The 103,279-nt window shown below is 45.4% G+C and overlaps 1 protein-coding gene across 1 annotated transcript; it reads right to left on the reverse strand.

Moving 5' to 3' along the window:
- Positions 1-44,071: 44,071 nt before the first annotated feature.
- Positions 44,072-102,552, reverse strand: Chsy1 (chondroitin sulfate synthase 1). Its single transcript, XM_041648199.1, has 3 exons — positions 102,136-102,552; positions 87,759-88,254; positions 44,072-46,985 (listed from the first exon to the last, which is right to left on the reverse strand). Exons 1-3 carry the CDS (start codon positions 102,450-102,452, stop codon positions 45,396-45,398), a joined length of 2,403 nt encoding a protein of 800 aa, XP_041504133.1. The 5' UTR covers positions 102,453-102,552; the 3' UTR covers positions 44,072-45,395.
- Between the last annotated feature and the right edge of the window lie 727 nt (positions 102,553-103,279).

The raw sequence follows: 103,279 nt of genomic DNA on the forward strand, positions 1-103,279 counted from the left end.
CAAAGGACAGGAAGTGAGGGCCTTAGAGTTTCATTGAAAGGGTGAGGAGCCTGACCTACTGAATGGATGCTTGAACAAAGCCTGGGAACCAGAGCCTGGGAGCTACTACATAAGCCTGTTAGCCAGCAGGGCCAGGAGGCCAGCAGAGGGGCCTCCCCACCTGCCTTCTGACCCCTGGAAAAGACCCCCACAGCGCTGCACAGGAAAAATGACCTCACAGCTCTGCTTGCCAGCAGAGACAGCCAAAAGCAGCAGGGAAGAGCCTTGGCCGTGAGTGGAAGTGGGGGATGCAGCGGATTTGCAGAACTGGGGCAGGCTAGGGCTGGCTCACACCTGTGAGACTCCGTTGTCATGGTAATCCAAGCCCCACTGTCACTGATAGCACTGACCAGCATCCTAAAAATAAATGGACCATGATGAAAGAATTTGCACAACAGAAATCAAGCCATGTTTGCCATGTGCTTTCTCATCTTTTCTTCTCTCTGTCACCGTTCCTTTTCCTCCTCCTCCTCCTCCTCCTCCTCCTCCTCCTCCTCCTCCTCCTTCTCGTCTTTCTTCTCAAGAGCTGGTAATGTATTCGCCAGCATACCACTAGGCCAAAGTGTCCATACCAGAACCCTAGCAGCAAGGGAGGCAGGGAAGGAAACACAGCAGCTCATTTCCAGACTCTGAAGACATGAAATGATGCTAACTGCCAAGCCAGCCCTGTGACATACATTTCTAGGAACGTGTCTGACACTGGCGTGTGGCATGATGGAGGACTGAGGCTGCACAGCACTGTGGGTAATTGTGTGGAATCGTCATTTCTTGGTGTGGATTGCTTCTGAGTACATGTCAAAATGTACCAACCCCCTAACCAGGAAACTGGTGAGGTGACAACAGAACGAGCTTGTTCAAAAAGGAAATTGTTAATTTTGCTTTGCAAAGCAGCTAAATGCATTAAAAGGGGGGAGGGGTAGCTAATAAGGCCAAGATTCTCAACTGTATTTATCGTGACCATTAACATGTCATTTCCCTATTAGCTGGACCTAGTGGGAGGCAAAGTCCAGCAATCTCAGGGGCAGTTTCTAGAGAAGCCAGGCGCCCATTAGAAGTAACAAGAAATAGACGTAAGACACAGCACATCTGTGGTTGATAATGAGACAGACGAAGCTACATTTCCTGGCAGAGTCAGATAGCAGCTCCCAGGCAGCCCATGTATCCAGCAGAGGTCACAGTAGGGCACCAAGAAGCCAGAGCCTGCTCATTCTCACAGTGTCTAGCCTCCAGGTCTGGGATGCTAACCAAGCCCATGGGTCATTCACCCTGTGGATGCTCGCTGCTGGCCCCTAAACTGTGGCCCTCCACCAAATTGTTCATGAGGCCCTAACCCAAAGTGACTGTCTTTAGAAACAAAGTATCTAAACTGAATCTCTTTCCTTTCAAAGGCCTGTCAGAGCTACTCAGTGGGACAGTCTGAATAACAAAGCAGTGACAGTAAACCTGGATGAGGTCAGGAGAGTGGCCCTGGTCCCATGGGGCTGCAATCCTCAGAAGACCTCTGTGTGGGGGTGGGTGGGTAGGTACTTCATCAGGAAGTAGCCCGAGGCATTGGTGGTGGCTGCAGGCTAATACTCAAGTCCAGTAAGGATTAGTCTGAAGTTCAAAGGTAAACCACAGGGTGGGAAGAAGTACTTGTAATCCACCTTCCTTCTCCTCCTTTCCAGCAGGAGCCTTTCTTCTGCTCTAGGAGCCCCACATTCTGTTTCTGTCTGGAGAATGACCTCTGTGACTTTGTCATCACCTGTTGGAGGAGACGTCTCTCAGACCCTCTAAGCATCCTTGGGCCTTGTTACCTCAAAACCTCCTTACAGACACTTGTGATGTCCGTGGCCAAGTGGGGAAACAAGGTCTAAGAGGTTCTGCCAAGAGAATTCAGCTCTTCTGTAAATGCCCCTTTCTTAACTCCCTACCTCTAAGAACAGAACAAGAGTTAGAGGTCACAGCTTCCAAGACACCACACACACACACACACACACACACACACACACACACACACACACCTGGGCCCATCACGTTCCAGCAATCTCAAACCTGGTCACTATCAACTAGAAAATACTAGGCCAATCCCACCTGCCTCTTCCAGGCTAAGCCAGACCTGGAGAACCGAGCAGGGAAGTAGCCGTTCATTGCCACTGTCCCTGGTGCCAGGGAGGGAGGGCCTGGTGGTCAGGAACACTTCTTCAGTCACTTGTGAATGCTCTCCATTTATGCCAAGGAAAGTCCCTTTGCTTACCAACCCTCTCTCCTGGGCTTCACCCCAGCCACATACTCCTGAATTAGGCCCTGGGAGATTGGCAGGACCCAAGTGTCCCGGTAACAGGGTCTGCCCTTGTTTGGGCACAGTTTTGTAGTGGGTAAGAGGTCCTTGTGCACATAAATAAGCATTGGGGAAGCCAGGAAAGTTAAACAGGCATGCTTATCTCCTCAAAGGAAGGCGGTGTTAACCTGACTTCTGCCTGGAATGCTGGGAAAGGAAGTAATTTACAACCTGGTGGTCTCTGGTATCTGTAGGCCCAGGCTTCACCCAAATCCCCCAGAATATCATGTTTGTTTATCCTTTCTAAGACCTTAAAACCATCCTTGTGAGAGATGTCACGTCTACAGCACAGCAGCCTGAGTAACCTCTATGTTATCTTAGGCCAGAGCCTGATTCCTTGTTTACCTCAGTCGTTCTCCATAGACCCTTATCTTCAGCATTGTACCTGAGTCAACAGAACTCATCTTATGGAAGAGGCCCTGCGCACTTTGTAAAAGAGCTTCAGTGTAAATATGTCTTATACTTTATTGTACACACAGGCCTGAGTTGTCATCAGAAAACTTCTTCCCCCAAATTATGCTGTGCTTAAATATAGATAACATCAACAACCTGGTGTCAGACTCCTAAAATTTGGCCCAGCACTGGCAAACTAAGTCGGGCTGAACTGAGTTTCCCTCTTACCTCACCCAGACCATTTTCCTGTCAGCCATGGTGCTTGCAGGGACCCCGCACAACTTGAGTGTGGTTGCTAGTGGAACCTCAGTGGTTGCTCAGACTCTCCAACTGCGTCACTAACGGAGCTATGCGGGACAAACACTCTCGTGTGGACATACAAGCTTTCCATTTGTCCTGGGTGAGTTAGTAGGAGTTGGGTCGCTGGCCATATGGTAAAGATATGTTTAACTTGACAGCAATAGCGCAAATGGCCAAACTCACGGTAACCCTCAGGCACCTAAGCGCCGGAGTTACAGGCTTGTGTCACTCTACCTGGCTCTACAATACAATGTTTTCTGAAACAGTTGTACTCTTTTACATCCCCCTCCAACGATGAGTTCCATCTCTGCCATGTCTTCACCTGAATTTAGCCCCTCAACCTTTGAGCGTTTGCCCCTTCAGTGGGCGTGTGTGCAGCGGCACCTTCTCATGGACTTGACATGCATTTCCCTAATGGTTCCTGACACTGAGCTTCTGTGAACCAGTGGCCATCTGGCTGTCGGCTTTATCTTTTCAGATCTTTGCCCCTCTCCCCTCCCCAACAGGCTTGTGTTGCCTCACAGGGGCAGCATGGAGCTGTAACTCAGTTCTGAACCTGTCCAGGTCTTGTAGAGCCCCCTTACTCCGCATGGGCACTCAGCTCTCAGCTGTTAGTGTCCAAATGGACTTCTCTAGAGATGGGGCCAACACGAGACCCTCGTGTCAGTCACAAAGAGCCTTTACTCTGGGCTACAGCTCTGGCCCTTCCTTTCCCTTCTGGAAGGTACCCCCACAGGAGCCCTGGAAGAGAAGACATCTGACCACACAGTTTCCTGAGGGATAAAATAACAATGTCTGTCAGGAGAAATCAGTTGTTCTTTTTTAGTTTAAAATTTTATTATGGTTTATAAAAATTCTGTGAGAATTTCATATAGGTATACAATGAAACATGATGGTATCTGCCCACCATGTTGCTCCTCCAAAAACCCCATATTTCCCTTAATATACATCTCCTTCCAATTTCATATATCCTTCCCTTTTTAAATAAAATGTATTTACTATGTATACAGTGTTCTGCCTGCATGTATGTCTGCAGGCCAGAAGAGAGCACCAGATCTCATTACAGATGGTTGTGAGCCATCATGTGGTTGCTGGGAATTGAACTCAGGACCTCTGGAAGAGTAGCCAGTGCTCTTAACCTCTGAGCCATCTCTCTAGCCCGCTTTGTTTTATAACCCACTAAGTCCAATAAGGCTGCCTATATGTAAATAGGTATGGGGTATCCACAGGAACTTGGGAAACCTAAACCAGTGGCTACATCCTCAGAGAAGAATGAGTCTCCCTCCCTCAGAAGCTATTGATTGCCAATATCTCCTTAGTAAGGGGTGGAGTCTGGACAGCATCCCCAGTCGTTGCCAGAGTTTTGGTGGCTTGACCTTGTGCAGGTACCACAGCTGCTGTGTGTTTATAAGTGTGGCAGTCAAGGTGCTCTGACATTGCACATGACTCCTCCATAGTCGCCAGCTCCCGCAGTCGTTCTGCCCCTTCTTCCTTGATGGCCTTGAACCTTCACAGTGAGTTAGGAGACAGGTATGGGTGTTCTGTTTAGGGCCGAGCATCCAGGTGTCTTGACTGGTCATGAGTCTCTGCACTGGCATCTGCAGGAAGAAGCTTCCCTGACTGTCTTAGTCAGGATTATCACCACTGTAATGAACACTATGACCAGAACAGCTTGAGGAGGGAAGGGTTTATTCGGCTTAAAGAAAGTTAGGACAGGAACTGAAGCAGGGCAGGAGCCTGATGCAGAAGCAGGAGTTGATGCAGAGGCCATGAAGGGGTGCTGCTAACTGGCTTGCTTCCCCTGGCTTGCTCAGCCTGCTTTCCCACAGAACCCAGGACCACCAGCCCAGGAGTGGCCTCACTCACAATAGACTGGGCCTTTCTCCATCAATTACTAAGTAAGAAAATATCCTACAGGCTTTCTTACAGCCTGATCCTGTGGAGGTATTTTCTTAATTGAGGTTTCCTCCTCTCAGATGACTTTAGCTTGTGTCAAGTTGACTGTTGCAGGATATTTGATGACACTGTGTAAAGATATATCGCTGTGATTGGTTTAATAAAAAGCTAAACGGCAAATAGCTAGGCAGGAGGTATAGGCAGGACTTACGGACAGAGAGCTCTGGGAAGAAGAAAGGAACAGTCACCAGGAGGACACAGAGGAAGCAGGACATGCAGGAGAAGATATAAAAGTCACAAGCCACACGGTAGCATGTAAATGAATAGAAATTGGTTAATTTAAATTATAAGAGCTAGTTAGAAACAAGACTAAGCTAAGGCTGACCTTTCATAATTAATAAAAGTCTCTGTGTCATTATTTGGGAGATGACTGGTGGGACAGAGAAAGACTCATTACAGTTGGCATAAAACTATCCAGCACATTGGCCCAGGTTGAGAGCAACCCAAGTCCATGGGTATGAACATAAGTACTTTGAAGGCAATTTGACAACATGTCCATTTATCAGAATAACAACAATATGTTCTGCCCTAGGACCTAGGACCTCACCAGTCAGTGCTTTTGACCAGGACTACAGTACCAGGCCTGAAAATCTTTCCTGGAGAGCAGGCCTAAAATCCAATCAGAAAGCAATTATTTACCCTACACCACTATTGAACCAATGGGCATATCTTCTAGGAGCTTCAAGTGTCACCCATCCTACACACACAAGCACCTGCTACTCTGTTCCTCTGCCATGAGCACCTCATGCCCTCAAGACACCTCCTCTAAAAGGTCCCCATCACCGCCATTCCTCCAAACCCCAAGGGCAAACGCTTCGTGAGCCTTACCAGGGCCAGCACAGGGGCTAAACTGCTCCCTGAAGGCCAGGAGTTCCACGCTGAGTGTGTGGAAGGTAGTGAAGGCCAAGAACAAGAGTTAATTCCACAGAGGATCTGGGGGAAACCAACAGGGCCAGAACCCCTCACCCAAGGCAGCCATTCATCAGAAAGAAGAGCCGTGGGGCACTGGCTGCCAGGAAACTCCATCTCAAGGGAAGAAGGGAGCAGGAGCTAGGGGACCATTCAGAGCCAGGCTCCTCCCCAGAGGACCCTTTCACTATGCCTAAGCTCACTGAATTATCCACGGGGGGTTTCGGCTTCCTGTGGCTACCCCAGCCCTCCGTGGCCTCCTCCACAGGCTTGGCCACCACACATTGTCCTGGCTCTTCAGTGAGTCTCCTTCTCTCCTGCCTTCTACACCGCTGACATTTTTCTATGAAAAAATACTCCACTAGGATGGACATACCCTCCTCCAGTGCTGTCCTGAATGATGATGAATGGATTCTTCCTCCCCTCTTTCCTTCTTTGCCTGTACCATGATGGGCCCCTGAACTGTCCACATGATGTTGTGTGCTCAGTCACAGGTGTGGCGCCTCCTAATGCCCCACTCACCCCAGGAAACTCTTCAGTGTAACATGGAGGGCCGGCTTGTTGGGGTTTATGTCCTGCCCAGTTCCCTGCAGCCGGCAAGCCCCAAAGAAAATCACACAGAGATTTCCATAAGTTATAAAACTGATTGGCCCATTAGCTCAGGCTACTTATTAGCTCTTGTAGCTTATATTAACCCATTGTTCTTATTTATGTTAGCCACATGGCTCAGTACCTTTCTCAGCTGCGTAGATTACATCTTGCTTCTCGGTGGTCTGGGCTGGAATGCGAGGAATGGGCTTCTTCCTTCCTAGCATTCTCCTGTTCTCATCGCCCTGCCCCTACTTCCTGTCTGATTGATCCACCTATACTTCCTGCCTGGCCAATCAGCGTTTATTTAAAACATGACTGACAGAATACAGACAATTCTCCTGCACCACTTCAGTCTTACCTTCTAGCCCAAGTTGTACCAGGCACACCTCGAACTGTCACTGCTCTAAACTCAGGCCAAGTCAGTGTCCCAACCAACGCTGGTCCTCTGGGTGAGGCTGAGACTTAGGCCCCAAGATGTGGTCTTCATTGTGCTCACTGCCTTCACCTGACATCAGCAAGATCTGGCACCAGAGCTAGGGGGCAGAGCAGAGCTGACCTCCAACTCCTGCCCCCTTGCTCAGGCTCTCTGTGACAAGGAGCAGTTCCTAGGCTGGCCTCTGCTAGCTGACAGTGCTCTGAGGTGGTTTTTCCAGGGCTCTTTCCACACATTGAAGCTGACCCTGCTCCCAGAGCAATAAGCACAAATGGTAAGTAACCGTACCAATTCTGAAAGAGGCCAGGCCAGGACTACAGCTATGTCTCCAATTTGGCCATTCATTCCTGAACATTCCTGAGGTTTAAATGCAGCCTCTTTAAGAATTCAACTTTATGTGTCCAGTTGACCCCCAAAATAGCAAATGCTGATGTCATGGGCATAAACCTTAGGTCCCTGGGCCTCAAAAACACAGGGAGGGGCCACCCTAAATGAAGAAAGAAACTGGAGATCTATACAGATTTGTTATAGGAAAAAAAATATGCCTTGAAACCTACCGAGCCCCAGGGACTCCTAAGATTAGCTGCAGAACACTTAGCTTTGATGGGGATAGAGGGCCTTAATGTTGAGATGCACTAACCCCTGGAAGGATCAGTGAGGAGACACTTACACCCTTTCTCTTAGCATCACCATGTCCCCAGAGTTGACCAGGTACAGATGGAGACATCATTCTAAACAGAAGTGAGAAGTACGAAGTGAGAACAAGAAACCAGACATAGAAGGAAGTGGTCAGTGTGTGTGTTTCTGTGTCTGTATGTGTGTGTGTGTGTGTGTGTGTGTGTGTGTGTGTGTGTGCATCTATGTGCGTGTGTGTGTATTTCTGTGTCTGTAGGGACCTGTGTGTATACAAGCATGTTTGTGTGTGTGTGTGTGTGTATATATGTGTGTGTGTGTGTATGTCCATGTATCTCTCGATGTCTTTATATATATCTGTGTGTCTCTGTGTATGTGTCTGCATGTCTCTGTCTATCTGTGTGTCTGTGTGTGTGTGTGTGTCTGTGTGTGTGGTGTGATGTGCGTGTTAGCGTGACCTCAGCTAACATCTGCTTTAAGGGGTGGATCCCAAAAGACTTCACCAGGGATGACTGGCTCATGCCAACACTCCACTCTGTGCTTCACCTGTCTCCATGGGACTCAAACATAATTTTAGTCAATAAGCATCTACCCCATTAAGAGAATGCCAGCATTTCAGAAATAAAAACTGGTCAGCTCACAGGAATCTATTTCTGTTTGTGGTAGGATAATACAGTACCCCACCCCCATCCCTTACCCTAAGGTTTACTTTCTGAAGTTTCTGTTACATGTGGTTAACCTCAGTCTGAAAATAGACATGGAAACTTCCAGAAATAATTCAAAAGTTTTAAATTGCATGCCATCCCCAGCATGAAGAGATCTTGCACTGGCCCACTCCCATGCCATGGACTATGAATCATCCCTTTGTGTAGGCCAGAGCATCCACCACCATATATCCCACCTACCAGTTAGCCACTTAGTGGCCATATTATCGGATGGACTGCTATAGTATGCCAGAGCTTACGTCTAAGTGACCTTTGCTTAACAGTGACTCCAAACAACAAGAACAGCAATGCTGACAGCTTAGATTTTATTTTTATAATTACAGTACTGGTTATCATCAATCTTTCACATCTTCTAATTCATGTAGTATCTTTGTCATAGGGTCTGTATCCAAGGAAAAGCACATGTACTGTAGGTAAAGTGATCAGCATTAGATGTAGCTCCAGATACCTGCCGCCACTTCAAACACATACTTCATAAGCAAGAAGAACCTACTAGATGCTGACCTGTTAACCAAGTGCTTTGCTTTCTGCCTGAGGGATTTTTTTCTTCACTTCATGCCACCCCATCATTTATGTCATTCAGGTAGGCAGTTGGCTTAAACTCCCTGTCCTCAGGCCGGGGGCAGTGACAGAGAACAGAACAACAGAGCATGGGCTCGTACACACAGGCGGTCCAGAGCATGGGCTCGTACACACAGGCGGTCCAGAGCATGGGCTCGTACACACAGGCGGTCCAGAGCATGGGCTCGTACACACAGGCGGTCCAGAGCATGGGCTCGTACACACAGGCGGTCCAGAGCATGGGCTCGTACACACAGGCGGTCCAGAGCATGGGCTCGTACACACAGGCGGTCCAGAGCATGGGCTCGTACACACAGGTGGTCCAGAGCATGGGCTTGTACACACAGGCGGTCCAGTGCATGGGCTTGTACACACAGGCGGTCCAGAGCATGGGCTTGTACACACAGGCGGTCCAGAGGCTGCTGCTGCTCTGAAAACTGCCAAGAGGGGAGGCTTAACAGCAAGAGCTGGATCCACAGAGATAAAGGTTCTTGGTTTTATGTTTGGGTTTCGGTTGTGAGCACTCAGAAGATAAAGTTTAGACCACAAACAGTAAGACAGGGGGGGAAATGGTATGTGTGGAAAGCCTGAGTGTCACTCAGGACAAGAGTTTCTGCGAAATGACAGAGGCAGATACTGGCTCAGAACCTGGCCCTGGCCTCTCGGTCCCTGCCTGTGCTAAATGCTGACAGGGAATGCAAGAAGCCCTGCAAGAATGGTTCCACTGCAATTGCTCAACGAGGCCTGGGAGACTTAAACATAAAGCTGGGGCAGCCTCAAGCTGTCTCCCATCATCCCCAGGGCTGCCCGCTGCGCCTCACATCTGGATATAAGCTCTAGCCATGGTATCTGTGCTCTGAGAAGAAAGGTTCAGAAAGGGAAAAGGGGGCAAAAAAAAAAAAAAAGAGGACATGTCTTAGGGATGTTTTCCAATTGCTGACTCAGGGTTCTTCTTTCATCATATTCAGTGAAAACATGTGATCTCCAGAGAAGCTGGGCATGGCGTCTTTATTTTAGGAGGCCAGGTGGCCAGTTCAAAGTCACCAAGTCTTGAGATCCATTGGAGAGATATGTGGTAGGTAATCAGCCATCTCACCAAGATATGTTAAGATGTATTGAGCCTGTCTATCAAGGTGTCTACCCGGTCCAGGGCATGTGAGACCTTTTATGATATGACATGCCACTGCTGTGTGATGCCCCTTCTCAACTCTAGCATGATTCCTCCAGTTGGAAGTCTGTGGCTTTATTGTCTTGGGATTTCCCCTTGATTAAGGATATTTTACAAATAAGACCTAGCAAGGACTCTCAAGGTTGTGAAGTCCAATATGGTAGCCACTCCTCAACGGTCACTTTTGAAATATAAGGTTAAATAGATTCAAACCATACTAGCCATAGCTTCAAGCATTCAACAGCCACAGGGTGCTAATGGCTACCCTATTCGATAGGACAGACACAAAACATTCCATTGCAGAAACTGTGTTAGTTGCTTCATTAATGCGTGGGTAGGTGAGCGGTAGGTAAATGAATAGGTAAGTGGGAAAGCAAATGGAAACGTGGGTTTGTGGATAAAATGGGTGGGAGGACAGACAGGCGGGTGAGAGGACTGGTGTGTGGATAGATGGGTAGACAGATAAGTGAATGGGTGGCGTAAGAAACCAGAGTTCAAAGGCTCTTGCCGAGGACTTGAAAGCAGTGGAATTTACCTATTATTATCGCTGCTCTCATCAACACAGCTCCATACTGAAGAGGTTGGACACTCTGCCTGGTCTGGGCCCCAGCCAGGGATCCAAATGCTACTCAAGCCTTGTATCTCAGAGTAGGAAGAGGGACCAACATGAATAGTCATTGAATATACAGCATGAAAGCCTGCAATGCTGTTGGCTTCTGTGACAGCTGACTGGACAAATGGAAGCAAATCCTTTCTCTGGTTTCATTTTTTTCTTCTTTCTACCCATCTGTCCACGCACCTAATCATCCATTAACTCATTCATCCATTGACTTATCTATCTACCTACATACCCACTCACCCCACCTGCCTGTCCGTCCATCCATCCATCTATCCATCCATCCATCCATCCATCTATCCATCCATCATCCATCCATTCATCCATCCATTACCCATCCATCCATCTATACATTCATCCATCCATCCATCATCCATCCATCTATCCATCCATCCATCATCCATCCATTCATCCATCCATTACCCATCCATCCATCCATCTATCCATCCATCCATCATCCATCCATTCATCCATCCATTACCCATCCATCCATCCATCCATCCATTATCCATCCATCCATCCATCCATCCCCCATTTATCCATGTACCCACCCATCACCTATCACAATACATATACAGAAGACCATCCTACATCATTTTCCCTTTTTGTCTAATAAAAGGAAGGCTTTAGCTTTAACATAGTGAAATTAAATATACAAAACAGTTATCAAGAAAGAATTATAGTTATAATATGTAGTCCATTTACATTTGGCAAGTTAAGGAAAATACTCTATCATCTATCCTATCTTTGTGAGTCTAAGGTTTATATCTAATTTATCTTTTATTATAACCAATAAAAACTATAATTATAATTATCTAGTTTTTAAATTCATTAAAGACCTCAGAAGTATGTAATATTACCTAAGTAAACAGAAAGTGCATTGTAAGCAACTTCTAAAACTCTAGAATTGACAGAGGCATCTCGCTGCCTGGACAAGTCATCCAAAGTTCTTCTGTGATGTTGGAGCATCTATCTTCAGTCTACAGGCTCATCGTATCTGGCAAACTTTTCCATGAAGCAGGAAATTTGAAGATCTCTTCTGTTTTGTACTGACACAGATCATCAGCTGCTTTCTTCTGTGTCTTGCAGAATGTTTGGTAGTTTCTTCTGTGAAGCAGGAACCCTGAAGGAACATCCGATCTTTTGGAAAGTTCAGCAGTCACTTTTTTGTGGGTCCTGCATTTCCAGTTTATACAACATATCATCAAGCAGTCCAGGCAAGAGCAGTTTCTTGCCCAAATGGCGAGCCTTGTCACATTGAAGGCAAATTACCTAATGAGTTTCTTTAATGTCCATCAACCTCTCTGAAGTAATTGGTGCTATCAGAAGCAGACATGTCTCACTGTGGAGAAAAGTCTAAGATCTTAAAACCTTTTAATTGCCATATTCTGTATGTCTTTTAAGTGTTGAAAATTATCTATCTAAATGAAACATATCTCTGTATATCTACAAAGTCTAACTAACATAACCATAAATTTGACTATTATAAATGAATATCTGTTAATCTGTAATTTTAATTATACATTACATTTCTAAATGAGCTGTATAAACATAATACCTTAAACAAGAGTATAAATATACATATAACAGAATTGACCTTAAATTTGTATCAATAAATCAAAATCCATACCAATGTAAAGTATTCATTTCTATATAATATCCCCCCTTTTAAAAAAGAGATTGACTATGACCACTAACCACTTATAATCAACCCTTTTTAAATGAAAACAAAAATTTATAAACAAACATTTTGGGAATTGGGGCATTGCTTTCTGGTATTTGTTGGGTGAAGTATTTTTAGGGTTTGTGGAAACCTTTTTGGGGATCTTGTTTCACCAAACCACACTAGCCTGGAAGGAATTCAGAGTTTCCCATCCTCTGTGGAAACAAAAGCAGAATCTGTTTTCCAAAATAACATATTCTTAGACTCAAATTTTGAAGTCAAGATACCTTTAAAATATATGTGTTAGTTTAGCTTATCAACCCATACAATAAATTGTCTCTCTGTAGTTAGCTCATCCACAGTCAAAAAATTCAAAGAAAACACAATAATATACATAAACCAGACTCTGTTTTTTTTATCTTTATGTTGCTTTTTTTCTTCTATTTTTTTAATTTTTTTTTTTGAGACAGGGTTTCTCTGTGTATCTTTGGTTGACCTGGATCTCACTCTGTAGACCAAGGTGGCCTTGAACACACAGAGATCTGCCTGCCTCTGCCTCCTGAGTGCTAGAATTAAAGGCACCACCACACCCAGTTACTCTATTTTTTAAAGGACTTTTTCTGCCTTTTTTTTCTCTCAAGCCTACATATATTTTTTAACATACTGTAAAACATTTAGAGGTGTGTTTTTTTTGTCTGAATCTGTCTTTACTGTTTGTATCTGTCTTTTTTTTTTTTTTGAGCATATGAATCTTTAATCTGCTAAGCAGCACAGCTAGGATAAAGCTGTGGCTTTGGAAGCTGGCTCCACCACATTCCTCAGCTTTTTAAGTCTAGCTTCATGGTAGAGGTTCTGGTGGGAACCAGATATTGACACAACTTTGTGGCGTTTTTAGGTCCATACCACCACCAAGAAGCCCGATGCTGGCTGCTCATAAACACCATTCTAGCAGTCACCCGCCACACATTCATCTACCTGTAAAACTCACCCAGGTGGCACTTCCCCTTTCTGACTTCCAGACACTGCAGGTACAAAAACAAATGAGCCGTAGTCACTTCACCGTGAAAGTAATTGTCAAGCAGCAGTCGGTAGAACGGCACGACTAGTGTCCCGACAGATTGGCTAGAATACCTTGGAGACACAATACCTTCTTCGATTAAGAGTGGACTGGCGATTTTATGTCAACTTGACACAAGCTAGAGTCATCAGAGTGGAAGGAGCCCCAGTTGAGAAAATGCCTCCATAAGATCCAGCTGTAAGGCATTTTCTTAAGGTTCAATGCAGGAGGGCCCAGCCCACTGTGGGAGGTGCTGTCCTTAGGCTGGTGATCCTGGGTTCTATGAGAAAGCAGGCTGAGCAAGCCAGGGGAAGAAAGTCAGTAAGCAGCACCCGTCTATGGCCTCTGCATCAGCTCCTGCCTCCAGGTTCCTGTGCTGTTGGAGTTCCTGTCCTGACTTTCTTCGATGATGAACAGAAACATTGAAGTGTAAGCTCAATGAACCCTTTCCTCCCCAACTTGCTTTTTGGTCACAGTGGGTTTTGTGTGGGTTTTTTTTTTTTTTTTTTTTTTTGCAGCAATAGAAACCCTAACTAAGACAAGACAAAAGAATATTTCCTCCATGTGTTAAGGCTGGGTGTCTTCAGAATAACAGAACAAATAGACTGTCCTACATGCCGATAAATTCTGCAAATATCCCCATCAATACACAGGGAAACTTTTTAACAGGCCTAGACAATTCCTTAATCCGGTCAAATAAATAGCATAGACCAACCATCATAGTTTAAAATCTGGGTCTCTTCCCAGACTACCAGAGGGAGAATTGTGGTGGCCAAGAGACACCACCATCCAGGGCTTGCTCTGACCAGACTGTTCTGGCAATGTGTAGCCTGGGTCAGTGACTCATCTTTAGGCCCTGGGGCTCCAGGTCTCAGGTTGTCAAGTCTCCACCCTTCAACAAGAAGAAGCTCAGGACTTCCCTGAAACATGAGCTCACCTGCAAAGGAACCTGGCAGAGACACTCTGGTTCCATCTTCTCTTGAGAGGAGATGGAAGGGGCTGTGGCTTGGTCAAAGGTTCAGCTGCTGGGGCCCCATGTGTAAACTATAGACGAACTGACTCGCAGGACGTGAATGACTGCAGGCCAAGCTGGCATACAGCCAGTGCCTAATAAATAATACACGAAGTGCTGGCATGTGAAGAAGTTGCCTTTGCACTCTGAAGATATGAACTGGGATATCAGGTGCCGAAGGTCATTTCTGAAGCTTGACAAGCCTGAACGAAACCACCTTAAACCCAGGCTCTGGCTTGTACCGGGGGAAATGACAATGCACTGTAAATCAAGCCACCCTTGACCTGGTGGGGAGATCAGCTCCCCCCGACACTTTACCTGCTCTTCGGAGAGTCTTCATGACTCCAGACAGCCTGGAGGTCTGCCTTCTACATCATATGACGGGCCTCAGAGCATCGACTCATGCTGGCGACAGGCAGTGCCCGAGTACACCCGAGGGCGAGCTGGTCGGCTGCATTTCACAGCTGGTTACTTAAAGGTTTAAGACCAGATCAGTTCACCATAGACACAGCTTGAGAGCTGAGTAGGCCGTGGGGTTTGCACACTCATTTCTCCCCTGTAAAAACCCACCCCACTGACAGCATCTGCTTGAGGGTTCAGATCAGATAAGCCAGTGGAGTTTGCAGAGCACCAGATGCTGGGCTCCATTTGTGGGAGGTGGTGGCGTCACTCACACAGCTCTGCGTGGAGTGTTTGCTCTCCTTGTTGCTAGGCAGCAAGCTAGACGGGCATAGCCCGATACTGAAGTTGGGGAGCAGATAAGAAAATGGACGAACTGTATATAGGCCTAGTAAATATCCAAGGGTTGTGAGGACAAGGAGAACTAGTCTCCTGTGGTAGTGTGGCAGAGACACTGAGAAGGTGGCCCAGTTGATAATGCACTTGCCATACAGCCATGAGGACCTGAGTTCAAACTCCAACACCTTCTGAAAAAGCTAGCCATGCTGCAAGGGTTTGTAATCCCAGGGTGGGCAGCAGGGACAGTAGGCCAAGCACTGAGCCCCTGGGTCTCATTGGCCCTCCAGCCTTGCCTAATTGGCAATCCTCAGGTCCCAATGAGAGGGACTGTCTTAAAAAGCAAGGTGGATGGTTCCAGAGGAATGACACCCAAGGCTGATCTCAGCCTCAACAGCCGTGAACACACAGGTACACTCACCTGCATGTACACACACACACACAAGCAAACAAGAAAGGAAGAAATAAATAAATTAAGACTTGGAGACTAGAGAATAAATCATTCACTGAAGGAGAACAAGGGAAAAAAACCATGAGATACAAGGGAATGACATGTTTAAATGGCTCGAGGCAGAAGTTGACTTGCAAGAGTAAGCCAGGTGGAGCCCAGTGAGGATGCTGGGGAGGATGGCACGGCCAGTGAGCAACAGTAGGTTCCATCCTTACTTAAATGAGAGGGAGACTTGGAGCAAAGGAACCACACGCTCCAGTTTATTCCTAAGGTATAGCACTTTTCTGTGGCTCTTAGGGAAATGCAGGAGAAAGGACAGAGGTGGAAACAGGCCTGAAAGGAGGCCTTGGGAACTACCCAGATGAGCACCGGTGGTTCTGTGGCCGGGAGCAGTGGTAATAGAAATGGGAGGATGTGATGTGGCAGATAGATGCTAAAAGATAGCCAGTGCCACTTGCCGCAGGGCAAGAAGGAAAGAACTCAGCAAATAATAAAGTGTTGCTATGTAAATAGTGGCACACGCTGTGAGGCCGTGGCGGGCGCACGGAGTGGGGGGGGCACGTGGCACACGCCTTGGTGCAGGGACGCTTCCAATTTAAGAGGGAGTCACTGCCCGTGGCAGTGAGTGCACAGTTTCTTCAGCCACAGGCACAGCGCTCTCTTCCTGTCCTCCTTTCCGAAGTGGAGGCTGACACGGCATTTTTTACCTGTGACCAAGGATGTCGGAGCACACAGCTGGCCTCTACATAGCTAGGACCTCAGGATGTCTCTGGGGGCGGGGTCTGCCGTATAGTCCTGCCAGAATTAGCCCGACCACCCACCTTAGGAGGCACTGCCCTTCTCTCCTGGGCAGTGGTGAAGGTTGCTATCCAGAACCTCTCCCTTTCATTCTGACAGAGCCTTGCCGGGAAAGGAGTAAAGCATGCTTGTCTACAATTCTCATTTCTCAATTAGAGAAACCGGCCCCCGCTCAGCCAAAGAAACACAGGTGAAAGGCTCCGAGGAAGAGACTCTTGTCTACAAGCAAGGCTCAGCACTTGGCTGGGAAGAAGACAGAGCCTTTGTTCCTCGGCCTCTCTCTCCTCCCTCTTGCTGCTGGGGGAGGAGATGTGATGACAGTGATGGAGGAGCCATCTTTCGAGAGCGTGTGATATGAAGGGGTGATGTCAGCCAGCTTGAGGGAGGCAGCAAGTTGAGGAGAGTTAGGGAAGAGAGGAAAGCTGTGGGAAGGAGGGAAAGGCGGAAAGGGAACCTTGCTAGGAAAGACAAGCATGGTGGACTCTCAAAGTGCCAAGGTAGGGAGTGCTGAGAGAGAGCCACATAGGCCTATGGGAACAGAGATGACATGGGGAGATGGGAAATTCCTTTATCGTTATTTTTTAATTTTCATTTATTTGGGGTAGGCTAGTGGTTGTGTGCACACATATTACAGTGCATTGTGGGAGTCAGAGGGCAACTCTCAGAATGAGTATCTCTCTACTATGTGAGGTCTGAGGATGGAAATGAGATATTCAGATTTGACTGCAAGCACCTTAACCCACTGCGCCCTCTCGCTGGTCCCACGTTCCTTTTCCTGGATAAGCGGTCAAGGAGAAAGATGGCCTTAGCAAGCAAATTCTAGACTCACCATTATCAAAAGCAGGGAAAAAACATCATCATTGATAGTCACAGCACAAAAGGCCAGACACCTGAAATTCTCCCCCACCTAGTTAGGTGGGGCTAAAACATGAAACAAATTGAAGCCAGCATTGAATTTGCATGATGTCAATAAATATGAGACTCTTGCTTTGGCCAGGCTGGTTGGGTTTCCATAAAACAGGGATGCCTCAAAGATGGTGTGTTCCCAGGCAGCCCTCTGGAATTCAGAGGTAGTCCCCAGGGGAAACTAAATACAGCAGTTCCTTCTTCAATGTTACGCATGGTCAATTGTAATTAAATGTGTACCCACCCACCCACACACACACACACACACACATATATATGAATATTCCAAAATATTTTTTGCAAATAACTTTCATTAAAGCATATTGTTGATATTGTTTACCTTTTCTATTTTATTAGTAATCATTGTTGCTCATCTCTGCCTGTGCCTGACTTTGAAATTAACCTTTATTATAGGTATGTATGTACAAGAAGAAACAGTGCCGTGTGCATAGGCTCCTAACAATCTGTGGTTTCAGAACTTCCTAGGATTGGGAGGACAAACACACTGCTGTACTTGATCAGGACCCCCAAGGTGTTCTGACAACAGTATAGAACTGAGAAGAGGGTTCCAGGCAGCTCAGCCTGAGAGCCCCCGTGGGCAGCAGAGGGCCTGAGAGCCCCCGTGGGTAGCTCAGCCTGAGAGCCCCCGTGGGTAGCTCAGCCTGAGAGCACCGTGGGCAGCAGAGGGCCTGAGAGCCCCGTGGGCAGCAGAGGGCCTGAGAGCCCCCGTGGGTAGCTCAGCCTGAGAGCCCCCATGGGCAGCAGAGGGCCTGAGAGCCCCCGTGGGTAGCTCAGCCTGAGAGCACCGTGGGCAGCAGAGGGCCTGAGAGCCCCGTGGGCAGCAGAGGGCCTGAGAGCCCCTGTGGGTAGCTCAACCTGAGAGCCCCCATGGGCAGCAGAGGGCCTGAGGGTGTCATTCTCACCAGGCCATGCTCACCTTCCATATGGCAGGAGAAACTGAACCACAACTTTTGGGCGATGCTGTCCCTGCATTCAGGACACTTCCAGGATTTCCTGAGGGCATGAGAGAGAGGTGATGACTAGAGAAGGGAGCTCATGTGTTCCCTCTGCAGCCTAGGTGGCCAGAGGGGCCACCAGCCACTCTTTTTCAATATGAGGGACCTCTGTAATCCTTGTACCGGCGCTTACGCTTTCGTGAGACAGGCAGAGCGACCAGGGATCAAAGAGATAAAGCAGTTGGCCAAAGTCACTGGGCTTGGGTGTGATCTGAGTCTATTGGCTTTGGGGGTCCTGCTCCACCTCCAGCTTCTGGAGCATCTGTGAATTCCTCAAAGTGGTACCCACAGGCATCCATCACTTCTCAACACTGAGAGATCTGCGTGACATGGTGGTGTAACCCCTGGGCTCTGGAGCTAGATTGTCCTAGCTTGACTGCCAGTTCTCACTGATAGGGTGACTTGGGACCAGCTTTCAACCTCACTGGGTGCTTTGGTTTTCCCCTCTGCAAGAAAGGGCCTGACAAGGGTAGCCTAGACTCTCCCAGAGCTCAGACGTGGGCAGTGCTGTCGAGGGATCAGCTGCTGCTATTTTATTGTGTAACTATCGGTGCCGATGTGAAGTTGTGTGGCTTGGAGACAAGCCTGGGAAGGCATCCTGAATCTTCCCACTTGAGAAGCCCCAAAACCTGCTCTCTGACACCCCAGCTTTACCCTCCCTGGAAGTGGTTTCTACTTTGTCTCTCTGTTTTGAGGGGTCAGTTGCAGGCTCTTCTCAGTTCTGGTTCCCACGCAGCCTCCCACCACGGAGGAAGCGAAACAAACCCTGGTCAGGTCCTGGGCTGGAGGCTGTGGACTTCCTCTGGGTAAATTTCACACCAGCCTCCACCTCTACCTGAAACCATGTGTGGGCCCGAGGGCTAGCTATTGTGGGGATGCTTGCTCCCTTCCCTGAGCCTTCTCTGCCCAGAAGGCCATTGTGTGGTAGGTGGAGTGCCTGCCCTGCCTGTCTGCAGGCTGGGCTCTGACCCACTGCAATCTCTCCTTGGTTCTATGCTATGTCCAGGCTGGACCCAGCTCTCCTCTCCTCACTGGCTCCTGGTGAGCCCAGACAGACTGCACAGAGGTACCCAACATCTCAGGACAGCCCCTGGACCTAACTACATCCATCTCTACCTTTACCTAATAGGTTAAAGCAGGGGCCTTGGGATGATGGAGATGAGGGGCTTCCAGACAGCGGGTGAAACCTTCAGTTCTGTTCCTTTTGCTAAAAGGCAAGCTCTGAGCCGACGAGGTTCCTACCGCCCCCTCCCTGCCCCCCAAGTGCTCTGACTTCCCCAGCCCCAAGTTGTACAACAGGCACTCGAACTGCCAGAAACAGTCCCCAGATAACCTTATCAACCACCCGGCCACAGGGCCTTCCTGCCGCCCCAGCCACCCACAAAAATAGAGCTGCTGATTAGAACCTTCCAGAAACACTGACGCTGGAGCCTTCCAAAAGCTGGAGCGACTTCCTGGCGACTTCTGCTGCCCTGCTCCATCTTAAAGCAGCACAAAAACTTTATTTTGCATTCTTCAAATTGGCTCTCGGGATCCGGAGAAAGAAATTTGCCAACTACTTTTACAAAGCACTACAGAAGTGTCCGTCTCCTTTAACATCTTGATCAGTTTTGATAGTAGAGCTTAAAGAAATAATTGAAATGGAAGGGCGAGGGAAAAGTACTTAATTGGTTTCCACCGATGGATTCGTCATCGGAGTATCTAAGCTCACCCTGAAAATGACAGCATGCCCAAAAATGGGAGGAGAAAGGAAGGGGGGAGCGAGGGAGGGAGGGGAAACAAGGGAGAAAGAAGAAAGGAAGTTAGGATAGGAGGGAGGACAGACAAATGGCCACCCTTCCTACCATGTCCCAGAAGCTCTAAAAAATGTAGGTGACGGGACTTACGCAGAGATGGCCTCTAGGTAGGAGCTTGAGACCCCAGCAGCCACATAAAAAGTTGACCATGGCTGTGAACACCTGTAACCCCAGCACTGTGGAGGATGTGGGTACAGGAGAATGGCTGGGTTTCTGGCTGTCAACCTAGATCCTGGTTTAGAAAGAGACCCTGTCTCAAGGAAACAAGGAGAAGCAATACAGCAGGGCACTCCATGTCCTCTTCTGGCTTCGTGCACACGCTCAAACACATAGATATTCATTCTCTCTCTCTCCATCTCTCTGTCTCTGTCTCTCTCTCTCTCACACACACACAAAACACACACAGTTTTAAAGATTTAGCTTTAACTTTATATGTATGAGAGTTTGCCTGCGTGTATGTGTGTGTACCACGTGTGTGCACAACCCTTGTAGGCCAGAAGAGGGTGTCATTTCCCTCTGGAAATGGAGTACAGGTGGTTATGAGCTACCATATAGATGCTGGGAACCCAAGCACCCAGTGCTCTTAACTGCTGAGTCATCTTTGTGGCCTGAACAACCATGGGGTGCTGGTAGCCGTGGTGGTGGCAGTGGTGGTGTGTGTGTGTATTTGTATGTGTGTGTGTGTGGTGTGTAGTTTGTGTGTGTGTGGTGTATACTTTGTGTGTGTGATGGTTTGTGTGTGTATGTGTGGTTTGTAGTTTGTATTGTGTATGTGTATGTGTATGTGTGGTGTGCAGTTTGTGTGTATGTGTGGTGTGTTGTAGTAATATGAGTGGCGGGGCTGCGTCCCTAGCACCCCGGCCACCTGGCTAGCTTATGCCCCAAAATAACAACACACAAACTGTATTCATTTAAACACTTCTTGGCCCATTTCTATCTAGCCTCTTCTAGGCTAATTCTGATATCCCAATCAACCCATCTCTGACAAACTGTAGCACTGGTCTTACCGGGAAAGATTCAGCATGTCTGACCTGGCGGCTTGCTTCATCGCATGCATCTGCCTGGGAGAGCGGAGCATGGTGTCTCTGCTCCTGAGAGCAGAGCTGTTGAGTCTGAGCTCACTTCCTCTTCCTCCCAGCATTCTGTTCTGTTTACTCCACCCACCTATGTTCTAAGCTATCAGGCCAAGCAGTTTCTTTATTACTTAACCAATGAAATCAACAGATTGATATATGACATTCCCACATCAGTGTGTGGTTTGTGTGTGTATGTGTGTGGTTTGTGTGTGTGTATATTTGTGAGTGTGGTTTGTGTGTGCATGTGTGTGGTGTGTGGTTTGTGTGTGTATATTTGTGAGTGTGGTTGTGTGTGTGCATGTGTGTGGTGTGTGGTTTGTGTGTGTATATTTGTGAGTGTGGTTGTGTGTGTGTATGTGTGTGGTGTGTGGTTTGTGGTTTGTGTGTGTATATATTTGTGTGAGTGTGGTTTGTGTGTATGTGTGGTGTGTGGTTTGTGTGTGTGTATATATTGTGTGAGTGTGGTTTGTGTGTGTGTGTATGTGTGGTGTGTGGTTTGTGTGTGTGTATATATTGTGTGAGTGTGGTTTGTGTGTGTGTATGTGTAGTGTGTGGTTTGTGTGTGTATGTGTGTGGTGTGTGGTTTGTGTGTGTGTATATATTTGTGTGAGTGTGGTTTGTGTGTATGTGTAGTGTGTGGTTTGTGTGTATGTATATATTGTGTGAGTGTGATTTGTATGTGTGTGTATGTGTAGTGTGTGATTTGTGTGTGTATGTGTGTCCCCTGCTCTATCACTCTGTCTTGTTCTCCTGAGACAGTGTCATTTACACAGTTAATGTGATGACTCAGGAATTAAGAGCACTGAGTACTTGGATTCCCAGCATCCATATTGTGGCCAACAAGCCCCCGCCATCTGCCTGTCTCTGTCCCCACAAAGCACAGTCACATCAGGATCTTTATTCAGGTGCTGGGATCCGAACTCAGGTCCTGGTGCTAATGCAGCAACCATTCCTGCTCACTAGCCATCTCTCCAGCCTACTATCAGATTTTAAAAAGTGAATCTTAGCCGTGACCAAGAGCAAGCAAAGCAAGCTATAATAAAGCCAGGCCTGGAAAGCAAGCCTCACCCCCTTACTCCCCAGTTCTGTAGCAAAGGCCCCAATCTCAGCCGTGGAGGCTGTGGGATCATGAGGGACTCTGCAGCCCTGGTGACTTGGGCATGCAATGCCAGGGCTCGGGAGATAGAGCCAGGAACATATTACATCCTGGGCTGCTGCAGGGCGGAACTCAGGGGCCTTGTATCCACCATCCTCACCTCCTAACTGAGCCACTGTGCCTACACTCTGAACATTTTACAAGGACTCACCTTGTAGTCCCTGAGGAAGACTCCAGCACCTACCGCTGCCTCCCATTGGCCACATTGAAAGTAGTGCCATCGCCCAAGATGCTAGTTCTCTTCAAAGATACAGCCCCCCCACATCCTGACCCAAGACTGACTCACCCACACCAGGGCCTCCCAAGGGACTATTTGACCCTCTATGACACCTGGAGGCGGCTTCCTTTTCCTGAGCCGGGTGTGAAACCCTCCAGGGAGAACACAGCTGCAAAAGAAAAAGGCCACACCGAAATACCAAGACACCAGATCAATTGTCCCTGGTTATTCACCTTTTCCCACTCTCCCCAGGAAACCCCTGGGGATCAGGTAGTCATTCCTCAGCTTCAGCAGCCTGAAGGGATAGGTGGGGCTGCCCTGGGGGGCCTGGGCAGGAAAGGGGCTGCTGGCTGTACCCCCCTCACCAGCTCAGGCCAACTGGCAAAGAATACCTAGTCTCCTAAAGTCACCCCATCATTCAGGTTCAGGTAGAGTGAGGTCAAAAGCAGAAGGAGCTGTGAAAATGAAGTCACGTGAAAAACAGTCTCCCCAGCACCCTCCACCCTGCTCTGCCTTCTGGGTCCCTAGAGGGAGCCATTCTTCAAGTGGGAGGTGAGAGAGAAGAGGGCAATTGGAGTCTAGTGGGGTTGGCAGTGGAAGGAAAGGAAGATGACCACGTGGGGACAGAGAGCTAAGGAGGAAGATTTGCCTTAGTCACTTGTTTTCTGTTGCCCGGACAGAAACTGGTCCAAACCAGTTCTCCAAAAGAGGATGAGAAAAGGAATGAGAGAAACAAACATTCTTAGCTTGTACCCCAGGGGTGGCTGCTTTCAGGTATGGCTGGATCCAGAGACACAAGGCCCGGCCAGCACTTCCTCTTGACTTGCCTTCCACCCGGGTGATGGCATTTCTTTCTGTAGATGGACTTTGCTGTTATGGCAGAGACTACCAGTAGTCCAAGCTCACGTGAGGCCAGCTTGTCAACTAAGCAGAGGCGTTTGTTCGAGGTCTGATGAGTTTACACTCCAGAGGACATGGCCCCTCCTTGAGCTAATCACTGGCTTTAGATAGACTAAAGAGCTCTGGGCAAGCCTGTGTTGTGTCCTCAAGGCACTGGAGATCAGAGTCCCAACGGATTTATTTCTGGAGACCGAGAGTCTGACTACTGCTTTAGTCCAGGCTATACAAAAAAACCTAAGCAGGACTCGTGGAGATGGCTCAGTGGATGAAGGAATTTGCGGCCAAGCTTGAGGGCCTGAGTTTGAACCCCAGAATCTACATGGTGGCAGGAGAGAACAGACTCTTGTAAGTTGTCCTTTGACCTCCACATATGCACGCCTTGGCATCCACGTTGCTACACCTCCCTCAATACATGTGGAGAAAAACTTGCAGTTGAACTGAGAAGGAAAGAGGGTCAGGGCATCCCTACAGGAGAACCTCATTCTCCTTCCCAGTGGTTTCTCACATTGCCTGCCAATCGAAATCACTGGTGGGTGAGGGTCAAGGCCAACCTGAGTTATATTGCGAGGTCATACCTCAACAACAGCAACCAATAACAGCAACAGAAGTTGCTAGGCGCAACTGAAAATCAATAGCAAATCTGGGTTTAAGAATAAACAAAGAAGGGGCTGGAATGATGGCTCAGTGGTTAAATGCACTGGCTATTCTTTCTGAGGACCCGGGTTCACTTCCCAGCACCCACATGGCAGTTCACCACTGTCTGTAACTCCAGTGTCTTCACACAGATACACACGCAAGCAAAACACCGATGTACATTAAATAAAGAGAAGAAAATTTAAAAAAAAATGAACAAAGTACGTAAAGAAGTTATGTGACACCGGGCTGGAGAGATGGCTCAGCGGTTAAGAGCATTGCCTGCTCTTCCAAAGGTCCTGAGTTCAATTCCCAGCAACCACATGGTGGCTCACAACCATCTGTAATGAGGTCTGGTACCCTCTTCTGGCCTGCAGACATACACACAGACAGAATATTATATACATAATAAATAAATAAATATTAAAAAAAAAGTCGCTCTCCAAAGATAAGCAGCCGGTCAATAAGGACAGGACCAGCTGCTTAACACCTTATCATGAGGAAAACAAATCAAAATCACTCCCCCCACACCCACAGGATAATTTTACTTAGCAGGAAAAGCAGGGTGGTGTAGCACACCCACAATGCCAGCAGCATTCAGCAAGCAGAAGCAGGGGGCTCCTGAGTTCCTGGGCCACGCTGAGAACCTGTCGAAAGAGGAAATACATCTCAGGCTGCTGTTACTCATAGTGATTCCCAGTTCACTAGAAAGAGGTGGGGGGAAGGGGAGAAGTGAACTGAAGGGGAGAACATGCAGGGTAGCTGGTTGGGGCACCAGTGGAGAAGGCAGAGTTGCTGTGCACTGACAGCTGCCACGTGGCTTTGCCTCGAAGACTAAACACAGCAGTGCTACGTGACCCAGCAGTTCAGCTCCCGGGCATAAACTAGAAGGAACTGAAGCCTGTGTGTGAAACGTCCTGTTAGAACCCAGCCTCTCGCTGCTACTCAAGCCCAATGCTTCGCAGCAATCCTCCACTTTCATCCATATCAACAGACATTGAGGAGACACTGTCTCAGGGTCCCTAGCTAGCAGCCTTCCCAGTACCAGGATCTCTCACCTGGGACTCAGATTTACATCAGAGCTATGCATCCTGCATCCTGTTCCACATGTCCCCTCCATGCTCGGGGATTAGAGCCTGGATACAGGCTCCTTCTGTGACATCTCCCCCATCTTTGAAGACATGTAAGAACAGACCCCATTTCTGCCACATGAGGTTCTGATGGAGGAAGGTCATTGGTTAAATAAAAAGAAACTGCTTGGCCCTCATTGGTTAGAAGATAGGTGGGAGGAGTAAACAGAACAGAACGCTGGGAGGAAGAGGAAGTGAGCTCAGACTCCACAGCTCTCCTCTTGGGAGCAGACGCCTCAGAGAGATGCCATGCTCCGCTCTCCCGGGCAGACGCACGCAATGAAGCAAGCCGCCAGGTTAGACATGCTGAACCTTTCCCGGTAAGACCGGTGCTCACAGATTATTAGAGATGGGTTGATCGGGATGTGAGAATTAGCCTGTAAGGGCTAGAGCTAAAGGGCCAAGCAGTGTTTAAATGAATACAGTTTGTGTGTTGTTATTTCGGAGCATAAGCTAAACAGGCTGCCGGGGTGCTAGGGATGCAGCCCCGCCGCTCCTATTTACTACAGGGTTCTGATTCCACTCTTTAAAGACTCCACCATGATGTCTGTCTTTGCTGCTGGGGTCTGAACTCTCTTTGAAGCCCATACCATGCCGTTGCCTCTTTGTCCATGACACGAATAACTTTTCCAATAAACTCCTTCCTCCCCACATCCAGACCCTTTCAGTAGGAACTTGAGATCTTTACACAACCATTCTGATGCAGCATTATTAACAGTGGTCAAGGCTAGCCTAGAGTTCATTAGGTAGCCAAGGCTAGCCTAGAGCTCATTAGGTAGCCCAGGGTAGCCTAGAGTTCATTAGGTAGCCAAGGCTAGCCTAGAGCTCATTAGGTAGCCAAGGCTAGCCTAGAGCTCACTAGGTAGCCAAGGCTAGCCTAGAGTTCATTAGGTAGCCAAGGCTAGCCTAGAGCTCATTAGGTAGCCAAGGCTAGCCTAGAGCTCGTTAGGTAGCCAAAGCTAGCCTAGAGCTCATTAGGTAGCCAAGGCTAGCCTAGAGCTCACAGTAGTCCTACTGATTCTGGGATGATAGGCATGAGCCACTACACCCTCTGACTCTCCTATTTTCAGTCAATGAATTTACCTTTTATATTTTTGACAATTTCACAAATGTATATTATGTATTTTTAATTATTTCTGCCCCCATTATCTGTCCTTATCATCCTCCTACTCTTGCTAAACCCCTTCTTTCATGAGAATGGCTGTGAGGTTATATACAGGTCATGGGGCAACTTAAGAAAATGACACATCCCTCCTTCCTCTGCAACCATTAACTGCCAACATTAACAATGTCCTTCCGGGAGGAATGGGGATTTGAGCGCTTCTGCTCGATCTGTGTTGGAATGTCAGCTCTAGACAGAGACTGCATTTCATTTCCCGGCCACTCAGACCTGAATAATCGCACAGGAACTATATTAATTATAACACTGTTTGGCCTATTAGCTCAGGTTTCTTATTAACTAACTCTTATATCTTAAATTACTACCCATTTCTATTAATCTGTGTATCACCATGAGGCTGTAACTTACCAGGTAAGGTTCTGTTCTGGCATCTTTCTCCATTAGTAGCTACATGGCATCTCTTTGACTCCGCCTACTCTCTCTCTATCTCTGTTCTGATTTCCCACCTGGCTTTACTCTGCTAAGCCATTGGCCCAAACAGCTTTATTCATCAACCAATAAAAGCAACACATATACAGAAGGACATTCCACATCAGTCAAAAGGTTCAACCTTGTGCAGACCTTGTACTGGGAGTCCCTGGGTACAATGCACCCAAAGCAGCATTCACAGCACCCTCCCATTCCCCACCACTTAGATTCTTTCTGATCCCTCTTTCTGCAGTGTTCCCTGACCTTCGGGGATGGACACAGATGTTCTCTTTAAGGAAGAGCACTCCACAGTCACTTACTCTTAACACTTTGATCAGTTACTGGTCTGTGTTAACTATTTGCTACCGCAGACAGATGCTCAGGCCAAGACAGCCCTGATCTGTGAGTATAAACATGACTGTTTAAAAGGCAGTTTGGTGTCATCTTGGTTTTTGGATAGAATCTTGTTATTTCATTTTAGCTAGCCTGGTACGTAATGTATAAGCCAGCCTGGCCTTGAATTTGCAGTGATCCTCCTTGTTTGGTTGGAAGCATCACCCCAGCCCCCTGGTATCCATATATACAAAGAGTCTGGAATGTTTGGTGGAAAGTCCCGAGCCTCCTCCTTCTCCTGGGAGTGGCCGCAGTCCGAATTCCACCTCCAATTGGGTAAAATACACGTCTAAGTTTAACTTATTTGTGTAATTTAAATATAACTAACAGGTAATGGTACACAATTCTCAACTGCCCTTACAGATCTGAGAGTATGGCATTTAACAAAAGACCTTCTAACACAGAGACATGCCAGCTCCTGCAGCATCCTACAGCTCCTTCAAGAAGACCTTCCACCTGGAGGCTTGCCAAAGCCACCCACACAGCAAAAGGGGGCCTTCCACCTCATCAGCTTCCTGGACGCTATACCAGGGATTGATCTTCTCATCCTGCCAAGACAGGTAGACTAAATCCTTCCCCCCACAGGAAAATCTTCAGGCCTCTTGGACTCAGCAGCTAAGGACAAGCACTGCTTCTGAGGCTGGTGTTCTCCAAAGACTACAGAGAGACTTGGGATTGCCTGCATAGCTAAAACAGCTGTCTCATTTCTGCTCATTTATTCCCCTTAGATCTGTCTAATGGCATTTGATAACTTAAGGTACTGGTAGCTCATCACTCATTTCATTTGTTAAGTTTCCAGCTAAAAATACAGACAGGTGTGCCTCTTTCAAGGCTTCATAGTCCAGGATTAACAGGTTTCAGATGTATCTTCAGAGATCCAGGGTTCCCAATTCCCTTTGTCTTCTAAAATGTTCCTGTTCCAGTTGTCTTACAGATACCTGCAGGTTCCTTAAAAAAGTTCTACTGCTGTATCAAAAATCAGGTCTGATTAAAAAAAAAAACCTAACAGTCTTCAGAGCCCATTTTAACCCCATTTTCAAGCATATTTTACAGGTCACTTCTGCTGCCTGGGCCAAGGCCAACATAAAAAGGGCCCTCCAGACAATGCCAACACCTGCACCAGCTCCTGGGAGTTTACCATTGGTACCAACTCTCCTGGCTCAAAAGGACACCAACCAACTAAAATTTGGTTTTAAAGGGCATATCTGCTCTTGTGTCCCAATTATACACCAAAGCCTCACCTGTACAACCTGGGCACTTCTCTGTCCCATTCTTTCTGGCAGTTAATGACTTCCCATGACTAGCCCCATTCATAGGGCCAATGATAACAATATTTTTTTCTCCTAGCCACTTGCCTTCTCATCTCCCTCAAGGAACAGCTGCCTGAGGTCTCCAGGATGGTAGTAAACCGGATGCCTCTCCAACCACACCTCTTGCTGAGCATGAGCCCATCAACTCTCAATGCTCCCCTCTCCCACATCATCCCATGCCTGCAGGAAGTAACCAGACTTGAGCTGGCGCCCCTTTATCCAAGGAGTCTGGAATGTTTGGTTGGAAGCATCATCCCAGCCCCCTGGCATCAATATATACAAGAAGTCTGGAATGTTTGGTGGAAAGTTCCAAGCCCTCTCCCCTAGGAGTGACCACAGTCCAGACTCTACCTCCAAGAAAGCCCGCCAAATGGTGACACCTCTCCAGGGAGGGTCAAGACTACTCCCATAGGCTATTTAAACTGCCCCCTAGAGAACAAACAAATGGTCTCCTCTTTTCCCTATTCGTGTTTTCTAAGGGGGCCACCTGAGAGTGCTGCATCCATTAAAGCTGGGCTTCTTCTAATTTGGTCTGATTTGGATTATTGTGTTGGCAGAGAGGTTTGTCAAGCCGGAAAACAACTTAACACTCCTGCTTCAGACACTTTCTATGGAGACAATAATCAATCATGGAGACGCCTCGTCTAAACTTAATCACCTTCCACTCACCCCACCTCCATGCACCACTGTACTGGCAGTTCCATTTGGGACTTCACCTTATGAATTTTGTGGGGATAAAGACATTCAGTACACAGTAAGTGCAGACAGTAATGTTTATATTGGGTATATTTTACTGCAATTACAAAGTAAATGTGAATAAAAGGATCCTGCGTGGAGTGGCAAGTCTTTGGGCTCTCCCTCAGTGGTCCAGTCACTGGCTCTGTATGCAGGATGGGCTGTGATCTCTCTTGCAGACAAATCTGAGCCCACCCCGGTATGAGAAGTCTTGCTTTGAGTGATAGTAAGCCATGGGAAATTCTGAGCCGGGTTGTAGCAGGATGCAAGTGGAAGGTTGTGTACCTGGTGGACAAGCAGAGCCATCTTGCCCAGATGGCTAAGGAAGGAAGGGAGGGAGGAAAGGGGAGCGACAGATGAAGGGGATGGAGGGGACAGTCTCCAGAACAGGGATAATCTCCATGCCCACACTGAACACGGCTCCATTGATCTCGAAGCACGTCCCCAGCCCCACCTGCAGCCCCTCTCCAGGGCAGGCATCCCCTGTCCTTCCACCTTGCTCTTCCAGAGTTACCCTCACTCAGAAGTCAGCAACAGGACCAGCTGCAGACACACAAAGAACAACTTTTTCCACCGAGGGAAAGCAATCTGTGCTTCTGGGACCTGGCCAGGATGGAATCCAAGCTCGGAGTGACCGGTAGAGACAAGAACATCTGCAGTGTCCGGGCCAATATCTGCCAGAAGGGAAATGAGAAACCCTCCCTGGGAGCCATGTGGCTCTGCTCCTAGGCCTCTGGCCACAGATGACCGCTTATCTTTCGAGGGGACAGTCCCAGCAAAGGAAAGCAGAGCCAGGTCCTTCTTGTCTCGGGGCCATTTCCAGTGCAGGAGGCCCTGGTTTTGTCCAGGGACACTGCAGGTCTGTCAGAGGAAAAGAGGCATGTGTCTCAGCCCCAGCCCTGGCCTCTGTGGGCGAGATAAAGATATCAGATTCTCTGTGAGACCTCTTCCTGCTCTCCAAGAGCTTGCCAAGGCTCCAAAAGAGCTCCATTTAGGGTGATAAGTGGGTGACAGAACCATAGGCCCCAGGGACAGCCGCAGCCAGATTGGTAGATGGCCTCAGCCTGAGGCAGTAAAGAAGGAGTAGAAATGGGCCCACTTAGCCTGACATGCAGGAACCTTTGACGTGGAGAGGGGGGTAGGTGGGCTCATGTTGCCTTCTGAATCCTGTGTCCACAGTGATCACTCAAATTGTTATAGATAGACAGCTAGATAGAGAGATAGACAGATGAGAGAGAGAGAGAGAGAGAGAGAGAGAGAGAGAGAGAGAGGACATTTTTCAGGACCTGGTTCTCTCCTTCCACCATGCAGGTCCTGAGGATTGGATTGAACTCAAGGCATCAAGCTTTGCATCAAACACCTTTCCATCACCAGCCTGTGATGTCTTTAATACTTGCAGGGCATGGAGAGATGGCTAGTCAGTTAAGAGTGTTCGCTGCACAACCAACAAGACTGGGGTTGATCCCAGCATCCACGTGACAAGGTAGACACCCCCAAATTTCTTTAATTCTGGCTCTAGGAGATCTGTGCCTTCTTTTGGCACACAAAGAGAGACATGAGCACATGCTCACATATGTGAACATATACTCACATAGACATATAACCACATAAATAAAATAAATCTTTTTTTTTAAAAAAAAGACTATTTGCAGCAGCTGAGGATTATAAATTCAGTGTCCACCTGCAGATCAGATGTCAATCTTAGAGCCCTTCTCAATATAAGAGCTGTTAAGGTCTCCATGGTTTATCCACAGAGAATCTCAGGTACTTCCCACTCCGCATGCTTTCTGAAGAAATCTTGAAGGATGCTATTATGGATTAAAGTATGCCTATATGGCTTCCAGATTCCCAAGCTGGAGTCCCATCTCTGCTAGTTCAGACTGTGGCCTTCTTAGAAAGAGGGTCATCAGGTATAAATAGTGAGACTACAGTCATACTGCAATAGGGGTGGATTTGATTCGATTTGCTAAAATTCCTAATAAGCAAGAGAGCTATGCCATAGAAACACACCCAGAGGTGAGATAATAGGAGAGACCCGGAAGACAGACACCTCAGGCCAGCAAGAGAGGCCTGGAGCAGGTCCTCTCCCAGCTCAGAAGAAACCAATTCCCTTGACACCTTCAGTTGGACTTTCAGCCTTTAGGACTAGGAGACAAAATTTCTGTTGTTTAGACCTGTAGGCCAAATAAACAGTCCGTCATGAAGGAAAGTCAGGCCAAGGGCCTGGAGGCAGACTGAAGCAGAGACCATGGAGTAACACTGCTTAGTGGCTGGCTCCCCGTGGCTTGCTCAGCTTTCCCACCTCTACCACCCAGGATCCAGAGGTGGCACTGACCATAGTGGGCTGGGTCCTCCAACATCTGTAGCGAATCAAGGAAAGCCCGCAAACGTGGCTATAGGTAATCTGAGAGCAGCGTTTTCTCAGCTGAGGTCCCTCCTCCAGGGTGACTCCAGCCTGTGTCGAGCTGACAAATACTACCCAGTGCAGATACACACGGATGCCAACTTAGTTATCAGTGTTACTGTTTCTTGGTCTTTAAGTTGTTTCCAGTGTTTGGCTGTTAGGATTTGATTTTCTTCAGGCGTTGAGAATCACACTCAGGCCTTGGGTTATACACATCTTGAATTATATACCCTCAGCCCTATTAGATCTGTCTCATATACGAATCCCAGTACGCATGCCAGTAATGCTGTTTGGGCAATGCTTCAGAGTGAAATGCCTAAATCATAAACTGTGAATGTGTCTGGCATGTGATCAGAAAGTGCCAACTGGTTTTCAATAAGTTCATACCAACACATGTATCACTTAGTGGTGGGGGTTTCCCATTGGCCTCCTCACCGTGGCTCTGGGGTTACCCCACTGTAAACAGGAGCAATACCGGGTGCATGATGGTATCTGTTTTTTTTCCCCTTTTTTAATTTTTAAGATTTATTTTATTTTTATTTGAATCAGTATTTTGCCCGCGTGTAAGTATGCCCACTGTGTGTATGCCCAATACCTGCAGAGGTCAGAAGAGCGTGCTGGATGCCTTGGAATTAGAGTTATAGACAATTGTGAGCCACTCTGTGGGTTCTGGGAGTTGACCTGGGTCCTCTACAAGAGCAACAAATGCTCCTAACTGCTGAGCCATCTTTTCAGCCCCTCTCCAAGGTCTTGCATAGTCCTGCTTAAGAATGAGAGGGAATGTCTTTCATGTGCTTCCTCTGGGCCTGGTTAGTGCTCAGAACCCACCCATCTCTAGGGTTAGTAGTGTGATTGTCATTGGCATAGAGGAGTTACACACATGTGTTCTCACACCCCCATACATAAACACATTCTCATAACACACATGTTCACACACACACACACACACACACACACACACACATACTCACGGGAGTCCTTCGTTAGTTCAGGTATTGCAAGATCTTCCTCCTATTATAGTTCGTTTCTTATGACGCCTTGAAGGGCTTGCAGGTACAAATCCTTTCCCTGGTAGCGAACATTTGGGGAATTTATTTTTCTAAGGAAATCCTTCCTCACCTCAAGCTCTGGAAGCTATCTGGCTATGTTACACACTCTTGTCTTCTGCCATTGTTTTGTGGGTAAGGGTCGGTTATGTATGTAATGGTTACAGCTCTATGAGTTTAAGACTCAATCCTCTGCCATAGATCTGCATGGTGCCTGTTTTATTTTTTTCAGTACTGAGCACTTATTGTCTGAGTTTTCTGTCCAGCCTGGTTCCCATGATCGTTAAGTCCCAAAGAAATCACACAGAGGTCCACATTAACTATAAACTGAAGCCGGGCAATGGTGGCGCACGCCTTTAATCCCAGCACTCGGGAGGCAGAGGCAGGCGGATCTCTGTGAGTTCGAGACCAGCCTGGTCTACAGAGCTAGTTCCAGGACAGGCTCCAAAAGCCACCGAGAAACCCTGTCTCGGAAAAAAAAAAACCCTATAAACTGATTGGCCCATTAGCTCAGGCTTCTTATTAACTCTTATACCTTCCCAGAATGTTCCTGTTCTCATTGACCTGCTTCTACTTCCTGTCTGGTTGTCCCACCTATACTTCCTGCCTGGCTACTGGCCAATCAGCATTTATTTCAAATAAAATTGACAGAACATAGACATTTGTCCCACACCAAGCACTGAACCCAGGGCCTTGTGTATTCTAGGCAAGCCCTCTACCACTGAGCCAAAACATAGTCCCTACACGCCACCTCTGTCGCATGTGGTATCCAGTTATCCATAGAGCCATTTCTGAGCTCTCTGGTTTGGATACTCACCATCTTCCTACCCCAGGTTTTACCCAACCTGTCCCCCACTACAGGACAGTAAGCCAGGATTGTATCTGGAACAATATCCTACTCACCCTGTTTTTAGTTTTACAATTTTTTCATCTAGTGTGTATGTGCATGTATGCATAAGTACAGAACCAAGGTTCACATGCAGAGGTCAGAGGACAGCTTTTGAGAGAGGGTGCTCTCCAAGTTTCATTTTGTGAGTTCTGGGGACTGAACTCAGGCTGCCAGGCTTGGTGGCAACTGCCTCTCCCACCCCCACACCATCTTACCAGGCCCAGCCTTGTGGTTCCCTCATTCCGGCCGGCAGTTGGCTGTAGGACAGCCATTACCTCCAGGGACAGTTGTTACAGGAGCGCACAGATTATAAACACAGACGATAAACACAGACAAAACACAGACGACACACGGAAGATGAACACTGATAATATAAATGTGGAGGAACAGCACAGACCGTGGTCCCCAGCTGTAGGGGGAGAGATGCAGCTGAGATTTTTGAGTACGTGACAGAGTAAAAGCGGTAGGCATTCAAGTAGAAACTGTACGCATAATTTAAAATCATAGATTTTCCCATACTAATGAGGGCGAACCATCCGGTCAGCACTAGGTTTCATTAGGGAACAACAGCCCCAGACGCCCACAACTACAAAGGGAAGCTAGGATTCTCACTGGTTAGGTGTAGCGAAAGCATGGTGTGTGTGTGTGTGTGTGTGTGTGTGTGTGTGTGTGTGTGTGTGTGTGGTGTGAACTCTAGGCATCTGGTCCACAGCATTATGCTTAGGACAAGTGCTCTGTCAGTGAGCTGCACACCCAGCTCTAGCAAATGCATGTTTTACCCTGAGTGTTTTCAGTCTGTGGATTGTTTACGAGCACGAAACTTCATTGTAAGTTGAGGAGCAACTGTAGCTAAGTGCTTCACCTTAAACCTGAGAGGCACTGGAGCAGGGTAAAGTACTAGCTAGCACCCCAAGCCCTGGGTTCCACCTCCCGCAACACACACAGTGTATAAATAAAGTCGGCGTTATTAGCTTGAGCCCATGAGATGACATGGGGACTTCCTGGGTGAGGAGGAGTCAGGAGATCGTGTGGAGATGGGCGATTTCCATCCGGGCCACTTGTCTCGATTCAACTTACTTGGAAACCCCGTAACAGCTGGCACCTTAGGACTGGCACCTTGAAGTGTGAGCCAGGTGCCACATTTGTCCCTGTGCCTGGCTGTGTTGGGGCAGTGGATGGAGAGGGTGACAAGCATTTTCTGAGTGGGAAAAGTGGACCATTGAGCAGGAGCGAGGTCATCCCATAGAGAGAGGCCCTACAGTGAGGAGGGAGAACATGACAGTGACCAAAGGGGTCCCTAGATGAGCCCAGCAGTCACTATGTTTGTTCTGCATATCAGGCCTCAGGTCAACGCAGAGTAGCAATCACAAGCCAAGGTGTTCTTGTTCTGCGTCCAGTGAGAGGCGACGGCTGTACACGTGGGTTCTGGAGATCTGAGCTCAGCTCAGCACCTCGTTTGTAAGACTCCACACCCACTGAGCTGTCAGCCCATCCTTTATCTTAATGAGATTCTAATTCCAAACTCTGTCTCTCCCTGCTGCAGGAGCTAATCTGATTTGCTGTCCTAGGACCACCAGCTATGACTTCCTCCTCAGTTCCATGGAGTCTGTCCACACCAACCAAATTAGAAGTCACTTGAGGTTGGTAAGTGAGAAACCTTGTAGACTCAGTCGTTCCAGCCTCTGGTACTGCTCCTTCCTGGGACCTCCTCCTCAACTGCCAGCTAGCTCTCTTGGCAGCTCCAAACGCTTTCCTCTGGCGCCTCAAGCCAAGAACAACAGGGAGTCCTGATCTCCCACTTCTAAGTGGTCTGGGCTGTTCAATGTGTGTCTCGGTGAAGTTCTCTTCTCCCAGAGTAGGCGGCTCCTATTTGCACATGCTCTCAGAGTCACCAGCGCTTGGAGTAGCTGCTCCTCTGCTTTCAGTTAAATAATTTTTTTTATGTGTATGGATGTTTTGCTTGCATAGATGTCTGTTCATCATGTGTATGTGGTACCTCCAGAGGCCAGAAGAAGAGGTCAGATCTCCTGGAATTGTAAGCCACCATGCGGGGGTTGGGAACTGAACCTGGGAACAGCAACCAGGGCTCTTAACCGCTGAGCCATTTCTTCATCTCCGTTTTGTTTCTTACGGTTGCCTTTTCTGTGGGATACAATTACTGCCGGTGAGAGAGAGAATCAGTTTGACACAAGCTATTCTATCCTTCCTGGAGTTAGAATCTTCTGAATACTGTGTATTTTGAAGGTTTCTTTTCTTTCTTTTTGTACTGACTAGCACACGAATGGAATGCTTGTTTTAAATGTGGCCCTCCACCCCAAGATGACGTCGTGAGGTACCTCCAGTTAGTTGAGGTTGTGAAGGTGGGTTCCCATGATGGCTTGAGACCCAATCTAGCATGCTTGCTCCGTCTCACCATGAGCTGCCCTCTACCACATCAGTGACCCTCACCAGAGGCCAGCATGCTCTTTGGACTTCCCAGTCCCTAGCACTGTAAGCCAATAAATCTCTAGTTTTTATAAAGTATTTGGTCACAGGTGTTTTGTTGTGATAACAACAACAAAAAAAACATACTAAGACATGGAATTTTAAGAAACGTGACTTTTTTTTTGAGACAGAATTTTACTATGTAGCCCAGGCTAGCCTAAAACTCACTATGTGGCCTGGTCTGGCCTCTGACTCACAATTCTCCAGTGTCAGCCTCTCAGGTGCTGGGATTATGTTTGCACCACCCAGCTCAAAAACTTTAACCTTTCTTAAAGTGGAGGAATTGTGAAAGGATCTCTTATGTATGAGTCTATAGCTTGTCAATACGAGTTCACCCTCATAAGTCTATAGCTTGTCAATCATTCACCGTAGACAGGGGCCACTACTTCCTGGTAGTAGGACGGTACTCTAAGCTGAGGATCTTACCATCCTGACAACCAGACATGACACATCCCCATCCCCACCCCCATCCCCGCCACACACCATTTACCAGAAGGAGGTCGATCTGTTTGAACAGATCTACTATTTATCAGCTCTGTGACCTTAGGCATGTTACTCACACTCTCTGGGCTCCAATTCCTCCTCTGCAGGTCAGCAGCACTGACGTCACAAGGATGAAGAAAGCCACAATTGAAGTAGCATCTCTGGAGAGCCGGGCACTGAGTCACTGCCCCACAGACAGCCATTTCAGGAGTCCAGCAGGGAGGTATTCCATGGCTCTTTTACCGAGAGCTGGTTGGTTGTTTCCTTGGAAAAGTTGAAAGTCATAGCTCTTTTTAGGACGATCTCATGTTGGCTCTTATTTTCCTTTGACAAACACCCCAGCCAACACACAGGGTGACTAACTTGGCTTTGCACAGTGACTTTTCAGGTCCCTCGTGAGTCTCCAAGATGAGTGTGTCCTGGTACTGCCAGTCTACTGTGGCCGCTAGGTGACAGACAGGGAGACACAGCTAAAAACCTAGAACCTGCTGTGACAAGCAGGAAGGGACCTTAGAACGAGGCTGGTACTGGGCAAGTCTGCAGGTGTTCCCAGTCAGGCAGAGGGTTCTCCAGATGTCACGTGACTAGAGTTGCTGCCCTTCAGAGAATGATCCACTGGTTTCCTCTTGGGTGCAGAGATGAGACCGGTTTATAGGGACAGGTAAAGTCAGAAAGGCAGTTGAGGCGCACTGGGTTAAAGCGCAGGACGGTCCACCAAGCAGTCTGAGCTTGAACCACAGCGGTGCATTAGGTGTTTGGTTGGGTTTTTAAACATTGTTGCTTCTTTAAGGGAGGGGCTGGGATGGAGGAGGGGAGTGAGCAGGGCATCTCCCCTCGCGTGTGGGTCTGGAGGGAGTTTCAGTTGACGTGAGGGATAGTGAGGGCAGTTGGCACTATAACTGACATAAAACTTTAGGACAGCCAAAGCCAGTCAGCTCTGCTCTCAGTCTGAGGAGGTGAGGGTAACCACGCCCACTTCATAGAAAGGAAACCAAACCTTGGCCCCGGAAATCTGAGAGCACCCAGCTGCGGGCACGGCCTGGGGTCTGTGGAGTTGACTCAAACCAGTGCTAGGTGGCGAACCCAACTTAGAAAAAAAAAAGTTAAAACACCTGCTTTGAAGCCTGGTCACTTCCTGAAGCGCAAATCCTCCACTTAGGTCTATTTCTGACTCCTGTTGTAACGTCACAGGCGGAGCTGGAAAAGAGGCTCCTTCTCCAGTCTGAGCTGGTTCCAGACCACTGCTGACCCAAACTCGGTTTTGCTTGGTTCTGAGTAACATGGCTCCTAGGCAGTGCCATAGCAAACAGCTCCCCAATCCCTTATCTTAGTTGACACCCTTCCCTGCATGTTCTCATGTGTTTATGTAACCACAGGTCTGTCTATAACATGAGCTACACTTATACCTCTCACAGTGTGAGGACCCGCTGTCCCTTACCCTGCCTGTTTTGAACCTTGGGCCCTGACATTTCAGAATGTACATCTTAGCCAGGGCCCCATTCTAGAGCCACGGTAAAGCAACATCCTTCACAGACAGACGCTGGCCGACATGCCTGGAGCCTGGTAGCATGCTTCCCTCTGGCTCTCTGGCTCGCCCCAGAGCCACAGACTGGCAGAGTTCCTAGATTCGTGGTAACGGATACCTGCTCATTCAAAGCCAAAGCACAGCCATTGTTTGTCCAAAGTAGAGATTCCGTCTGATGCCACGATCTTGCAAAGCTGGCAACCTCACACTTTCTCAGATGATTTATTTTAGGACAAACTGTGGCATTTTTATCCCAAACCTATGGAACTCTGTGTGATTCTGAATCCCGGAGCTCGTGGATACTTTCCTTCTCATTTGAAACTGAGAGGCAGCCAGGAAGGAGTATTCCTATTGGGAAATGGAATACTGGGAAGTGGGGAGAGGGCACCGGAGCAGTTGAGCAATCAGGGAACAATTACTTGTGGCAGGAGCGACTTGAAGAGAAGAGTCACATCAGCCGTCACCTGAGGGGAGGGGAGAGAGATGGTCTGTACGCGCCTCTAAACTAACAGTTGGGGAGCGGAAGTCAAGCACCGTCCTTGCTGCAGGGCTGCTGGCCTGGCAGGAGGGAGGACTCTCTGGGCAGGCGCAGCACCTCAGGCTGCCTGCCTCGCACTTCTGGCAGACCCACAGGAAACCAGCTAGGGCTGGACTGAGCTTTCCAATCCTCCCTCACTGCTGAAATCTACCAGTCACATCCGCCTGAGGATGTGGCCCAGACAGTGACTGCTCTGACAGCCCAGCTCAGAGCAAGGACTGGCACTCACTAGCTCGAGGGCACAGCCTCGCAGGGGGACAGGCCCATCTCTGAATCCAATTTGAAAGACCCACAAGTCATGACGTAAGCACATTTCCCAGGGATGGCAGCCACATCAGACTCTGGCTCTTGGAAAGCCACTAGGGTATGTGTGATTATGGTCACTTCCCTGGAGCCCAAGGTCCCCAGAGAAATCCCCAGTGCACTGATGAGGGGTGGATCATGTCTTCCTTTTGCCCATTCTTCTGATGAAAACACTCTTTGGTGGAGTCTTCATCACTGGGACTAACCCATGGATGAACACTTTAGTGATGTACTGAGCCTTCCAGTAATACCTAAGTCAACAACAAAATTTGTTGTTATTGTCGTTGTCTGTTTTTAGAGACAGAGCTTCTGTGTAGCCCTGGCTGTCCTAGATTTCACTATGTGGACCAGGCTGGCCTCGAATTCACAGAGATCCACCTGCTTCCTTCTCCCAAGTATTGGGGTCAAAGGTGTGTGCCACCACTGCCTGGCAACAATTAGAAAAATTTTAACTAGCACCTATCATAATGTCATTTGATAAAACAGTCTTCAAAACTAACGTAGAGCCCAGGCTAAGTAGGTCAATCAAAGTTCACGCTCATGCATTTGCAAATATGCACTTTTCCGCCAGAAAAATCATGCCCCGGTTCCCTGAGGGACGCCTGGGCTCCCCATCACACCTCCCCTCTTTACCCTGTGCTCCTGCCACCTCATCAAGTCTGGAAAGAGCTGCCCTTATCTTGAGCTGGCAGCTTCTGTTTTTTCGGCCTGCCGGCCTGTCTCCAGGGCAAACCTATGACTGGACCTCATTCCCCAAGAGGCCACGTATCTGGAGCTCGCCTGACTCACCCTTATGTCTGCCCTTTCCTCTTTTTGCCATGACTTAAGTTTTGTGGCCACGGGGTTGAGTTTTGGAGTTGCCCTTTTCGCCAGGATGGTATGGCCAACATCATACAGGGCAGTCTACTCAGTAATTCTCTGGTGTGGTTTTGTTGCTGAAGTTCATTTTCTTTATATATATTTTGTGCTTGTGTGGTCCTGGGAACCAAACCCAGGGTCTTACACACGGTAGGTAAGTGCTCAACCACTGAAGCTACATCCCAGTACCTCATTAAGTTTTAATTTGAAAAGGTTTTATTTTAAAAGATTTATTTTTAGCTGTGCTGTCAGGGAGAGGGTGTGTGCACGGAGATGCAGGTTCCTGCAGAGTCCAGAAGGGCATGCCAGACCTCCTGGGGTTGGAATAGTCAGTTGTGAATCACCCTACTCGGACGCTGGGAACAGAACTCAGGTCCTCTACAAGCAGTGTGTACTCTTAACCACTGAGCCATCCCTTCAGCTTGGTGTTTCAGAAGGATTTGTTAGAAATGCTAGTGGGCACAAAATGTCACTGCTGATCAAATGACAATTCCCAGTTGACTTCCCGTTGTCATGAATGGTCAAACCCTAGTCACCCAGGGATTGGCGCCAGGGCCTCTGTAGCCGTAGATGGCAAACTCCGTGATGCCCAATGGTTTCATGGAAAGCAGGGTAGGATCTACACAGAACCTACATTCTTCCTGTAGCTTTAAATCACCCCTAACTTGCAATACCTACTACGTACTGTTGCAATGAAAAGGGCAAAAAGCCCTCTCGTGTTTAGTGAATGAAATTTTTCCATATTTTTAACCCAATGGAGGTTTAAAATACTTCCTTTACAATACTGAGAGTCTTTCAGAGTATACTTTCAGAAATGTACTTATTTCTAGCTTCAGCCTGGGGGTGTGGAAAATGCATTGGGGCACGGAAACAAGGACCCCCTTTAACTACGGGACAAGAATCTAGCTTTGCCTGAAGAGCCATGTTTCATTCAGAATAATTGAGGTTAAAGTTCATTTTGAAGTCAAACTCGCAGGGTTTTCTTTGCCCAGAGAAGGGATTTAGAGCAACTGAGGCGTAACAAGGATGAGGAGCAGAGAGCAGTCACAGGAGGTGGCAGCCAGGAGCCTCGTGAATGCTCCTGTGCTGGTCTGCGTCACGCAGAGAGCAGCTCATCCCAGACATGGCCTTAGAGACTGTAGGCCTTCTTATCTGTCCTTAACATTAAATGACTTGATCGATTTTTAAATATTCTCCTTAAAAGCAACCCAGCAAGGCTACTCTATCTCAAAGGGAGTATGGCTAGAGCGCTCCGTAAAGGGCAATACTTGCTTTTCGTCAAAACTAATGAAACAGGAAGACCACAGCTGCAGCATAGGACCCGTAGCTTTTGAAGATTTAGAGAAAAGATTCAACAACCACACAAGGACATGAACCCGCTGAACTGCAGAGCACAGGAAAACAATGTAGCATTTTCTATTGGAGATACTACAGCTCAACCAGTTGTGGGGTACTCCACTGGACTCCCACGTTCCCATCTTCAATGACTACATTTATAAGTCAGGCTAAGCAAATGCAGGGAGGACGTTTCCACGCAGAACAGAAAATGGCTGCTTTTAAGGGCTTGCGAAGTGCCATGGGACTCGCCTGTGTGGATGGCAGCCCTATGCAGCCACCTTAGCTGACACAACCCCAGCTGGCTCCCTGTCGCGTGGCATGTAAGCTCCTTTGCAACCCAGATTACAGGTCTTTGTACCAGTAGTAAGCCAGCCTAATCCCCAGGGCGGGCCGGAGCTGTACAGGGTGGGGAGGGCTGGCACCTGGGATCCTTCCAAAGGCTCTGTGACCTTTAGGCCCTGGGACTTGAGTAGAACTCCAAGGCCACTAAGAGCCAGTCTTTAAAGACAAGGGCGCTGGCAACAGGGTGACTTTTTAATGTAAACATTCCCTTCCCAGAAGGGGAGTGTCCTTGGACTCAGAGCACACTGGGTACTGGATGAAACTGCCTGCCGAGAACACCAGGTCCCCGTGGTCCTTCCAGGGACAGGAGAAAGTCAAGTCCAACTGTGATAAACAGCAAGCGGAGGATGTATTAGCAAAGTCCACGAGCCTGCAGCCTGGGGAGAAGAAACCTCACACCTACCTATTGCTGGGCTGAGTTGAGACCCAGGCTTGAAGGACTTGGTAAAACAGGATGTGGACAGGGCTGGGCAGGAAAGAGGTGGGACAGACATGCCCAGAGGGCTGGAACTTGATTGGTAGATTCAGGAAGGTTTCTACTTCTTCCTGCTTTCAGGCTTAATTGACTTTCTGCTCCACTTTCTCTCCCAGGGTCAGCCTATCTACAGCCCAGAGCGGGTATTTCAGAACTGGTACTGTGTGAGCCTTGCCTTCCTTTTGAAACATGAGGGTCTCAGGGTGTTACGGCTCAAGGCCCAGACCGCCAGGTCCAGCAAAAGGTTACTTCTGAGAGTGACATACCAGATAGCAACATCTGTCAGGGCTGTCTGTGACTACCTTACTCCACCACTCTCAGAATGCCTCCAAGTCTAAACACAGCATCCAAACCTGCCAGGCCTGCCCTCCCAAATGCCTCCAGATAGCAGAGGGCCATGGAACTCTGCTCTGCCCTAAAGTACCCCAAGAGGCAACGGATATTCCTGCTGGGATCTATGTATTATAGGATACTCGATTTTCTCATCATATACACACATACACTTTCTTCACCAGGATACATACAAACCCGGCAGTCCACTATGCAAAGAATCTTGCACTGGATGGCTGGACGTCGGGAAAGAAGCTTCCATCTGCATGCCCTTGAGCACAGTGATCTCTTCCCTGCCCTAACCCCATTCACATTCTTAATTTAAAAAATATTGTCATTAGGATTTGTCCAGTGTGTTTGGGACACACGAGTTTCTTTATATATATTTTAAATAAGGCAATGCAGCTGGGTTTGATGGCACATGTCAGGAGACAGAGGCAGGTGGATCTCCGAGTTGAGGCCAGCCTGGTCCACAGAGTGAGTTTCAAGCCAGTCATATAGTGAGACGCTGTCTCAAGACAAAGCAGCCCATACAGAACAAAGTATTAGCTAGAAAGCTTCCCTGGGGCTTGAGGGCTGTATTTCCCAGTTCAGGGTGAGGGTGGCAAGTCGCAGCCCATCCAATGACCATAGGACTTACAAGGAATTCCATTTCAAAGAGTAGGAAGCAGAGTTCCCAACACACCAGGGAACTACCGGGATCAAGAGGCCCAGGTGCAGCTTCTATGAGGTCTATTGAGGGGGAAATGACCACACGAGGGAAGGATTAAGTCATAATCACATGCACACAGGTGGGAGGTGCGGAGGCGGGTCTAAGGTGGCATCAGTGTGGACAATGGGATGTTTCAGAGTGTCAGAGCCTGCCAGCCCACGGTGCTGAACCAGAACTGGTGTGGTTATAGGTGTCCTGAGTAAGGGATAATGGTCAGCAGGCTGTGTCCAGCTTGAGGGCTGGGACAAGTGAGATTATTGAGACTCCCTCTGGAAGGACACTGGTCACCAGGGAGTGACGGGATGAGAGTTGAACTTGGGGGCAGCAGACATCACAGATGTTAGCAAGGGCGGGGAACTGGGAAAGGGGCTAACAGCATTCCTGGAGACAGGTAGAGAGTTGGGGAGACCTGTGTGGTAGATGGTGGAGTGAGGACAGAGGAGCAAGGAGAAAGTTAAACCATGTGTCACTCCCTACAGCTGGTGTCGGACACACGCACACAGACACGGCACGCCATCAGCTGTGGATGATGCTCTTCCTCACTGGAGGATAAGACTGCTCTGGTTTCTCCACGGGCAGGGGAAGCCAACAACTGCATAGACGGAATGGGAAGTAGACAGATTACAGCAATTCTGAGAGCACAATGGCATCACACTGCAGAAGCCTCTCTTGGGGGCGGGGAGAAGTTCTTATCCACAGAACCTTGCTGAGAGCACCAGAGGCCACCTTCGGATTTCTGGATACCATAGCAACTCTGTGCATTTTTTCCCCTCTGGTTAGATCGAACCTAAAACCCCAAGGAATCAGTGTTGATGGTTTCACATGGGACACTGCTTAACCTCTGGGCTGATGAGGGTGTATGTATAGTCAGAAGCCAGACAAGCCTGCCTGGGCTGAATCACTGTAGTTGTTTTGTTTTGGTTTTTTTTTTTGCATTCAATCAGCAAGCTGATTGGGGGAAAGGGATGAGTTTACCCTAAATGCGAAGCAGGTCCACGCCACTCCCACCTGCAGTCCATAGAAGCGCTGACTCAAATAACTGAAAAGGCTGAGTCCATGTTTCAGTGTTTTACTTTCCAAATGTAATTCAATTCTTCAACTAACACAAAAATAATGAGACAAAATGGGTCTGCAAAGTACAATAGAAAAATACTGTCCACTGGTTTATTTGTTCAAATGTGCAATAGGCTATTTACAAATAAGCAGATCTCCAATGATGCATATTAAAAATGGCAAATCTATCAACTGTTTGAAATCTAAATGAAAACAAATTATTAAGGCACGTTTGATCTGTGAGTTGAAAACAAACATTCTGGTGTAACAGGAGAATCATTTCACTTCTGTCCCCAAAACACATGAGCACCAAAATTATCAAAGAACACTTGATATTTAGCAAGATGGGAATGTACAGATTAAGGATGAGGAAAAAGTGTTTTCAAAAGGAAATCTTTGGAGATCGGTTTACCGCAAATAAAACATTCTAATCACGCCCACGGTACACATAAATACTAGTAACTGACAAGTACTCAAAATGGAAGAGATCTAAACAATGGTATTAAATAAATTAAAGGTACTTCAGATAAACAAGATAGAACAAAACAGTAATTAAAAAATGAAGCGACCATCTCCCCCCACAACACAGGATCAAGAGAACAAAACCCCAACTTTGCCCCTCACATTTTCATTAGGGGTTTGCTGTGTAGCTTGCATCCATTACACTACTAACAGCCATTCTTTGTCACCCTAAATAATACTGTACCCTAAAGAGAAGGGGCAGAGAAAATGCCAAGTTCGTCTTGGGCTTCAGCGCCGGGTCTGCTTTGGCCAAGGAATTACAGTGGCGTCAGCCATAACTGTGCTCTCCTCGGTCCCCGGCTAGTAAAGCCCAGGTGGCCACGGAGGGTGGAGCCCAGCCTGGGGCAGACGACCAATCTGGAAAGCTGTCCTGTAGACAGCGACAATACAGCTATTACCATGCCTGCTTACTTTGTGACTGGAACCAAAGATGGCTTAAAAAAATTGTTTAAAAAAGGTAAAAAGGTAGAATTTGTGCAAAGTTAACAGTCACAACAGAGCATTTACCAGAGTTACAGTGTGTGTGCCACAATAATACTTCTTAGGAATGTTCACGGTTTCTGCCATAGGACTACAGAGGAGGGAGGGGTTGTCTGGAAAAGAAATGTATAAAACCAAAAACTCACTATAAAAGTTTTGTTCACCGGGTATGTTTCAAGTCAGGATTAAGCAGGTGCTACATCATGTTCAGCAAGATGTGTTCAAAGGCAAACATTGATCACATTTTTGTTCAAAAAGTTCAATCTTAAAGGAGTCCTGTGTAAGAAAACCACTTGGAAAATATATCCTTGTACAGACTTCAAAAAACTCATCATACAAAAAAGTTTTTGAAAAATAAATTAGGCAATTAAAAACGTCCTTTCCAGTGGGGCTGGAATCAGGCTGTCCTGGCAGAGCCATTACTGCCGCTTTTGCTGTAACTGGGGTCATTTTTTTCCAGCCACATCTCGGCCAGCTGCTGTGTGGACCCATACGTCGATGCTTTCGACCCCAAGCACATTTTATACTGTCTGGGATCCAGATTGGGGTCACAGAAGACAGGGTGGTGGATATGGACGACTCCAACCTCCTGGCTCCGGAATATCTTCAACCCGGCCTGGACAACCTTGTTAAAGAGGTCCACATCCTCTAGACCCCAGCCTTGGATGGAGACGTCAAAGCCTCCCACTCTCACAAGATCTCCCTTATAAATACAAGTAATGCCAAACCCATAGTTTCTCCAGAAGCCGGTTTTTTGAGTAAAGGCAAAATGGTTGTCACTGGGAACCTTCCCACTATAAACAATCTTTGGATCGTACTGGCTAAAAATGATTGGGAAATAGATTTGCTGACCCAGCACTGTGTTTGCGCGACACCGTTGTAGGAACTCCACAGTAAATACCAGGTCAACATCACAGAAGAAGAGCAAAGAGTCATTATTAAACTGGGAAGATCCTACTTCTAGGGCCAGCGCTCTTGAAAACCCTCCGGACACAGGTAAAACCTGCATGTCAGCTTTAGGGTACTTAACTCGGTAATCTCTCATCAGTTCAACCTGTTTGGCCTTGTCAGGGTTGGAGTCAGAATTGAAGAGCAGAACGACAAGCTTGACGTTATGATTTGGAATGAGACACGTCTTCTCAAAGTTTCCCATGAACCTTGCAAACATGTCAAAGCGTCCAGACAAAGGGATCAGAATGTTTATCTTCTTTTCTTTGGGCTCTTTGTGCTCAATCTTGGACCCAGGTAGCTGGAAGGGAACGAGCTTCTTCAGGGAATTGGACAGGAAGGACAGGGACCCGGAGTCCTGGTTGATTCTGTTGGCCAGCTCCTGCGCATCCAGCTCCTCGTGCTCCACAAACTGGATCTTACTGAAGGTCTGCTGCAGGTACGCATGCCTCCTCACAGGGACTGTCATCTTCTTCCCTTTGTGCTTCTTATACAGAAGCAGCAGGTCCAGGATGTACTCGGCCCCGTACATGGGGTTCACGCGCCGGTAGCCATACTGGATCTCCTTGAAGTCGATGATGCGCCCTCGGGTCTTGGCATTGGCATTGATCATCTCCATCACCTGCATGACGATGTCGTCCAAGGCCTCCTTCTGTGCCGAGTCCATCCCTCTCCGGGGAGGCTGGCCGTCAGTGGCTGAATATAAGTATTTTCCAGTCAGAAACTCCCACTCCAGGATCTCCTCTCGCTGGCGGGCTTGAAAGCGCATAAAGGAGGGAGGGATGCCCAGCTGAAGGTCTTCCTTGTGGACCTCTGTGCTGCTGTACTTGCTCATCAGGACGATTTCCCGGTGCAACTGGATTGTGCGATGGCGCAGCTCGGCGATCTTGCGGCTGAGCATGTAACTGTGTAGCCTGTATTGGTAGGGTGGGTTTTTGTTGGGGTGTAAGGTGATTGCTCGGTGGATTTTACTGCTATGGAGATCTCTAATGTACCCTTTCTTGTTCTGTTCATAATTCTCGTAAAACAGCTGCTGCATCTGTTAAGGAAAGAAAAGACTCCTGGTTTAGCATTGCTTAAGTGTCATTCCATCCTTTCAAATCCTCAAACAACCACTAACTCTAAAGACGAATCTGAAAACAGAAGTGAATAGATACGAAAAGCTTATGAAACATTTCAATGAAATGCTGGGCAATGAATGGCTAAGGGCTAAAGACCCTGGCCAGAATTACGAGGGCCACAGCTATGGATCTGCAGAGCAGCCCTCTGCAGGTGGGGCATTTTATTTCTATTTCAACACCATCTCTGCTCGGGAAGCAGAGGCAGGTGTCTCTGTGAGTTTGAAGCCAGCCTGGTCTACAGAGCGAATTCCAGGACAGCCAGGGCTACATAGAGAAACCCTGTCTTGAAAAGTCAAAGAGGAATACCATAACACAAAGTTAGAAGGTCCTTAAAGAAAACAAGCTAATAAAAATCTGTTATTAAAAAATAAATTGCAGAACCTTCTCTATATCCATACAACATTTAAAACTGATAGTTCCAGTTCCACTGTGGAGTCAGTCCTTATTCTTTGTTCAACAAAGCAGCTCGACCATTTTTGCTCCAGCAGAGGCATTTCCCTGCTCTAAGATACCTCAAGATCCCGTGCCGTTCTGCTGTAAACCAAACGGGGCTAATTCCAAGGTCATGTTATTCCCAGGAACTTCTAGTGCAGCTGGACATAGCCATCATCTACCCACCTCTAATATCCCATACAAATGCCTTCTGAGGTCTCATTAGCAAGTATCCTTGTCCACCGCAACAAATGCCAACATCCTTGCTGGGCCCTTGTTCTTCCTGTTAGTGATTTCATTACTGCCCTCATTAAACACCGTACATCAGCAGACTATCACTGCTACAGATGAACAGTGTCTGGATTAGAGCTCCATTGCCCAAACTTTCTTAGCCTTTTGTTTTTTAAAGAAATGGTTTTTTTTGTTTGTTTGTTTGTTTTGTTTTTTTGGTTTTTCGAGACAGGGTTTCTCTGTAGCTTTGGAGCCTGTCCTGGCACTAGCTCTTGTAGACCAGGCTGGCCTCGAACTCACAGAGATCCGCCTGCCTCTGCCTCCCGAGTGCTGGGATCAAAGGCGTGTGCCACCACCGCCCGGCGGAAATGGTTTTAAAACAATGTTAAACTATCACAACTCCAGATAAAATAATTTAAATAATTTAATAATTTAAATAGGAGAGCTGTTCTTCAGAGCACTCGTTCAAATCTCAGCACCCACATGGCAGCTCACAACTATAATTCTAGTTCCAGGGAATCTGACACTCTCACACAGACAAATGTGCACATAAAATTGAAAATAAAAAAAAAAGATTTAAATAGCCACTCCCACATTTAAAATATTTAAAAATATCCTTATATAGCCACAGGTATTTCAATTCATGCTTCAAAGCAGAACTCTTTAAACTTTCTTATTTTTTCTTTGTGTCTTTTACATCATGTTATCTTGATCCCATTCATTTCCCTGTTCCTTTGTATCTGCCCTCTGCCCATGCAACTCTCATCCCCTGAGAAAAAACAAAATTTAAGAGAAAAAAGGAAAAGGAAAAAAAAGGGTGAAATCTCATCATTGAAGCTGTAGTGCGGCACAGTGAGACACGCAGTAAACCCTTTTGTCCAGGTATCTTTATTTGCAACTGTTCATTGCAAAGAGCCATTGATCTGACTTGAGGCCTCTGGTCCCGCACCACCATCAATGCTGGGCCCTCACTGGGACTCCTCTTGGATATCCTGTTGTTGCCATGTGTAGTGGAGATCCTGCTGCTTTAGGTCTGCAGGACCAGCCCCTTCATGTGCTCCTGTAGATACTGGACGGGGTTAAGGCTGGGGGTGGGCCAACTCTTAGCCCTGGTTCTGTTATTTTTTGTTGTTTTGTTTTTTTGAGACAGGGTTTTTCTGTGAAACAGTCCTGGCTGTACTGGAACTCGCTTTGTAGATCAGGCTGGCCTCAAACTCTCAGAGATCCACCAGCCTGTGCTTCCTGAGTGCTGGGATTAAAGGGGTGCCCTGGTTCCAGACTTGGGTGGTTAGTTGCCCTGCAGCTCTCCCCTGTCCTCACCACCAGGTTGAGCCTTCCAGCACTTCCAGGTTAGCTCACCCCTTGCAGCAATAGGCAAGGGACAGGGAGGGCCAGTTCGGCTTTTAGGCTGTCTGGTTTGGCCCATTTCAAAGTCACCGAGAATTGAGCTTGGCCAAGTTAAACCAAATCTGCTGGTAGAACTTAAGTCCTCTGTGTAGTAGAGCACACAAACCACTGGACGACAACAAAGGTTTTGTGAGTGGAGGTTTGGAAAACCCTATCTACAGTCAGGAAACTGCACAGACCCTATCTCTGCTCCTTACAAAGCCTGGTCTCTTAGTTGGTCAGGGTAGACAACACTGGGCTCACGTGCGTGTGTACACAGTGTACTGTTGGGCTTTGTTCATACCCACCCTCCAGCACCCTCCTCTTGTCCTCATCCAGCCCTGCTTCTCCTCCTTTCCTCAAGTGTATTACACCCTCTGCTTTCAGGTCATCGGGAGGCCTTTTTCTTTAACCCAGATTCCATGTGAGAGGAAATGTACATGTGTCCTTTTCTCCTCTACCCCATCATCATTTGTAACTAAAGAGGCAATTATGGCCATGTTGTGTGGAATGAATTTTACACAGAACTATCTTCTAATGAAAAGTCCTATTCAGATGTGGCATCAAACGTTTACTCCACTCTTGTGGATGGCACTGTGCAGAGTGAGAATCCAAAAGGCCCAGCAAAGAAAAGGGATAAGGTGAATCCTGGCTTGCTGAAACGAGCACCAAGAACCCTAAGAGAGACATACATGAATCACCTAGAAAAGGAAAAAAAGGACAAAATCTCCTGAGTAAATTGGGACAGTTGGGGGGCAGGGGGAAGGTGGAAAGGGAGAGGAGAGAAGGGAAGGGGAGTGGGGAAAAATACATATAGCACATTCCTATCCAAACAATTAAAACGAGGCTTTAAAAACTAAAAGGAAAAGAAAAGGGCACCTAGCAAGGGTCTTACCAGAACTCACCACAGTGCCAGGATCCAATCCTCAGAGCTTCCCCAAGGCACCATGTCAGAACTCTAGTCAATATGGATCATGGAGCAACACAGCAAACATTTCTATACGGTTAAATGACTCACGTTCTAGCACAAGGACTGCCAAAGCAAAGCGAAACTGAGCACAAGCGTACTGGGGTAAATGGGGTGGGGAGACTTGGGGGTGGGGAATACATGAATGGACAGGAAGGTGAACTCTAGTTCTTCTGTGGAGACCTGTCAAGTTAGGAAGTATAGTGGGGAGGGAGGGATGAAAAAGATAAAAAGAGAAAGGAAATCTATAGGTCAAATACTATGACCTAACAAGGTAATTTCTCACCAGGATTTTTACTGTAAAATCTCACTCTACATAAATACTTTGTGCTATTTTAGTTTATAGACTTTATCAAGTAGTATTATATCCCAATCTAAAACTAACCAACTGAAAAAAAGATAAAGATAGACACAGGAGTTGCATCTTAAGACTTACTGAGTTAGGGCCCTAAGATCACACCCCAGCTCTACTCCCATGCACGGTACACACTAGAGATATGCACCCCACTTTGTTTAGAAACAAGCATTTAGGAGCTGATTTTGCTGAAGCATTCTCTCCACTTGGCACCAGCAGGGGAACTGAAAGTGTGTAGGGAATCTCTGCCTTGTTTTGTTTCTGTTAATCATCTCCTCAACCTTTCCTCTCCAGCTGCCTTGGATTTCCACAACAGACCCATAGGGCAGACCCCACACCCTGCAGCAGAAGCAATAACCTTTCATGAAGCATTTTGTCCCCTCACACAATTTTTTCCTTCCTCTACTTGAACCCAGAGAAATGTCAGCACCCCAAAGAAGGACTTGGGGGGGTCCCTGAACTCCCTTTTCCATTTCAACAGTATGGCCACACCATGTAAGTCTTCTGCTTGTCTTTAATTGGCATATTGGAATAGGTGGCCAAACAGGTTGTAGAGGCTGCTAGAGCCCAGCGCTTGCCTCAAAAGCTCCCTTGACAATTTCACACATTAAAATCAGAACTACCAACAAATACTTCTATCGTTTGATGAGTTTTTATACCCTACACAGGATCACACATGCCCGTGTATTTGTGTGTGTAAAATACATGCGTGCATGTGAATTATAATTCTGGATAGCTAAGTCTTGAGCATGATCCATAGGAGATTAATGTTCCATCTGTCACCACCAACGCACTAGTCTAAAGGGGAAGGGTGGTTCTTATTTCAGTTACAATTCAAAAGCAGAAGTTCCTTTTCTAAGAAAAAATATTTTATGCTGTGTGTGCCTGAGTGTATGTATCACATGCATGAAATAACCCTCAGAGGTCAGAAGAGGTTATGAGCCGTCATGTGGTTGCTGGGAACCAAACATGGATCTTCTGCAAAAGCAGTTAAGTGTTCTATCCTGGATTTTATTTTATTATTATTTTTTTTTCAACTGACACAAGCTAGAGTCATTTGAGAAGATGGAACCTAAACTGCCCCCAACACACCGGCCTATGGAAGCATTTTCTTAACTAGTGATTGATGCTGGAGGGCCCAGCCCATTGTGGGTGGTGCCACCTGTGGTTAGGTGATCTTGGGGTATATATGGAAGTAGAACAAGCAAGCCATGGGAAGCAAGCCAGTAAGCAGCACTCCTCCATGGTCTCTGCATTGGTTTCTGCCTCCCAGTTCCTGCCTTGAGTTCCTGATTTGACTTTGCAGATGATGAACTACAAACTAAGCTAAAATAAATCCTTTCTTCCCAAGTTGCTTTTGGTCTTGGTGTTTTGTCACAGCAACAGAAACCCTAGGACATGCTCTTAACCTCTACATCACCTCTACAGCTCCAAGAGTTCTTTGCTTTCACAAAAGATCAAAAGGAAAGGTGTAATAGATTAAGTCAAATGCTGTGGATCCCCCAGTGGCTGCAGCGGCAGAAACTCTGCAGGTCCCAAAGCAGCTGCAGGGGGGTAGCGGGTTCCCAGAGCAACCAGTCCCAGGCAGGGACAGCACAGTTCCTTGAGTGGCTGCAGCAGGCCATGACTCCCAGGCAGGGAGCCACATGGTGGGAGATGATGGGGCAGCCAGTCTCATAAAGAGAGAGAGACAGACAGACAGGCATGCCATGAGACCACACCACAGGTCTCTAAAGGTGGCTGGTCCCGGGCAGGGGGCCACAAGGTGGATGAGAGACCAGATACATGGATAGGCTCGCCACGCAGAGTGAGGTTGAATATTTATTCAGTGGGTTATAGAGGAGAAAGGGAGAAGGGGAGAGAGACAGAGAGAGATAGATATATATATATAGAGAGAGAGAGAACGGAGAAGTGGGGGAGAGACAGAAGCTGCCTCTTCCTGCAGCTTCAGCTTCAAGAGATCCAGGCCCTCCTTCTGGCCTACTCGGGCAACTGTACTCACATGTGAATATACTCATACAAACACACATATATATACAAAATTAAAAAGAAATCTTTAAAAAAACTTTCAATTTCAAAACGTAGAATTCCCAGAGAAGCTATAAAAATGGCTTTCAAAACACAGGCAACCTGTGGAGGCCTAAGAGGCCAAAGGTGGAGAGTTTGGGGCCTGTTTCTCTCAAAGGTCTGCTCTGGCAAGGCTATTGTCAACAGGTGTGGCTAATTATCAGACCTTGTGCTCCAAGAATAGGGAAGTGCTTGGTTTCTACATAAAACAAAAGCCCAAGGATCCAACTAAGTTCCAGTTCCCTTTATGGAAATAGCTTGGGATTCCACCCAGTGAGTGGTTTGCCTACAGAGTGTTTGGTCTAGGGCACGAGTCTAGAGCATGGGGGTGAATGTAGTCCATGGCTTTCAATTTGTGTGTTAATGCAGTCTTTTGTTTTACCTTTTTTGAGGTCAGGGGTATATTAAGCTGCTGGAAAATTAAACACGGGCAAATTTTCAGTACTCACTGGAATTTCTTCCCAAAACTATCCTATATGTTTCTGCTTTTTTATTATTTTTATTCATGTCTTCATATTTCTTACTATATTTCTAAATTCCCACACCTCCACCTGGAGAAAGGTATTTTTGTTGAGGCTGGCCCCTGACAGCAACCAAATCAAAACAACTTTTGAGATTTTTATCTTACCCCTGTAATGGATTATTAAAAATTGTTGCGGATCCCCAAGTAGCTGCAGTGGCAAAAATGCTGCAGGTCCCCCCAAGTGGTGGCAGGCCGCGGGTCATGTGGGGCAGGCAGCGGGTCATGTGGGGCAGGCAGAGGAGGCAGTGGTCCCGAGAGCAGGCACTGCACATGAGACCATGCCGCAAGTCTCTGAAGGTATCCAACCCTGGGAGAGAGACTCGGGCAGGAGAGCCTATCAGAGTCACAGCATTAATGTAATGGATTATTAAAAATGCTGCAGATCCCTGGTGGTGGCAGGCAGCAGGCCCTGAGAGCAGCCAATCCCAGGAAGGGACAGCGCACAAGACCAAGCAAGAGACAGAGACAAGATGGATAGGCACACCATGCAGTGAGGTTGCAGGCAGCGGGTCGTGTGGTGGCAGGCAGGGGGCAGCAGGTCCCAAGCACGGGACTGCATACAGGTCCCTGAAGATCAGCCTGTCTCAGCAGACTGGGGGGGGGGGCATGGCTTGACTCTTAAGAAGACAGAACAGATCATTACAATCCCAACCAGAATGGCTGGAGGGGGTGTGGGGAAAGGAAATTCTCATTTGCTGTGGCAGGAGTGCAAACTGGTTTAGTTACTCTGGAAATGAGTTTGGAAGACCCTCAAAAACATTGGTTCTGAACCTGTGGGTTGCATCCCTTTTGAAAACCTCTATCTCCAAAACTATTTACATTACGATTCATTAGCAGTAGCAAAATTAGAGCTATGAAGTAGCAACGAAAATAACTTTATGGTTGGGGTTGCCACAAGATGAGGAACTGTATCACAGCACTAGAAAGGCTGAGAACCACTGCTCAAAAATCTAAAAATAAGCCTACCGTAAGCCCCAACTAACTATACCACTCCTAGGCATGTGCCCAAAAGATTCACATCCTACTCTACACACACACTTACTCAGCCATATTTCACGGTCACTCTATTCACAATAGCTAGGAATGGAAAAACCCACAATCCTTCAAAATCTACATGTACACATAGAATGCAATTCAGCTGTAGAGAAAACTGCAAACACAAAACTTGCAGGTAAATGGATAGAACTAGAAAAGATTGATTTGGGGGAAGATCCAAGGCCCTCCCTCCTATATCTAGGCTAGGCAAGGTATCCATCCAAAGAGAATAGGCTCCTAAAAAGCCAGAACAAGCAGTAGGGATAAATCCTGGTGCCACTGTCAGCGATCCCTCAGTCTGCCCCAGCCATACAGCTGTCACCCATATTCAGATGGTCTTGTGTGGCCCTATGCTGGTTCCTTCCCTGTTCATCTGGAGTATGTGAGCTCTCATTAGCTCAGTAAACTGTTTCAGTGAGTGTACCTATCATGGTCTTGACCTCTTTGCTCATATTCTCATTCCTCCCACTCTTTAACTTGATGTTGGGAGCTCAGTCCAGTGCTTCACTGTGTGTCTCTGCCTCTGTTTCCATCAGTTGCTGGATGAAGGTTTTATGGTAATATTTAAGATATTCATCAAGGCCAATTTGGGCACCCTCTCCTCTATTGCTTAAGGTCTTCACTGGGGTCATCCTTGTAGATTCCTGGGAATTTCTTTAGGTAGATGGGGGGTAGGGTGGGAAGAATGGGAGTAGGGAAGGGAGTGGGAACTGGAATTGGTATGTTAAATAAAAAATGATAGGTTTTTTCTTTTTTAAAAAATAAAAATTAATTAATTAAAAAAGGGGGGAAAGTCATATTAAGTAAGACAATCCAGACACAGATGATGTGGGAGTGTCATCTATCTGTTGCTTTCATTGGTTAATTAATAAAGAAACTGCTTTAGCTTTTGATAGGCCAGCCCTTAGGTGGGTGGAGTAGACAGAACTGAATTCTGGGAGAAAAAAGCTGAGTCAGGCAGTCACCATGATTCTCCCACTGACACAGACGCAGGTTAAGATCTTTCCTGGTAAGCCACACTCGTGGTGCTACACAGATTACTAAAGAGGGGTTAATCAAGATGTGAGAATTAGCCAATAAGAGGCTGGAACTAATGGGCCAGGCAGTGTTTAAAAGAATACAGTTTCTGTGTAATTATTTCGTGGCATAAGCTAGCCATGGGGAGCCGGGGCGGCTGGAATGCAGCCCACCATTCCACCTTCAACATACAGAAAGACAAACACTCCATGTTCTATCTCATTTGCTGCTCCTAGATCTGAGTCTTCATGTGAAGTATCTATGGTAGCTACAAAAACTAGAAAGTAAAAGGGAGGTGGGGGTGAGAAAGCAACAATGAGTAGATTAGCAGGGCACAGTGATCTGAAGGGTAAAACAGGAAAAACTGATGGGGAAGGGATACTGACATAGAAGGAAGAAAGAGGGCAACATAATAGTAAAGATGTCTGAAAAAGTCGTAAGGAATCATAGTGTCCATATACCTAAAATTACTTATAAAACATGTAAGTCTGTATGGGGGGGGAGGGAGGGGGGAGGGAGGGAGGGATGGAGGGAGAGAGAGAAAGAAAGACTGAATAAATGAAATGTTTCCATCTGGGCCGACAGTGTTCCCCTTAAAGACCAGAGACTATATAACAAAATCCCAACACCAAGCATAAGAGCCCCCCCCCCCCACACCTGCTTCAAGCTGTTGCCCTTGGTTGCCTCCCAAAGGCTGACACTAAGCTCATTTTGCTCAAGATACCATGCACTTTGGACACAGGATCTGGAGGTAGGAAGGCACCATGCAAGCTTTCACAGGAGGGAAGAAACCAAAAGTCATATCCAGTTATGAGCCTATGAACTAAAACAATAACCAGCATGTCTCAATAGCCCTAAGGTGCAATATGGCACACAAACTTTGGGTAACCAAGAGCTCTCTAATTGGATTTCAGGCCTACTCAACAAGAGAGAAATCATGCATAGTAGTGGAAACCTAGCCAAGTACCTAAGGCTAGTGAAGTTACGGATCTTGGAAAAAACCTATTAAGTACCTTCCGACTAAACCAGCACAATCCCTAACATCATCCTATATTTGTCTTTATACCCACAGATAAGTGTAGTCCTCTCATGAAGAAAACCTCTCTTTGCAACAGGTAGTGACCACTACAGAAAAACAAAACCAATCAAAATGCAGAGAAGAAATGGCCACGGGGTATCCTGCCCAACTGGTGCACCTACAGCACAACTCTTGTACCTAAGGCTCAATTATGGCAGGAGGTGTGGAAATAGTCCAAGAGTCAAAGAAACAGAAAGTTTGCTGTGAGATTTTATCTCACAGAAATGTCAGAAGTTACACCCATAAAGTCTCATCAACATTGGCTGCCTAAACAAGACCTGAGTAAGAACAGCACCAACAGACAGGCAGACTGATGTGGAAGGAGGAAAGCTCAGGAGGCCTCAGCCCTACACAAAGAACTACAGACAACTAAGAATGTGGAGAATGGAAGGAATAGTCTTCTCCAAAGAAAAGCCTCCAAATTGATTATCTAATACCAAATGGTCAGCCCTGAGATCACATATGTACAAGTAACATTATACAGACCAAACAGACTGTATTTATATATTTAAGGATATAAAAGGGAGTTATGGGAAGGGCTGGATGGAGGAGAGTGAAAAGGAGAAATGGCATAATTATATTTTAATTTCAAATATATGTGTGTGTATGCATGCATGCATGAGTGTGTGTGTGTGTGTGTGTGTGTGTGTGTATTAAGAAACAAAAAATGCAGGCAACTGACAAAGGCACAAAGGCAACCTACAAGGGCACCACACCAGAAAAAAAGAAATCTAACAAATAATACTGGAACTGGACATTCACATAGACAAAACAACAACAGCGAGCTACTCTTCACAAAAAGTAATTCAAAACAGATCACAGACCTAAAAGGAAAATATAAAACTACAAAATGACATAAGAAATTCTAGATGACTCAGCAATGACCAAATGGACAGAATACAACCCTTGATAAGAAAGAATTGATAAACTAGATTTTATAAAGTCAGAAACTTCTATCCTAAAAAGACAATATCAGAGCCTGGATCTCTGTGAGCCAGTCTGGTTTATACAGTGAGTTCCAGGCCAGCCAGAGCTACATAGTAAGACAAGTAAGTCAGAACAGAGAAAATATCTGAATAAGAATTACCTGTCCAAGTCCCAAACACTCAGGGATCCTAAAGTTTGACAAGAAAACCAACTCTAAAGTAGTTAAAGATGACATATAGGACACAAAAAGATACCTATGTCAATGGGAATATACAAATCAGAACACTGAGACGGCCAAGCGTGGTGGGCACAGGTCTGTGACCTTGAGAATGAATGGTATACTAAGTAGAAGGAAGGTCACCCTGAATAATTGCTCAACACAGCCTCTCCTTCCTTTGGTTTTACAGGGGACAACCTTTTGGCACTGACTGTTGCCCCTATTAGCATTCAGAAGGTTATTAAAAAAAAAAAAGGTCATTACCACTCCCTCACTCCAACTGGACTTACGACTGATGCTACTCTATAAAGACACCGTAACAAGTGACACTTCTTGGGACCTACATCCAACACTTGCTACCATGTATTAACAACCACCTATGAGGTATATACCTGACTGCCCATGTTCTACATGATGGGTGTGCTATGTCTGGGTTCACCCTTGAACACAGCCACAGTTACTGCCTGATTTGGTCAGGGCTGGCCCTTGAAATCAGGACATATTTAACCATGTCTCCAGACTTGGGTTCACCCAGAGGACAGGAAGTGAGGGCCTGCTCGCCAAGAACTCCTATAATAATTAGTAGCATTTCAGACAGTGACTAGAGCTTTGAAGAACTATAAAGAAATAAAAGCCGTAGCAAAGATGGGTACAGTCCGAGAAGGCGGGCTGAACTCTAAACAGAGATCTACCGGCAGTGAGGGGGAGTGAAAAGATGGGCATTCATATATTCATGTCTGCATAACGGTACTTCCAGCAGCCAAGAGTAGCCAGGGCTAGCCTCCACACTGACCTGACCACATACTTGTGTAACAAGCAGCCACAAAAAAGTACCAAGGCGGGAGGTCTCCTTGCACGGGGTCACCGTGAGGATCCAGACAAGACACATACAGATTTTAACAGTATCATCAGTTTAGGATTTCAGGAATGCTACTTAAAAATTTTCTAAGCAAACGTTTATCAACTCCAAGGAACTTGAAGTTTAAGAAGGGTTGAAAAGCAACCTATGTGATGTGTCCCACAAACATTCCCAGCATTAAACAGAGCCAGTCTTCTATGCTGGAGGAGCTATGCCTTCAGGCCTTCCTTTCCTAGGAAAATCTATTCTGCTCTGTGTGTGGGCAGGCCAGAGTCTCAGCAACCAAGGACTCCTGGAAGAAGGAACGTCATGACGAGAACAGCTTCCTTCCTGGCACTTACTGCAGTCAGTTGCCCGCCTAGGCCAGAACCAGAGACTGTGCTGCACTTCACCCAAATGAGAGTAACTCAAAAGCACCAAGCCATTTGCCCTCTGTGGTAATGGAGTCTTCCACGGGGAAGTCATTATTCAGAGTATTAATCTTTAAATGAGAAAGAGGGCAAATGGGCAACTAATATTTTATCAACAATGCAGGAACTGTGCCAAGTGCTTCTAACCTAAAGTACAATGTCCATTCCCCGTAAGCCCATCTCACCTCAATTACACGTCGTTCTGTTTGTTTCGTTCCTTGATCACTGTACACACACATCTAAAGTAGGTACTTCACCCGAGAAACAGTACGGTAAGCTTGAAGACTCTTTTAAGTATTTTAACTCTGTATTTCAGTATCCTGTTTAAGCTCTACCTACCATATAACTTTAATCTCTGAATTATATGGTCAGAACAACTATCTAGCTACCCATTTTGGCCTTAACGTCCTGTTTAGAGTTGGTACTGTGTGCCATGTGTGAGAGAGCTGTGAAGGGTGGGAAGGTAAACAGCAGCAACTTAAAAAGTCAAAATTCTATTCCAACACACTTCTGGAAGGGGGGCTGAAGGACAGAGACTCTCATGTACTTCCTTCCACAGAGTTCTGAAACTAAAACTCACATTAAACTAAAGCTGGCTTCACAAAACCAAAATGGGACTCCACGAGTGAAGTGGGTTTTGTTTTGTTGTTTTAAAAAAGTTTTGTTTATTTTATGTGTGTGTAAGTACATGCATTTATGTTTGTACACCACATGTATGTGTGGTATCTATGGAGACCAGGAGCATGAACTAAACTTAGTGCTGAGGCATATACATAACCTTGGCAGTGTTTTGAAATCGATGACTGTAAGGCATGTGATTTTTAGCATGCCTGTGTAGGAATAGTTTCATCATTTATAATACTAAGTGGTGAGATGGCTCCGTGGGCCCCTGATGCGAGAGAACTGACTCCTGCAAACTGTCCTCTGACCTCCACATGTGTGATATGACATGCACATGAAGGCAAACACTAAAACACAGAGTAAAAATTAATCTTTAAAATTTAATGAAAGTACATACCAATATTAAAACAAAAAAAATTACATTATGCAAACTATTGCAGTGTTCAATCATGACATTCTCCTTCTGACCACCTTAATGTCCTGAAATAAACAACAGTCACTCCCTCAGGAAGTGCTGGCTATATAAAAAGATACACTAAAAGTATAAGGTATAAGAATAGTGAGAAATCCACAGAAGTGAGACAACTTAAATATTAATGGCAAAGAAGTAAATTATGCATCAGCCAAAGACTAGGACATTTTCTTTCATGAAAAATGGTGAGAAGCAGGGTAACAGCAACAGAAAACCATACAGACTCAAATTCCGTCTTCAGGCATCTTGACTTCGTTAGTCAATATCAGTTATGCATAGATATAAAAGCAGAGCTGAGAGTGGCCTCACGTCTGTCATCCCAACAGGATGCTTCGGCACATGAATGCCATGCATTTGAAGCCAGCTTGGGCTACACACTGAGCCCTGGGTTTCTTTGGGGGCCCTTTGAAGAGACACAGGTAGCTGAACGAAGACAGGGAAGATTCATATTAACCCAATTAGAGATGAAAAGGTGACTTATTAAAAGATATTGAAGAAACTCAGAAAATCATTAGGATTCATCTTTTAAAACGTATATTCCATCAAACTGGAAAAATCTAGACCCAGGAAATTTAGACTTCTATGATGAAAATGTTAAAACTCTGAAGAAAGAAACTGAAAAAACACTAGAAAATGCGAAGATCTCCCATACTCATGGACTGGAAAAACTAACATTTTTAAAAGATTTTTTAAAAAATTATGTGTCTATGTGCACATGAGGGTGAATGCTCATGGGGATAAACAACAGTCAATTCATGTTTACCAACAGAAAAGCAAAAGGCAAATATTAACTTCAGAAATACCAGACCTAACCAGAATTACAACTTAAAAGTAACCACTATTAATACTTTAGGATCCACTTAATGACAACATAACTGGTAAAAGCCACAACGCCAGAATGAGTAACAGTATTCTAAATCCATGACGATGAACTACACAACAGTGAACTAGCACAATCAGGACGCCGTGATCCACATGCAAATGCCTTGGCTTTTCTTCAAGGGTCTTTGTCACACATACTGGATGTGTGTGACCCTGGCACCTCAACAGTGAACCACCAAGATGAAAGGAACACAGCATATTCATATTTAATTATTTCCATCTTTGATTTACCTAAGCATGTACCTATGTAAATAATCCTGAGCCAATTTTGCTTCATATCTTCCTAAAGAAGGTGGAAAAGATCCAATTTGAGATTTCCCCTCAAATCACTGACAAGGTGACTGCAGGTCAAGCGAAATGACTTCTTTCTTTTAAGGGTGGTGGACCAACAGTCCACTACTTCCAACCCTCCCAAATACAGGCTCTACCACAAATGCACTCCCAAACTCTGCTACAGGCCTAACAAAAACTTACAGGGCTGCCCTGCGAAGAACACTCCCATCTGGACTGATGGGCCAGCTACACTCTAATAGCATTCCCAAGTTGTTAGATCTGTTATTAAGGTCAGATTCACTTTCCAGAACAGAAAAATTTAGGTCACATATATAAGGATAATTCCAAATTATGCCATTTATAACACCAAATTATAAATCTACGTTAAAATCATAACACACAAAACCATAACTACAAATAGAACATACGGATGACTGGCTTCTAACAACCCAGGCTTCTCGCTTGATGGAAGTGCTTTGTCTATTCTAAAATTAGGATCTTTTAAGCTCAAAGGCCAATTAAACTGCACTGTTCTACTGTGCTAAGTACCTGACCTCAGTACACTGCCGTAAACTGTGACATCCAAGTGATATGCCCTTGCAACCTAAGGGAATAAAACTCTAATACACAAACAAACAATCCCCCCCCAGGCTGTTTAGGGTATTTATAGACTGTGACCTCACAGCCAAGGTCTGTCTCTGTTAGGTGTGAGAATATATGCAAGTCTTCTCCAGGGGAGTATGACATCTTTCACCTGTGCCCCCAACCCTGCTCCTCTCCTGGACCGCAGCCTGAGCACAGCAGCCATGTCATCCTTTTCCACCAAGAGCAATGTCACAGGAGGTAGCAAAGAACTCAGATCCCACCCCATCCCCAATCCTAGAAAACAGTTCTTGCTAACCCAAAATCCCTAGAGGAGTTAGCAAATATGGATATAGAAATTTTTCTCTTTCTACTGCATTTCTTGGGTGACTGTTGTATTGGTTAGTCTCTTCCTAAGTCATATGTCATAGTAACTGTTTCTTAAATAACACTTCAGAATTATATCTCACAAAAAATTGCATGATCACATCACATATTTCTGCTAACTGCATGCCAGCCCTAGGTAGTCACACTGTTCCCATTTTGAGGTAGTGGGGAGCTCTAAGAAACAGAGAGGCTCAATACGGAAACTGCCAGTAACTGAGGCTCAACTTCAAAAGCATCATGCCCACATGGAGCAGGATCAGCACATGTCCACAGCTGCTCTCACCTAGTTCCTAAACACAGTAGCTGGAACTGAGAGCCTGTGGTCCACAGACTCTGAGATACTAATATATGGCCCTTCAGATAAAGTTTACTAACCCTTTATCTAGAGTTTCTGGGACATACAAACTTTACCAAAGGACACAAGGGTCCTGATGTGGTATTTCTCCCTAAGTAGTTGGCCTTCACGCCCACAGCTAAGCTTCTCCTTGGCTCTTGAATGCCAAGTTTCTAGACCAGTTCGGTCTCATCAATGCCAAGGTAGCTTGTTTTATCTGGGATGTTACACCTCTGCTTTCCAGTTCTACCTTGTTACTCCTAACAGAACACTTTCAGGGGAAAATGTAATCTCAGGTAAGAAAAATTCCAGAAAAATCCCAGAGACTGTATTACAACAATATACTTAACACTACTGAATTAATGGCTATGGTAACAAAATTATTATATGTATTTTACAACTGAACCAAACCAAAAAGTTGCCGGGCATGGTGGGGCACACCTGTAATCCCAGCACTCAGGAGTCTGAGGCAGGAGAACTGCTGAGTTTTGAGACCAGCTTCACCAACAAAATAAACAAATAGGAAACTATCAATTGAAATTTTACTGTAAGCTAACTAAAAACCTGAAAGTAACGATTCCGGAAACAGAAAACAAATGCTGCATCGAGTTCCGCGTGGCCTTGACTCTGTGGCATACATTCAATCTTCTTTGGTTCCGTGAATAAAAAGCAGTTTCGAAAAACTAAAAACAGACATAGCACTCCTAAAAGCAGAACCCTCGGAGACCTCAAAGAGCCAAGAATGTTCACTGTATCCCTGCTTCTAACCAGTATTACAGCTACATCGGCATCTTATAAACCACAAAGCTGAGAAGCGTCATTCTGAATAAGATACAAGAAAGCAACTTCACACAGCATATTGTCAGTACCCCCCACATGCCTGACACAGTGTGTGGCTAAGCCACACCCATGACATGGAAGAAGTATCTTAATTTCAAGTTCTCATGATATTCAGGCAGTAATGATCATCTAGGCAGAATAAGAGAAAAGCAGTCATTACATGAGGTCATTTCATGAACCAAATTTATTTTTATTTCATTTTTATAATTATCAGGATAAAAATAGAAGTCTTTACACAATGATATTGGCTATACACAAGAGTACTTGGGTTCACGGTGCCATTACACTTAACAGAAACTACATAGAATGAGAAGCTGGAGCCAGCTCTGCTTCTCAAGTGTGTGTTTCTGTCCAAGTTTCCCTACCAACATGGTCTCAGTTTAGGCTAAATTAAAAACATATTCAGAGGTTACAGTTTGGGGCAAAGTACAGTATGAACTCCTGTCTGTTCCACTCTAATGAAGACACCTGGCTGCTTTGTGCCTTCCCTGTCCCCAGGATCAGTGAGGGTCCACCCACTGAGAATGCAACTGGGTCTTTCCCACAAACACCTCCTGTAGCTTGTGAACAAGGCTGACCTCCTCACTTCTCAACTGTACGCTGTACAGATTTCCTCTGTCCTTCCCACCTTAGCTTTGGCCTCTTCTGAAGCTGGCAGAGAATTCTTTTGATACAGGAGCCTAGCCATATTGCTGATATGCAAAGAAAAAGTTAATCTACCCAAACCACGGAAGTCCCTGGAAAACTCAGTTCAGTTAAGAAAATAATGAAAGGAATGGAAGTATAGGAATCAGGGTTCCCTAGGAGTCCATGGCTAGCAAACATCACAGCAAACCCTGCATTCCGTTCCCCAAGACGATGCCTAAGAACAGGTGGGAGTCGGTGGGCAGCCCCAGCATACTCCGCAGTGTCCTTCAGTACCAATCTGACCCAGCTGGTGGACAAACAGAAGCTAGCCACTGGGGAGGTGGGAGAGCAGACAGAAGAGCCAAGTCTTAGCAAAGGCTGGAGTTTTGGACGCAGGCTAGCAGAAACCGTAGGAAGAAGCACAGAGAGGCAGTCCCTGGAAGGGTCTGGAGCCCTGGCTGATAGAAGCTACCCCGGTCCCTTTCTAACCTTAGCCTGTGTAACTGCAAATAGACCAGGTGAACTCGACACAAAGGAAGAAAAATGAATATTGTGTCACTAGCCACCTTTCCTGAACTGTGCCCAAGACAGGATGGGAGGTTGTTTCTATGTCCTCCTCATTGCGGAACAAGTAGGAGTTGGAGCAATGTCAAGTCAGAGCAAGCCAGTCAGGGAAGGATTCGACATATATATATATATATATATATATATATATATATATATATATATATATATCCCTTAGCTGATGAATGAGGTCAACCCTTGGACCTCTGAACATGCTTCAGCAACTTTTAATCTGAGCTCATGTAATCAACCAGCTTGTCATTAGCTTCAGCAACATCAAGATGCCAGTGGGTGTCGGACTCAGCAACATTGTCCGGAGGGGGCGACTTGGAACAAAGCTGACCACTGCAGCACACACTAGTGTACAAGAGATGCAGGACTCCAGTGGAGGGATGCTTAATTTTAAAAAGATGGATCTAAAAATACTAGCTTGTATACTTTAAATAAAGTAAGGCACTCTCTAAAAAGCCATATAAAAATATTGAATAATTTAAAATACAGTAATACTTAAAATAGTAAAGAAACTATGAGAAAAAAGTATAAGTGAGATATTGTTTTAGGCAGCTTTAAAAACAAAACAAAAACCTACCACAAACCAACTATAAAACTATAAATTGGGTACTGGGGTAAATACCATTTGCCTTTGGGCTTTAAATAGGACAGAATGGAATTCATGTTTTTTCATTTAAATTCATTTCTAAATCAATATATATAGAACAATATATACACACACACACACGTCACGGTTTTGATAATACATTGTGCAATATACTCAGGTTACAATGTTTACAACTAGGTTAAATATATCTCCTCAAACACACCTTTATGGTACAAACATTCAGCATTTTGTTCAGCCTTCTAGAGTCCACGTTCTTACATGCATTTCTACCACCTGGACTGCCACTTGCTTCTGAAATAAAACTAGCATTCTCCTCACTCCTTCTTAGTTATCACTCTAAGAAAGCACCTCAGCTGGATACTTATAAAAACAGGATTCAGCTCACAAGGTTGGAGGCTCTGCAGAGGGTCCCGACCTGCTCACTTTCTGGTGGAGGGTTGTCAATGACAGGGGAAATATCGAAGCTGGGGAAGGGGCCAGGCCAGTGATTTCCCAGTAAGCCCCCACCTCTCAAAGTTCTTTCACATCTCAACATCGCTGGCCCTGATGTGTAATACATTAACCCACAGAAGCACCTGTTACAAAAATGAAAAGTATGCGACAATAAGGTTCAATAAGAGCTTCTGAAGTAAATGAAACAAGAGAATAACACAGATCGATTTTATTACCAATTGTTTTTAAGTAGAATGTGCTAGTTTACAGAAGCCACAGCCCCTTAAACTGGAGGGTGGTGTGGAGTATACGATGCAAAACAAGTGCCCAGATTGTATTCAATATTCCCTGTCCCCACTCCTGACAGCCATGTGCATTTTCCCTTTGGGCCTCCTGATGCAGCTGAGGCCACAAACTGAAGAGACACTACTCTACTTCAATATAATTGCTTCTCAAGTTTATAAGACACCCAAGCTAATTCTAAGAAAGAGAATAATTATCAATGGGTGATAAAATTGGATGACAATGAGGAGAAACTATATAAGATATTTACTAATTAAACAAGGAAAGAGCCATTTAAAGTAGCGAGATCTGGCGGTGCTCAGGCCCACACAGACAGGACAGCAGCCATGTGCTCCTTGTGTGATGCTCCAAGAACAGAAGACCATCACTCAATATGGAGTAACAGAAATCTAAATTTAGGAATGTTCTGCAAAATACGTTTCCAGTACCTTTTAGGGGGTGGGGGGGTGGGGGGGAGCAGGCTGGCCTGGAACTAGGGCTCCCTCTGTCTGAGATCCCCTAAGTGCTACAATTCTAGTAATCATGGGCCACCAAGGCAGCCTCACCTATAATTCTTAATATAAAGTTCAGACAGCAAAATCAAGGTCAAAACTTAAGATGCTTGAAGCATACCAGCTACATACTTCATGGGACCTGGATTCCAGGCAGCATTCTGAAAAACCTTTATTTGCTGAGAGATGCTATTGGGATAACTGATGAAATATGAATACTGTCTGTGTATTAGATAATAGAGCAATGTTAATGTCCCAACTTTGATTACTGTTCTGTGTTTATGTCATTGAGTTATTTAAGGGCAAAACCAAGCAATATTTAAATCTGTAACTGACATGAAGGTCAAGAAAAAAACCTAAAAGCATGAAAAAGCTAATGTGCTAAGAGTCAGCAATCAGGTACCTAGGTAAACAGTTTAGAGGTGCCATTTTCTGTTAAACTTAAGTGATTTCAAAATCTTAAAATTTTACAAAGAAAAGAGAAGTCAAAAGTGACTATCTGGGGAGCTGCAGTGACAGCTCAAGGGTCAAGAGAACACTGCTCTTGTGCAAGACCCAGCACCCACATCAGGCAGCTCACAGGCTGGCAACTCCAACTCCCAGGGGATCTGATGCTCTCTTGCCTGTGAGGGCATATGCATGCATGTAGTGCATACAGACATAACAAGACAGACTACAGACACACACACACACACACACACACACACACACAGAGAGAGAGAGAGAGAGAGAGAGAGAGAGAGAGAGAGAGAAATGACCTAGAGAAGCTACACATACTGCCATTCAGAAACATCACTGCCTTTTGCAGTTTTACCTTCCTCCACCAGACAGCAATCATGACCAGACTTCTTAAAGGTTCTTAAACTATTCAAAGAGATTTCCAGAAACATAAAGCAACAAGTTTTTGATCTGTAATCTGTTTTACTACACTTAAAGTTTAAAATTTTGTCTTTTGGGTCTCTTTTCCTTCTCCTCTTTTAAAAATGGAATCAATGTGGTAATATCTCAGTATGTGCTTTGAGGTTTCCTGGACAAAAACCATTACTATTTCTGTCCCTAATTCATTCTCTTGCTTGCCATTCTGTGGGTATGACATCAATTTATTATAGCCAATAATTTACTGTGCCTTCTAGTCACCAGATTACCACCACATGCACATCAGAGGAAAAAATGAGTATATGCAAGTAAAGTCAGTATGCCCATCAGCCTGACCTTTATTCATTTCTCCTTCAATACAAACATATTCACTATCAACCTGCAAAGACTGTACAGAGCTTCCCGATGAAGCAGAGAAAACACAGCTCCCCCAGGTTCTTATAGCTCCTATCAGAAAATTCAGTTAGTGCTCTAACCTGGAGAGCACTGAGACAGAACAGAATGGGTCCAGAGTTCTGTGTTCGTCTCTCATCAGCATTTAGCATTTAATACAAACACACAAAGTTATTTGGCTTGAGTAAACAACGTCCATTTTGGAGATGGTCTAAAAATGTTCCACCTCCTGTGTTCCTAGTAAGGTTATTATTTTTTAAGAACCAATAAGTACCATGTTGCTTCCTTAAAACAATTACATCAACATTTTGATATATATCACATAATATCTGCATTGAGAACTCAGGCCGTACAAGCAGGTACAGTTCCTGTTTCACCATGTTGAATTAGACAGGCAAGGAAAAACTGAACAGTTTTCAAATCGATAGGGCTAATTCCCAGGAGTGTGTTTCTCAAGGGTCACATGATCCACTGAAAGAAGGACCTGAGCCAATGAGACCAGGTGGAGGATGCCAGAGACATTCCTGGCCACCAGAACCGAGTTCTCATCTCTTAATTCAGCAACAAGGATGCTAAGGACCACTCCTGCTCAGGGATACAGCCACTACTGAGCCTGTTTCCTGTGAGAATGTTTTGGAAAGAAGCAAGCAGTAAACCATAGGGCTAGAGTGCAAACAGATGCAGCAGTGTTGGAGTACATGAAGGAAACGGCACAGAGAAAAACTGCCTATCAGCTGTGAGAAAACACACCATTTTCAGGATTTCATCCCACACAAAACCACTACTATGGTAGAGAGAATAGAGTAAATGTCCGTGGTTTGGGGGCATAGCCAAAGCAGTGTTCCAGTAAAGACAGAAAGTTTTCTTTTCCTTTTTCCATATTTATGCCTATAAATACAAGTAAGTGTGTGTGAATGTGTGATGCTCCATTATAAACATGTTCTTCCCACTCCCAAATTTCAGGTAGAAATTACAGCTTGGGCTTGTCCATCATCTATTCATGTCATGCAGAGACCTGATTCCAAATCAAAATTTTACTTAAGGAAAACCAAACTGCCCCAAACAGAAAACAGCATGAAAATCGGGAAAGCTTCCAAGAAGACATCTGAAACAAATCTGTGTATTTCTTACAAAGGTTCTATCCCCAACAAATATGTTTATGTTAACACAACATCTACCATCAAAAAGAAACTACTCACTACCTAGCATAGGACTACAAGGCTTTTCCTCTACAGCAAATGGCTTCAAAAGGAAATGCTGCACCATACAAACCCTGTAAAGGCAGGACTAGTTTTATCTCTTAATTAACCACTGGTTGGAATTGTCAGAGAACAGCTCATGATGCTGGCTGCCAACAATACTTCCATTTATATAATATTTCATTTCAGCGTTGGCAGAGCATCTTCTTAAAATTCAAGAGACCTTTATTGCATTCTTTGTACATGAAGTTTATCAAGCATTGGGTATCATAGAGCTGGAGAGATGGCACAGCAGTTAGGAGATCTTACTATTCTTGCTGAGGACCCAAGTTCAATCCCCAGCACCCACATCTGGCAGCTCACAACCACCTGTAACTCCAGATTCAGAATGTCCAACAGCTTCTTCTAGCATCTGCAGGCAGCTGCACTGATGTGCAGAACCCTCCATCCCTCAACATATATAATTATAAAAGTATTTTTAAATTAAGTATCAAATACATTAACCATAAAGAATCCTGAAGTCTTTTTACTTTTTTTAAAAGACAAATGTCTGGCACAAACACCCAACTTAAAAAAAAAAAAACTATCAAGACAGAAATAAAATCATTGTTTTGCTTTCTTTATTGAATTTAGTGATTACATACTTCATACTCTTAAAATGAAGCCTACCTTAGCATGTGAAAGAGTCGGGTACTTTCTAGGGCCAAGTAGCGAAAATGAAAAGCCCACTTTCAGAATCAGTGGTAGAGCACCTGCTTGGCATGTGTGGGGCCCTGGCTTGCTTCAGTCTCCAGCAGCAGACAGTTGATTCCAAGATAGGTTCAGGCTTCTTTTAAGACCCAAATGAGCCTTAGTTCTGAAGTAAAAAGGCCTAGGCTGCGGTGCAAGGTTGAAGAAGACAGGCTCAAGAGCCCAACAGGGGTGTCAGATTCCAGTGAAAAGGCAGTGGGGTGACCAAAAGCCCAAGGGGGGGTGTCAGATTCCAGCGAAAAGGCAGTGGTGACCTAACACTGTCATCAGCACAGGTGGGAAGTGGGTCCAGGAATGTTCTCACACAGAGTGCAGTGAATAACTATATCCGAGAACTATGGGTCCTCAACTGTCACAGAAAGGAAAGAGATAGTAAGAAATGAGTTTGGGATATCAGCACGAACAACTCGGATGCACAAGAACTCTTCTTTTCTCTGGTTCAGTCCACTGAATATGGCTGCAAACAGCAGTGAACATCACCCACTGAACAAAATGGAAATGCAAGAATCTACACGGATAACCACAGGTGAACAAACAGGAATAGGAACATGCTTTACTTCAACCAATAACAGAAGGAATGGCTGGGTTAAGGCTCACTTAGCCAACACCACAGTATTTATTCTGCTGGGAGCACTTGAGAGTGCTAAGGCCAGCGGGTGTGGTGCCAAGTGGACATGGTTCTTGCAGAGACCCCGAGGAGATTGCCAACAAGATGCTTATTGATTTTACACTAATTTTACTACAAAAGAGTAACTCTACAGTGGAGAATCTGACCAGCACCCGCAATGGAGCAAATCAAAACCACACACTGAGAACATGAGGCGGTGTCAATTCTGTAGTTCTCCCACCCCAAACGTGCACTGTGAACCTACTCACAGGAAACCAATCCAAACTGACTAACTCTAAGAGTGCCAGGCATAAAAATCAATCTGAGGACCTGTTTCAGACTACACAGGATAAGAGACATAACACTCAAGGCATTTAAAGCTGTATTCATTTTAATAAAATGTAGACTTATACACAGATTTAAAAAATAGTAAAAAGAAGAAAAAAGGTTAAATACTGATGGTTATGAGACTGGAAATTATATGAATTTAATGTCCCGCAGGGAAAGAGTACTGAATGGAAAGAACCAATGCAAGGTGAGTTGCTAAGTAACGATAAGACATGTTTGTAAAGGGTGGCAAGAGAATCTGTACTTCCTGTGTTGAGTTTCCAGGGTAGGTGACAGCCATATCTGAGATTGCTTCAACAGCTCAGTACATTAATTAGGAACGCTCCCTAATTAATGTGTGGGGGTGAGAGGAGATAGCATCAATGTTAAAAACCAACGGGGGGTGGGGAGGTCAAAAATGACATGAGCTTTAACCTTGATATGATGTCTCACTACTTATTTAAACTAGACTGAGTCAGTCAAGCACCTTTCACTGGAGAGGATGTAATGCTTGGATCGGAAGTTAGTGAGCTATTATTACACTCAGGCTTTACATATAAAGCAAAGCTGCAGCAGAAGGAAACTACAGGTCCCATTGCTCCTGAGCATCAGCCTCTTAGACAGCATCCGTCAGCCTGTGACCAGGAAACCCACTAACGTAAGGACAGAGACAATCTGAAAACGCAGCAGTGCCTAGGTGGATGGAACAGGATTCCTTTCAATCTCAATTTTCTTCAATTTTAGAACTAAATTCTGTGTCTCAACAAAAATTACAGCCCTCGTTGTAATACAACAACAAAACAAAACATAAAACCTAGTGATTAGGGGTGAGGGCTGTACCTCCATGGTGGAGTATACGCTTATTAAACTTGAGGAGAAGCATACAGACAACTGAAGAATGGAGAGTTACATTTCCAGAGCAGAAATAACTGGAAACAGTAATCTTAGAAATCTCCATCTGAAGTGTGTCATGTGTTGCGAGTCTTCCTCCAGTTACTGTCCCACCTATAATCCTCTCTGTGTAAACGCAGGTGGACTTTACTAGTCCTATGCATGTCTCAATCCAGTTAGTCACAGTACTTAACTATTACAAAGAGCAACAGGAAACTGAGATGAGGTATAGACAGAGATCAATATTTATGAGATACAGACTTTTAAAAAATGTAATAAATGTTGAAAAGGATGACATAATGGACAACTTCAGTGGTCAACTAAAAATATCAGCAGAAAACCCAAATCATGAAATATACTAAACTGGATGTGATGGCACATGCCTGTAGTCCCAGAACTTGGGAGATAAAGGTGGAAGATGAGAGATGAGACTAGCTTGGACTGCTCTGTCTCAAAGAACAAAACCAGAGCTGGCAAGATGGCTCAGCAAGAAAAGACGCCCACTGTCAAGACTGGTACAATCTGAGTTTGATCCCTGGCCCACATGACACATGGAGAAAATGGACTCCTGCAGCCGTCTGGTTTTCACATGCTATGGTTTACACACACACACACACACACACACACACACCCCACAAAAACATTAAGTAGGTAATTGGAAATAGAAACACTATTAGGAATATGAGACAAAGTGACCCGAATTCTTCATATAGAGTGACTAAGAGTTAATACGGCACAACCACCCTTAGAGGAAAACATAGCCATTTCTTATAAAATACACCTACTCTCTAAACAAGGAATTTTACTTCTAGATAGTTACTCAAAAAATAGAAACAATGCCCACACAAAATCCATATACAAGTTTCATTTGTAATAGTAAAATTAAACCCTGTTGAACAGACAAAAAGATAGACTACAAAATACATAACCACAGGGTGAGTCTCAAAACCATTCTGCAACAGTGAAACAAGTTTCACACAAAGAACACATACATGACTCAACAAAATGAAGCTCTACAAGAGGCAAGAATCATCTCGACAGTAGTTGCCTGGGGAAATGTGGTGTGATAGTAACAAGAGACTTCCTTTAGATCAGGGAACGCAGGTACACACACTTGTCAAAAGGTGACTATGTGTATAAGATTTGTTCATTTTGTCACACGTAAATAATTTAACAAACTACCCACCAATAGTGAAGCACAGGTAATGTGGACCGGAGACGGCTCGAGTAGTAATGAGTGCAGCAAACACTACTGCCTGACCACCTCCCCTAAGTTTGGAGCACTGGCAATGTGGTTCACATATCCCAGCACTGAGGAAGTGAAGACCCAAGGATCCCAAAGCTCAATGGGCAGCTAGTCTAGCTGAATTGCCGAACTCCACGTTGAATAAGAGAACATTTCTCAAAAGATAGTACGGAGAGTAACAGAAAAAAAAAAAAAACACCCAACATCTAACTCATCAGCATCCTAGAACTAAAGATTCTAGGACAGGCTAAAAAGTATGGAAAAGAGGAGAGAGCAAAGCATCTTCCAGTGCCTAAAAGTGAGGAAGGGCAAACAAGGCAGGCTAAATTTGAAAAAGAAAAGAAAAACTATCAATATGTAAATAATAGACTTTATAATTTTTCTACAAATCTAACGCTTACCACAAACTAAAGTTTCAAGGGCTAGAAAGAGTACTGGCTGCTCTTCCAGAGACCCTGGCTTTGATTCCCAGCACCCACATGGCTCATCACCATCAAAACCTTCAATCCTAGCGGATCCAATACTCTCCTCTGGCTGCCATGGGCACAAGGCATGCACATGGTATACATGTAGGTACACATTTGCAGGCATGTAGGCAAAACACTCATTAACATAAAAATGAAACTTTAAAAATCCAAAAAAAAAAAAAACAAAGTTAAAACAACAAAAAACTCTCTATTCACCATTCTCTAGTGTGGCCTCAGTTAGAAGAAACAGCACAGTCTGGGACATGTCAGAAAAACTCTTCCCAAGCTGGGCATGGGGGCATGCCTGTAATCCCAGCCCCCAGTACATGGAGGCAGAAGGATCAAAGTTAACCTTAACTTGGGTTATAAGAACCTATCTTCTTAAAAGGAGGGAAAGGAGAAGGGGTTCTGGAGAGATGGTTCAGTAACTAATAAGGCTTGCTGCTCTTCCAGAGAACCTGAGTTTGATTCCCAGCACCTATGTTGGGCGGCTCACAACTAACTCCAGCTCCAGGGAACCCAACACCTTCTTCTGACCTCCATGGGTACCCACATACAAGCGGCATACACGCATGCATGCGTACATGCACATACTATTCACTTTTCTTTTCTTTTCTTTTAATTTTTGAGACAGGGTTTCTCTGTAGCTTTTTGGTTCCTGTCCTGGAACTAGCTCTTGTAGACCAGGATGGCCTCAAACTCACAGAGATCCGCCTGCCTCTGCCTCCCAGTGCTGGGATTAAAGGCGTGCGCCACCACCGCCCGGCTCACTTTTCTTTTTTTAAATACTCCTCCCCATGCTGTACCCAGATGTGTTCAATAAGACCACGGATGCAGGTCCCCCAGTAACCCTTGTTTTGGGGTTGGGGATATACCTCAATGATAGAACTTGTCTAGCATGTACAGGACCCTGGGTTCTATCCCAAGGCCAGGAAAGGGAAGACAGAAGAAGCACAGCGCGATGCCTTGGGAAGCAAGAGTATTGTAAGGTTGAGGCAAGCTGGAGCTATTTAGTAAATCCCTATCTCAAAACAAACAAACAAAAAAAATCAAAACCAAAAAGTCCCTAAATGACATTGATACATGCTTAACTCTGGGGACACAGTCGCTCTGGTTTTTGACAGAGGACATGGGAGGACCTTGGGAACAGATGAGGCAAAGCCTGCTGGTCTGGGGCCTACACTGTAACAACCTCTGCATTGGACAAACCAGACAGTAAGAATGGCCACTGTCAAATGCTCACTGTGAGCCATAAGGCGAGGGTCCTGTTATTAGAGATTATGACTTCTGCAAGAGCAGCCCTTAGCCCCGCAGCTTCACAACGGGGTGATGGAGCCTCTCTATTCTTGCATTAATGAAGGCTCCTTTTATGAATAACATACTTCTTTTACTTCCTAAGACTGCTGTGACAGCTCGGTATAGTGGCACATGCCTTTAATTCCTGTACTTGGGAGGCAGAGGCAGAAAGATCTCTCAGAGTTCAAAGGCCAGTCAGGGTTCCATAGAGATCCACCTTTAAAAGATGACTGTAACAAATCACTACAGGCTTGCTGGCTTATAAAACCAAAATACACACCAGGTGCTGGTGTAAGCAGATCTCTGTGAATTTGAGGCCAGCCTGGTCTACAAAGCAAGTTCAGGGACAACAAGGGCTACAGAGAGAAACCCTATCTCAGGGGGAAAAGGAAAAAAAAATTAAGCAATATTTGAGCACAAATACAATATTACATAGAAAAGAATGCGATCATTATAGTTAAGGCATAGAAGAGCTAAACGTGACTTCTCTGTTAACAAAACCATCTGAGTAGGGCCAATGGAATAGCTCAGGGGCAAAGGTACTTGCTGCCAAGCCCAATGAGAGAAGTTTAATCCCTGGGACCCACATGGTGGAAGGAGAGAACCAACTCCTGGCAACTGTCTTCTGACCTCCACATGTACAGTATGGCATGCACATGTACATGCAGTAATTAAACAAATAAGTGTAACTCAGAAATTGAAATAAAAATAAAAGCCATTTACCCATAACAAATGCTTAACAACAAAGGCCTAACTGAACCAATTTCATTATTGTCTCTGGGATATCACAGTGACTTCTGTCTTTCTGGTTAAGGGCCATTTAGAAACTTTATTGATCCATGGCCATAGCCTACCAGGGAGCACCCGTACATTCCGACTCCGGCATCTTTGATTTACATTTGCTAGTTTGGCTCGGCAGTGCTGCACACTCATCAGGTGGGTACTTGCAATGTAGCAGTATGTCATTCTAAAGAGGGGAACGAATCCCTGGGTGTGGTGGACAAGTGTATGGTGGGACAGAACCTGAGAATGAAAACATCTTGCCACAGCCAGGGGACCACTGGGCCACAGATGGCCGGAGATTAGCACCCAGAGCCAGAAACTGTGTGGTAGCTATTTTACTCACGATGTTCCCTGGCCTTCCTTAAAGACAGGGTCTTAGTGTGATGCCAGGCAGGTCTTGAACTTGTGATTCTTCCACCTCTTAGTAGCTAGTACGGTAGGTGCATGCCACTGTACCTAACATACTATGAAATTAGATGTTCACATATTTAAAATTTTTATTCATAATATTTTAATTTTTTATTTATTTCATTTTATGTGTATGGGTGTTTACTTTTGTATGTCTCTGTACCACATTGATGCCTGGTGCCCATGGAGGCCAGAAGAGAGCATCAGATTCCCTGGAAGAGCAGTTACAGACGGTTGTTAGCTGTTAAGTGTTGGGAATTGAGGCTAGGTTGTCTTAACCACCGAGTCATCTCTCCAGCCACCTTATAATGATTTAGAGTCACATGGTCTTACTTAAAAAAAAAAAAAAAAACAAGTGACTCCCCCCATGAGATTGCATTCATCTCCAAAAAGCTTCTTCAGGTTCTCTAAGTGGCCTATATTGTTTTAGGACCGAGTCTCTTGTCTTTTAGCATTTTCACAGAGAAGTTAACATTTGGGAAGCAGAGGCAGGCAGATTTTTGAGTTCGAGGCCAGCTTCCTCTACAGAGTGAGTTCCAGTACAGCCAGAGGTACACCAAGATACCTTGTCTTGAAAAAAATAAAAACAGGAAAAACAAAAATCTATGCATATTTGAATCACCTGTTTATGCTCATATTTATAGTCATTGTACTCTAACAGAGCTAGCAGAATCCCAAATTATTACAGTATCCATCTATAAATATATACCAGGACAGCAAGTCTTCTACTGCCTTTAATTAAATTACATTGTTACAAATAAAACTAAGCTTTGTTTTTTTTTTGGGGGGGGAGGGAGAAGGGATCTAGGGACAGTGCTTATGACCTCATCCTTATCAGGTAAAGGCTTTACTACTGAGCTAAGCCCTCAGCCCCCAAGTCGAAAGTCTAAAAGTAACGCGGTATTTTTCTGGTTTTATTTGTTGTTTTGTTCGGGAATTAAATGCCAAAAGTAGCTGCACAAATGTTTTTATCTCCACAGTGGCAGAGGCCTGCAAGGTTAGCATTCCCCCTCCCACCCTGTGATGTCAGCAGGGGATTAGCATCCAATTGCTATGTGAAGGCTGAAAGAAGTTTGCTACCCAGGAAAAGGGCTGGCTGTAACGGTCCCATTTCACATTTTTACAGTCATGACATGGCACATTATAAGCTTGCTCAATGATAAGCTCTTTATGCGAGCTACAAGGTCTGCAGCCTTCTAGAACAAAGACCTCTTCTGTCTGCAATTTCCTAGAAGTCAGTAAGCTACAAATCACATCCTGTACAATATCCACTCAGAGGGTCCAGTCTTGTGTTGCCTTGCCCAGTTTCTTAGCGCACAGAGCAGTCCACAGGACACAAAAACTACAACAAAACCCCTTCATTTTCAATTAGATGGCTCTTCGTTCTAACTGCCTTCACCCCACCTGTGGAGTCAGACTCATGTAGCAGTCCAGGCTGTCCTCAAACTTACTATGTAGCAGAGGATGATCTTAAACTACTGATCTTCCTCTACCTTCTAAGTAGTGGAGGCATCCTCTACCACTCCGGACTCTATAACTTTTTAAATTTTAAAATAATTTCAGAGGGGCTGGTGAGATGGCTCAGTGAATAAAGGCACTTGTCACCGAGTCTGATGCCTGAGCTCAGTATCTGGGACACACATAGTACGATAGGAGCAATTTCATGGGTTATCCTCTGACACACACACACACACACACACACACACACACACCACGGCTGGCATACACATATGTACACAAGAATGTACTGAAACCACTTCTAATTACAGAGCTGTAAACAGAGAGGCACACCTCTCTCCCTGTTTCGCATCCTACTTAATGAGAAACACATCAAAATGAGGAAATTAACATTCAAACACCACTCGTCAATAAGCCATAGACTCTGTTCACAATCCACCAGCCTTCCCTTCCACACCCCTGTCTTTTCCACTCCAGAGTCCCTCACTGAATAGAGTCTTCATGTCTCCCTTAGTCTCCACTCTGTTGCTCCATCTTTCCTTGCTTTTCATGACCCTGACCCCTGGAAGAAACACTGGTCAGTGTCTTGGAGGAAGTTCTACATCTTGAATTTCTAGTTTCGTCTTGATTAGTCTGGGGTTACAGATTTAACATTAAGAAAGAGCTGTCCTCACACTCCATCACATTGGAGAGACTTTAACATGAGCATGCCTTCCCACTGTGACTCTGCTGGTGGATGCTGAACTCACAGTAAGTCACTTTGTAACTACTTAAACATGTAACAACTAGTAACATAGATAAACTTTAAGTTTCTTAGTAGCTAGTCTAAAAAGCTGAGTTTTCAGAGGGACTGACAATGTATCATGTAAGCAAATACTTAGTTTTAACTTTGTGGTGGTACATCCCTGTAATACCTGCCCTGAGAAGGTGGAGGCAGAACTGGGCCTGGCTACACGGTGAGAGCCGTGTTTATCATCTGTGCCCGATTCTTCCCATGCTGTCACTCAGACATTACTAATGTCCTTCATTTGCACTCACTTTATTTGGTCTCACAATGGTTATCATGGCTCACAGAGAAGAAAGGAATGTAAGTAACCTTATAAAGCACAGCCCAAGAGGAACATCTGCTGCCATGTCTGGCTTCCCCCGACCCAATTATAGGTAATACTTAAGGAAAAAATGAAGTCAAACTCTTTCTGCTACTCAGGACAACGGTTAGATTGGAATAAAATATTAAGTTCTACAGTTCCAAAACACCACTGGCTCCAAAAAAAACAAAAACAAAAACAAAAACAAAAACAAAAAAACCACCACTATCTAAGTGTAAATGAATGACAACTCCTGATCGTCTAGGGGGTCTAAGCATCATCAGAGAAGTACTACAGTTTACAGGGAAATCCCATCATCCATCAAGATGCCAGGTCTAGGTTTGGGATTGGAGACTGTTCCTCCCAAGTGATTGAAGCAAATATCCTGTAAGGTGCCCCTTTGATAAATTCCAACCTGGTATGAGATCTAAAGACAATCCCAGTACATGAGATACACACACATATGCAACACCCTCATTAAACAGAGTCCCTCTGTTGCACAAGATTGCGACACATCAATTTACAACACAATTCTAAACCTTAAGCAATTTTACCCAATTTCCCTAATCCAGGCAACAATGCTTTTACCACGAATACTGTACTGTCAAATTTATCCTTGCCTTTGTCCCCTCACTTGCTATGCTAAATATAACAGATTAATTTACTAACCAAGATGATTAAAAATCAGAACTATAAACTTAAACTTGCTGTTGCCATCTGGCCTCTTAAAAGTGGGGAAGGTTCACAGTTACTTTGTTTGAAGCAATCTAAAAATGTACTTGCTTTAACAATACATATACTAAAATTGGAACATCCCGGAAATCCAATTATCATTAGAGAAAACAGACCCAGACTGCCAAAGCCCTTTACAGTGCACCCCTAGTTCATAGGGCTCTCAAGTGCTACACAGCTCTCCTTGCTTCCCGGTGTCCACTGTTGTGTTCTGTCCTGATTATTGCTCATTTTTCAAGTAGACACTCTGAAGCACTTTTTCATATATGAATAGTTCATTTCTATGTTGATATGAAATCCTTAGAATTCAGGGACTACTTTATTCCTATGATCTTAAAAATGACTTTGAAAACGTATATATTAAAAGGTAGGTTATACATTGTGCTAGAAGAATTAGAGTGTTAACACCTGTGATTTCAAATTAAGGTTTACAAGAAAAAGGAAGTGTCTATCCTCCCTCCTGTTAGTGTGCTAAAGAACCTTCTTGTCAACTGCACAGAACAGTTGAATAGGCAAAATGATAACCTTCCAGTAATAAAAGTGACTAAGAAATAAAGCCTAGAACACCTGTAACACACATCTGCCAGACTCAAGAATCATGGCCGGGCGGTGGTGGCACATGCCTTTAATCCCAGCACTCGGGAGGCAGAGGCAGACGGATCTCTGTGAGTTCGAGACCAGCCTAGTCTACAAGAGCTAGCTCCAGGACAGGCTCCAAAACCACAGAGAAACCCTGTCTCGAAAAAACAAAAACAAAAACAAACAAGCAAAAAAAAAAACAAAAACAAAAAAAGAATCATGAAGACATTTGCCAGTCTGCCTTTCTCACAAGCATAATCCACTACCCACCATTTCAGAGATACTATTGAAGATTTACCTTGAGAGCAAATTACAGAGTGAAAGCAATTAATAGTTCTAAGTACAGTTCAAGAAGAGGGATTCCAATTCAATGCTGTTTTTACAAACCACAGTCAAAAAGCTGTTTATACACATCAAACTCTGTATCGCTAGAGCTCTCTGGGACTGAATTCTGAATGGTTGTGGTCCAGCACCCAAGGACACCAGGACCAGCCCTCATCTCGCAACCAACTCTTACCCTGCTCGAGCCACAGTCACACATCATCGTGATCCCTGAAACCATCCTCCTTCGGGGGCAATTCCGACCCTTGTCCCAGTCTGAAGTGACTCAGGTTTGGGGAAGTTAGGTAACTTGTTTCACAAGACCACACAGCTAAATCAGAAGCACTGTGATTCAAGCCCAGGGCTATTTGTGACCCAAACCCTCCCAGTCCTTGCCATGCTTCAGTTTCTGTGCTATTCTCTCTATCCACCACTTCTCACGCTACTCATTTTGCTGTAGTATAGTAAGACACACACTCTGCTGTTTGTTTCTTATGCTCCAGCCTATCCCTTCCTGAGTCTAAGAGAGTAGGTTAAGTCTTAGTTACTTTTCTGTTGCTGTGAATGAACATCACGACCAAGGCAACTTCTAAAAGAAAGCATCTAACATGCGGCTATGGTTTTAGAGGGTTGGAATCCATGATGGCAGAGCAAAGGTATGGCAGAACAACAGGGCACTTACGTCTCTGTTGGAGGCAGAGAGAGATTAGCAAGAGAGTCCTTTGAAATCTCAACGCCCTCTCCCAGTGACACACCTCCTCCAGCAAGGCTACATTTCCCAATCCTTTCCACACAGTTCCACCAACTGGGGACCAGGACTCAAACATATGAGATGATGGAGCCATTCTCATTCAATCCACTACAAGGGTCTCTTTCTGTGCACCAATGTCCCCAGAACAGAAGAGGTCTGAATTTTATTCTTACATAAACATGTTGTAACTCACTGCTCAGAAGTCTTCTAAATGTTTAGGGCACAATTGTTTAAGTTCTTAAAACACAGAGATATTCAGAATAATGTAGCTAAGTGAAAAGACACTTTAAGCTGTGAACCTAGCATCCAATAAAAGGATATGAAAAGAGAAGAGTAAATCATCAAAAACTTCTGTCCTCCGTAAGAGTATACAGAGTACAAATGGGAATGCCCAGAAGCAGCCTTTCAGGACTCTGGCTTTTACCTAAACACCGAGTAATCCAGGGAACATTCACACACGAGAAGCAGCACACTTGTGCAAAGAGTGAGCTCTGTGGTCTTGGAACTTACTCTGTATCCGATTCATTTTCCAGATCTACTCTAGCCTTGACTACGACCAGAGTGAAAATGAGGAGCAGCCTGCAAGTCCCTGGAGTGTCATGGATTTCCTTCAAACCCACTCTAGAGCTAGAAAGATGCCTCAATGGCTAAGAACATTGTTGTTCTTGTAGAGGACCTAATTTCAATTTCCATACCCATAACCTCTGCTCTAGGAGTACCCAATACCCTCTGCTGGCTTTTAAGGGCACCTGCACTTGGATGCACATACCCACATACAGACATGCATGCACACACATAATTAAAACACCATTCCCACAGAACTGTCATTATTCCACTTTACAAAGCTGTTTCTATTTAACTAGACTCTGAGCTTCCTGATCGCAAATAGCATCTTTGGCTTAACGTAAGGGTGAAGAGACAGTATTTGCTCCACACGACTATCACACTGCCCACTGCACAGCTAATAGGCAACAGACAGACTAAGGAGAAAGCTTTTATAAAACGGGGGCAGTTGCTTGGTATGGCAGCATATGCCTTTAAGGCCAGCACTTTGGGAGGCAGAGGCAGGCAGATCTGAGTTCAAGATCAGACTGGTCTACAGAGCAAGTTCCAAGACAGCCAGAACTACAGAGGGAAACCCTGTCTTGAAAAAAACAAAACAATAACAATAAAAGAGAGAGAGAGAAAAGAAGATAAAAGAAAAGAAAGGGGGCAGTCAAGGGGCTGAAAAGATGGGTTAGCAGTTAAGACTACTTGCTGCTCAATCATAAGGACCTAAGTTCAGATCACAGGACCCATGCAATAACATTCACACACATGAATAAAATAACCTTAAAAAACAAGCAAACAAGAAAAGAAAAAAAAAACAAGGCATGGTGGCACATGCCTTTAATTACAGTACTCCGCAATCCGAAAACAGTGAGTTCAAGTATAGCCTGGCCTACATAGTGACTTTCAAGATGGACAGAGCTACATAATAAGAGACCCTGTCTCAATAAAGAAAAGGGGGGGGGGGAAGAGCAGGCAAGACGGCTCAGTGGGTAATAATGCTTAGTACCTGACAATGCAAGCCTGATAATCTGAGATGGATCCCCATAGCCCATATAAAGATGGATCCATAAAATTATCGTGTGGCCAGCCCGCACTCACATGCCTTGGCATGTGCCCTTTAATAATAATAGGGCTCCAAAAGAGACTTTGAAAAGATCCCAAGAACAGACTGGAAATCCAGAAGAGCAGAACCACGCAGGGGCTGTGCACATCCTCAGGGAAGTTCTTATTTCCACGAGGCTCTGCAGTTTCAATTGTCTGATAGGTCTGGGGCATGCATGGACTTATGTGTGGGCAATCTCCTCAGCAGAGTACAAGGCTTACTGGTTCCAGAGCCCTGAGCAGCTCTAGCTGAGGCCTGAACAAACCAGCTGTGGCTCATCAAACACAGCAACTGTTACAAGATTAGCTTTGAAAAGTCACCAGACAGCACTGGCATTCTGAGTGAGGGACAAACTGATTTCCACAATTACCACACTTAAGAATAAATGTCTCATTTCCACCAACATGCAAATAAATAGGAATGAACAGTCCATACACAGATGTTTGTAAGGAGATGCTATTAGAGATAAGAAATTACTGCTTTTTTAAAGACCCAAACAAATTCTGGAGTTGAAAAGTACAATACCTGAAACAAAAACTAACAGATTTGAATAGGCAGAAGAGCCATTAGTGAACCTGAAGACAGGTCAGATTACCCTATGTGAGGAAAAGAAAACAGAATGAACAAAAACCAACAGAGCCTAAGCCCTAGGGACATGCACATGGGAGTTACAGAAGGAGAAGACACGGAAGGGAGCTGGGGAAGGAAAGAAGGAACAGTTACAAAAACATGGCTGAGAAATTCCCAAAGGCGAGAAGAAACAGACCACTCAACCAAGAATCTCAACAAACTCCAAGGATGAACACAGATACCACACACTGTGGAGAGCCAGAGATTCTCAAAAGAGCAGCATGGTAAAGAGACATCACACCCAAGGGATGCTCAGTACAGCAGAACAGAGAGGCAAAACTGTAACAAAGGCAAAGATGGGACTTTACCATGCTAAAAGCATCCATTTGCCAGGAAAATGGTAATTATAAAAAATATGCACCTAAGCTGCATTCTCCAAGATAGGCCATATGGTGAATCCTAAAAATCTCAATACATTTAAAATACTAAAACTACACAGAATGCATTCCTAACCACAGTGGAATGGAATTAAAGGGTACACAGGGCAATAGCTGGTCTCACTTTCTCCATTTTTCCCCTTCTCCTTATGCTACTCCTACTCACTGCTGATGTTGTTTTCTTACAATGGCCTCTGTGCGTACATGTGCTAGACTCCCTAAGAAAGGATCTTAGCTGGGCATGGTGGCGCGCCTTTAACCCCAGCACTCAGACAGGTGGGCAGATCTCTGGAGTTCAAGGCCAGCCTGGTCTACAAGAGCTAGTTCCAGGACAGGCTCCAAAGCTACAGAGAAACCCTGTCTTGAAAAACAAAAACGAAAAGAAAGCCAGATTAATAAGGAAAGAATGTGTGTGTGTGTGTGTGTGTGTGTGTGTGTGTATATATATATATATGTATATATCTCCTACCTTCCTTGCTGATATGTCTTCCTATAAAGACCATCAATGCTTTTTGTCTTTCCTTGTACTATTTTTAAAGTTTATGAGGAGTCATACTTAATTTCTCACTGTTTCATGACCATATGTTTATGCCACCCAAGACAAGTTTTTGATTAGAAGGTACATAAACTTAACAACTTCTATGTGTCATCTCTGTAAGGATGCCCTGGAGTGGCCGATTCATGGATCGGACCCAGTGGTACAGACGTGGGGAGGGAGCTGTACTTAGAATTGTGAACTCTGTGACACCACCAACTGTGAAAGTCAATAAAACCTTTAAGGTTGTTAGAACCATCTTCACCCAAATACCTTTGCTTCCCACTTAAGTTCCCATTAAAATAACAAAAAGGTCTGAGTGCCTGTGTTACTTGTTTAGTTTGTCTGGATATTTACAGTTCCTATTTTCTCTAATGGTACCTGTTAACCAAAAAAATGTTCCTATGGTCAACTTTCTTCTTGTTCCCTCTTTTAAGACAATAATAGTCTATATATATGTTTAACTAAAACAAATAACTTTTGCTAACTCTTCAACAGTACATCTCAGTAACTTGAGGGAAGTGCCTATCCCATGTGAAGGGTACCAGATTTAACCAGCATTTGAGCCCCTAGACCTGTTCTTACTTTGCTTTAACTTCTCTGTGAAACTAAAATCATTTAAAAATCAAGTGCTTAAAAGGCAGTCAATAAATAGCAGCAATAACAAAAAAAAATCTTAGAAATAAATCTGAGTTTTGGCCTTGACAACTGTTCGTGAGTCATTTTAATTACACAGCTATTACTGGAGGAATTACTTCTACTTCAAGGCAAATTTTCTTTAAAAAATTACTCCTCTAGCTAGGCTTACAATAAAGCAAAATAAGTACCTTCCACGATTCAAAGCTTAACGTAATTATCTTACAGGAAGTTTAAGGAATCTTGCCTGACTATTGAACATGGAATCTCTTAGTGATGGAGAAAGGTACAGGTATCAGGCAGGCTAATTGAAAGGTAAACGTTCCAGATAATGTATGTCTTAAAATGAGAACGAAGAACTATAGGTAAAAGTGTGAAATTTTACACACAGAAAAACACAGGATAAAAGAAGGAACAATTCCTTAAAATATTAAAAGATGGGCTGGAAAGATGGCTTAATGATTAAGAGCATTGGTTGTTTGCTCTTCCAGAGGATCCAGGTTTAGCTGTCAGCAATCATATGTCAGCTTCAGTTCCGAGGGATCCAACTCTCTTTCAGCCTCCATGAATGATGTATACATATGGAGCATAGACACACATGAAGGCAAACACCCACACACATATTAATAAAAAAAATTAAAAAGGACAAGTCATCAAAGAAAGGCTATGTTAAATTAGATAGATTTAGGCACACAACTGGCCAGGTTTAAAAATTCTACAGTTCAGTGAAAGCAAAAAGACAAAGCACACAGTCTAGAAGACACCGTGCTGAGAACAAAGCACACAGTCTAAAAGACACTGTGCTGAGAACGAAGCCCTTGAACAAAATCCTAAAACAGTATTCCATCTGAAACATGGATCTAACTGTGTGAACAGGTCACTTACAGAAAACAGAACTCTCAGCACAGCAGAAGGGAGGAGAATCTGGCACAAACCCAGGAGAGAGCCAGGCAATATAATCTAGGAAAATCAGTGTCATCGTAATGCATTTAAAGAACTACAAAGCAGCAGGGACATTCCTGGAGAGAGTCACCTGTGGCTGCTGTTACTACTCAGCTCCCTAGACCAGGAGGGAAACACCAAGGAGATGGGCTTACCTATCACAGCCTCTGAGCCAGTAAGGCTATTTAAAAGGTATAAAGTCCAAGTGCCCATGACATCTATGGTGACAGGTATTCCTAGCCATGCCATTCGCAACATTCATGTCTTTCAAGTCCTGGGGCTCTAGACCCCACTTTATACCAACAATTTGGCACTGACTTTAAATCAAAGTTCTTGCTCTAACTCAAGATACTGACTTTATCCAGTATTACCAGATATTAATGACTATATCAAGATACAATTATTTTTTAATTCTCAAAAAAGACCTGAGCTGCATGGAAGTGGTGGCCAAAGCCCGAAATCAGGGAGTTCTAGGCCAGCCTGCACTCCAAAGTGAGACCCTGTCCTCAACCCATACACAAAAGAGTCGGGCATGGTGGATTATACCTGTAATCCTCGCACTGTGGGGGCAGAGGGCAGCAGTTCAAGGCGTCTTAGCTTTAGAGCAGGCTCACCATCAATCAGCCTGGGCTACCAAGGAGACCCTGTCTCAAAACAACAAAAAGCAAGCTTGTCCTCTAAAATGTCAACAAGACAAAGCATGAAGTTACGTTATAACTAATTAATTAAGGATGGAGAATATGCAGAAACACTGCCAGTTATAATCTACTTAACACAACATGAAATACTTAAATGGCTCTTGTGATGGTTTAGATGAGAATGGCCCCCACAGGCTCCTATGTTTGAATGCTTGGTTGCCAGTGGAACTGTTTGGGAAGGAGTGAGAAGTATGGCCTTGTTGGAGGAGCTATGTCATTGGAGCTCAGCTATGAGATTTCAAAAGCCTACAGCAGGCCCAGTTTTCCTCTCCATCTGCCTGCTGCTTATGGACCAGCTACTGCTCCACAGGCAAGCCTGCTTGTTCCATCATTATGTTCATGGACTCAACCTCTCAAAATATAAGCAGTTAAGTGATTTCTGTTATAAGCTGCCTTGGTCATGGTGTCTCTTCACAGAAACAGAACAATAGACAGCTTTCCTCACTGTAAAATTTAATGACAAAAGAAATCTCCCAGGCCTGGTGAACAACCACCAGGCAATGAAGGCAGACAGACAGAGGCTAAGGCACATAGAGACTAAAGGGTTCCCTCAGATCATATTTAATATTTAAAATACTAATTTTTGCTAATTTATAATTAAAAATTACACAAAGACCATTCCTGTACATTTAAAAATGTCTACTTTCCTAAAATTTTAAGCAGAAGTAACAAAATGATCGGAGAACATTTAAAAGTAAGTTGTGGGTAGGCAGAGGCAAGCATGGGCAAAAGCATGGCTTTTCCCTCAAGTGCTTCGGAAAAAGCTAAGCGCTCACATAGGAGGGCATGTTCTTGTTCTGGGCAAAAGGCCTAGCAGTTCCTTCTGCTCTTCATAATTACTAATAGTTTTGATCCTACTTAATGTGCTGGCTTTGTGGGAACCTAGCCAGTTTGGATGTTCACCTTCCGAGATATGGACGGAGAGGGGAGGACCTTGGACTTTCCACAGGGCAGGGAACCCTGACTGCTCTTTGGACTGGAGAGGGAGGGGGAGAGGAGTAGGGGAAGGGGGAGAAGGGTGGGAGGAGGGGGAGAAGGGTGGGAGGAGGGGGATGGAAATGGGAGGCTGGGAGGAGGCGGAAACTTGTCTTTTTTTCCTTTTCTCAATTAAAAAAAAAAAAGATCTTGAAACTACAGGTATAAAACAGAAAAGTCCAAAAAATTAACTCACGTCCCCTTATTAAAGAGAAAATACCTGCAAGAAGACTCCCATAAAGATTTCATGTGTTAAAATAACTGAGAATTGCATGCCACGTAATATGAAAGGAAAGACTGATCATAAGCTTGCACACAAAAGGTCAAGGTTTGTAACAGTCATTTATTTCTCTTTGCTACTGGCAATGTCCTCAGGGACATTAAACACATGTGATAGCGCTGTGCTGCAACCCTAGCTCCCACATGCAAAGCCAAAGGTCCTGGCCAGTTTCTCATCACTAACCATTTATAAGTCTATGTAGGTTATCTTGACCAGATGAAAGTGCAAGCCTTTGGGAAACAAGAAACAAGGAAGCATCCTATGCTCTTAGAGAAGTCTTGTGGAATCAACAGAAATCAGATGACTCTGGGTGTCAAGGACAACGTTATTATGACCATCAGTAAATCCTAGGTTTCTTCAAACCATGAGTACCGTTATTTATTTTAAAAAACACCAGGAAGTACAAGAAGGCATGCTCTTTAGAGCCAGGGGAAATCAGGGCAGTAAGAATTCAAAAAAATTAAAAATGAAGGCCAAAACATATACTAATAATTTATACTAACTTTAACCCTAAAGAGGCTAGTATTGCTAGTTTCCTATGATTGACTCAGAACTCAAAAGGCAAAATTGACCCCTTTTCCCATGTAAAGAATTCTGCTTGGCTGGACAGTGGTGGCGCATGACTTTAATCCCAGCACTCGGGAGGCAGAGGCAAGCAGACCTCTTGTGAGTTTGAGGCCAGTCTGGTTTACAAGAGCAAGTTCCAGGACAGGAACCAAAGCTACACAGAGAAACCCCGGTCTTGAAAAAACAAGCAAACAACAACAACAAATAATAATAATAATAATAATAAAGAAAGAAAGAAAAGGAGAAAAGGAAGGGAAGGGAAGGGAGAAAAGAAAGAAAGAATTCTGCTCTTACCTCATATGACCAAACACACTGCACGCCTGCAAACCTCCGAACACATCTTCCCACCTCTACATCCTCATGGGTGGTGTACATTTCCCGGAGACACTTGCCAATGTGTGGTGCCATTCTCCGAAGCACCTCCCGGCTCAGAATCACACCAGGCCCTCCCATGCAGAAGTTCTCTCCAGGCTCAAGGGCCAGCTTCCCCATCTCTTCTGTGGTACCCAGTCCCGTCTGCCCGAGAAAGAGGGGCTCGCTGCTATTCAGACTCCTCAGGAAACTCTCCAGACGATCTCCTTTGATGTAAACGTCATCATCTGCTCTCATAAACCATTCGTATTTGTCCAAGTAGTGGTCATGCATGTACTTGAGCATCATGAAAGACTTCTTCTGGGGCGGATAGGAGTCATCCACACCCCGCAGGGGCACTATCGGAATAGGTATAGTTGTATCTGAGCCCTCGCTAGAGAAGAACTCAACTTTCCCAGGAATTGTCTTGGACCATGTTCTGGAATTAAAATAAATAGTGATTAGAGAAAAGTCATTTTCAGAAATGAATTTATCTGCCTATTCTGAATCCCTGTGTGACTAGTCTGTTTGCCCCCACTCAGTATTACAAATCCCAGGTTCATTTCCAGAAGAACCACAACTAAAAGAAGGAGGAAGTTTTAAAGGATCATTAAGTTCTCGTTACAGCTGAAAACCAAATTGTCAAGGCAAAATCTAGACTGTCAGGTCAACTTCCAGATTTCATCACTTTCTACTAGCAAACGGCTTAGCTCTATAAGGACGGCTAAGCAGTAAAGGCACAAGCTGCCAAGTCTCATCACCAACCTGAGTTTGCTCCCCACAGCCCACATGGCTGAAAGAGAGAACTGATTCCTACAAGTTGTCCTCTGACCTCTACATGTGTGCCATGGCATGCACATGCCCATATACACCCTCAAAGTAAACAAAATATAAAAAATAAATATGAAAACAAAGTCAAATTTCCCAGCCAACAAATCCTGCTGCAAAGCTCCTCAAGTGCCGACCAAGACAGATGCAATGGTGAACACAGCTTCGAGTCACGAAGCAGTCACCAACCAGACATTGTCAGATGGGCACATGTGTGTAAGCGATTAGCATAAACACGTTTTGAAAGAAAGGAGCATACAAAGGAGAGCCAGAACAGAGAATGCTTCCTAAAGCAGGTAAGTCAGGATGCTAAGGCTGACCCAGGGTGCAGAGCACAACAGAGTTTGCTGTGTGGGAAGATGGAGGAAAACCCATCAGAGCTAAAAGGTGGGTCTATCAGTAAGTGGTCCTCTACGGTACGAACGCCCTGGAAGGCTCCAAAGTGAACACTGCAGAAGAACAGGAATGAAATCTCCGGGTGTGGATTTGACTGGAAAAAAGCTAGAGGTGTAGGTCTGAGTTTTAAAAGGAGCTGCTTCAGGCCAGACAGAGGAAGGATCAGTAATCAATGAAATGGAAACAAAGTATCCAATTATGAAGAATTAATTTAAGGTAATCATAATGTCCTTTCCCTTGTTTGTATACAGCTGAGAACTTAAGTAATTCAGCTGTAACCACTCATTTATATGGCCTACTTCCAAAAAAGGTATGATAGATAACAAATAAAACACAGGCTGAATAGTCTTTATCTAGAGTTACTCCACATTTCAAAATATACGTATAGATTTCACCAGTCACACACCCCCAATCCAAATATCCAAATGCCCTGAAACCTGCCACTGGTAGAATTGAACACTTTAAAGTCTCGTATTTTATAGCATTTGATTTCCACACTGGAGATGCTCAATTTGTAGTAAATTTATTATTAAGAAAATCAAGGCTCTGCATGGTGGTGTAGGCCTTTAATCTTGGCACTCTAGAGGCAGACAGGTGAATCACTTCAAGTTCAAGGTCAGCCTGATCAACATAGTTAATTTCCAAGCCAGTCAGGGCTACATAGTGAGACTCTGTCGAATGTGAGGCAGGGAGAAGGAAATAAAATCATGAACTATAGATACAAGCTAGTGGTAGAGTACTTGCTCAGGATGTGCAAGGCCAGAAGCTGAATTCCCAGTCTCGCTGTCTCTGTTCCCTCCCCCCAGCTTCCAAGTGGTATTGCTCTTCATAAATTTCAATTTACTTAACCAGTGTAACTGTATTTCTACAGTGAAAAGGTGACTTGAACCAACTAAACCTACATAATTTTTAATGGAGATTACTAGGAGAAAAGTATCATTAAAAAATATTCTAGGCCAGGTAGAGTAGTACTCCCAGTGATCAAGAGATTGAGACAGGAGGATAGCAGGCCAGAGGTCAGTCTAGGCTCCTTAGGGCAACTCTGCCTCAAAATAATCATCATCGTCTCTGGGGAAGCAGTACAGAAGTGGGGAGATTGAATTAGAAGAGCCAGAGGCATTGCAGACAAGACTTTCCCACTTCTCTACAGTTGGGAGACTTGAAGTATCACATGCTCGCCTTTCAGCAGATCGTGACTATAGCCAAACTCAGCACAGGAGTCACCATCCTAGTCACCTCTAAGTGCACACACAGTTCATAGTATTCAGCACTCACAGTGCTGCACGACTATCAGCACCATTCAGCGGTGTGGTTAATGTGTGCTATCTTTCTGAGGACCAGGCTGGGGTCCCAGCACCCATATATGGCAGCTTACAACTGTTTATAACTCCAGTTCCAAGAGATCCTCTTCCAGCCTCCAAGAGCATCAGCACATATGACACAAATATACATACATGTAGAGACTCGTATAAACACATAAAATAAAAATAAATATGTAAAAAAAACCCATATAGTTATTCATGGCAGCACATGGCTATAGTCCCTACTCAGGAGGCAAAGGTAACCAGGACCACTTCAGACAATGAGTTTGAGATCAGCCTGGACAGCATGGTGAGATCCCATTTTAAAAGGCAAAATGGTAAAGTAAATACAGGATAGATGAGCAGTTAATGTAAGGAGAAGCCACCCCTACCTATAAAGGACAAGTCCTTTCGCACATGCCTACAACACACAGAATGTATGACAGTCTACAGGAACTCGTGATGTGATCACGTGAGCGGGGGAAACCACCTCCCAGCTCTAACCACAGGAAGCCAGTGTACAGATCCTTTTAAGCCAAGGAGCCCTGGGTCTGTTCCCTTTACACACTAATGCTCAGGCTTCCTTGTTTTCTTTGGGTCACGGTAACTCTGAAAATGTAAATAACTGCAATGCTTGGCACATAACAGAGATTAGTGAAGACGTGGAATGAAAACTGCCCCCTCCTATACGGCAAGTGGCTTACAGATGCTGTGTGTTGTGTTTGCCAAAGATAAAAATCACTTCCAGATGAGCTTCACATAACTGTCCATCAGCCCAGCCATACTTCCTACAATTCACACAGAAGAAAATCAGTTTACTCAAAGCACAAACAAGAAAACAATTATTCAGAGGGAAAAGATAGAGGTTCCATGTGCTGACACACACTATAACTGTGGTGCTCATGAAATGTAACTCAAAGCTAAAGAACGTGCAACCTCTTAGGACGAAATGTAGAAGGACAACGAATGAAAACCACGTAACGTCTGCCTATCGCTATCAGCACGCTGTGTGCCTCTGCACTAATGTGACTACTAAGACAGACCAGGTTCAAAGTCATACTAGAGCAACCAATCCCAGAAGTCAGGAAAATACTGGAGCAAGGGGGTATAATGGGGAGAGTCGGCAGCTAAGGTGACTCCTGTCTTCAAAGCAGCCACCTACTAAAGAGACAGGAAAGTGTGTGCTGAACATGGACGAGCGAGATTTAAGACTGCACTGCAGTGATGGCAGTAAGGAAAGTGCATCTCACACATCGGGCTAAAGAACGAAACCCTCAGCCATGGACTGTGTAAGAATTGTGTTTAACTCCCAATTTCAGACACTATTTTAGGGTAGAATTCTAATAAGAACGTAAATTTTAAGTGTTTTTAGTTAAGACACTAGGTTCTTTGATATTAGACTAAAGATCAAAATTCATTTCTGCCTGGCACTGTTTCCCAGTGCCCCAGGCAGAATACATGCAGAATGTACTGGTAACACAGCCATCGCGGATGCAATTAATGTCCCAACTGTGACTTGAAATGGTGTAATTTGTCCAAGAAGAGAAAGCAATTAATTTTAAAAACAGGCAATCCAACCTCAACCCCTCCTTAAAAGCTCCTCTGCGTTTTCAGTCACCCCACCCAATTATTATCCAGTCCTTTTTAGGTAAGGCAGGGCAAGCCTCATGTTGTCTTTTCTATTCTAATTGAAGGGTGGTTTGAGGAAAATCTTCTCATGAATTCTTTGCAAACCCTCCAATCTTAAGAAATTATGATCTTTTCAATTAGGGTTCCACAAAGTGAGTGTATTCTGGAACATAACTTGATTCACTATCCGGAGGGAGGGGGAGGGAAACACATTCATAATTCCACATTGAAAGCAATGCTACTGAACAAGCAAGCCTGCCCTCCTGTGATCAAAACAGGTCAGGTTCTGAGATTCTCATAAGCAAATGTGTACTTGGCCATCAACACATTTGTTGCCTGGAGCTCTCAATGGAAATGACAGAACATTTGCAAAGGTCCTTGCCAGAAAGCTCAATTTTCAACGGACTGAAACCCAACTCTTTTTACAGCCCAGATAAGACAGCTGAAATGAGAGAGTGCCAAGGAAATCTCCTATTTCCCCAAGTTTCTAAATGCTATCCCCTGTACCAAATTAAACCTCAACTAAGAAACGCAGCTGGACAGCTGGCAGCTTGGCCAAGGAATGCCTGTGTTGAGTTAGGGCTTTGTATCCGTCTCCACTTCTAGTCAATATCATTGTAAGAAAAACTACATCTACAATATAGACATTGTCCTGGGTAAACATCTATAACATATGCCTAAGTTTACAAAGCTGGCCACACAGGCTAAGAATGCAGCAAGTGATACAGTGTGTGCTTACAAGTGTATGGGCCTGGATTCTATCCCCTGACACACACACACACACACACACACACACACACACACACACACAAATCAAGAAGGTACGGAAGAGTATACTTATATTTCCTGACTTATTAAACACACAAAAATAATGCACAACTCGGCCCCAAAGTATTCACTGTGGTTGTTTCTAAATGGCGAACTAGAAAAGATTTAATTGGGGGCTAGAAAGATGCTCAGCAGTAAAGAACACTGGCCCCTCTTCTGGCTTCCTTGGCACTAGACACACATGTGGTACACAGACATACATTTAGGCAAAACACTCCCACATATAAAATAAAATTTCCTTACCAACAAGGCTGCCTAGAACTACAGCCCTAAAAACACACACACACACACACACATACATATATATATATATATATACATACACACACACACAAGTAACATTATACAGACTGAGCAGGTTGTAGTTATGTATTTGGAAACATACATACACACAAACACTCACATGCTAACAACAATTTAAAGAAAAAGAGGCTATGAATTTGAAAGCGATGAAAGGCTTAGAGGGAAGAAGGGGGAAACAATATAGCTATAATCTCAAAAAAATGTTTAAATTGTTAAAAAATTATATTTTGAAAAGAAAGCATCCTCTTTTTATTTTCTATACCTTCTACAAAAAGTATGTATATTTAGAATCAAGAAAAAATTCCCTAGGGGAAGGTTTGTGCTAACAAGAAAAAAAAAAAAAAGAAAAACAGAACAGTTTATTTTGTAATAACCTACCTAACAGGCAAATCAAAGAAAAGTAGCATAAGACCGAGTTCCTCCTTTTACAGTTTCTAAACTTAAAAAGTGAGGAGACTTTCTAATCCACAAACCCACTCTTACACATGCTGCCTGCTGGTTACAGAGTGCTAAGTTTGAAAGGATAGAAATCACCTCAGATACTGCTTCTCAGTCTTGTTAAAGTGGCCGGAGTCTAAGGAGGAAGATGAATGTCCTGTAGAACTGACAGACACTACACTAGGAATTAAATGTATAAATCTTTTCTGCTACAGAAAGGATTGAAGATCAAGTAACTAAAATGCATGCATGAGGGGAAAGTGAGCAAGGGAACAGCACTGAGGAGAGGGAAGAAGTAACGCAGAGCAAAGCACCAAGGGCAAAATCTTGATGACTGAAGGAGGCTCTGTAAACTGACAGCTAGAGCACTCCCAGGAGGTGCCCCTCAAACTGGAGCAAACTCCTGCGTTCAGACCTGAGACCACAGTGCCACCCATGCGTGATAACCGTGGCTCACTTTCAGCTATAAGCTGTCAAGGAGGCAAAAATGAAGTCACAAAACCGTCCTATTGCTCAGGGCTAAATGTAAAACTATGTCAGACATTAAGTGCTAGGAGAAAATCCTCCTCCAGGACCACTACAGGAAGCAGAGGAAAGCATCTCCGTGGGAATCTCAGTTGGAGGGGCAACAGTCTTAACTTGTCCTTAAGAGAGTGTACAGAAGGAAGATGCTGTTGTCTACTGTCAGTCCCAGCAGCACAGGGACCTGTGAAGACTCAGCTGCCCCCCAGGGCAGAAGACACTTGATACCTGACAAGAGTTGCTTCTCTCTCAGTACTAGTAACTTTACTTGTAACGTCCTTAGTATCTCTGTAAGCACATGGCTTCCTCTTTTTAAGTCAACTGACTCACTGTCCTCAAGACATGAGTAATTTCAAAGTGTTATGGGAATAAGTGAAAAATATAATAGAGAACAGTGGGAAAATTATCTTTAAAGGCTAAATTATAGTCTTTACTGCTGATCCTTAGACTTAGTGGGAAAGCAAGTATAAAAGAGTATTCCTTACAACCCAAGCACTTGGGAGGTTGAGGCAGGAAGTAACCAGTTTGACTATTAGACACTGAAATCTTGTCCTAACAGGGGGGAAGGGCTTCTTCTCAATTGAGCTGCTGCCAAGGGTGGATTGCAACTTCCTCCCTCAACAATGGCCTGATGACAACCCAGAGGCACTTCCAACTACTGGGCACTAAGAGGGAGCCAGTCCTGAGCCCAGATTCACAACCAACAACAAGGGCACTCACCAAGAGACACACCACACAGCACACCTTTTTTGACACCTAAGAATCAAATGCAGAGTGTAAATGACAGCCGGTGCTCTGAAGTCTCCTGAAGACTCCAGCCGAGTCCACAGCCCTCTGAACAACTGTGCTGCTGCTGTAAACGCAAAGCTCATGGATTTCCCGAGCTACGGTTCTCATTAGCCCCAAATAAGTATTTTTGCTGGGGCTGGGGAGTATGTATGAACAAAATGTAAGTTTCCAGATCTTAGAAAAGTATGATCAGAGAGGTTAGGAATGATAAAAGCACCTTGTAAATCAGCGTCCTGGACCTGTGAGGTGCTACCTGCAATCAGCCTGCTCCTCAACAGCCAGACTCACTCTTAGCAGATGGAGGACTCTGAAGTGTCATTATCCACAGGAAACTCTGGGCCCATAAGGACAGACAGCTAATGAACAAGAGCCAAGCAAACAAAAAGGGCCACTCTCAGGGCCACTCTACCTCCTCACCCACACCTGTTTCCTGGTCATCACCAGTTCTTTCACGGTGGGGACAGGAGCACTGAAAAGACCAAAGAAACAGTTTTCTCAGATAAGGAGGGCAGCCTTACCCACACTTCTACCACTTCCGCCTGCCTTTGTCGGCAACATGAAACTCCTTCAGGTTGTGAATGGGCTTAACTCTAAGGCAAAAAAATTGATTCAAACTCTCTAGTGCGGGCTTGTTTACTGTACCAGATCCTGAACACTTACCTGTGGATATCACCATCAGAAACAAACTCAACAAAGCCTCCAAATAGCAGGACCATCAACTGAACTCCCAAACACAGATCCTGTCAAGCTACTCTCATGCTGAAATACCACTGTCGGCTTTACAAAACTCAAGTTCCTGAGGCTGGCACGAGTCAGGTCCAAAGGACTCCAATTCCCGAAACTTTAAAAGGTACTCTAAATACTCTGGTAGCTAGACAAAGAAAAGTTTCCCTCTACCAAAAGGAGCAATTTCTCTTATTCTGGTAGAAGGACAAGTGGCTCCCTGTGATGATCATCGCATAGCAAAGCTCACAGTGGCCCAGTCTCCTTCAGCATCACAAGTCCCGGTTACACATTTCAAAGTCCAGGCTGGCATCTGAGCCCTTCTCACCTCCTTTCCCATCCGGAATTCCCTCCAGCTCACAGGCTTCCCTCCCCCTGACCCCAGCCCACTTTTCTCTATTCTCTATCCTCTGCTATTCTCCCCTCTCTCACAGAAAACCCTGGGGCCAGGTCCAGTCTTACTGGCCATGCTCAGCTCAGTCTACTTCCTTCTCACTCAGCTCTGGACTCTTCCAGATGCCTCTGGCTACTCGCTACTCCCTTCCCCCTCTTATCTGTCTACAATAAAAAGCCTTCCCCTTAACTACAGCATTAGACAGTACACAGGTGCCTTCTTTCAGCCTGGCCTGGTATCCTTGCCATTACTTTCCTGCCCAGCGCTCACAGCCCAGCTCCAAGGAACTATTCTTTCTCATCACCCACCATCACCATTCCCTGCTGCTTCGCGACTTAGAAAACCTGCTATTGTCTCTGCCTCAAAACTCCTACTCATTCATTCTTCAAGGCTCAAAAGGGAAGAAAGGGCTGGAGTATGGGTGAGAAGCACCTTGACCCTTCCTTTGGCACAAAGTGTGAGCCCTTCTGCACACTCTCCTACCAGTACCTTGTGAGCCCTTACCAGTCAACAGTCTTCATTTCTTCATCTTGACTGGGCTGTGGGGACTGCAGCCTACTGCCAGTGGAACAAGAACATACAGCAGTTTCTGCTGACAACCACAGCAAACCTTAGCATATTTCATTGACAACACAAACCCTCAGACCACGACAGCTAGAACTACGCTCACTGCAGGACCACATCTCTCAGCAGTCTCCCTACAGCGAATTCATACCTTGAAATTAGTTGTGCTCCAAAGTACCTCTAGAAGCTGATTATTTGCACTGTACATGTAAACACTTTCCATAGTAATATTTGCCAAACAGAACTGTGTGGAAGAGACCAACTGAGCTGTTTCAAGCTAAACATAGTTTACTGAGCTCAAGAAATAAGTAAATTGCTGAGCTATATTGGGGAGAATCTCTTTAAGGCTGGTAAGAGGAACAGTCTGCCTAGATCCCAAGCATTAGGAAGGGTCATGAACTGACAACGTTATCTTAAGTAAGAGTCCTGTATCTAAAGCTAGTGTCTTCCCTTTTCTTCCCAAACTTGTCTGCCCACTAATGCCAGTCACTCCTAGACAACCAACAGCATCCTCAGAGGAAGGTAAAAAAGAAACCAAGAAACAATTGTTTCCCACTCCAGGGTCAGTAAGATCCAAATAACTGTGATATGTTAGGTTAGCTCAGTGGTTTTTCAGTGTGTGTGTGTGTGTGTGTGTGTGTGTGTGTGTGTGTATGTGCTGCATGCAACTGGGAAACTTCAAGAATGCTGTCTGCTTCTGAAACAGTTTCTCACTGGCCTGGAACTTACCAGTTAGGCTAAGTTGGCTGTCCAATAAACCCCAGAAATCCTATTCAGTCCTCCGCCCTGCTTTGTTTTGTACCTGGATCCCAGGCTAGAACTTAGGTCCTTGTGCCTTTCAAGCACTTTATTGTCCAGGCTATTCCACACAGCTGAAGCTCAGGCCTCTGAACATTAAGAACATTCTGAACATTAAGAAACAGAGGCAGGAGGATCTCTGAGAGTGCAAAGCCAGCCTGGTCTACAGAACAAGTTTTAGGATAGCTAAGGTTGCACATAGAAACCTGTCTTGAAAAATAGAAAAGAAAAAGAAAACAAAACAGATGGGAGCGGGGAGCAGAGTATACCAGCAAATATGCCTGTGATCTCAGGACTCAAGAGGCTGAGGCAGGAGAACTTGAAAGTTATCCTTAGCTACTTAGCAAGATTTTAAAGACTTTAAACTGGATTAGCACAGATAGATGCTTTGGAGGCTGGGGCGGAAGCAGTTTTGAGTCACCACTTGTGGCTGGGGATATCTTTTCCTTCAAAAGGTTTCCTTTACAGAAACCCTCAGGGGGCTGGCCTGGTGACAATCTTAGCTACCTGGAAATTAAGGCAACCTTAAGGCCAGCCTAGACAAGATAGGGAGACCCTCTCTCATTTGAAAACTCAAAGGAGCTGAAGGTTGACTTCCTGAACTTGAGGGAAATGTAAAATCAGAAGCAGGGAATAGGGTCTTACTTCTGCTTGCAGTACCAGCACTCAGAAGGTTGAAAGGCAGGGGAATGAATGACTCATAATTCAAGGCCAGTCTGAACTACAAAGTAAGTCTCAAAACAAAACAAATCAATGATAAAAATGGGGCTGGAGAGATGGCTCAGTAGGTAAGAGCACTAGGTACTCTTTCAGAGGACCACGATTTGATTCCCAGCACCCACATGGTAGCTCACAACCATCTATAACTCCAGTCTCAGGGGATCTGAGGATCTCTTCTGCCTCCCTTGACAACCAGGCACACACATGGCATGCAGATATACATGCAGACAAAATACCCATATACATTAAAAATAATAAGGACAATAAAAGAAAGGAAAGACAGGTTGAATTACTGAACCATTTAGCTTCTATATGTAAAAAAAAAAAAACTAAGAAAAAATCCAAAAACTGAAGAAAATATGAGCTACAGTTAGTAACTCCAGACACCCAATCAACCTGTTGGTAGCACAACAAACTACATGTGGATCATAGTTTAAAGTAAACTACACCATAGACAAAGAGCTTTGCAGAGGAGCCTACGTGCATTATTTTCTGTATTTATTTGTAGAATTTCAGCTACCCGTCCCCCTTTCTGCCCAAAGCTTCAAGTGTTTTTTTCCATTCTCTTGCAATACAATTCCATGAGTCTGAACAGTCAGACCCAGTTCCTTCTTTTATGGCCTTCTGGCTTCTGCCTCAGCATCCAGCCTTCTCTTTGCCAATATGTTTATCAGTAATAGTCACACAACTAGTCTTTCACTATCTACCCCAAGTGGTATAAATGCGCCTTTCTCTAAAGCCACCTACTATAGACAGGCCACCAGCCCGCTCAGCCCCTGTTCTATTTTCTCCACTGTGTTCATCACTAGCCCAAACCCTTTGTAGAGCCCTTTTAATAGAACTAGCAGAACAAAGATCTGTCTTGCCGTGCCCTCCGACTAAGGTTTGGATTCACAAGGGCCATGCAGGTCATCTGCTTTACAAAGGGCTGAACCATACCTAAGTGCACCTAAATGTTTTAATGAGTCAGGATCACTCCTGTGAGCCTAACAGCTAGGCAGCTACATAGGATCAAGTGAAGTTGGCTCCAGCTGGTCTCTATCTGCTACACGTGGAGTTTCAGTTTGCCTACTTTCAAAACTGTGGTGTCTGATGTTGTGCCCAGCAGTCTCCATGGGGCCTAGCCTTGCTCTAAGTGTACGGCAGATCTACAAATGGAGCTGTTCCACCGCCAAAGCAATACACTGCAGCAACTGCAGTCCAGGCAAGAGCACCTTCCTGGATTTTTCAAGGGCTTCTTAGCTCCCTCCTGGATCTCAGTCCTCAGAAGGAAAAGTTGCTAGTTACTAGTCCCAAAGTACAAACTGTGGCATTTTCACTCTCTTATATCAACAATGCCCTCTGACTGGAAGTTGGCATCTTCATCTGTAAGTCAACCAACAGTTTTGTTAAATCGAAAAAGGGGGACAATGGGGACAACAATCTGAAGGAGCTTTTGTTTGGTTTTTAAAGGCTGGCCTTGAACTTCTAATCTGCCTGCCTCCACCTCTTGAATGCTGGAAGTTTTTCATATGATGAAGAATAAGCCAGGTGTGGTGGCACATGCTCTAAATTTCCTAGCACTAGGAGGCTGAGGCTGGAAGGTTCAGGCTAAGTTAGTCTGGACTACACAGAAAAACAAAATTTACTTTTTAGGAGAAAGGTCACAATGAGCACACCTACTTTCAACTCAGGTTCCACCTTGTGCTCAAGGTTCAAGAATCAAGCTATTTTCACACCGTACTGTACATGGATGCTACATTTTAAGAGCTCAGTGTGGACTTTCTGGCCCAGGCTGCAAAGAACAGTACAATTGTAATACTAACTTACAAGCAAATAACCTCCCTCCCAATTCAGGCCTTCCCTGAAAGTTCCCTAAGGCTAGCCAATCTAACTACAGGGTTGACAGGCAAGGACCCTGACCAGCAATGAATACAGCCCTTCCTGTGTCTTGCTTTCTTCAGAACACAGAGTAAGTCACTACAGGGAAGCAATGACTGCGGGGTATAGTGTTTCCTTCCTGGAAACGATTCCTTCTTTGTGAGAGAAAGAACCAAACAGAAAGCATTTCTCTCTCTGGCTGTCCTGGACCTTGCTTTGGAGATCAGGCTGGCCTCAAACTCAGAGATCTGTCTGCCTCCACCTCCACAGTGCTGGTATTAAAGGCGTGCACCACTGCCTGGCTCAGAAAGCATTTCTACTTCCCCACTGCCTTAAAAAAAAAAAAAAAAAAGCCAAAGGGCCACATACACTGCACTTCGTGATAGGCTTTGGGAGATCTTGGCCAATCACAAAACAGCAGACTAGTGTGCACTACACATCTCCCGGGCACTGCTGGAATGATGATCCTAATGACTTGTGTATCTTGACTTCAAAAGCATGACATGTATTGGGGAGGGGCTAAGAGTCATATAATCTATGTGAACAAACTACTCTGGTAATTGTCTCCAGAGTTTCGATTTCAGGTAACCTGTCACTAAACTTTCAAAACCATAAACCAAACAATTTAGTGGGTTCTTTCTTGATTTAATTTTATTACTGACAGGACATGTATTTATTTGTAGTGTATATGTTGTGTGGGAGGGCAAACATACCTGATGGAACAGTTGTGAAAGACAAGAAGACAGTTTAGGAGTCAGCTCTCTCCTTGTACCATGTGGGATCGTTCTAGGGACCAAACTCAGGTTGTGAGGTTTAGTAACACCTTTATCTACTAAGCTATTTGGGGTGGGGTGTCCTTTCATTTTTTTTTCTTTTATTTTTGAGGCAGGGTCTCACTGTTAGTCACATCCGGCCTGGAACTCATAGAGATCCACCTGCTCTGCCTCCAAAGTGTTGAAAATTAAACGCCTGCGCCACCACATCTGCCCTCGGTTTCTGATGGCGATATTAAGTCATAGAGAACTTGGACCTGCTGGTTCTTGAACGATTTTGTTAGCCCACATGCAGCCACCTGCACTCTAAGCTTCCCTGGCACCCAGAACCTTTCTTGGCAGAATGCAGCCTCTTGACTTCAGCAGCAGGAAGGGTGGGCAAGCCATTCAAGGGCAGTCTCTGGTCACTCTCCAGCCCTTTTCACCTTTCCCTCTCAATCCCTCACTTGGCTTAATGAATGGAGAGATTCGGCTATGCTCGCTCCCTTTCACCATCTGCTGCCTGAAAACAGCCCAGAAAACGGACTTAAAAGCCAAACTTACTAAAGTACTGGTTATAAATTGAAAACACACAGCCTAGTGCCTTGCTCAAAATGCTCGGCCCCAGAACATCTGGGCTCTGAAACCACTGTCTCTGATTCCGTGCCCGGAGGAACTCCAGACTTCACCCGTACAGTAAAGGTTGCTGTACACAAACACACACACACACACACACAATTTCCACCAAATCCCTTCGCTTGCGTCTACAATTCTTTTCTATTTCAGTTTCGCTCCAATGCAAACCAGCTCCTTTCTACAGACTACTTTGGCTATCCCTTTGTTAATCCTGAACGCGACCGCAGCCACTTCTACGACTCAGACTCATTTAGTTTCCTAGGGCCCGGTTCCTTATGTACAGGCATACACCTTTGAAACTGAGCCAGGGAACATCAGAATGTAGTCTCTTGCATTGACTGAATCGATCACATGTTTTTCCTCAAGATTCTTTCTCTCTACTTAACAAAACCAGAGTGGGCACCCTCACTAAAAAAAAAAGGAGTGACCGAAAAATCCTAAAGTGTGGCATGGAAGAGTCCTAGCCAGGTTAATTTAGGCGGGCTCTCCTTTTGCAAGGACAAAGTGCCTATCTTGGAGACTCAAATTATAACCTCTGCCTCCACTATCGCAAGTACGACGCTTTGAATTCCCCCACCATCTTATAGAAGAGACTCGTTCCTTTTAACAAAGCAGCCCTGGACATAGAAAGCTTATGCGTCTTGCAGGAGAATCCGGGTGAGAGGCACACCCCGAGAAGCCAGCCTAGTCCATCTAATCCCAAAGTCTTGCCCTTGAGCGTGGCTCTCGCCCTCCTCCTTCTCCGGGGAAGCCTCCCGGGAACCCTCAGGCCGCCCGCCCCCACCCCGCCCGCTGGGAAGCTGGATGCTGGAGATGGTGTCCACGAAAAGGGGGCTCACCTGTAGGCGGCCACGGCGCGGGTCTGCAGGTATTTCTGGGCGGTCATGACTCCCACGAAGAGAAAGTTCCTGTCACGCGGGACGCCCTCCGAGGCCAAGCTATCCGGCCAGAGCTGCGCCCCGCGCGCATCGCCTCGCGCACCGCCGGGCTGCGGCGCCGACTGCCCTGGCCGGCACCCCTCGGGACTGGGACGCCGCCGCGGACCCACACGCTTCAGCTCCGAGGCGCGGGGCAGGACGAGCCGCGAGGCCAGCACGAAGCCCAGCACGAGCCCGAGCAGCATGCTGAGCCAGGCGCGCCGGCCGCGCGCGGCCATACCCGCGTCCCTCCGCCCGCCGGGCCGCTGTCCCCGCCGCAGGCTCCACGCGTCCTCCGTCCGCCGCCCCCGCCCGCGGAGGCCAGCCCGCCCTAGCGCCACCAGGCCCGGCCCGGGCAGCGCCGAGGCCGCCGCGGGCCCGCCGCGCCCATCGCGGCTCCCGAGCCGCCCGCAGGCCCCGCGCCGGCGCTTTGTTCCGCGCGCCCGCCCGCACCGCCGCGGCCTGCGCCTTTAAGAGGGGACCATGCCCCGCGCGCGCGGCCGGCGACTCCGGCGCGAGGCGACAACGGCTCCTCCGGCTCGCGTCCCCCGGCTGGCTCGGCTCGGCTCGCGCTGCGCCCGCCCTCTCGGTGCCCTGCGCCGCCACTGCAGCTGCACATCCTCCGACTTAGCGCGCCATTGCAAAGGAGCCCCTCAACGTCACGCACCGCGCGTTATGAAGCGGCCCGCCGGCGGCGTGCCGTGGCCCCTCTCGGGATCCGTCCGCGCCTCGTGATTGGCGCAAAAGTGAATGGGGGGCAGTTCACGTGGCCAAAGTTTAACCAAAAAAAAAAAAATGTGCGTCCGCCCCGCAGTCTGCGGCCGGGCTGAAGGGGCGTGGGTGGACACCGGCTGCAACGGTGGTGCGGGCGGGACTCCAGCCCCGGCTGCCCGGAACCCGCGGCCACGCCCCCGTCGCCCGCCGCCCGGCTCCGCACGTGGACCGAGTTGACCGGCTCCCCAGGCGCCCCTAGAGTCGCCACGCCCGCCCTTCCCTCCCCAGGCCGAGCTCCCGGCTCCGTGGCCAGCGCAGCCGTGGTGTCCACACTGCAGCTTTGTACGCGCCG

The sequence above is a fragment of the Microtus oregoni genome, unplaced genomic scaffold (genome assembly GCF_018167655.1).
Source record: "Microtus oregoni isolate MIOR12 unplaced genomic scaffold, Mior012 000000F_ref0000247, whole genome shotgun sequence".
Classification (NCBI taxonomy): Eukaryota; Metazoa; Chordata; class Mammalia; order Rodentia; family Cricetidae; genus Microtus; species Microtus oregoni.

What these genes read in the sequence shown, in the direction of transcription:
- Chsy1 (XM_041648199.1), bottom strand. Translation starts at nt 102,452, where the DNA reads ATGGCCGCGCGCGGCCGGCGCGCCTGGCTCAGCATGCTGCTCGGGCTC. An exon ending in CGCGCCGTGGCCGCCTACAG is followed by an intron (nt 88,255 to 102,135) that starts GTGAGCCCCCTT and finishes TTTTAATTCCAG; the next exon opens with AACATGGTCCAAGACAATTC. An exon ending in AGTGTGTTTGGTCATATGAG is followed by an intron (nt 46,986 to 87,758) that starts GTAAGAGCAGAA and finishes TTTCCTTAACAG; the next exon opens with ATGCAGCAGCTGTTTTACGA.